The sequence below is a fragment of the Ovis aries genome, chromosome 1, assembly GCF_016772045.2.
Source record: "Ovis aries strain OAR_USU_Benz2616 breed Rambouillet chromosome 1, ARS-UI_Ramb_v3.0, whole genome shotgun sequence".
NCBI lineage: Eukaryota > Metazoa > Chordata > Mammalia > Artiodactyla > Bovidae > Ovis > Ovis aries.
This window is the reverse complement of record NC_056054.1, coordinates 94,552,687-94,696,865: the sequence shown is the minus strand read 5'-3', so window position 1 is coordinate 94,696,865 and position 144,179 is coordinate 94,552,687. Positions and strand designations below refer to the sequence as shown.

The 144,179-nt window shown below is 42.7% G+C and overlaps 1 protein-coding gene and 1 non-coding gene across 4 annotated transcripts; one reads left to right on the top strand and one right to left on the bottom strand.

The window, feature by feature from the left end:
- Positions 1 to 7,015: 7,015 nt before the first annotated feature.
- TRNAA-UGC (transfer RNA alanine (anticodon UGC)) lies at positions 7,016 to 7,088 on the bottom strand. The gene has a single exon. It is a non-coding gene; the product is annotated as a tRNA-Ala (tRNA).
- A 44,232-nt stretch (positions 7,089 to 51,320) lies between these two features.
- VTCN1 (V-set domain containing T cell activation inhibitor 1) lies at positions 51,321 to 138,154 on the top strand. 3 transcript variants are annotated; one of them, XR_003590460.2, is made up of 7 exons: positions 51,321 to 51,435; positions 94,904 to 94,968; positions 106,704 to 107,051; positions 112,051 to 112,329; positions 115,455 to 115,623; positions 135,921 to 135,964; positions 136,698 to 138,154. XR_003590460.2 is itself a non-coding variant. In XM_042253113.1 (6 exons), exons 1-5 carry the CDS (start codon positions 51,404 to 51,406, stop codon positions 115,577 to 115,579), a joined length of 849 nt encoding a protein of 282 aa, XP_042109047.1. In that variant the 5' UTR covers positions 51,321 to 51,403; the 3' UTR covers positions 115,580 to 115,623; positions 135,921 to 138,154. The 3 variants fall into 3 exon arrangements, 2 of the variants coding, with proteins under 2 accessions (XP_042109047.1, XP_012034804.3); XM_042253113.1 differs by having other exon boundaries at positions 135,921 to 138,154; XM_012179414.5 differs by lacking the exons at positions 135,921 to 135,964; positions 136,698 to 138,154 and adding an exon at positions 121,800 to 122,653.
- The last annotated feature ends 6,025 nt before the right edge of the window (positions 138,155 to 144,179 follow it).

Genomic DNA, 144,179 nt, shown 5'->3' with positions numbered 1-144,179 from the left:
AGAGTAAGAAGCATTTTTCCAATATACAATTCATCAGGAATTTATAAAATATTCAAGACAGTAGTGTCCACAGAATGGGGCATCTTTAAAATAGTCCTTATCTGTTGCCTGAGAGATAGGGAACTATTTATCATTTCAATGACCTCTGGTTTATGCAGATAGTGTTAAGCAAAATAACTTTTAGGACATTTAAAAAAATCTCTTCAAAAGAGAGTTAATTCTGTCAAGGCTATTTTCAATGTTTCCATCCTTCCTGCCTGAGTGTTTCATGTGCTGGGTTCCTCCATCCTAGCTGTAGCCACTGTGGACTATGCCCTGTGAAGTCTTGAAGCCCTGCTCATTTGAGCAGCTTTTGTATGCTCTGAAGAGATCCAGCTCCCAGCCTTCAGTGAGCAGAGGTAAATTTGCATTTCTACAAGGGCACTAAGACCCCCAGATACCAAGCACCACAAATATCAAGCACCACAGCATCTCTTTTTTTCCTTTTTTTAAAAAATTTTTGGCCACAGCGCCCAGCTTGTGGAATCGTATTAACAGTTCCCCAACCAGGGATTGACCCACGATCTCTGCAGTGAAAGCGCAGAGTCCTAACTACCAACCATCAGGGAATTCCCAGATTCTCTCTTCAAATTCTTTTCCATCCTTGCTGGGAATTTAAGTACCACCCAAAGCACTTGTTGGGCAGCATTTCAAAGAGTCTTCAACCATGCTGAAGCCTTCATGGGCTCCATCAGGCACTGCAGGCCAGATCCCGGTCTTGGGCACATCATTTGTGGCTGCCTGACTGGCTGAGAATGAATAGGACCAAACTCTCTTTCAGGTCAGGGGCCACATTCTTATACCAGATCGTCTGAGCTGGTACTGGACCGGTGTTCGCCTCCTTACCCAACACTGCAGGCCTAGCACCTGAGCCATTCTTCCCTCTGTGCATGCTCAGAGCCCCTGGCCATGCCCTGGAGCCCTCCAGGTCTCTCCCCTATGATTTGAGCAGCCTGTCAGGTATGCTGGATTTGTCCATTCCCACCGGGAACTATGAGCTTCCCAGGTGGCTCAGTGGTAAAGAATCTGCCTGCCAATGCAGGAGACGCAGGTTCCATCCCTGAGTCAGGAAGATCCCCTGAAGAAGGAAATGACAACCCACTCCAGTATTTTTGTCTGGAGAATTCCATGGACAGAAAAGCCTAGTGGGCTACAGTCTATAGGGTCACAAAGAAGTTGGACACGACTGAGCGACTAAACAACAACAACGGGGAACTACCAGCAAGGACGCTGTTATGCTAACGAAAGATGCTCAGCAGAGGTCGCGGAGTCACAGAAGCTGCTGTGCCGAAAACTGGCCACAAGGGACTGCAAGTGCTGGCCTCGCTTGAGAGAGTTTTCTGGGCGGAGCTCTGACTGGGGAACCTTCGGGCCATTATGATCCAGTTTATAATAGTGACAGTGCTAACTTCTATCGAGTATTGATTATGTGCCTGGCAGACTTCTGAGTGCTTCATTTACACAATGGCACCTAATCTTCCCAAGAACACAGTGAAATAAGACCAATATTACCTTTGTTTTATGGATTAGGAAACCGAAGTTTAGAGAGGTATATTGCCCAAGGTCACAGACAGGGGCTGGGCCAGGATCCGCATTGGTCTGTCTTGCTGCAGTGTCCATCATTAACCTATGCTACGCTGCAGCAGCTGTGTCAGTGGCTCACGGGCTGGGTTGTGTTTAGCCTGCGAGGGTTTTGAAAGACATTTAACGTGTGAGCCAACATTTTCAATGTGAGAGATTTGACTTCTGGGCACATACAAAATTCTACTATCTTTTTAAAAAATGCGTCTGTCTGGTATCCGTGGTCCCTCAGTCCAAAGGCTCCCATCTACCGGAGGTGCGTATTGTTAATAGCTGCCTTGTTAGATGGAGACTGTGCTCCCAGTTTCTACAGAACCTGGTCCAGCAGCCTGGTTCTGTTCACCTACCTGTGTGCCTCCCAAGTGCTCTTGAATCACCCAGTGCTGTGAGACAGCCCCCTAGTCCTTGGTATGGGGGTGGTAGGTATATCCCTGACCTTGTACTGCCTTGGAAACAGTTTGGGGCTAACATTCCTGTCCTCGGTTGGTTTGGAATAGAGAACACAGATGTAGGCTGGTGATGATATGAAGCAACATGGCAGGTTACTAGTTTAGAGTTAACTTGAGTCAGTTTATCTCCCGGGCAGATACTGGTAGGATGACAGAGTGGCTTGGAAAGCTCTGGAAAGTAACTGGATCTGAAATTTACCCAAGGTTGTGCCACAGGCTAGTTGTAAAAGCCAGGTTGAGTCACTTTTCTCTGTACCTATAAAAGGGAGAGATTGAAGTTGATAAGCTGTAAGACAGGTATCAGCTCTGAAACTCTGCTACTGCTTGTAAGCCATATTTTCACATGAGAGGACTGACTTTGAGAGCGTCTCCTAAGGAGGGGACAAACCTTTGTACAGATGAAAGATTTCAGTGGGTCCAGATGAAAGGTAGGTAGTAAACAACTCTCGCTGGCTCAGCTGAAGAGCCAAGGAGAGGCCATAGACCCAGCCCAGTGAGAAAAGGTGTGGCCTGAGTCTCTAGAACGCTTTGGATATCAGAGCTTTCCTTTATTTTAGTTCAGGGTCAGGATGGGCTTGGTTCTTTATTTAGAAAACCATGATAGTCATCACTGAAAACAGTCCTTGCCAGAACAAACATCTCACCCCAAACAATATCACTGGGAAATATAATTATGTTAATAGATGGAATTTCACAATCTTTCAGAGCATTCAGAGGTACTCATAAGAGCTGTACCATTTTCTACTCTCTCTTTTAAAGCACACACCTTATCACAGCAAAGTAAACCTGTTTCTCAAATTAGAGTAGCCTTGAAAATAAATAGTTATGTAACAGATTGCACTAAAAGAATGAAAGATAAGCCAAGAGATCAGGCATGAGTCCAAGAAAAAAAAAAACTTCATAATACATTTCTCTTAAACACTTTTTTAACTTCTAGAGTCTTGTAATTTCCTCTGGCCCATTGGCATCTCTCAGTGTAAGTCTCACTGGCTTCTCAGAGTTGGCCTTATTTTCTCTCTGGCAAAGGTGGTGTTTACAACCTGAAATTCAGTCACTTACCTGAGAACTTGATCCCAGGTGTGACTTCCCAGTATCCCCCAAACTTGGGCAGGTTTGAGGGTAGATGTGGGGGACCTATAGGAGAGGTGTGGCCTCTTACATGAACCGGATACTGCCTGAGGCTCTCTAGGACCTCTGTGAGGAGGCCAACTTGACTGGGACTGAGCCTTCTGGCTTGACTTTATAGAACCTGGCCTCTATATCCAGGGCCAGTTGGCTTCCCTACTTGTGCTAGGACCCATCACTTAATAGAATGAAAATTTTGATCCCATAGGTCTAAAGGTACAGGCAGAAAGAGAGCCTGTGTTTCTAACAGGCTCCCTAGTGATGCTCATGCTGCTGGTCCACAGACTGCATCTTGAGCTGCAAGGTCTTACACGGGTGGTTCTCAGAGTGTGCTACCAGGAAGACCAGCAGCAGCAGCATCCATGGGAACTTGTTAGAAATGCACATTCTTAAGCCCCACCCCTGATCTCCTGAATCAGAAACTGGGTATGTGACCCAGCAATCTGTATTTTAACAAATACTTAAGGTTATTTTGGGTTTCCCTGGTGGCTCAGCGGTAAAGAATCAGCCTGTAGTGCAGGAGACACAGGAGATGTGGGTTTGATCCCTGGGTGGGGAAGGTAACCTAGAGGAGGGCATGGCAGCCCTCTCCAGTATTCTTGCCTTGGAAATCCCATAGACAGAAATCGTCCATAGGGTCACAGAAAGTCGGACACGACTGGAGTGACTGAGCACGCATGCTAACTTTTGCTGCATGCTCAAGTTTGAAAAAACACTCTCTATACTACGGGTACATGTTGAATTGTGTCCCTCCCCAAAGATGTATGGACGCTTTAATCTCTAGTACCTGTGAATGTGACCTTATTCAGAAATAGGGTCTTTGTAGATTCTATCAAGTTAAGATGAAGTCATTAGCATGAGCCCTAATTCAATATGAGAGTGTACTAGTAAGAAGATGACCATACGAAGATACAGAGGCAGAGGGAGAAGGTGGCCATGTAACAAAGGCAGCAGAGACGGGAGTGATCCATCCGTAAGCCACAGAATGCCCAAAATGCCAGGAAAAAGCAGAAACTATAAGAAGTATTATTGCCTGCATGTTTTACAGGAAGTGAAGCCCTGCCAACACCTTGATTTTGAACTTCCAGCCTCCCAACTATGAGACTATAAATTTCTATTATTGAAGCTGTCTGGTTTGTGGTAGCTTATTATGGCAGCCCAAGGAAACTCCAACTGTGAAAGGCTTTCCCTGCTCTGATGGAATAGCAGCTGTTGACAGGGCCTGGATGCAAGAGTTTGACTGATAGGTAAAAGAACACGGAGGAGGAAGTAGAAGAAAGTAAAAAAGCAAACAGGAAGCAGTTATAATATACAGTCAGAGGTATGTGTGGTACTGAATTTTTTAAAGATATTTGTAAGTTAATTTAACAAACATTTATCGAGGCCCTGGAAACATGACAATGCTCAAGAAAAGATCCTTTTCCTCAAGAAACAGCATGAGAAAACAGGCACTTACCATTCAAGGTAGCTGCTACTCTAACGGGAAGTACAGAGAACTGTGGGAGCAAGGCAGCCATAGACAGTTGTTCAGGTTGTACACTATGCAACATATCTCTGATGTCAGCGGCCTTCCTTAGGGTCCTATGATTCATAACTGCTCAATTGAATGTGGTTACTACATTGGAAAGATATAAGAAAGACATTTAATTCATTCTTGGAGAGGAATAAAAGCTCCCCAAGGGAAGTGGGATCTAAACTGAGACCTGAGGAGTGAGCAGAAATTAGTCGGTTGAAGGAAGATGAGTGTGGGGGATTAAAAAGGTAAGTGTTTAGGAAAAGAAAAGAGCATATGCCAAACCGAAGGATGGTCAGAGTATCTGTGAGATGTGAGTCCAGTCAAGGACTCTATAGGGAAGAAGTTAACTATTAATTAAGGGGATCATCCTCTTACCTAGAGCCCTCCAGGTAAATTCAATTTTGTAGCAAGGCTTTCTTTGGTGACTCAAGTATCCCCCAAGGTAGTTAAAGCTGGTAAGTCTTGGTCATAAAACTGATGCAATTTGCTTGTAATAAAACAGAGTAGATATCGAATGGGAGAGGAGAGGAGAAAAGAGGGTAGGATAAGATAGAATAGGATAGAAGTCAATGCTGTGTTCAAAGTGTTTGTGTATGCGGACTGAAAACCTGTAACCTCAGCTTTCTTTTCTGGCCAGGAGTCCTATCCTTTTTTGCTGCAGTGACAGTCAGGTACTGACAAGGCCATATTGAAGCTGGCTTGTGTTTTTATTGTATCCCCTTGGAAACCTGAGACTGTGCAAAGTCCATTCATATAGAGGAAAGAACTCGCTCAAGTTCTACCCTTGGATCTAGAGAACTAGTCTTCCCCTTTGTGCTAAGGTTGAATCTCTAATTGCATAGTCCAAGCTGAGGGCTTGGCACTAGCGTGGACGAGGTAGCCACAGCTCGGCGGGGCAGCCGTGAGCCCAGGGTCAACTGGCCAGGCTGTTCCTAGTGACACAGGGTCTCCAGAGAGTGTGCTCGGTGCTTTCGCAGCAGCACATAGTAATTTCAGGTGAGATTAGGCTACAATGAGCTCCTGGGCGGTAGATGGGGTGTGGGGGGTGAAGGTGCGGCTGGGGTACCAGGGGAGGCCCAAAGGGCAGCACACAGATGGAAAGCAAAAGAGCAGGTCACAGTCTCATTCCTAGACTTGGGACCTGAGGGGTAAGCTAAGGGCTGGTTGCTTGTTTATAAGCTTCAGATTCCTTTTGGAGAAACTGATGCCATTTCCCCCAACATCAGAAATGCTAGGGATGAAAGAAACCTAAGGGTTATCATATACAAGAATCCTCCACTCCTGTCCTCTATCTCTCCAGAGCTTTCCAGGCCTCCAGCCCACCAACACCTGGGCACCTTGGAGGCAGCTCCCCTTCGCCTCCAGAGAACAGCTCTGCCTGTTAGAACTTTCCCTTTGAATTGAGAGAAAATTGATCTTTCTGTAGCTTTCCTCCATCTGTTGTCCTTTACTTGGAGAGTGTTGGCTCTTTTTCCCCCTTTATTCTACCTTGCTGAGTGACCTTGGATGAGCAATTCTCCTTGGCTTTCTGTGCCTGTACCCTCTCTGCTGGTCTGAGAGAATTTCTGTCAAGATCAAATAAAATAATTATATGAAAGCACTTTGAACAAGTAGATCAGTCCTACAACACTGCAAGCCCTGGTGGTTCTCGGTTTGTTTGGCATTACCGTGTTTTGGCTCTCTTTGACTGTAACTTCCCTGAGACCTGCCAGCTGACTCTGCAGAGAACAGCTCATGTTCAGTGCCCAGTAGTCTGAGTGAGTCACTCACTGGTCTGACCTCCCCAAAAGGAAGGAAGTTAAAGCAAAGTGAGGACTTGGAAGCATTTTGGACCACATCCCTAAACACAGCACTAAGACACAATACACGTCCAAGTGTTCTGAAAGGATGGGATTTGGTCCAGGTATCCCATCAAGGACTATGTCCTGGTACATCCAAGAACTCTTCAGCAGTGGTGCTTACACAAACCAGCCACTGAAGCCACTTGAACTTCAGCTGCTGGGTTGCTGCAGCAGCATCTTCTGAACCTCTGGTACTTGTGTCCTTTCCCACTCATTGTCCCCGAGCCAGTGATGCTGAGACACTGAACATCATCAGAAAGTCCCACTGCTCCCAATTAAGAATCCGCTTCCCTCTAACCAAGAGTCAGGCCCACAGCTACCTGCCATGATCCTACTCACCTGTAAAGAAATGACTATAAATGCAGTATTTCCTAATTATTATTTTGGTTGCACTGGCTCTTCATTGCAGCATGCAGGCTCAATAGTTGTAGCATGAGTACTTAGCTGAGGATGTGGGATCTTAGTTTCCTGACCAGGGCTCGAACCTGGGCCCTCTGCATTGCAAGTGCGGTGTTTTACCCACTGGACCACCAGGGAAGTATCAGTAAGTATCTTAATGAGTGTAGGTTCCTTGCTCTGGAAGTATATTCCAAGCCGTGGACTGACTTCCATCATTCAGTATTTGCTGAATGTCTTCTGAACACCAGACCCTATGTGACATGCTAGGAAATATGGATATATAAGCACAGCGCCTGACCTCAGGGAGCTTTCACTGAGGGGAGTCTTAGAGACCTCTGAACTGTAAGCGCTCTGAAGGGCGCAGGTGCTGTGACACACTGAAGTGTAGGGAACAATAGGGGACACAGGGAGGAAGGAATCAGGGCTGTCTGAACAGGGCAGGGTAGGGTAGGGGGGATCAGAGAAATGGCCATAGAAATGTGATGCTCACAGCTGAGTCTTCAAAGAGTGTGTACTTAGTGTGGCTGGGGGCCTGAGGCAGTAGGCCATCCATCTGAAGCATAACCTCTAGTCACCCGTCGAGGTTGGCAGTCCCATTGGATGCAATCTGATTTCTCCGTTGCTTGGTTGAGGAGCAGAACCTGGATTTCAGCTCTGTGGCATTCAACGACAGCTGCCATATTCTCATTTGGAAGCTATTTTCTTTGTATTCTCATGTCAGTTTCTGAATTCCACTAATACTGGACTTGCCCAACGTAGTAATTACATGTGTGTTTGTACCTCCACTTACCCACTTAGGTTGTGACTGTCTTGAGAGAAGAGTCTAAGTCTCTCTTTGTTACCCCTTCATTCAACAAACATTTACTAGGCCCCACTAGCGCCAAGCCCTGTGATAGCACTGCAGATACAGCATCAAATAAGACAGATGTGGCTTCTGTCCTCATGCAGTTTCCATTCTAGCAGAGAAGATGGTCATTAGACAAATGACCAATTGCAAGTGTGATCAGAGCTTTGAAAGGAAAAGCCCACTGTGGTGTCACAGGGTAAAGCAGCGGACCTGATCTGGTCCGAGGATCCCTGGCAGGTAACCCCAAAGGATGTCTAAGCTGGAAGACACTCATCATCAATTCCTGTCTGACTTGTTTTACACCTTGGTGCTGTGATCTAGGACTTCCCTGGTGGCTCAGAGGGTAAAGCGTCTGCCTACAATGCAGGACACCTGGGTTTGATCCCTGGGTCAGGAAGATCCCCTGGAGAAGGAAATGGCAACCCACTCCAGTACTCTTGCCTGGAGAATCCCATGGAGGGAGGAGCCCGGTAGGCTACAGTCCATGGGATCGCAAAGAGTCAGACATGACTGAGCAACTTCACTTCACTTCACTTCACTTTGCCATGATCTAAGGGACTTTCCAGGCGGGACTAGTGGTAAAGCACCCACCTGCCAATGCAGGAGACATAGGAGAGACTGGTTTGATCCCTAGGTAGGGAAGATCCCCTGGATGAGGGTATGGCAACCCCCTCCAGTATTCTTACCTGGAAAATCCCATGGACAGAAGAACCTGATGGGCTACATTCCATGGGATCACAAAGAGTCAGACACGACTGAAGCTACTTAGCACACACTCCATGCTCTCATGTCTACCCTCCAGTTCCAAATTCTGCAAAAACTCCAGTATTTATTCTTCCCTCCTTTTTCTCTTCCTTCTTCCTGTTTCTTCATAATAAAATACCAAGATTTATCTGAGCAAAAGGTCATCCAGGAAGCAACCACATTCCCCAGCCTCCCTTGACGCTAGGAGAGACATATGACTACTTTCCTGCTACTGGAATGTGAATGGGAGTGATGTGAGCAACATCAGTACTGTATTCTTTATAGAGAAAGGGTTTGTGCTCCGCTCTCCATTTCCTACTGTGTGGGAAAGAACAGCAACTGCAGTGGCCACCTTAAACCAAAGATGGGAGCTACCTCTGAGGATGGGAGAGCTGCCCAATGCCTATATATCTAGATCACCTTGGGCAACAGTGCTGTGTGTCTGCTCTAGACATCCAGCCCATCTGTGAACCTCCCAGCAAGAAGAATTAGACTTCTGCCTTTTTGAGCCACTGTATTTTGGGTCTTTCTGCGGGGAAGTTAAGTCTATAAGCTGACTCACATATCCAGGGTGTGTTTCCAGCATGTCTTTAGCTTAGCAGGGACCACAGAGGCATTTACCCAATTTGTCATCATCTGTGAATAGTTATAGCATGAGGTTTCTCTCTCTTCAGTTTAAACACACCATGGTCCCCATCTGGATGTTGTTTCTTTGAACTCTCCCTCCCTCTTTCTGTGCTTACTTGCTCCTTCTTTCATCTTTCAGGTGCACTAAATATCTGAAGGAGAATGAAAGTCATACTGTCATGGTTTGTTTTTTTTTTTTCTTTCTTGGCCAGGTCACAATGCCTTCGGAAGAGTGGCCTAGGAGAGAAAAGGGCTGTGAATGAGATTCTGAGATGAAGAGGAAAGACTTAATTACCTGAAACTTGGTGAATCACAGCTCTCTATTAATGAGAATGCTTCTACCACATCTTCAGAAAGAAGAAAACTGCAACCAAATAAGCTGTTATGGAGAGATGCATTCAAAAAACCAGTTTTCTAGCTTGTGCTAGAGTTTCAGCCCAGTTGGCTCTTCTCTCATGGTGGCAGCCACAGCCCAGTGGGAGATGGGATGGGAATTTGCCATACTGGCTCTGAGGCTGTCCTTTCAACCTTGCTTTATTCCTGCTTTCATATCATGGGGAAATGGGCTATAGGGTCCATCTATTATGCTTAAAAATGTTCTACAAATATGCAAGGCTGCTTGTATAACGACATTGGTTCTGGTGTTGCTTTCATTAGTAAAACAATGAAAACAATATAATGTGCATTAATAGGAAGACACTTAAATTTAAAAGTATGGTTTATCTTATAAAGAAAACAAAGGCAGTCACTTCAAAGGAGATAGTTTTCTATGGACTGACCTGCAAAAAATGTGCATGGTGTGTGTGTGTTAGCCAAACAATTGTTTTTAAATAAAAATGAACACCTGATGTTTATGTATGTGTTTTTCATATGCCTAGAAAAACAGAGTGGAAGGACACACATGAAATTATTTATAATGGTTATCTCTGGAGAGCAGATCAGGGGAGAAGAGGGTAAGTTTTCATATTTTACTCTATAATAATTCTATGTTGTTTGTTTTTATAGTAGTAGAATTTCCCTGTGAGGTGAGATCATACTTATCCTGCTCATTGCCCATTCATGGAGAGAATATGGGGGTGATAATGACAAGGACAGTAATAATAATAACAATTATTATTATAATGTAGGTTATATAACATTTATAATACAGTAAGCACCATCCTTTGGATTTTATATATATTAATATATCTAATTTTCATAAATACACTATGCAGTAAGTACTTTATCATCGCCATCTTACATATAAAGAGACAGAAGCACAGAGAGGGTAAGCAAGCTATCCAAGGTAACCAAGTGACAGAGCTGGCATTGAATCCAGGGGGCCTGGCTCCAGGGATTATTCTTAATCACTCTGTGTTACGTTGATTAATGGATGTAATGAATGAATGCTACATTTTTAAAAAAAAAAAAATGTATTTTGGCCAAGTCTCTGATAAGTAGAAGAATCAATGAACCAGTAAAGTTCATTCCCAGAGCATTCTGCTTAATCAAGGTCCTACAATTTATCTTTCATTGCAAGGTAATGGGCTGTTTATACTCAGAGCTTTCCAAAAGCTGAGAAGACACGGATGTTAACAGATGTTGATGAGTGACTGGGAAAGGCTGATTGTTTTAATTTAAAGTAAGTGAAAGAATTAATTGCTAGCAAATTAAAAGGCTTCATCTGCCGTTTCTCGGTTCCTCGGTTTTCTGTCTTCCACCCAGAACAATAACAGGGGCGTTCCGAGCACAAGCATGACTGCCTGGCTTTTCCTGTCTGAGCAGCCTGGTTTTGCCCCTTGTGCTTACATCTGGGGATCTGGAAAGGTAGGAAAGAATTCTGTACTCCAGAAGCATCTCTATGTACTTAAGGGACTAATAGGAACCCTCACCTCTCCATTCAGGGAAAAAGGCTAAAGCATAGACTATGAGTCTTGGAGTAGAGGAATTAGATTTCATTCCATTTTTATTCTCTGCATCTCAGAGTGCCTGGCATCTAGCACATGTTTTACATAGGAAAGGTTATCGACACTGTCTGACCAGGAGAAATTTTGATGATATAGAGGAAGCTCTAAGGAAAGTAATAAACACTCCTTCATTGAAATAGTTTTCTGGATCTGCAAATAACATTCATTTGGCAATTATGAGCACATACTCTTTGCAAAGCCTGTTACTAAATACAGGTAGACACAAAATGGTCTCAGTCTTCAAGAAGCTGAAAATAGAGTCTGAGAGATGTACACATGGTGTCAGCGCTCTGACTTTAGAATAAGGAGAAGACGTTTGTAAATTTGATGTCGAGGAAAGGCTCTCTCTCCTTTTCTCCCTCTCTACTCTCCACTACCTCTCTCATCATAAAGATTACTTAGGAGTAATTTTGTGGATATATGAGATTTGTATACGTGTGGGAACTGAATATTGGCAGTACATGGGGAACAAATTAAAATTACTTCCCCAGGACAATTGAATGTGGCTTCCTGGCAGAGTGGAGATTGGTGTATCTGTGCAGAGTTGAGTTGAAGGTTTGTGTGCAGATAAATCACTCTTCCATGGAACATCAGAAGAAGAAACCACAGGAAAAAAAAAGACGTGTATCAACGTGCTTAATGGGACTAACGACCTGGGGGAAGGAGAGGAGAGTTTAAGTTAGCAATTGTGCTGGCTGTTGCTCTTTCCCAGTCTTACAGAAAGGGCCCAGAGCACTACTTAACTGAGACAGAACTGTGACGGAGTTAGAAAAGTGCTAGGACAGAATTGGTGCCCCTTGCAGTTTGCTCTTCCTCAGAGTAGATCTGTGCAAGCACTGCAGTTCTGAAAAGTGAAAATGTATCAGTCGCTCAGTTGTGCTCTACTCTTTGCGACCCCATGGACTGTTCCCCCGTGGACTGTAGCCCGCCAGGCTCCTCTGTCCATGGGATTCTCCAGGCAAGAACACTGGAGTGCGTTGTTGTTCCCTTCTCCAGGGGATCTTCCCAACTGAGGGACTGAACCTCTATCTCTGCATCTCCTGCATTGGCAGGCGGGGCTCTTTACTAGCTGAGCCACCAGGAAGTTAAAGGACACCGCAATTCTCAGATTGTTTCCAGTCAGAATACTGACACTTCATTGATTATTTTTCATGAATATCTTAGTCTTTGGGAAGACAGCACAGTGTAGGGGAGGCCTCGGTGTCAGACTGCCAGTGTACAAATCTCATCAGTTATGTAATCGTGGATCAGGAAGATTTATGTGGACGGTAATCTATTCAAAGGGCATTGTTAAGATTAAATGAGATGGTATATGTAAAATATGTGGCAATCCATAAATCCTCAATAACTGCTAGATATTATCATGTTCCATAGGAACAACAAGGAGTAATGTGCGCAGGACCTTAATTTACCAAGTGTTTCATATGAATGTTCCCAGATGAAGCACTGTCCTTAAGAGTCAAACCTCTGGGCTCATACAGATCTGAGTTCAAATACTGGCTCCCTTCGCACCAATCTTGCAAACATTAGCAAACCAGTTAACCTCTAAGCCTTAGTTTCTTTATGTGTAAAATGGGATAACAGTACAGCAGATGCATAAGGTAGTTCTGAAGATTAAATAATGTAAATTGTTCAGCACATACTAAGTGCTTGATAAATGTCAGCAATCACTTATCATCCCATTTCTCCTCCTAATAGCTCTGTTCTGAGGGACCTATGACTCTGTACATTAGAGTTTTCCAGGTTAGGTTGACTGCAAACATCCACCACATTGACTTCCTTGTAGCTCAAATGGTAAAGAATCTGCCTGTGATGCAGGAGACCAGGGTCTGATCCCTGGATCAAAGATCCTCTGGAGAAGGGAATGGCAATCCACTCCAGTATTCTTGCCTGGAGAATTCCATGGACCAAGAAGGCTGGTAGGCTACAGTTCGTGGGATCGCAAAGAGACGGACATGACTGAGCAACTAACACACACACAAACATCCACAGCAGGACTTAGATCACACTCCGTACAAGCCCAGCACCTGGCTGAAAACAATCTCCAGTGGTAATGTAAGGGAGATGTTTCAGAAAATGAACTGGAGATGACTAAGAGGAGCAGCGGCTGCCCTGTGCTGGAGCAGCCGTGAAGAGATACCCCACATCCAAGGTAAAAGAAATTCAAGTAAGACAGTAGGTGTTGCAAGAGGGCATCAGAGGGCAGACACACTGAAACCATAATCACAGAAAACTAGCCAATCTGATCACACAGACCACAGCCTTGTCTAACTCAGTGAAACTAAGCCATGCCATCTGGGGCCACCCAAGATGGGAGGGTCATGGTGGAGAGGTCTGACAGAATGTGGTCCACTGGAGAAGGGAATGGCAAACCACTTCAGTATTCTTGTCTTGAGAACCCCATGAACAGTATGAAAAGGCAAACAGATAGGACACTGTAAGATGAACTCCCCAGATTGGTAGGTGCCCAATATGCTACTGGAGATCAGTGGATAAATAACTCCAGAAAGAATGAAGGGATGGAGCCAAAGCAAAAACAATACCCAGCTGTGAATGTCACTGGTGATAGAAGCAAGGTCTGATGCTGTAAAGAGCAATATTGAATAGGAACCTGGAATGTTAGATCCATGAATCAAGGCAAATTGAAAGTGGTCAAACAGGAGATGGCAAGAGTGAACGTCAACATTCTAGGAATCAGCAAACTAAAATGGACTGGAATGGGTGAATTTAACTCAGATGACCATTATATCTACTACCATGGGCAGGAATCCCTTAGAAGAAATGGAGTAGCCATCATGGTCAACAAAAGAGTCTGAAATGCAGTGCTTGGATGCAGTCTCAAAAACGATAGAATGATCTCTGTTGGTTTCCAAGGCAAACCATCCAATATCATGGTAATCCAAGCCTATACCCCAACCAGTAACACTGAAGAAGCTGAAGTTGAATGGTTCTATGAAGACCTACAAGACCTTTTAGAACTAACACTCAAAAAAGATGTCCTTTTCATTATAGGGGACTGGAATGCAAAAGTAGGAAGTCAAGAAACACCTGGAGTAACAGGCAAATTTGGCCTTGGAATACGGAATGAAACAGGGCAAAGGCTAGTAGAGTTTTGCCAAGAGAATGCACTGGTCATAGCAAACACCCTCTTCCAACAACACAAGAGAAGACTCTACACATGGACATCACCAGATGGTCAACATCGAAATCAGATTGATTATACTCTTTGCAGCCAAAGATGGAGAAGCTCTATACAGTCAGCAAAAACAAGACCAGAGCTGACTGTGGCCCAGATCATGAACTCCTTATTGCCAAATTCAGACTTAAATTGAAGAAAGCAGGGAACACTACTAGACCATTCAGGTATGACCTAAATCAAATCCCTTATGATTATACAGTGGAAGTGAGCAATAGATTTAAGGGACTAGATCTGACAGAGTGCCTGATGAACTATGGAATGAGGTTCGTGACATTGTACAGGAGACAGGGATCAAGACCATCCCCATGGAAAAGAAATGCAAAAAAAGTAAAATGGCTGTCTGAGTAAGCCTTACCAAAAAACTATGAGAAGAAGAGAAGTGAAAAGCAAAGGAGAAAAGGAAAGATATCCCATTTGAATGCAGAGTTCCAAAGAATAGCAAGGAGAGATAAGACAGCCTTCCTCAGCGATCTATGCAAAGAAATAGAGGAAAACAACAAAATGGGGAAGACTAGAGATCTCTTCAAGAAAATTAGAGATACCAAGGGAATATTTCATGCAAAGATGGGCTCGATAAAGGACAGAAATGGTATGGACCTAACAGAAGCAGAAGATATTAAGAAGTGGCAAGAATACACAGAAGAACTGTACAAAAAAAGATCTTCATGACCCAGATAATCACGATGGTGTGATCACTCACCTAGAGCCAGACATCCTGGAATGTGAAGTCAAGTGGACCTTAGAAAGCATCACTATGAACAAAGCTAGTGGAGGTGATGGAATTCCAGTTGAGCTATTTCAAATCCTGAAAGATGATGCTGTGAAAATGCTGCACTCAATATGCCAGCAAATCTGGAAAACTCAGCAGTGGCCACAGGACTGGAAAAGGTCAGTTTTCATTCCAATCCCAAAAAAAGGCAATGCCAAAGAATGCTCAAACTACCGAACAATTGCACTCATCTCACATGCTAGTAAAGTAATGCTCAAAATTCTCGAAGTCAGGCTTCAGCAATACGTGAACTGTGAACTTCCAGATGTTGAAGCTGGTTTTAGAAAAGGCAGAGGAACCAGAGATCAAATTGCCAACATCCGCTGGATCATCAAAAAAGCCAGAGTGTTCCAGGAAAACATCTATTTCTGCTTTATTGACTATGCCAAAGCCTTTGACTGTGTGGACCACAACAAACTGGGGAAAACTCTGAGAGAGATGGGAATACCAGACCAGCCGACCTGCCTCTTGAGAAACCTGTATGCAGGTCAGGAAGCAACAGTTAGAACTGGACATGGAACAACAGATTGGTTCCAAATAGGAAAAGCAGTACATCAAGGCTGTATACTTATTTACACCCTGTACACCCTGCTTATTTAACTTCTATGCAGAGTACATCATGAGAAACGCTGGACTGGAAGAAGTACACGCTGGAATCAAGATTGCTGGGAGAAATATTAATAACCTCAGATATGCAGATGACACCACCCTTATGGCAGAAAGTGAAGAGGAACTGAAAAGCCTCTTGATGAAAGTGAAAGTGGAGAGTGAAAAAGTTGGCTTAAAGCTCAACATTCAGAATGTTGAGATCATGGCATCTGGTCCCATTACTTCATGGCAGATAGATGGGGAAACAGTGGAAACAGTGTCAGGCTTTATGTTTTGGAGCTCCAAAATCACTGCAGATGGTGATTGCAGCCATGAAATTAAAAGACGCTAGCTCCTTAGAAGGAAAGTTATACCAACCTAGATAGCATATTCAAAAGCAGAGACATTACTTTGCCAACAAAGGTCTGTCTAGTCAAGGCTATGGTTTTTCCAATGGTCATGTATGGATGTGAGAGTTGGACTGTGAAGAAAGCTGAGCACCAAAGAATTGATGCTTTTGAACTGTGGTGTTGGAGAAGACTCTTGAGAGTCCCTTGGACTGCAAGGAGATCCAACCAGTCCATCCCAAAGGAGATCAGTCCTGGGTGTTCATTGGAAGGACTGATGCTAAAGCTGAAACTCCAATACTTTGGCCACCTCATGTGAAGAACTGACTCACTTGAAAAGACCCTGATGCTGGGAAAAATTGAAGGCAAGAGGAGAAGGGGACAACAGAGGATGAGATGTTTGGATGGCATCACCGACTCAATGGAGATGAGTTTGGGTAAACTCTGGGAGTTGGTGATGGACAGGGAGACCTGGCATGTTGCAGTCCATGGGGTTGCAAAGAGTCAGACATGACTGAGCAACTGAACTGAACTGAAACCTAAACATCTTGGTTTCCTAAACTAAGGCAAGTCTGAAAGGTAAACTTTCCTTAAACCTAAAAGCTTAGAAGAAAATGGCTTGGTTCAACATAAGACAAGTAATAGAATTTTTCAAAAATTGCTTATTCTTTTAAGCATAGATAACTCATTTATATAATTCAAAATTAAATTAATTTATTTACTTATATGTTTCTATTTTCTATCCCTGTCTTCTACATGTCCAGTTTCACTTCACTTTCCCAAACTGGTGAAGTGAAGTTGCTCAGTCGTGTCTGACTCTTTGCGACCCCATGGACTGTAGCCTATCAGGCTCCTCTGTCCATGGGATTTTCCAGGCAAGAGTGCTGAAGTGGATTGCCATTTCCTTCTCCAGGGGATCTTCCCAACCCAGGAATGGAACCCAGGTCTCCCTCATTGCAGGCAGACACTTTACCATCTGAGCCACCAGGGAAGCCCTCCCAAACTGTTAGCCATGTTAATATTTCCTGTGAATTCTTCCAGAGATTTTTTAAATGTATGCAGGAAAACACAGGAATGAGAGCAGGATATGTATTTTAGTCTGCATCTTACTTTTTAAATATTATAATCCATGTTGGGAATTTTTTAATTCATAAGAAGTGCCCTCATTCTCATTTTATAACTACATAGTATTCTGTTAAATGGATGTATCATAATAGGTTTAGCCAACCTCTTATTGGAAGACATTTAAGTTGTTACCAATTTCTTACCATAACAAGTAGCTATTGTTTAGTCATTTAGTCATGTCTTACTCTTTTCATGACCCCATGGACTGTAACCTGTCAAGCTCCTCTGTCCATGGGATTTCCCAGGCAGGAATACTGGAGTAGGTTGCCATTCCCTTCTCCAGGGGATCTTCCCTACCCAGAGACTGAATTCCCATCTCCTGCATTGGCCAGCAGATTCTTTACCACTGAGCCAGCTGGGAAGACCATAGCAAACACTACTCCAGTGAAAAACCAATTTTGATGTTTATTACTAAATTGCCCACCTATGGGAATGGCAAAGACAGGAGGAGAAGGGGGTAACAGGATTAGATGGTTGGATGTCATCACCGATTCAGTGGGAATGAGTTTAAGCAAACTCCGGGAGATAGTGAAAGGCAGGGAAGCCTGGCAGTCCATGGGGTCGCAAAGGGTAGGACACAACTGAGCGACTGAGCAGCCGCGGCAACGGCGGTGGCATCAACTGGCACTTGAATGACAGGAACAGTAGAGCAGAATGCTCATAAATATATATAAGAAAGGTTGACTATTCGTGTATTTAAGTTGTGTGTATTTCTTTTATCTGTGAACCGTTTCTTTACAGTCTTTTCCCAATTTTTCCCTGGATAATTTTTTTTTCTTATTGACCCATAGAAGCTCTTAAAATATTAAAGACATTTAACTTTGTAAAATGAATTATAAACAATTTGCTTTCATTTCACCATTTGTCTTTTTACTTTACTCAAGGAGATTTTGCCAAGCAATGATTTTTATGGAACTTAATTTTTAACTCTTTTACTTTATGCCTCTTAGTTTTTGTATCATAGTTAGAAGGTCTTTTCTACTCTGAATTTATAGAGGAGCTTTCCTTTTTGGATTTATGTTTTACCTCTTTTATTTGATTCATTTGGAATGGATCCTAGTATAAGGCACTTTACAATTTCAGTAAGAATCTGCAAAGTAGGGCAAGGAAGGAGGTCAAAAGGATATTCCCATGTGGGCTGATGACAAGTCAAACACATCCAGAAGATTCTCATAGCTTTGCCATGTTCTTTATGCCTCTCCACCCAGTCCTTTGGCTCAGAGGTGAGTATCTGGCCCAAGATAGGGCAATCAGAGCCCTTCTCCAAAATTTCTGAACTTGGGGCCGGAACGAGAATCAGTCAGGCAGCCATAAAAAGGTAAACCTTGTGAGTTCCAGGGGCCAGACTTCCTTCTGCCTGAGATAGCCAGACAGCACTGAAAGAACACACCAACCCAGAGGAAAAGGTGGAGATGATGGAAAACTATTCCGGAGTACAAAGGAAAGAGCCGCAGATACACACAACAGCATGAATCAGCCTGGGCGGAAGAAGCCAGGCAAAAGTAAGTATCGACCATATGATTCCATTTTACAAAGCTCTTGAAGACGCAGACTAACCTAGAATGTCAGAACTCAGATCAGTCGTTGTCAGAAGAAGAGGGTGAAGTGTGCCAGAGTGGAGTGGGAGAGTGGAATGACAAAGGGGTGTAGGGGAAATTGGGGGTGACAGATATTGTCCCTGTCTTGATTGTAGTGATGGTTCATGGATGGGTGCGTGTTTCAGAACTTTTCAAATCATGCACTATAAATCAGTACAGTTCACTTTATGTTGATGCTATCTCAACAAAGTTGTTTCAAAATAAAGCAGAGATGAGGGGGAAAATAAATCAAGTACAAATGAGGAATGTATGTATAGGAGGAAAGGAAAACAAGAGAAAATGAATTCAGTTGGGATCTAGTTCTCTCATTCTAGATGCCCACACTTGCCCTTGAGTGCGCCTATCCTATTTGTCCACCTGACAAACTTCTAACATATTCCAAGTCCAATTCGGATGTTATCTTTTTATAGCCTTTTTGACTCTCTCAGGATGAATTAATTGCTCCTTCATTTCTGTATGTGTTCCCATAGCTCTTATCATCGCTGCTGTGGTGACTGATGAGTCTGTCTTTCCCACAAGATGATAAAACCTCTGAAGAGCAGGAAGTGTGTCTTATTTATCCTTAAAAACCCAGAAACCAGCATAATTCACAAAATGTAGCAGGTGCTCACTTAATGTCTTTTAATTGATTTAAATGGAGGGAATCAAATTCAACCAATGGTTATCAAGTCTTTTTGAACACTCCTTAATATAACTCTTTTTTAAAACAAAATATTGCAAGGACTCTCAATAGAGAATTCAGATAAAGGTGGAACTGACCTGGCTGACAGAGTCAATTTGAGTTTGAATCAGAGGCTATTTTCTCACTCTGGTTTTCAATAGTTTTCTATCTGCATCCATGTACAGCATATTTGTTTTTCTGTCGTCTTCCTCTGTTTCCTGATCTTCTCTGCTACCTAAAGAAGACTCCACTCACCCTCTCTGGGAGCACCCATAACCCTCCTGTATCTGTATTTCTCTTTCTGACTTACTCCACTTTGTATAATAGGCAAATACTGTACATTGACGTATATATGGGGAATTTAGAAAGATGGTAATGATGATCCAACAGGCTGGGTGGCAAAGGAGACACAGATGTAAGGAACAGACTTTTGGACTCAGTGAAGAAGGCGAGGGTGGGATGATTTGGAAGAAGAACATTGAAATATATATATATATTACCATTTTTACGTATTTACATCTATATGTAAAATAGGTGGCCAGTGCAAGTTTGACACGTGAAGCAGGGCACCCAAAGCTGGTGCTCTGGGACAATCAGAGGGATGGGGTGGGGAGGGAAGAGAGAGAGGTGTTCAGGATGCGGGGACACATGTATACCTGTGGCTGATTCATGTTGATGCATGGCAAAAACCACCACAATGTTGTAATTATCCTCCAGTTAAAATAAATTAATTTTTTTAAAAACACTCCTGTATCACAAGAGACCCCAGAAGAAAACTCTCTTGTGTTGCCAGGTGTTCCTGCTCCAAGGTTTCCTGTGCCGTAAGAAATTCCAAATTGTGGGGGTGGGGTGGGAGAAATGGTTTTGGACAAAGAGATCCCTGACCACAAAAACAGATCTCATAAAAAAAGGCCTCTAGCTACTTGCTTAAATTACTAAGCTAGTTTCCAAAAAGTTAGGTGATAGAAACAGCTCACCTCCAAAGGGCCGAGGAGGCTGGGAGTTAGGCCACTGCTGTTAGGTGCTTCTCCTATCAGTTGGTCCTGCCGGCAGGGTCTTAGGGCTTCCCTGGTGGTTCAGGCGGTAAAGAATCTGCCTGCAATGTGGGAGAACTTGGGTTTGATCCCTGGGTTGGGAAGATCCCCTAGAAAAGGGAAAGGCTTCCCACTCCAGTATTCTGGCCTGGAGAAATCCATGGACTTCAGTCCATGGGGTCGCCAAGACGTGGACATGACTGAGTGCCTTTCCCTCCCTCACAGAGTCTTAATCTAAAATTTTGAGTCTGTGGTCTTCTATTTCCAAAATTCCATTTTACAGAATTGATTCTGGAATTATTTTCTGACGTATTATCCGAAGACTCACCACATATTAATTTTCCCTGCAGTTTTTTAATCAGAGCTGGTTCAATATGAAACCCAGTAGGCTATGTTTGGAATGCATAGAAACCATTCAGAACATTGTGGCCGATAGAATTTATGATAAAGATAAAACGGAAGCAACATCATTGTGTTTGCAGGCCAAATGAGGACATTGGATAAGATGGTCTCCAAGAGCTCCTCCAACCTTGTGAGTTTATGATTTCTGGGCAGACAGACAAGAACAGCAGCATAGGTTTGGGGTGAGCTGTGTGAGAAATAAATTGTTCTTTGCACAGATGAATAGAGTATAATAGCAATAAATCTCAGAAAGAACATTTCAAAATTATCTTCAATGTGTCATTGTCTGTACAGTTTCATTTTTGTATTGTTTTTTCTTACTTTTTAAGTAATGCCTCTTGTAGAGGGTTTAAAGTGTTCAGTGTTCAGTGTTCAGTTTAAAGTGGTTCAGCGAATGTTATGTCCATTTGTGCTATCTCCCATACCCCAAGACAAGTCATTAGAGGCAAGGACCTAAGGACATTTGGCAAGGTCAACAGGACTAAATGAGGAAAGGAGAGGATTTTTTCTAACTGCTAAAAATGCAGAAAGAGGGTGTTTCAAAAGTTAGTCTGTTGATAAGAATTTAATGTGTATTTGCCCAAACCATTAAAGTTATATGGTTAGGTTACCAGGCTAGATCCCAACCTAAAATATGAGAGAACATTAAAAAACTTTATTTTTATGTAGGTAACCTCATCTATAACATCATTTTCTTGGGGGAAAAAAGTCCATTTGGGGTTCTCTGCTGCAATGCTGTGGACCTGTCTCCCTCAGCCTAGCAGTAGAAGAAACCTGCAGTGATGGGGACAAATGTGGGAAGTTGTCTTCAGACACCCACAGTTCATCCAAGCTGTATATCTGCCTTCTCTTAGAAGGAACACTTATTCCAAACTGGGGAACAAGGGAAAATTACCTTGAAGGGTGGAGTTCTGCATTATCGACTCTCACCATTCTTATGTTTAAATTACTTTACAAATTGAATACTCACAACAGACTGCCTGTCTTTGCATTTAGTCTACAATTCTGTTTTGTGACTATGATTGAGAACTCAAGGGTTTTTTGCTCTGTGTTACAATTAGTAAATGATTTTATGTTCCTTGATGATGATAAATTTGTTTTTGAATTTCATTATAGTATCTAAATTGATTATCATCATAGACAAATAGGTACTGACAAATAGATGTCAGTATTTTTCTTATGGTAGAAATGAATGATACAAATTGTTTGAATTACTATGTTGTGGGTTTCTTTTTAACTTACAGGAAGAAAAAAAAAAAACAAAACACAGAATGACAAAGTGTATTTTGAACCAAACAGGAGTTCAGTCATTCATACTACAAACATTTATTGAGCATTCTGTCCTCTGGATTGAAGATGAATAATTCACATTTCCTGCACTCATAGAACTCATGAATTACAGGAAATAAAACAGATAAATAATTCTACTCAAGGCAAAATGAGTAAGTACCATGAAGAAATATTAATAGCAGAGCTCTTTGGGCAACACAAAAGGAGGAAAAAGCATTTCAGCTGAGACAAGAGAAGTTTCCTGGAGAAACTGGTGCAGAAACTGGTCCTTCTTAAAGAAGAATCTAAAAAGTGATGGGCAGAGAGCCCACCAGGGGGAGAACGGAAAACCATTGGTGGTTTTTGGAAGGGGAAGTGGCATAGTTTAGCTGAGTGGTTTAGAAGGCAAACATATACAAGTCCAATGATGATTGTAGTGATTCAGATGAAGTCAAGATGCTTGAACAGTACTAACGGGTGTGTACAGAGCACACAGATTTAAGAGATGCTAAGGAATCAGGGCTTCCCAGGTGGCGCTAGTGGTAAAGAACCTCCTGCCAATACCAGATATGTAAGAGATGCAGGTTCGATCCCTGGGTCAGGAAGATCCCCTGGAAGAGGGCATGACAACCCACTCCAATATTCTTGTCTAGAGAATCCCATGGACAGAGGAGCCTGGTGGGCATGACTGAAGTGACTTAGCACACATGCACATATGCAAGGAAACAGAATCAACAAACTTTGGGGATCCTTTAGAAACACAGATTTGAAAATCAGGAAAGGCAGTTACTGAAATTACAAAAGAGTGGTTTTCAAGCTTATCAAGCGAGAGAGTTACCTGGAGAGCTTAAATATCAACACAGGTTTCAGGCTCTACCTTGTGGACGTAAATATTCAGTGAGATTTAGGTTTGGTCCTAGGAATCTGCATGTTTAAGCAGCATCCCAGAGGATTTGGATGCACCGGGGCACTGACCACACTTCGAGAAACAGCTCTATGGAAACAGAGGTCACCAAGAGGGTAAGCAAAGCCCCAAAAGGGGCTGACCTGGCTTTTTGGAAAATGAGGAGACCTGGAGTTCCTCCCTTTGCCCCTCTGATTCTCCAAGACCTGAGATTAAAGTCACCTTCTGGGAGCTCACTCTTCTAATGTAAAATAATGCATACAATAGACACACACAAAAATAAAATGGTTTTAAACAGTGCCATGGAGAAAATAAAGCAGAGTAAGGGCTTGAGAATTGTGGGGTTTGCGGGGAGAAGGAAAGGAGGTGGAAGGAGAGTAGGGGCAGCACTTCTGGACTGAATCATAAGGAGAGGCTTTCAGAAAACGACAGGAGTCGAGGTCTGAGAAGAGGACGTGGCCAAAGGAGATGCACGTTGCAGGCATGGGAGCAAGATGGGCAAAGATGATGAGTGAGGAAACCACCCTGTGTGTTCAGGGAATGACTGCAGGGCCAGAGTGCTGGAGCAGAGTGAGGAAGGGGGCAAGTAGTGAGAGCTGAGGGCAGAGGAGAAAGCAGTAGTCAGGCCACAGAATAAGACCCTGTTGGATTCGGGAGTTAACTCTAAGGTGTGGGAGGACCTCCTTGGAGGCTTTGAGTAGGAGAGTGTCATGATGTGATTTACTTTTTGGAAGAGTCACTTTGCCTGCTTTAGCCATAGAGTGTGGCTATGTGGGATGAGCTGGAGGCACTGAGATGGTTTCAGATAGATGCTGCAGCAGCTGGCACATGGATGGTAGAAGTGGAGAGATGGGGGCAAACCTGTGTTCTGAAAGGAAAAATGATGTAACTTGCCAATGCATTAGCTATGCGGTAGCTTTTGAAGTTTTTTGCTTGGTGGAAGGAATAACTGGACACATGAGATGAAGCTTATGTCATATGGCGGAAGCTCAGGGAAAGGAAACCACAGGGGCTAGTATCTCAGCATTGCTAATGCCTCAAACCATGATGGCACGTGGTAAGCTCGCAATAAATATTTCTTGACTGAATTATTGAAAGACTCGATGCTAGAGAATAGCTAAGAAGATAAGTTCAGTTCAGTTCAGTCGCTCAGTCGTGTCCGACTCTGCAACCCCATGAACCGCAGCAGGCCAGGCCTCCCTGTCCATCACCAACTCCCGGAGTTCATTCAAACTCACCTAAGGAGTGGGAAAAAATCCCTTGGTGGGATTTCGAAGTGTGTCGGGGCAACTGGCGGGGGTTGGAAGTGTGTCGGGGCAGCTGGCGGGGGTTGGAAGTGTGTCGGGGCAGCTGGCGGGGGTTGGAAGTGTGTCGGGGCAGCTGGTGGGGGTTGGAAGTGTATCGGGGCACCTGGTGGGATTTTGAAGTGTGTCCGGGCACCTGGTGGGATTTCGAAGTGTGTCGGGGCAGCTGGTGGGGGTTGGAAGTGTGTCGGGGCACCTGGTGGGGGTTGGAAGTGTGTCGGGGCTCCTCTGGTGTCACAGTGACCAGCACCAGTCACACCTAAACTCCTGAAGTCACCACCAGGCGGTTTCAGATCCACTTGCATCTGTGCGTGCCTGCTTCTTCCTGCAGGTTTTTCGGCATCCTTGGGTCAACTGTGTGCATTTCAATTGGTATTATCGCAGCAAACGCCTATATACCAAAATTTACCATTTTAACCGTCTAAGTGTATAATCCAGTGACGTTTTGTACATTCAGTATTGTACATTGACAGCTTGTACATTCACACTATTTCCAGAATACTTTTATCATCCCCAGGGAAATCCATGAAGCAGTTTCTTCCCATTTCTGCCTGCCCCCTCCCCTTCCCTGGCAACCACTAATCTGCTCTCTGTCTCTATGGATTTACTTATTCTAGACTTTTCATATACACCAGCTCACGCAGTCTGTGGCCTTTGTGCCTCGCTTCATTTACTTAGCATAATGTTTTCCAGGCTCATCCATGTTGTAGCACGTATCAGCACATCATTTCACTGTGTGGATGAATAATATTCAGTTGTATGGATAGATCATATTTTGTTTATCCACTAGTCCATTGATGGATATTTGACTTGTTTCTATCTTTTGGCTACTGTGAATGGGGCTGCTATCAACATTTGTGTATAAGACGTTTTTATGCCTGTTTTCAGTATGTGTGTTGGGAGGGTTGTTGAGTTATATGGTAATATTTTTTAACTTTTGTTTATTTATTTTGGTTTCAGTAGGTCTTTGTTGCTGCATGTGGGCTTCCTCTAGTTGTGGCGAGCAGGGGCTAATCTTCATTGCAGTCGCACAAGCTTCTCATTGCTGTAGCTTCTCTTGCTGCGGAACACTGGCTCTAGACAGGGGGGCTTCAGTAGTTGCCTCACATGGCCTTAGTAGTTGAGCCTCAGGCTTAGTTGCTCAGCGGCATGTAGGATCCTCCCTGACCAGGGATCAAACTCTTGTTCCCTGCATCGGCAGGCAGACTCCTAACCACTGCACCACCAGGGAAGCCCTTTGTGTTTAACTTATTGAGGAAATGTCCATCAGTTGAGCATCTTTTAAGACATCCTTTCTGATGTCTTTCTTGACACGTCCTTTCTCCTCCCATTCGAGCTTTCCCTTTTTCTGTGTATTCCCACTGTTTCTGATGTACACATGTCTCCTGGCACCTGAACTTGAGTTTAGCTACCTTGTGCTAATATTACCCGTCTTCTGTTTAGTGGATTATAAACTCTTTGAGGGAAGAACTCAAGTCTTATTTTTCTCTGTATGGTTTACTGCAACTCCATTTACCTTTAGTAAATTTACAAACTCTCAATAAATCTTTGCTGGGAAAATGACAGTTCTCAGTGCAGAAAAGAGTTTCAAGCAGGGTGACTTTTCATTTGGGGAATGGAGAACTTTAGATGCTACAAAGTGGTAATTGCTGTTTTTAACTGTAATTGCTGGGGCTGTGATGGCACACCCAGGTTGCTAGTACGTTTATACAGACATATAAAGAGGGGGTATGTGTGAATATGTGTGGGGAAGAGGAGGCTGTGTTGTTTATGTTGAAGCTTTTTGACAGTTCACCTACATCTGCAAAATCCCTGCAAAATCTCCCTACCAGCCAAGTGACCTCAATCAAGGTAGAAAAAACTTCTCCGAACTTCATCTTTAAAAAAGCCTGAGTTGTTGGACTTCTCTACCGCTATGCTGATATCTGAAAATGCCGCCTTTGATAAGCCATAGCTCTGCCTAGAGAGACTGAATTTTTGGCAATCTTGCAAAATCCCAGGGTTTAATTAAATTGCTTTCAAAGTAGCTTTACTTAATGGGTCATAGGACAAAACATTGAATTAACACAAAGCATTTCCTAATGGAGTGAAAACAAATGGGAGGTGGCTTTTCGTGTGAGCTTCCTGTAATTGGAACTACCAATCAGATGTGCCGCATGAAGGCTCCCTGATGGAATGCTTTTTGTCTCTGAGTCAGCACACAAAATCAAATGCTGAAAAAGTGTTGACTTTCCAAGTCCAAAAGCAGATCAGATAGAGCCGAATAAGGCATGGCTTCCACTCACAAGGAGCTTATAATCTAACCGAGGAGTTGAGAAACAGACATATAAATGATAAACATCAATTTCAGACATGTAAGAGCTAAAGGGGTAATATAAACAATTGGTAGTATTAGATAGGGCAGGGGGTCGGTGTTAGGGGGCAGGGAGAGATGCTACTTGAGAGTGTGGAGAAGTAGATTACAAGGCTGTATATTTCAAGTGACAAGCATGACATGCGTCAGGAGCATGTGATGGTTAAGGGCTTTTTAATAAATTATTAATAGTCTAAATGGAGCAGTATATTCAGGTAAGGGAATATGGGGATACTCAAGTGGCAAGGAGAGTTTGGAACTCAGATTGAAAAGAGCATGGAAAATAAAAATAAGTTTAGACTTTATCCAGTAGGGAATGAGAAGACATAAATGGCTCCTTAAGGCTTCTGAGAGGGAGAGTGACAGACACATTGACAGTTATATTTATGGAAAAGTAATCTAACAAGGTTTTATAGGCTGGCGTAAAGAGAGAAAATAATGGAAAAGAGAAATAAGTTAATAGGCTATTGAAATAGTCCAGCAGCGAACTGAGAGCTTGAACTAGAGCAGGGGCAATGGGATATAAAGAAGCGTGGGAGTAGGAGGTGGATTTGCAAATAAAGTTGGCTTTTCTATAGTTTTAGACAGACATTAAAAAGTGTGAGATTTTATGTTTAATTTTTTTATTTCTGCTTCATATTTTCCAGCACTACTCTGTTGGAAATCAGAACTTCCTTAGCTGATGAAGGGGATCATAGTAAGCCACCCCCAAACATACCACTTTGGCTTACAGGTTATTTTGAGCTGAAGGCAATTAAGAAATAGCATATACAGGAGAAACTCTGACCTCCCATTTTTGCCTGAAAACAGGGCATAAATTTCCCCTTGGAAGGGTAACAAATTTACATTTATAAAGATTTCTCCCTCTCCAGCACCAGAAAGAGGAGAAAAATTTTAATCACCAGAGATGACTCATCGTTGGAGACAGCACTGACTGTCTGCATAACAAGCCTGACTCAATAACCTTTACTACCATACTTTTACTAATCACCTTCCCATAGTTCACTAAAAGCCCAAACACCCCCTTTCCTTTGTCTAGTCACTTCTCCACAATTTACTGTTGTTCAGTTGCTCAGTCATGTCTGACTCTTTGACATGGACTGCAGCACGCCAGGCTTCCCTGCCTGTCACAATCTCCAAGAGCTTGTTCAAACTCATGTCCATTGAGTCGATGATGCCATCCAACCATCTCATCCTCTGTCGTCCCCTTCTCCTGCCTTCAATCTTTCCCAGCATCAGGGTCTTTCCAATGAGTTGGTTCTACGCATCAGGTGGCCAAAGCATTGGAGTTTCAGCATTACTCCTTCCAAAGAATATTCAGGACTGATTTCCTTTAGGATTGACTGGTTTGATCTCCTTGCAGTCCAAGGGGTCTCAAAAGTCCACAAATTATTACCCTTTCTTAAGGTGCTATGTGAGAAGGCAATGACACCCCACTCCAGTACTCTTGCCTGGAAAATCCCATGGATGGAGGAGCCGGGAAGGCTGCAGTCCATGGGGTCGCTGAGAGTCGGACACGACTGAGCGACTTCACTTTGACTTTTCACTTTCATGCATTGGAGAAGGAAATGGCAACCCACTCCAGTGTTCTTGCCTGGAGAACCCCAGGGACGGGGGAGCTTGGTGGGCTGCCGTCTATGGGGTCGCAGAGTCGGACACGACTGAAGTGACTTAGCAGCAGCAGCAGCAGCAGCAGCAGCAGCAGCAGCAGCAGCAGCAAGGTGCTATGTAGGCACCTGGGTCTAACTTCTTTGGGTTTTCCTTTATTTTCTGTGAAGCCCTCATGTATATGCAAAAGAAAACTTTTCCCTGTTACTCTGTCTTTTGTCGTTCAATTTGCTGGCTTCAGGTACTGAATCTAAGAGGATAGAGGAAGAGTTTTTCTTCCTCTATAACGAACACTCAAAAATGCCCTCAAGCAACTGATCACTGCTAAATCATGTGACCACTTTCATGTATAGACCTGAGTCTTAATCTCAAGTGGGTCCTAAGTGCTGCCTGGCAAACTGAATACACTTCTTTAGTAAATTCACTGGAATGTGAAATCTGCATGGGCAGGGATCTTTGTTCAGTTTACTGGCATATCCCAAGAGCCTTGAATACTGCCTGGCACAGAGCATGTGTAGGACAATGTTATGGACAAGTGTTTTATACTTTTTCTTCTTTCCTCAAACCTCAAACCCCCAAATCCTCAGACCTCAATACTCAGCTATTGGCCTTGCTACTTACTTCACTGAGAAAATGCAATTAATCTGAGAAGAACATGCACATACTCCCACACCTAAGTCAACCACCCCCTTGCAAACTTACCCATATTTTTCCCTTCCCACTTATCACAAAGGACAGTTTGTCCCCGCTCCTATCTAAGTCTGACTCTCCCAACTGTACACTGCATCCCACTCTCTTCTGCCTACTCAAGAGTTTGTTCCTGCAGTCAACTCTTCTCTTTCCTGCATCATCAGTTTTTCCTCTCAACTGGATAATTCCCATCAGGATACAGATGGATTTAGGAGAAAGCCCTGATGCAGAAAGTAAAGAGGTGTTCCAGTGTGTGCTTGGGTGCTGGCAGCCTACAGCTCTGTCAAGCAGAGCTGCCTTTATGTGTCCTTGGGCACTCAGAGAGTCTGCTAAGGGGTTTTCCCCAAGGTATAATATTGTGCCTGACAATTAGTAGGTGCTCGGGAGGGATTAGGGGCAGGAGGAGAAGGGGAAGACAGAGGATGAGATGGCTGGATGGCATCACTGACTCGATGGACATGAATCTGAGTGAACTCCGGGAGTTGGTGATGGACAGGGAGGCCTGGTGTGCTGCAATTCATGGGGTCGCAGAGTCGGACACGACTGAGCGACTGAACTGAACTGAACTGAATCAATATTCACTGAAGAATGAATAATAACCCTCATCTTAAACTATCCTCTCTTGACTATGCACCCTCCAGCTACCATCTCATCCTTCTGCACACCTTTTCTAGAAAATTCCACAAGAGCGTTATTTATATAATTGCTGTTTTCACTTTTGAGCCTCTTAGTCTCTCTTGATCTCACTCCAATTGTGCTTTCATCTCTAGGACCCTACTAAAAACTTTGAGATTGTCAATGACCTCCATTTCGACAAGTCCAATTCCTAGACCTCATTTACTTGACCCTTCAAGCAATCATTTGACCCAGGGGATAACCTCTCCTTTTTCCCTCACTGACCTCTCTTTCTCAGTCACATTTGCTGGTTTCTACTCCGCTCTCCAACTTCTTAATGTTGTAATGTTCCCATTTCTGCCCTCGGACATTTTCTCCATCACATTTATTCCCATACTTTACTTCCTAAACTAGATGCTGATGATTCTCAAATTTATATCCAGGCTCTGAATTTAGGACTTATCCAACATCTCCTCCTGGATTTTGAATAAGCATCTCTCTCTGTTTCTTCCTTTAAATTTCAGATGTATAGAAACAAATGAATTATAATCTTTTGTTGATGCCATATTCATTTTTTTGTTTATTTTTAGTCAATGCTTGGCCTTCTTTTCCATTTATTTATTTATTGCTTAATATACTATAATAAATATCTGTGAACATATTACATGATAAAGAAACTAGAATGTCTACAATAATGTAAGTCATCCTCTATGATCTTCCCCTACCCCATCGCTGTACTTCTCCCCACCCAGTTAACACCCTGGTACCATCTCCATTACCACAACTGCCCAAACCACCATCGACTCTCTCCTAGACTGATGCAATAGTCTTCTAACTGGTCTTTCTGCTTCTTTTTTGCATCAACAACCTCCCTTCCCCATCCATCCCCACCTCCTCCTCCACCCCTAGCCAATCTATTCTCTTCACTGCATCTGGAGTGATGCTTTAAGGTCAGCTCATATAAATTCTATGTGACTAACCAAAATCTTCAATGGCTTCCCATTCTCATGCCAGATAAAATTCAAAATCCTTATGATGGATTGCAAAGCCCTCCATGATCTGACTCTCTGAGTCCTCATCTGCTACCATCATGCTCGCTAGTCCTTCGGCCTAATATCTTTGAAGTAGCTATTCCAGCTGCCTACAATACTGTTTCCCAAAATACCTCCCCGTCACTCTTCCTTATTTTATTCAGGTTGTTACTCATCAGTGAAGCCTTCTCAGCTAATCATTAAGAATAGCACTCCTCCTCCACTTCCTGAGTCACTTCCCAATTTCCTTATTCTGTCCACTTGTACTTACCCTATGTGTATTTGTTTATTTTCTGTCTCTTCCCAGTAGAAGGAATGTTCCAGGGGGCTAGGACTTGCTTGTTCACCAGTCTAACCCCCAGTGAAACATGTCTGGTGCTGGGCAGGCACTTGTTCCCTGGAAGCAGACTCTGAGACTGGGTTAGTGTGCGTGACTTCCCTTAGGGAGGGCTCTGTCAAAGGGAAGGGGGAGGAAAAAGAACTGGGCACAGGGAGAAGTTGGGTGATGATACAGTCTTAATAAAGGACTTGGTTAATCCCATAGGAAGCTCTGAAGCTGGGATGGCCCTTCAGAGTTGTACCAAACACCTGGGTTTTTATGATCCAGGCATTCATGGGGCTTGCTCGAGAAAGTGGCATGACCTTGGAGGAAGGGCTCTCTTTAGCTCTGCAGGGTATCATGGGCTAACAACTGAGCGCTTACTGCCAGCAGCACTCCTGGGACCTGGGGAAATAATTCCTTCATTTCCAGAGAGATCTAGGTGGCCCGCCACAGCAGTCAATAAAGTGGTTGACAGATGAACTTTTTGAGCTCCAAGAACACCAGAAATGGGTGAGGGTTCATGACATGCAACAGAGGGAGGAATTGGGAACCAGGTCAGTGAATCTTCACACCCACAGTCCTCCGGTTGCCTCCCGTGCCCAGGACCATGTGCAGGCGCTCTCTGATGGGCCCCAATGGTTACAGTGTGACCCTGCCCAGGAGAGAGAAATGAAACATAGGCACAAACTTCCATGGTACAAAGCAGTGTATTGTAACCAAGTAGTGCTTATGAAGAGAAAAGAGGAGGGGAGTGAGGGGAAGGATTGAGGAAGGCAACATGGGGGAGACTTCTGAAGCCTTGGAAGGTGGATAGGTATTGCTGAGCATGATCAGAGGGAAGACAGCCAGCAGGCTAAGAGGGGGTAGACCAAGAGATCCGATGCAGGAAATCCTGTGCCGTGGCATCTCCCCTCTCTCTCCTTCGATACTTGGAGGCTTTATTGCACACAAATCCCTCCAATGCCAACATCACATGCATGTTCAAGTTCAGCCCTGAAAGAGGAAAATGCTGCCTCTTTGCTACCAATTCTATCAGCCTCAGGGAGATAATTTGTAGAGTTTTATGTGACCTGTTCTATTTTTAACACTGTAATGAGCCAGTAAATCCCATCAGGCACACTATAAATCTGTCCCTTGTATTTAGGAAACAGAATCTAGCAGCTACAGAAAAGACCATGTCTTTTGAAGAGAAGCCAGTGCAGCGGTAGCTGTCTCTGATTAAAAAAAGTTAGACTCGGGCTTCCCTGGCGGCTCAGCCATAAGATCGCCTGCCGACGCAGGAGACACGGATTCGATCCCTGGTCTGGGAAGATGCCACATGCTGCAAATCAATGAAGTCCGTGCGCCGCAACTATTGAGCCTGTGCTCTAGAGCTGGGCACCACAGCTGCTGAGGCCACGTGCCCTGGAGAACCTGCTCCACAGCAAGAGAGGCCACCGCAACGAGAAGCCCACGCGCTGCAACTAGAGAGCAAACTCCACTTACCACAACTAGAGAAAAGCCCGTGGAGCAACAGAGACCCAACACAGCCAAAAATAAACAAAGGGAAAATTTAGACTCAAATAAACACGCGTAGAGATCCTCACTGAGGTAACCTTGCCGTTGAAGAACTGGAGCCCAGAAAGGTGATAGGACTTTGTCAAAGTGACACAGCAGATCAGTGTCAGGTGAAGCCCAACAATACGCACATGGCCCCCAGACTCCTTGTAAAGGACTGTCTAGATCTTTGGCCAGGGCTCCTTAAAGGATGCCTGCCTCCCTCCTTCTTAAATGAACAGCAGCAGGAGCCACTGGCCAACCCAGATGCTGGGTCAAGTGGCAGCTCCCACCTAATTGTACCAGTCCAAACAGGAGTGACACAGTGAGTCAGCTTGGAGTCTGGCTTCCTGTAGCTCAAGAATGGCAAGACGGGGAACAAACCATGGGCTTTATTTTTGGGGTAAGAGAATGATTTACAAGGCCCTGGCCCTTGGCTGGGATAGAGAATAGAAAATCCTCTAAGGATGTGATTTCAAAAATAATCACTTGAAACCATGGTTTCAGCTTGAGGGTCCAGTATGGCTTTGTGTTTTCCTGCCAGTGAACTGATTTCTGTTTGCCTAAGCTAATCACCCTGAATAGCGCCTTCCTGATCTGCTTTAGAAATGAGCCTCTCCCTCTCCCTCCTTCCACTATAAATGGATCCATTTCTTAAGGCTCTAGATCTCTTTGATTGTTTGGTGGCAACCTCTGGCTCTAGCTTGGAATGTGTGGGATATCTCATGACCAAACAAGGGACCAGGATGAAGACTGAATGTCAACAGTGATTACTGCAGTGTTTGACTCCTTGGAATCAGCAACTTGATGGGAAATGACTTGCTTACAAATTAGACCTGGAAGACACAACAAGCCCATGTATGAAATTATACAAAGTCTGATCGCAGGCCTCAGAAAATTAGAAGCAGGTAGAGGAAATAAAAGAGAGAAGCCCCAAAACTCTAAAAATAAATATTATTTATTCCCATGTGGCAGCTTTAACTAATGCTTAGTTTTTTTCAGTAGCAAGCCACACGACCACAAATCCTTGGGTGGGGGCCATGTGAATCTTTTATTCATAATTATCAGAATTCAAATAATCCATGCTTAGACTAAAAGTTTCAGCAGGGACCAAGTTCACATAAACACTTTGTTGATCTTTATTATCCTATTTGTCAGGATTCTCATAACATCCTATTTCAAGATGAAATTTTGGTAAAAATTATATTTTATCAAATTATATTGTTTCTATTATTATTTTAATGGATAAATGCCAGGTGGGGCTAATCCAGGCAAAAACAGTTATATACCTGTTATGGGTGTGGGATGGAACTTGTTAGACACTAGTGGCCTACTGGCTTGAATGTGAGATAATTAGTAAAAATGTTTTTGTTCATCTGAAAATCTCAGCCTGTCCTTATGGGTCACATTTTGCAGGCTTGAGTTCAAGATGTCAATCATCCATCCCTAGATTTTCCATGCTCCCCTCTTATTCATTTAGTAGTGGGTTAGCCAGGCCAGTAGACTTCCCTGGTGGCTCAGATGGTAAAGCGTCTGCCACCTCGTGGCTATAAAATTACTCAGTTCAATCACTTCCTATTATTCAGGTTTAACCAAGATGTGTCATGGTGGTGGTGGTGCTGATAGTGTATGTCTTGTACACTGATCATTATCAAATTGATGCCAAGTTTTCTCACCTGTAAATTGGGGATGATTATTCTTAACTGAAGGCTTGATGGGAAGATTAAGTTAGTAGACACTATGCCTGAGAATCTTTGACACACAGTTGGTCACCTTCAATATGTTTGCGAACCTGAATTCATGGGGATCTTTCCACACTCACTGGGCCACACCTGCTATCAGTTATTTGGGTTAAGTCCATGTGGCCTCAGGCATCTGTGCTAAGAGTGCACCTTGGGAGTTTGGTACATGGCTTGTTATGGAAGGTCAGGGCAGAGTAGGGAACTGGGCTTTCCCGTCAGGCCATGAGCTCTGGAACTGATTACATTGGGCCAGTACTTCTGAATCCATCTAACACCAGACTCTTCCATGACATTTGCCTTCTCTCAGTAAGATTTTCCTCTTTTGTGTGTCTCCTGGTCCCTCAAGATGGCTACATTTTCAATCAGCAATCATTTGTTGAGCAGATGCCAGGCACAAGGCACTGTGTCAGATGTTGTGAGGGAGGCCCAGAGAATCACTTTTGTTGAGTATTTGCTATGCAGCAAACTCTGAGCTGGGCTTCCCTCTTGGCTCAGACAGTAAAGAATCTGCTTGCAATGCAGGAGACTGGGTTTGATCCCTGGATTAGGAAGATCCCCTGGAGAAGGGAATAACTGCTCATTCTAGTATTCTTGCCTGGAGAATCCCATGGACAGAGGAACCTGGCCAGCAACAGTCTATGGGGTTGCAAAGAGTTAGACATGACTGAGTGACTAATACTTTCACTTTTCAAGCCCTGAGCTAGGCCTTTTACATACTTTATCTCATTTACAAAGATGAATAAGACAGTCTCCAGCCATAAGGAATGAAACATCATTAAAGGAAAATAAGACATATACACACAAAAAATAACTATTCCAAGTGTATAAAACTGAAAATCAAGACATTAAGAGAACTGAGAATTTAGAGAAAACAAAGGTTCTTGCCTGGAGAATCCCATGGACAGAGGAACCTGGCCAGCAACAGTCCATGGGGTTGCAAAGAGTTAGACATGACTGAGTGACTAATGCTTTCACTTTTCAAGCTCTGAGCTAGGCCTTTTACATACTTTATCTCATTTACAAAGATGAATAAGACAATCTCCAGCCATTAAGAGAACTGAGAATTTAGAGAAAACAAAGGTGACTGCTAAGGGATGGGGCCATGACTGTATTCAGAAGGAAGGATGGGTTTGATTGGGTCTTGAAGGATGGGCAACATTTGGGCTGGGAAAGAGAAGAAAATGAGGCTGCCCACTTGGGGAATTGCACAAGCAAATCTAAAAATGGGGATGAATCCCAGCTGTGCCCATCAGACAGTGAGTAGCCCACTTGTGAGGTTGGGGTAGGACAGTTTCCCTCCCCTCTCTGTACCTGCCCCCCACCCCACACAGACAGACACAATAATTGAGAGGCAATCACTTCAGCATCAAACAGACTCAAATCCCACTTGTGTTCCATGCCAGCTAAATTAATAAACCTGTCTGAGTCTCAATAACTTCATCTCTGAAATGGGAATAAAATACTTCATCTCCAGGTTTGTTATGAAGATTAGATGAAATGATGATATGCGTAAACTGTCCAGCTCTCTGTTCTGGCAATAGTGAGACCAGAATAAAAGGCTGTATCTCAGCAAGCACGTGTATATTGATTGAGCATCTGTGGTTAGAGCCGTCCGTGGTTTGCAAAGTACCTTCACCTACACAGGCTCATCAGGGTGGGCCTCCCCTTTGCTCTGTGTGTAGGCAGGGCTGGTGTCACTGGGGTCCCATTTTACAGCTGGGAAAATGGAAGTTTAGAGAAGCCTGGACTTTCCCAAGCTCTTAACTTTACAGTCAGATAGACCCATGCTCAGACACTGGCTCCGCCGCCATCTGCTAGCTGGGGCACCTCTCTGAGCCTCAGCTTTGCCTTCTGTGGTCAGCTTAACACATCCATACCTGCATCCTTTACTAAACATTTAATTTGATCATTTAACTTTTTTAATGTATAATAAGTTTCAAAACTTAAAAACTGCAAGAAGCTATGTGATGACAAGTGTCCTCCTCACCCCGTCCACTATCTGTCATGTTGCACCACATCCCGTAAGTAACCTGCGCATGCTTCAGCCAATCACTGTGTGTCCTTTTCTGAGTCTCTACACATACAGAAGCAACTCCAAATGCATGTATACGTGCTTCTGAATCTTGCTTTATTTTTCAAAGCGCGTCTAGGAATTCTTTCACATCAGCACACACCAGCTTCCTTATTTTCTTCGGCAGTCGGTGTTTCATTACCTGGATGTGCTGTAATTCATTCAACGAGTCTCCTACTGACTGACACTGAGGTTGTTGCCAGTCCTTTGCTATTACAAGCAATACTGCAGTGGATAACCTTGTACGTGCACCACTTTGTTGTTTTCATACGGTAAATTCTTAGAAGCCCATTACTGGATCAGACTTGGGCAATGTCATGTTCATAGCTATTGTTAAGTTGCCCTCCATCAGGTTATATACCCACCTGCAGTATACAAGTGCCAGGGCAGTGTGTTGTCAAACTTTGGTCCTGTTACCAATCTGATAGGTGAAAATAGCATCTCAGTGTAGTTTTAATTTGCATTTATCTTGTTATGAATGAGATTGAGCATATTTTCAAAAACCTCTTTGTATTTCCCTTACTGTGAACTGTATGTTCACATCCTTTGCTCATTTTTCCATTGGGTTGTTGGTCTTCTATATTTTATAATAAGAACTTTATACAAGGAAAATTTAATCTTGGAAATGTAAACCCTTTGTGATATGAGTTGCAAATAACTTTCTTCTTTCTTCATTGGTTGTTTGCCTTTTCATATGGCTTATTGTATCCATTATTTGCATGTATTTGTGTGTTAGAAACCATCCCCAAACTTATCAGCTCATCACAACAGCCATTGCGATGCTATGGTCTGGGCTTAGCTAAGAGTCTATCTCTGTTCCACAAGGTGTCAGCTGGGCTCACGGACGCTTTAAAGTCAGCCAGTGGTTAATGTCCTCACTCATGGGCCTGGTGGTTGGCTGGCTGTCAATAGAAGGTCACTCATCATCCAGTAGGCTAGTCTGGTGTTCTTCTCATGATGGTCACAGGTTCCAAAAACAGCAAGACAACAAGTACCTACCAAAGCCCAAGTGTTTTTAAGCCTCTACTTGAGCCACATTTGTTACTGCCTCAGTGGCCAAAGCAAATAAGGCTGGATTCAGGGTAGGAAGGGAACATCTGAGGGTATAAATAAAGGGAAGAGATTTTTGGCCATTTTTTAAAACAATCTACATTTACGGGATTTGTTTGGGATTTTAGTTCTTTTCCTTGGTGTTACTATTGTTTGTTTTCCTATGTAGCGTTTTATTTTTATAGTAATGTAATTTGTCAGTCTTTTCTGTCATAGTGTCTAGATTTTAAGTTATAAGTAGGACGCCGTTCTTCCACTCTGAGGTTATAAAGGTAATTCTTACTATCTTCTTGTACTTTTATGGCTTCACGGATTACATTTAAGCTTTTATCCATTTGGAATTTATCCTTGTGTTCACTCCACATTTATATTCTTAAGTAAAACGTAATCTTTCTCTATTGTCAGGGTAAGCAGTTATACTCAGTAACAAACAACTCCTAAATTTTAGTGGCTTTTAACAAGAAAGATTTATTACGTGCTCACGCCGCATGTCCACCATGGTCTGGGGTAGCCGCATGTCCACCATGGTCTGGGGTAAGCTCTGCACCCCATCAGCTTTACTCTGGGACCCAAGGTGACGGCCCACCCTCCCCCTAGGACACTGCCCATCTTGTACAGAAGACAGACCAAGACCACATACACAGTACTTCTTACAGCTTCCTCTCAGAAATAGCACTTGCTTTTCATGGGCTAAAATGAGTCACACAGCCAATCCTGATGCCAATGGAACAGCAAAGTATAATCCTCCCGTGAGGAGGGACAACAAATAACCAAGAACATTTCAGTCTTTCACAACTGTCGTTTCTGTTAACTTGCAGCTCTGGGAAAGGATACACACAGGGCTGAAGCTGCTGGTGACTGCATCTTACCAGCTAGGTCAGGAACACCATCGCTGGTCTGGGATTAGGCATGCCAGAAGCAAATGACCCTCACACCTGACCTTTCTCCCTCAGATCTTGTACCCTGTTCAGAGCAAGGGATGTGTGTGTAGTCTGGAGCAGCAGAGCATAAAAAGAGAGGAACAGTGAGCCTCACCTAGGAAACTGGTATGAGTTGAGTGGTGTCACCTTAAAAAGATACACTGCAGTATGAACCCCACCCCAGTACCTCAGAATGTTACCTTTTTTAGAGATAGGGTCTTACAGAGGTAATCAAATTAAAATGAGTTGATTAGGATGAGTCCTAATATGACTCATATCCTTAAATAAAGGGGAAACTGGGATACAGAGGGAAGATGATATTGAAACAATTTACCTCAGATTGAGACTTGAACCCATGTCCTGGGACTCCATCCCAGCTAAAACCCACAGTCTTCCAAGTGAGATCACAGACCTGGTTTTAGGACCTAATGACACTCTGGTTCTTGATGTCTCATCACAGAAAAAACTCAGTGAGAGACAAAGTGATAGGTGAGAGTGGATTTATTTAGAGAGAAACCCTCCCACAGATGGACTGTGGGCCATCTCAGGTGAGAACGGTCTCAGAATGTGGCGTGGTTCCCTTTTATGGGCTGGATAGTTTCCCTGGCTGATGAGTGGGAGGATTATTCCAAACATGTCAGGGAAGGGGCAGAGATTTCCAGGAATTGGGCCACCACCCATTTTTTGATCTTTGAAGGTCAGCCTTGGAACTGTCTTGGCGCCTCTGGGTGTGTCATTTAGCTTGCTGGTGTGTTACAATGAGCGTATGCTGAGGATCAAGATCTAGTCAAAGTTGACTTGTCTGCTATCTTGGACCCATTTGATTCCAGTTTATGTTGTGTCCTTGGGCTATGCCATGCTTTCAAAAGTTGTGCCCTGCCCCCTCCCCTCCTGTTTCAATATGAATACACAGGAAAAAGACAGCCATCCACTAGTGAAGGAGGGGCTGGAACAGATCGCCTCCAAAGGAATCAATTCTGTCATCAGACTTCCAGCCTCTGGGACGGTAAGAAAATAAATGTCTGCTGTTTAAGTCACCCAGTTTATGGTGCTTTTTCATGGCAGCTAGCAAAGGAATACAGGGACCATATCCCAGAGCTTGGTAAGGGCTGCTTGGATGCTAATTTGAAGCATTTCTGATGTCACAGGTTAACAGAAAAGAAGCCCATGGTCAACTAGCAATGTCTTCCTTGAATGCGAGGTGGGAAGTGGCAGTGAATTTGGAGACAGCTGGCCAGGGAATCCACTCAGGTTCCAGTACATGGTGACTCTGTGATGACAGCAAGGGTCACAGCAACTTGTAAACGGGTGAACTTCGGGGCAGGACTGCCAGGAATCCATGACTGAGGGCTTCACTGAGGATGAGGGAGGGGGGACAGAGAGTAAGCCTGCCATCTACCTAAATGTGGGTCCCTAGCCTGTCTGGTGATGGAGCAGCCAGCACTTCACAGATGAGAGGGCACCAGCAACCAGCAAGAGAAAGTCAGGGTCTCAAACGAAATGATAGCTCCTTAATATTTTACTAGATGTCAGCATTCCTTTCAATTAGCCTTTTTGAAGTTTGCTATATTAAGACCACAAAGTCTGCCCTTCTCAGCTCTGCTAAGCATCATGAGATCTCTGCCTCTAGCAGAGTAGAGTAAGATTCCACAGCCCTGAAAAACACAAAGTATTTCTCAGAGCAGGTTTTAGAGGGTACTAGTGTGTAGGAAAAGTCCTGAAATAGTGATGAAAACGTCCAGAGATGTGGATGTAGTGGTTACACTTGCAGCAAGTATTTCCTTCCTGAAGGCAGATTCAACACCAAAAAAAAGCAACAACAAAAAAAATTTTTAATGTTAATCTCTGAGGTGTGTGTGTGTGCACGTGTGTGTGTGTGTAATATGCCATAGCTTGCTGGGTGCTCCATGGGACACCGTTGTAATGTGGGAGCCAGACAACACTTTGGATGTAGATATTAAGTTTGACTCAACAGAAGTGGGAGTGATGAGATGTCTTCGGAAGTGACTTCAGAGGTAGAGCCCACCAGAGAGAGAGATGGAGCAGAATAAGATGAAATAAGTGTATCTTTTGCTTATGGAACAAACTACCCCAAAAATAATGACTTAAGGCAACATTTTATTTGTTGGTGTTTATGCAGGTCAGCAATTTGGGCTGGGCTCAGCTGGGCGATTCTTGTATTCCCCTAAGGTCACTCATGGGCTGCAGCCAGCAGGCAGTTCAGCTAGAGGCTGGTTGACTGGGGCTCTCAACTGGCGTGGCTCATCTCTGTGCCACAGGCTTTATCACAAGGCAGCAGGAGAGCCTTCAGCAGCCAGAGAGGGCAAGTCTGAAGACACACACACCCTTCAGACCTCTGCCTGTATCACATTTGCTGACATCCCAGAGTCCAGCCCAGGGTCAGCGCAGGAGGGGACTGCACAGAGGTTTAGATATATGAAGGCATGAGTCCTTGGTGCCTTCAGTGTAAGACTCTTCCACGGTTTGCCTTTCTGAGGGCCTCTGTAACATGTTCTGAAACTCTCCGAGATAAAAGCCTGTAGTCTGCCAGAGATTAGACGGTAGAGTTCAGGAGGCAGTGAAAGTTTTATTGTATTCATTTCTGTGATCCCTTCTATACACACAGGCAAGTAGGCCTGGGAAAGTTCACATTATTGACCTTGAACAAATCCCTTAATCTCTAAGATTCAGTTTCCTGTTGGCAAAATTCACCCCACAGGGTTACGGTCGGGGTCATGTGAGCTCATGGCCTTTTGCGACACATGTTAAGTGGGCGCCTCCCTGTCAGTCAGGATAGGCTATGCAGGAAACTTTAAACTGGTGCACAGGGAAATGTACAGTATTCAGTGAGAAAACAGAGCTCCAAGTGACTAAGCTGCTTAAATAATTTAAAAAAATTCAGAAGATCTTTCAGTTCTAGATACATTGTTAATCTTGATCTTCGTCTACTCAAATCTGACAAGGAGAAAACAGATCGGCTTTGCCTTTTGTCCTAATCCTAAACTATTCTTCTATCTCAAAGGCAGCTCATTCTCTCTTGCTTCTAACAGCATCAATCCAGCTCGCAAAACATCTCCTCTAGAAAGTGTTTGATGAATCACACCCGATTTGATCCCTGCTCACTTATCCATCAAATATTACCAACTCCTCTCTAAGTGTCTGGTGTGGTGCTAGGACCTGTGACACAAAGATGAATGAGGCCTTGTTTTTATCCCCTAGTTGCTCACAGATGTGATAGATGCTTAAACAGGAAATAGTACTGTCATTGTGTGCTGTGAGAGAAAAACATACATTTACTCAACAAACATGTAACACCCCTTACTCTCTGTATGCCTTATGCTGGTGTGAAATATAAAAATGAACAAGGGGGACTTCCTGATGGCCCAGGGGTTAAGAATCCACCTGCCAATGCAGGGGACATGGGTTCCATCTCTGGTCTGGGAAGATCCCAAGTGCCACGGAGCAACTAAGCCTGTGTGCCAACAGCTACTGAGCCCACGCTCTAGATACCATGTGCAATAACTACTGAAGCCCGTGAATCCTGGAATCCATGATTCGCAACAAGAGAAGCCGCCACAATGAGAAGCCCTTGTACCGCAAACCGTGAAAACCTGTGACCAGCAACCAGCGATGAAGACCGACTGCAGCCAAATAAATGAGAAAATAAAATATGAACAAGATAGCTTTGTATTCTCAAGGAGTGTCTAGTGAAGGAGTCAGAGAAGTGTCCAGTCATAATTTAGGAACTCAGAAGTAGGCATGAGGTTCTCATGGAAGCACAGAGCATGGCACCTGCTGGGGGGAAGTGGTCAAGAGTAGTTTCCTATAGAGTTGATCACAGACAAGGAAAAGGCAGACACAGCAGCATGTTACAAAGGCAGTTTGGAGCAGTTTGAGAGTGCAACATCTGGGGGAACCCAAAGCAGCTCAGCATGCCTGGTACACAGATCTAGAACAGGGGTGCGAGAGCAGAGTCTGGAGAAGTTGGTAGAGGCCAGACCATGGACGCTGAGGAACCATAGATCATTGCAATCCAGAACGTGGTCTGATCAGAAATGCATTTTAGAAAAGTCACTCCAGTGGAAGTAGGTAGATTGGCACTTACAGGGGCAGACTCAGAGGTACAGTGAAACAGGAGGCTGTTTAACAATCCGCGTAAAGTGGGAAGTGATGAGGATCAAATTTAAGAGATACTAATAGGGACAGTATTAGGGATAGATAGAACTAACACCCCCAAAAGATGTCCTTTTCATTATAGGGGACTGGAATGCAAAAGTAGGAAGTCAAGAAACACCTGGAGTAACAGGCAAATTTGGCCTTGGAATACAGAATGTAGCAGGGCAAAAGCTAATAGAGTTTTGCCAAGAGAATGCACTGGTCATAGCAAACACCCTCTTCCAACAACACAAGACTCTACACATGGACATCACCAGATGGTCAACACCGAAATCAGATTGATTATATTCTTTGCAGCCAAAGATGGAGAAGCTCTATACAGTCAGCAAAAACAAGACCGGGAGCTGACTGTGGCTCAGATCATCAACTCCTTATTGCCAAATTCAGACTGAAATTGAAGAAAGTAGGGGAAACCACTAGACCATTCAGGTATGACCTAAATCAAATTCCTTATGATTATACAGTGGAAATGAGAAATATATTTAAGGGCCTAGATCTGATAGATAGAGTGCCTGATGTACTATGGATGGAGATTCATGACATTGTACAGGAGACAGGGATCAAGACCATCCCCATGGAAAAGAAATGCAAAAAGGCAAAATGGCTGTCTGAGGAGGCCTTACAAATAGCTGTGAAAAGAAGAGAAGCAAAAAGCAAAGGAGAAAAGGAAAGATATAAGCATCTGAATGCAGAGTTCCAAAGAATAGCAAGGAGAGATAAGAAAGCCTTCCTCAGTAATCAGTGCAAAGAAATCAAGGAAAAGAACAGAATGGGAAAGACTAGAGATCTCTTCAAGAAAATTAGAGATACCAAGGGAACATTTCATGCAAAGATGGGCTCAATAAAGGACAGAAATGGTATGGACATAACAGAAGCAGAAGATATTAAGACGAAGTGGCAAGAATACACAGAAGAATTGTACAAAAAAAGATCTTCACGACCAAGATAATCACGATGGTGTGATCACTAATCTAGAGCCAGACATCCTGGAATGTGAAGTCAAGTGGGCCTTAGGAAAGCATCACTATGAACAAAGCTAGTGGAGATGATGGAATCCCAGTTGAGCTATTTCAAATCCTGAAAGATAATGCTGTGAAAGTGCTGCACTCAATATGCCAGCAAATTTGGAAAACTAAGCATGGCCACAGGACTGGAAAAGGTCAGGTTTCATTCCAATCCCAAAAAAAGGCAATGCCAAAGAATGCTCAAACTACTGCACAGTTGCACTCATCTCACATGCTAGTAAAGTAATACACGAAATTCTCGAAGCCAGGCTTCAGCAATACGTGAATCGTGAACTTCCAGATGTTCAAGCTGGTTTTTAAAAAGGCAGAGGAACCAGAGATCAAATTGCCAACATCTGCTGGATCATGGAAAAAGAAAGAGAGTTTCAGAAAACATCTATTTCTGCTTTATTGACTATGCCAAAGCCTTTGACTGTGTGGATCACAATAAACTGTGGAAAATTCTGAAAGAGATGGGAATACCAGACCACCTGACCTGCCTCTTAAGAACCCTGTCTGCAGGTCAGGAAGCAACAGTTAGAACTGGACATGGAACAACAGACTGGTTCCAAATAGGAAAAGCAGTACGTCAAGGCTGTATATTGTCACCCTGCTTATTTAACTTATATGCAGAGTACATCATGAGAAATGCTGAACTGGAAGAAGCACGAGCTGGAATCAAGATTTCCGGGAGAAATATCAATAACCTCAGATATGCAGATAACACCACCCTTAAGGCAGAAAGTGAAGAGGAACTAAAAAGCCTCTTGATGAAAGTGAAAGAGGAGAGTGAAAATGTTAGCTTAAAGCTAAACATTCAGAAACTGGAGATCATGGCATCTGGTCTCATCACTTCATGGCAGATAGATGGGGAAACAGTGGAAACAGTTTTTGGGGGGCTCCAAAATCACTGCAAATGGTGACTGCAGCCATGGAATTAAAAGATGCTTACTCCTTGGAAGAAAAGTTATGACCAACCTAGATACCATATTGAAAAGCAGAGATATTACTTTGCCAACAAAGGTCTGTCTAGTCAAGGCTATGGTTTTCCAGTGATCATGTATGGATGTGAGAGTTGGACTGTGAAGAAAGCTGAGCACCGAAGAACTGATGCTTTTGAACTGTGGTGTTGGAGAAGACTCTTGAGAGTCCCTTGGACTGCAAGAAGATCCAACCAGTCCATCCTAAAGGAGTTCATTCCTGGGTGTTCATTGGAAGGACTGATGCTGAAGCTGAAACTCCAGTACTTTGGCCACCTCATGGGAAGAGTTGACTCATTGGTAAAGACTCTGATGCTGGGAGGGATTAGGGGCAGGAGGAGAAGGGGATGACAGAGGATGAGATGGCTGGATGGCATCACCAACTCGATGGACATGAGTTTGAGCGAACTCCAGGAGTTGGTGATGGACAGGGAGGCCTGGCGTGCTGTGATTCATGGGGTCGCAAAGAGTCGGACACGACTGAGCAACTGAACTCAACTGAACTGAATCCTATATGACTGCTGTGCTTATAAGATAGAAGAACAATTTAGGATTAGGACAAAAGGTAAAGCAGGTGTGTGAAGCAAACACGAAATCTCTTTTCTGGTTTCCCCAGTCAGCCTTGGGGAGAGATGAGGAGAGATGCAGAGACATTCAGAAGAAGGACCCTGTGAGAGAACAGGGGAAAGCAGCCATCTTTAAGTCAAGGAGAGAGACTTCCAAAGAACCCTGCTGGAACCACAGTCTTAGACTTTGGCCTCCAGAGCTGTGGGGTAATGGCATTTCCATTATTTAAACCATCCAGTCTGTGGTACTTTGTGATGGCGACCAGAGCAAGCTAAAAGAAGCAAGATGGACATGTACACAGTATAAAACTGATAACCAATATGGGCCTGCTGTATAGCACAGGGAACTCTGCTCAATGTTACCTGGCAGCCTGGATTGGAGGGGAGTTTGAGGGGAGAATGGATACATTTATATGTATGGCTGAGACCCTTTGATGTCCACCAGAAGCTATCACAACATTGTTAACCAGCTATACTCCAATACAAAATTAAAAGTTTACAAAAAAATTAAAAAGAGAGAAAGAAATTTTGTGCCTTTGGGGAGGGTCAGATGTATAGGAATTATTGAAATTGCTGCTCCACTTCCTTTATCCTCCCCAGACCCAGAAAGGATCCAGTTAGCATGGGTACCACATAAGTCCCTGGCATGACTCTTTCACTTACCAGAGGAAGGGAAGGCATGTCAGATACTCCACACCCTAGTCAGGGAAGAGGTGCCTTGGAGAAAGTTAAACGAATGTTCCCAAAGTCACATGAGGGATGATTCGAAAGATCTTCCCATAACTCTCCTACCCTGTTGGTGGGAATGTAAATTGGTGTAGCCACTATGGAAAACAGTATGGAGGTTCCTTACAAAACTAAAAATCCAGCAACCCCACTGGGCATATATCCGGAGAAAACTCTAATTCAAAAACATACATGCACCTCAATGTTCACAGCAGCACTAACCACAATAGCCAAGACATGGAAGCAACTTAAATGTCCATTGACAGAGGAATGGATAAAGAAGATGCGGGCACCTATATACTCTGAATACTACTCAGATGTAAAAAGAATGAAATAATGCCATTTGCAGCAACGTGGATGGACCTAGAGATTATCATATGAAGTGAAGTCAGACTGAGAAAGACTAATATTAATATCATATGATAGCACTTATTTGTGGAATCTTTTTTAAAAAAATGATACAAATGACTTTATTTACAAAACAGATACTCACAGACATAAAAAACAAACCTATGGTTACAAAAGAGGGCAGAGTGAAGTGAAGTCGCTCAGTCATGTCCGACTCTTTGCGACCCCATGGACCATAGCCTACCAGGCTCCTCCCTCCATGGGATTCTCCAGGCAAGAGTACTGGAGAGGGGAAGGCTAAATTAGGAATTTGGGATGAACAGATATGCACTGCTGTATATAAAATAGATAACCAGCAAGGCCCTGCTATATAGCTGCTGCTGCCATTCAGTTGCTAAGATGTGTCTGATTCTTTTCGACCCCGTGAACTGTAGCCCACCAGGCTCCTCTGTCCATGGGATTCTCCGGGCAAGAATACTGGAGTGGGTTGCCATTTCTTTCCCCAGGGGATCTTCTCAACCCAGGGATTGAACCCACATCTCCTGCTTGGCAGGTGGATTCTTTACCACTGAGCCACCAGGGAAGCCCAACACTATATAGCACAGGAAACTATTTAATATCTTGTAACAACCTTTAGTGAAAAAAAAATGTATATATATATATATATATATATATATATAACTGAATCACCTTGCTATACACCAGAAATTAACAAGACAATGTAAATCAACTATACTTCAATTTTTTTTTAAGCCTAGAGAGGAAAAAATATATAAGAAATGAAAACAAAGCTCTTCCCACGGTTGAATTGCCCTCTCCTTTGCTGTCTTCTCTCCACTACCGGTTTCCTTCTTCCTTTCCCAGCTGTGCTCCGTGCTTATTCCGGCAGACTCTGCACCAACCCTGGAGTCATTCTGCTGAAGTCCTGGGGAATCTTTACCCTGAAATAAACACAGTCAGCCAGCCTGTAGTTGGTGAACCAGCTGGTCCGTGGATGCTTCTTATCCAGGGTGCCCCTCCCGGGGGGATGGAGGGGGTGCAGGAAGCAATACAGAGAGAGCAAGCTTTGGGCCTTAGACTTCTGTCTTGTTGGAAATCTGAGTGCTAGATGAAAGGTCAGAGACCAGATTTTCTTTTTTTTAATATAAGTTTATTTATTTTAATTGGAGGCTAATTACCTTACAATATTATATTGGTTTTGTCATACATTGACATGAATCCGCCACGGGTGTACGTGTGTTCCCCATCCTGACAGTCCCTCCCACCTCCTTCCCCCCATCCCATCCCTCTGGGTCATCCCAGTGCAGCAGCCCCGAGCATCCTGTATCATGTATCGAACCTGGACAGGCAGTTTGTTTCACATATGATAATATACATGTTTCAATGCCATTCTCCCAAATCATCCCACCCTCGCCCCATCCCACAGAGTCCAAAAGACCGTTCTATACGTCTGTGTCTCTTTTGCTGTCTCGCATACAGGGTTATCATTTCCATCTTTCTAAATTCCATATATATGTGTTATTATACTGTACTGGTAGTTTTCTTTCTGGCTTACTTCACTCTGTATAAAAGGCTCCGGTTTCATTGACCTCATTAGAACCGATTCAAAAGTATTCTTTTTAATGGCTGGGTAATATTCCATTGTATATATGTACCAAAGCTTTCTTATCCATTCATCTGGTAATGGACATCTAGGTTGCTTCCATGTCCTGGTTATTATAAACAGTGCTGCAATGAACATTGGGGTACATGTGTTTCTTTCAGTTCTGGTTTCCTCGGTGTGCATGCCCGGCAGTGGCATTGCTGGGTCATAAGGCAGTTCTATTTCCAGTTTTTTAAGGAATCTCCACACTGTTCTCCATAGTGGCTGTACTAGTTTGCATTCCCACCAACAGTGTAAGAGGGTTCCCTTTTCTGCATACCCTCTCCAGCATTTATTGCTTGTAGACTTTTGGATCGCAGCCATTCTGACTAGCGTGAAATGGTACCTCATTGTGGTTTTGATTTGCATTTCTCTGATAATGAGTGATGTTGAACATCTTTTCATGTGTGTATTAGCGATCTGTAAGATATAAACATCTGAATGCAGAATTCCAAAGAATAGCAAGAAGAGATAAGAAAGCCTTCTTCAGAGATCAATGCAAAGAAATAGAGGAAAAGAACAGAATGGGGAAGACTAGAGATCTCTTCAAGAAAATTAGAGATACCAAGGCAACATTTCATGTAAAGATGGGCTCAATAAAGGACAGAAATGGTATGGACCTAACAGAAGCAGAAGATATTAAGACGAAGTGGCAAGAATACACAGAAGAACTGTACAAAAAAGATCTTCATGACCAAGATAATCACGATGGTGTGATCACTCATCTAGAGCCAGACATCCTGGAATGCGAAGTCAAGTGGGCCTTAGAAAGCATCACTACAAACAAAGCTAGTGGAGGTGATGGCATTCCAGTTGAGCTATTTCAAATCCTGAAAGATGATGCAGTGTAAGTGCTGCACTCAATATGCCAGCAAATTTGGAAAACTCAGCAGAGGCCACAGGACTGGAAAACGTCAGCTTTCATTCCAATCCCAAAGAAAGGCAATGCCAAATAATGCTCAAACTACCGCACAATTGCACTCATCTCACATGCTAGTAAAGAAATGCTCAAAACTCTCCAAGCCAGGCTTCAGCAATACGTGAACCGTGAACTCCCTGATGTTCAAGCTGGTTTTAGAAAAGGCAGAGGAACCAGAAATCAAATTGCCAACATCTGCTGGATCATGGAAATAGGAAGAGAGTTCCAGGGAAACATCTATTTTTGCTTTATTGGCTATGCCAAAGCCTTTGACTGTGTGGATCACAATAAACTATGGAAAATTCTGAAAGAGATGGGAATACCAGAATACCTGACCTGCCTCTTGAGAAATCTGTATGCAGGTCAGGAAGCAACAGTTAGAACTGGACATGGAACAACAGACTGGTTCCAAATAGGAAAAGCAGTACATCAAGGCTGTATACTGTCACCCTGCTTATTTAACTTCTATGCAGAGTACATCATGAGAAACGCTGGACTGGAAGAAACACAAGCTGGAATCCAGATTGCCAGGAGAAATATCAATAACCTCAGATATGCAGATGACACTACCTTTATGGCAGAAAGTGAAGAGGAACTAAAAAGCCTCTTGACGAAAGTGAAAGAGGAGAGTGAAAAAGTTGGCTTAAAGCTCAACATTCAGAAACTGAAGATCATGGCATCCGGTCCCATCACTTCATGGGAAATAGATGGGAAAACTGTGGAAACAGTGTCAGACTTTATTTTGGGGGGCTCCAAAATCACTGCAGATGGTGACTGCAGCCATGAAATTAAAAGACGCTTACTCCTTGGAAGAAAAGTTATACCAACCTAGATACCATATTCAAAAGCAGAGACATTACTTTGCCGACTGAGGTCCATCTAGTCAAGGCTATGGTTTTTCCTGTGGTCATGTATGGATGTGAGAATTGGACTGTGAAGAAGGCTGAGCACCAAATAATTGATGCGTTTGAACTGCGGTGTTGGAGAAGACTCTTGAGAGTCCCTTGGACTGCAAGGAGATCCAAGCAGTCCATTCTGAAGGAGATCAACCCTAGGATTTCTTTGGAAGGAATGATGCTAAAACTGAAACTCCAGTACTTTGGCCACCTCATGCAAAGAGTTGACTCACTGGAAAAGACTCTGATGCTGGGAGGGATTGGGGGCAGAGGAGAAGGGGACGACAGAGGACGAGATGGCTGGATGGCATCACTGACTCGACGGACATGAGTTTGAGTGAACTCCAGGAGTTGGTGATGGACAGGCAGGCCTGGCGTGCTGCGATTCATGGGGTCGCAAAGAGTCAGACACAACTGAGTGACTGAACTGAACTGAACTGATGTCTTCTTTGGAGAAATGTCTGTTTAGTTCTTTGGCCCATTTTTGATTGGGTCATTTATTTTTCTGGAATTGAGCTGCAGGAGTTGCTTGTATATTTTTGAGATTAATTCTTTTCAGTTGCTTCATTTGCTATTATTTTCTCCCATTCCGAAGGCTGTCTTTTCATCTTGCTTATAGTTTCCTTTGTTGTGCAGAAGCTTTTAATTTTAATTAGGTCCCATTTGTTTATTTTTGCTTTGATTTCCAATATTCTGGGAGGTGGGTCATAGAGGATCCTGCTGTGATTTATGTTGGAAAGTGTTTTGCCTATGTTCTCCTCTAGGAGTTTTATAATTTCTGGTCTTACATTTAGATCTTTAATCCATTTTGAGTTTATTTTTGTGTATGTTGTTAGAAAGTGTTCCCTGGTTTCATTCTTTTACAGTGGTTGACCAGTTTTCCCAGCACCACTTGTTAAAGAGATTGTCTTTTCTCCATTGTATATTCTTGCCTCCTTTGTCAAAGATAAGGTGTTCATAGGTGAGTGGATTTATCTCTGGGCTTTCTATTTTGTTCCATGGAGTGGGTTGCCATTTCCTTCTCCAGTTGCTGTCAGGTGAGTGGGTTAGAAAATCTGGTCTCTTTTGAGAAATGGCAACTCACTCCAGTATGCTTGCCTGGAGAAACCCATGGATAGAGGAGCCTGGTGGGCTACAGGCCATGGGGTCACAAAGAGTCCAGTGCAACTGAGCGACTATCACTCACCCAACAATAATGTCTAGGGAGCATAAATTCCCTGTCGTTTTGGAGTCTCAAACTAGTTATGACAGTGGTGGGGCAGGACCTCTCACCATTTAACTGAGGGATCTGCTCACCCAGCAGTGCAGTCTCAGGGCCCCCAAGGTGAACTCCGTCTTGAGTAACAGACTCACACTTTGTCATCTGGGCTCACAGCCTTCTGAGGTCCCTCGGCACGAGCCCCACCCATGAGAGATCCCACCAGGAATGACCCAGCCTCTGTCTGAGCATCAGCCACACGGGAAGGGCTCCCAGCCTCCCGCTTCCTGGCACAGACCTGCCACTCTGAGCCATTCCCATCTCTTCTTGGGTGGAGACGCACTCTCCCTCCGGAGAGCTCCCTCTGCAGACTCAGAAGAGATGTGTGTGAAGCAGCGGGCCTGGGAAGCTTTTCCTTCCCACTCTCTCCCCTGGGTCAAGGCTTGGCAAGGTGGCTCTGTGTGCGCCAGCCCTCCCTGGCTGGGATGGGCAGCCTCTTGCCTGCAGGCACTTCTGCAGAGCAGCGCTGTTTCCTCATACCTGAGCTGTGCACAGCAGCACCGACCACTCCCAGCTGAACCCACTATTTAAGGCCAGCACACCCCAGCTGGCTGTGAGTCACGGCACTAGGAGGGCAGCGGCAGCTCCACTCACCCCAGCACCCAGCGCCCTGCAGGAAGGGCCCCTTCCCCCGCCATGGCTTCCCTGGGGCAGGTCATCTTCTGGAGGTAGTGCTCTCTTCTCTATCTTTACAGGTGCAGGGAACCGGGGTGAGGTCTTGTGGGACTGCTGAAGACTGCTGGGCCATCCCATAAGTCCCCACTGTACCCTTATCTGATCCAGCATTGGGCTGGCATGAGCCTGGCCAGATAAGAGCTTAAGAGAATTGGATTTAGCATCACACCCCGGCCACTCAAAGCCCCCATTCAGGGTCAGATTGGTTTTCTGCCATGGAGGGTGGGCTGGCACCTAACAGCTCTAAACCAAGGAGTGTGGTGCCAGCTGGGACAGTAAGGCTCTTGTGGGGGTGCTAAGTAGGATGGCGTGGGGCTGCTTGATGGGGAGGGAGGGAATCTATGACTGACGATGGCTGGGGTGCAGGGGGACCCTCTATAAGCCCCCAGGATGGAGGAGGTGAGCATGCTTTGACTTTTCTGTGTGTGTGACTTCTCAGTACTGCTGAGTATCTCACACCAACACCCCTCCTCAACTCTGGCTCCAGGGTGGGGTCTCTAGTTTTCCTGGGGGCTCCTTGGAGAGGAGACCCCTGCTGCTGCTGCTGAGAAAACAAAACTTTGTGGAAGGCCAAAGTCAGCCCACCCTAGGGCCTGGGATGGGACAGGGGGAGGACGTAAAGAAACAGCAGCAAGGGGAGCCTGAGGCCCTGGGAACTGCGGTTGGGCAGGTCCATCAGCAGAGCCAAGAGGATGGAGGAGGGGGATTGACAGAATGAGCCCCGCTCCCCGGAGATGAAGGAAGCCCCAGCTCTTAGCTTCTGCTCCTCTCACAGAGCTCCCTTTAGTTGCTTGTTTATCCATCAGGCCGTTGCTTACCTTTCCAGAAGGAAAGGGATGGAAAGTGAAGGAAAAGTTTTCCTGAAACGGTTGGTGATTGACCTTTGGTCACAATTTGTGATGATGTTTAAGAAGACTGGTGGATGTTGGTCCTAGGGGTTGTTTGTGTCTTTTCCAGTGAAAGGAAAAGCAGAGAGAGAGGAAGGGTTAACCTCAGATTAACCTCAGATGAAGTTTCTGAAAGACTGAGAGAATGTTACTTCTTAGAGGCAGGCTAGAAAACTCTCTTCCTTAAAACAAAACATCAGCTCACGGGTGTCCTCCTGAAGCCGCCAGCCCTGAGTTAGGGGCTGGGGGCGCTCAGGGTGGCCGCATGGCTGTTGGGCCGCGTTCCCCTTCCTGTGTCTGCGAGGACACCCTGCTCCCTTCCATTTGGATTTTTCTGCCCAGTGAGGATGTCCCAAGAAGCACCTACGTCAGAGGACCTAGCGTTTTGCCAGCACCTTCTTTCTCTGTACCCTGGGCGAGGTGCCTCACAGTGGCTCCCTGTAATCCTCACCACAGCCTGTGAGGGTTCATGATCACCTCAGAGGGGTTAAGTCACGTTCTCAAGGCCACACAGCCTGAAGGGGCAGGGCAGCGTTGGAATCCACCCTACCCAACTCCGAAACCCAGTTCTGTCCCCAGTGTCACGCTTGACTCCACTCCCTCCCCAGTGCCCCCCTTCTCCCCCCCCCCCCCCGCCCCCCTCCTTGCTTCTGCTGAAACACTCCTCATGCAACAAGTGGGTCTGTTGTTCCGAGGAAGGATGTGTGGGCTTTCTAATAATACATTACAACCAGCCTGACTGGTTTTTCAGGAGGATTAGCAGGAGGTGGGTGTTCAAAATGCAGATCCCACCCTTCAGAGACCCACTGGAATCCACAGAGGCTCCTCTTGTTGACCCCAGCATGCCTTGGGAGTTCTTTGTGCTCTGCGGTTGCAGAAGCAGTGAGGAGCCAGGAGCGGAGCATGGCCAAATCTTTGTGCAAAGAGGCCGCTGGGAAGATGGTCGATGGCAGGCTGGGTGGGGAGCAGGGCTCTGGAGGGCTCTGCCCTAACAAGCCTCTTTCTTTGCCATAATTTCCTTAATTCATACTCACACCTTTACTGAGATTGGTGGTATGGGAGAGTTCATGAGAGGATCTGCCATCCTCTGTGGACCCCGTGGATTATTTCCTTAAATAATTACCAGAGAGCTTACTACCTTCAAAACTCCTCCTCAGGATGCAGGGGGATGGAATGCTGGTGTGCAGGCTCTACTGGGCCTGGCCTCCACGGTACATTTAGAAGCTCTGTGGTCAGAATTCTCTTCTCCCTTTCCCTTTACGGTCGTCAGTGGGAGCAGACTTCACCCAAGGAACATTTTGTTTCAGCTTTTTTAAAGTAAAGTATAATCCATGTACAATATTACATGTTACAGATGCACAGCATGGTGACTCACAATTTTTAAAGATCATATATGAGCTTTCCTGGTAGCTCAAATGGTAAAGACTCTGCCCACAGTGTGGGAGATCCCAGTTCAGACCCTGAGTCAGGAAGATTCCCAGGAGAAAAGAATGGCAACCCACTCCAATATTCTTGCCTGGAGAATCCCATGGACAGAGGAGCCTGGCAGGCTACAGTCCATGGGGTTGCAAAGAATCCGACATGACTGAGCGACTTATACACACACACACACTCATACTCAATTTATAGTTACTATAAAATATTGCATATATTCTCCGTGTGGTACAATATACTCTTGAGGTTTATTCATTTTGCACATAATAGTTTGCACCTCTTAGGATCCGACCCCTCTATTTCCCCTCCTCCGTACCCTCTCCCTATTGGTAACCACTAGTTTGTTCTCTAGATCTGTGAGTCTGACTCTTCGTTGTATTCACTAGTTCTTTGTATTTTTTAGATTCCACACATAAGTGGTATCATACAGTATTTGTTTTCCTCTGTCTGACTTATTTCACTTGGCATATTGTCCAGTAAGTCTACCCTTGTTCCTGCATATGGCAAAAGAGCCATTCTTTCTCATTGCTGAGTAGTGTTCCACTGTATCTCAGCACCACCTCTTCTTTATCCGTCCATCTATAGATGGACATTTCGGTTGTTTCCATGTCTTGGCTATTGCGAATACGAACACAGGGGTGCATGTATCTTTTTGAATTACAGTTTTGTCCAGATACGCCTAGGAGTGGGATTGCTCAATCATACAGCTACTTTATTTTTAGTTTCTTGAGGAACCTCCATACTGTTTCCCATGGTGATTTCACCAATTTGCATTTCCACCAACAATGTAGGAGGGTTCCCTTTTCTCCATGTCCTCTCTAGCACTTGTTATGTGTAGACTTATTAACAATGGCCATTCTGACCAGTGTGAAGTGGTTACCTCATTGTAGTTTTGATTTGCATTTCTCATAATTAGTGATTTTGAACATCTTTTTATGTGCCTATTGGCCATCAGTATATCTTCTTTGGAGAAATGTCTGTTTAGTTCCGCCTATTTTTCAATTGGGTTGTCTGTTTTTTTGATGTTGAATTGTATGAGGTGTTTATATATGTTAGATAGTAATCCCTTACCCATCATATCATTTGCAAATATTTTCTCCAGTTCAGTAGACTGTCTTTTAATTTTGCCGATGGTTTCCTTTGCTATGCAAAAGCTTTTAAATTTATTTAGGTCCCGTTTGTTTACTTTTGCTTTTATTTCCTTTGCTTTAGGACACAGATCTAAAAAAATATTGCTGTAATGTATTTCAAAAGCTGTTCTGCCTATATTTTCCTCTAGAAGTTGTATAGTATTTGGTCTTACATTTAGGTCTTTTAATTCATTTTAAGTTTATTTTTGTGTATGGTATTAGAGAATGTTCTAATTTCATTCTTTGACATGTAGCTTGTCCAGGTTTTCCAGCACCACTTATTGAAGAGATTGTCTTTTCTCCACTGTATATTCTTGGCTCTTTGTTGCAGATTAATTGACCATAAGTTCAACCCATGGCAGAGAAGGCAATGGCGCCCCACTCCAGTACTCTTGCCTGGAAAATCCCATGGACAGAGGAGCCTGGTGGGCTGCAATCCATGGGGTCGCACAGAGTCAGACACAACTGAAGCGACTTAGCAGCAGCAGCAGCAACCCATGGAGGTTCTCCCCTGGTGGCTCAACAGTATAAGAATCTGCCTGCAATGCAGGAGACATGTAGGAGTTCGGGTTAGATCTCTGGGTCAGGAAGATCCCCTGGAGTAGGAAATGTTAACCTGCTCCAGTATTTTTGCTTGGAAAATTCCATGGACAGAGGAGCCTTGTGAGCTACAGTCCAAGGGGTCACAAAGAGTCAGACACGATTAATCACGCATACGCTCCCCTTAGAAATCCATGGATGGAGAAGTAGTGATCCCTTCTCTAAAGGGTTTACATTCAGTTGACAGTATTATGAAAGCACCTACTATGTGCCAAGCACTGCATGAGGCACTAGGTCAAGGGCAGTTAAAACACTGTAAAGATTTTAGGTTAATGGGAAAGAAAGACTCCCAACAGACAATTACAACCTTCTGTTGATCAGCCATGAGACAATAGAGCAGAATGAAACTGGAGCACTTCCCTAACTTAAGAATTTGGAGACGGTTTCCTGAGCCGGGTGATGGCTGGGCTAAGTGTTGAGGATTGATTAGCATGATTCAGGTGGAGAAGGATGGGAAGGGCCCTCTAGGCAGAGGGGATAGAGCCAGACAGGATAGGATAGGATGATAGACTAAAGTTCATGAAGCGGTGTGAGGTGTTGGAAAGCTATAAACTACTCTGTATCATCAAAAGAGCCTGAGGTTTGAGGCAGGGAGTGCTGAGACGAGGATGGAGAGGCTGAGTCAGGTCATGCTGGGCCTTCATCTAGCAGACTCAGCTGGGAATTTGGTGTGGGTGATGAGGAGCCATCATGGGTCTCTAGCAGGGGAAACTTGGTGTTTTTCATCTTAGGCAGGTTATTCCAGAGGCAGCGTAGAGGATGAATATGAGGACAGATTGGTAGGGAAATAGGTAAGGAAGATAAAGACCTGAAATTGAGAATGGTAACTGAGGTCCAGAGAAAGGAAACCTAGTCAAGATACACGTAGGACTTCAAATTGGTGGTATTTGGTAAATGAATGAAGGATGGTACAGAATAGGAATGGATGAGAAGGTTGGAGCTTGGAATGACCCCCCATGTTCTTGGATTAGGTACAGTGAGGTGGGAAACAGAGACAAGAGATGAGAATTAGTTAACTTTGGCACGTGTAGAATTTAAGGTTCCCCTGGGAAACTTAGGTGGTGATGCTCAGTGGACAGTGGAAGCCTTGAAGCTGAAACTGGGAGAAGCCAGGGCAGGAGATGTCAGTGTGAGATTCAAAAGTGGGAGGCAGGGAGTAGTCACCTGGAATGTCTTCTAAAGAGATCCTGTAGAAGGATAGGAGCCAGGGGCTGGGCATGGGAAGCTGAAGAACACCCATGTTTAAGGGAGGGCAGAGGAAGATGAGTCAGAAAGATCTGGGAGCAAATGGTGGGAGAGGCAGGATAAAGACCAGGACTGAGGGTCTCGTGGATGTCAACAGAGCAGTTTCATGGAGCACCCAGGGCTGGTGGAGGTGTCACACAGGCCTGGTGCTGGTCGGAAGATCCAATCCAGACAAGAATATGGTCTAAGTAGCATTTAGCAGAACTCATGTGGCTTTGCACAGAAAATGAGGAGGACACACTGTCAAGTAGCTCCTGAGTCCAACTGAGACCAGAAAGAGGCAAGGATCCTTTGAGTCTGTTTTCGTGGGTGCATTGAGCATGAGCAGTGAATGGAGAAGATCAAACAGCTCTAGCATCTGATTGCTTTCCTTCCAGAAAGCAGAGACGCAAGCTGAAGTCCAAGTGAGGCCCAGTTAGCATGGGTTTCAAATTGTCCCTCTGCTCTCCTTCCCTCCTCTCTCCCATCCTTTCCTTCTCTTCTTCCCCCCGCCCTCTCTTCCTTCCTTCTCCCTAGAACCGTCATCTATCCCATTCTGTCTCTTCTATCTCAAGGAAGTTCTTTGAAGCATTTAAGATTGGGGAAAATCACCAGCCTCAATGGGATTGATGAAAACAAGTCAAAGGAAGGAGGACATGTCAGACATGTCTTTCTCCCAGAGGAAGGTGGACGAAACCGAGAATGAGGGAGGCTAGAACAAGGAGGCTCAGGGAACTTTGTTCCAAAAGCTTGGTTCCCCATTCCCCACAAGTTTTCAAGCTGGTGGCTGGCTCAGACATACCAGACTTTGATGGCCAGACAAAGTAGTGCTTGGCAACATAACAAGTTTGCCTACTGAGAAAATTTTACCAAGGCCTGGACTGGGGAGGATCTCACCACAGGCCATGATGACACTTGAAATCCATCAAGATATGAAGAGAGGGACCCAAGCTTCAGACCCTCTGAGCCTAAAAAACCTGAGACTTCAGGGCTCTGAGGGCCCATCCTCTTGAGTCAAATAGAGAGCTGGAAAAAGAGATGAACGGCACACTGAGGATTTAAACAGGAGGTGCCTGTGTTCCCCCCACACCAGATGTAGGTTTTCTCCCCATCTCCACCTGCGACCAGGCTCCCCCTTTCTTTCAGCATTCAGCTCAATGCCACAGCCACTGTGAAGCCTTCCTGGACTTTCTTGTTGCTGTTCAGTCACTCAGTCGTGTTCAGCTCTTTACAACCCCATGGACTGTAGCATGCCAGGCTTCCTGTCCTTCACCATCTTCCAGAGTTTGCTTTCCCAGGCCTTTCTAGTTGCAATGAATTGCTCCTTATATGTTCGTGGTCGGCCATGTTGATAAATGTCTGTTCCTGTGCCCATTTCCTTCCCTCTGTGGGGTTGGCTTCTCAAAGGCCTAGCCTTTGTCTTGTCTCTTGTTGTAGGGAGGCAGTCTAGCGCCACGGCTACCCCTCTAGGCTCTGGAATCACACTGCCTGAGTTCAAATCTGTGTGGCACCTTGAGTTCTGTGGGCCTCAATTTACCTACCTATGAAATGGGCTGATAATAGACCTAACTTCTAGAGTTGTGTGAATGACATGTGACAGTTCTGTGCCTGCACATCCTGAGAGCTATTGCTAGAGTCTTTATCTGCAAATCCCTCTAGAGTGCTGATACATGGCTATGACATATGCATTCTAGCATACTTTGGATAAGTTGCTACTGGGGTTTCTTAAAGACAGGTCACTCTAGCAACACTCTGGGAATATTCAGCTTCTTGTTTGGAAAAAAAAAGTCCACCTTACTTCTGTTATCTGTGAGTCTGAGACAACTCTTATGCAAACCTGAGGATGGCTAGGGTTTAGAATAACTCTCTGGCTCTGCCAGTATTAAGTATTAAGGTAGCTGAGGTGAGTCTGGAAGGTCCTTGTGTGTACAAGTTCAGTGTCTAAGTCTTCCCATGAGGCACTGCTCAGGGACTGAGCCACAGCCTTCATTGGGCCACTGGAGCTCCAGAGCTATGACCAAGCACCAGATAATGGTTAATTAACTAAATCACCCCATACTCCTAATTATCTCCATTTCAAAGATGCAAATGTTGAATTAAGATGAATGCACAATGTGCCCCTGGTCAGCCAATGGCAGAACCAACAAGTTCCTACCTGGACCTGTATACTGACTTTGATTAGAAAATTATCTTTGTAATCAGTTCTGCCTCATCTCCTGCCACTAGAAGCAGAACTCAGCTCATCACCCGCAAGACTCCTCAGAGACCAGAGACCACCAGGGCGCTAGAGTTCTCAACCAGCCGAGGAGGGTGCTGGGCCCAGAATAGCCTGGGGCCTGTGGTTTATCAGCCTGGGGTCTGTGTTCTTCCAGGTGGCTACTCTAGATGAGCGAGTGCAGGAGTAAGAAATGGTTGAAACTCGGTAAAAATTAGATCCTTTCAGAGCCTGAAAATTTAGAAAGTCAGTACACCCCCTCATTTTATTGCTGGGATAACAAAAATAAACTGGCAACTTGCCTTAAGGTTGTGCAGTTAAAAATGGGTAGAATGATGCTCTTTCAATGATTCCATATTGCCCCATGACCCTAGCTAAAAACTGTTAGATCCCAACTGACCACAATCTACCCAAACATCAAGGATCTAAGAGACCAAAGCTTCACCCATAATTACCTTTGATGTAGGAAGAAGTGGAAATAATGTTGGTGCTGGAGTTAGCCTCACCTGTGTTCATATTCCAGCTTTCCTCTAGGTGAGTGACCCCAAGTAAGTGACTTAACCTCTCTGTGTCTTCATTCCCTCAGAATATTGGAGTTAATAATCGTATCAACCTCAGTTGTTGTGAAGACTAAATGAGTTAATACATGAAAAGAGTTCAGAGCAGCACCTTGCTCATAGTTAGTAGACAGTGCTGTACGTGTTAGACACCCTTATTCAATGATCCCCTCTTACTGTTTTTACAGAATGACAAAGTGACTCAGAGGGAGGCAGAGAAATAACCAGTCCTAAAGTAGCAGCTCTGCCTAAGGGTCCTCTGTGTCCAGATTCTTCTGGGATTTCAGTGGACTTGAGACACCTTCTTCTCTATCCCTGCTCCGTGAGATTCGGGAAAGCGCTTGGCTGCCGGGGGTGGGCACTCTGGCTCCACAGTCAGTGTGCTATCTTGGCAGGGGCAGGCTGCTGCAGGTAAGAAAGCCAGGTCATATTTCTCCTTAGGCTGGCTTTCCACAGTCCCCAGCCCTCTGCCTGGAGTGTTTCAGATTTACTATCACATCACTTTCAAATGTATTCCTGCCACTCCCAGCACAGCAGTAATGGGAGCAAGGGCCGGCAGTTTCCTCTCTTTCTCCGCAGATTTAGAATGAGAAATTCCATAGAAGAAAAAGCATGAAAGATTGGGGAAACAGAGCATCCGTAAAGTGCTGGGGCATTGAATTGTCTCTTTTTGCCTCCTGTCTTGGCTCTTCATCGCGTTCTCCTCGCTCCTCACCTCCCAAAAGGCCATTCCATACCTCTCTCCTCCCCTCAGGTCTCCTGCAAGCCTCCTCCACCCGCCCTCCATCCCCAGTCTCAGATGATGATCTTGCTTTATCGTTTACCAGGAAAATGGGGCCCATCAGACTTCTGACTCCTCCACCTTTTCTCTTCTCCAGCTGCCTGCCGCACTCATCCGCACCCTTTCTCTCTTCCTCCCCTGCTGGTACCAGAGGATGAGCCCAGCTCCAGGCAAAGGGCGAGGCCGCTGCTGCCTGGGTCTGTTTCCTCTCTCTTCGTCTGGCCAGCACCTCACTTCTCCTCTGCTCCTGCAGCACCCATGTCAGCATGCCGCCTGCACATCAGTGTTTCTAGCTTAAAAGTCCTGAGAGTCAGCCCTATGACCTTTCCAGCTCCCATCCCCTCTCTTTTCCCTTCACAGAAAACTTGTTGAAAGATGCTCAAAGTTAGTGATCTTATGATTTGCAGGTGTTATAGAGGCAGCGTCAGGGGGCGGCTCCCAGACTGGACCCTGGCCCGGGAGGCTGGGATGCAATCCCAGCTCCACCACTTTCCAGCTGTGTGGCCCTGGGCAGCTTCTCTATCCTTTATGGGCATGAGGTGCTCACTTGTAAAATGGGCATGACGTTAGAATCTACACTGTAAGATTGTGAGAAATTTCTGAGTTGATGCCTGTAAAGCACTTGGCAGAGAGTGTAAACCATGGGTTCTACTACTGTTCTCTCCTCAACTTACTCCATTGGGGTTTTGTCCCCACTGTGCTGAGACATTGCTACTGTCAATGTCTCTAGTGACCTCCACATTGCCAAATCTAATGTCAGCCTCTCTGATCTGATCTTGTCTTCACATCAGTATTCAACACACAATGTCTCACGACCTCCTTCTTGAAATACTTTGTTCTGTGCTTTCCACGACGCTACCCTCTCCCTCTCCCCCAGAGACACTGGTCCCACCTCCTAGGGTTGTCCTCTGCCTCTCTATGCCTGGCCTGGTGGTAGCTGCTCTCCTTTGCTGCCCACACAACTCAAAACCACCACACTCTGCCTCCAGGGAACCCACCTCTGGAATGAGGAGAAAGCCTTTCACTCACTTTATGCATTTTATGATTGACTGTACTCTTTGCCAAAAAGCCTTGGGGTTCAGGAACAGAATATAAAATTGTGGGGACAATTACCCTTTAGAACTTCAGGGTCAGGATAAAGTCCTACGAGATGAGGGAAGGTTAAGCTGTGTACTACCAAGTGCCCTGTGGGAGGGAGCTTTCAGACCCCGGAGGAGCCTGGACTGGAAGCCTTGAAGCCTGGGGTTAGGTTTCCAGACAGGTCCTGGTGGGAAGCCCCATGGCAGGATAGATGTGAAAGAGGAATTATTTCAGTCAAGAAGTTGACCTGTCCAAGGAAGCAGCATCCTATCCTCTTCCTCTGTCTCCACTCTTTTTGATGAGGATCCAAGTCTTGGTGACTCTCTTCACAGCTAAGAGAGAAGTCAGTTGATGAGAAAGCTGTGATGTTACCCTGATGGCTGTAGGTCAGGGGGTCTTTGTCCAAAGACCTTAACATATGGTCATGGCAACTCAGCAAGAGCTATCCAAGTCTGAAGCCCCTGCCACAGCCACCTTTGACGTGGCCCCGCTTTGTGGACACTCCCCTGTGGAGGGGCTCCTCCTCCTGGCAATTACCCATACCATATCCTCCAGGATGGCATCCAGGGGGTGCTGGGGGTGGGCTTGCATATGGCTTCTTGCCTAGAGTCGGAGTGGGACGGGGAGAGGAAGCAGGACTTCCGAATGTCCCTTACTTAGAAGTGTTCCCTGCCAAGCCCTGGGGATGCCCCGAAAGTCTCTCCCACAGGCCTGAAGACCTGAACAGAGGAGCTCCTTGGCACCGACAGCTGCTTGTGTGCATGCTCAGTCCCTCAGCTGTGTCTGACTCTTTGTGACCCTATAGGCTATACATAGCCTGCCAGGCTCCTCTGTCCACAGGATTTCTCAGGCAAGAATACTGGAGCACGTTACCCATTTCCTTCTCCAGAGGCTTTTCCTGATCCAGGGATCGAATCCATGTCTCCTGCAGCACAGGTAAATTCTTTACCACTGAGCTGTGGGGAAAGCCCTCAGCAACAACCTTACCCTCTCACCAACAAGTAGCTGAGGGGGTGTTAGGGCAGCATCCTAAGCAAGGCTAGAAAGACATTGTCCCATGGACACAGCTCAAGAATGAGAGCTAGGTTCTCAGTTAGTCCACAAAATCCACGCACTCCATGCTGTAGCAATAACTGTGTGCTTGTGGTAGGAATGTTCTCGGCTGTTTTCCTTTCTCACTATAAATGGACCATATTTCTGACACCTGGAGATTCAACAGGGTTTTGAGGCCCTGCTGAGAAAGCTCATCATCATTTATAAAGAGTATTGCTAATAGGATTCTGTCAAACACAATTTAAATGCAGATGGTAGAAAATAGCCATTGGGTATTAGAATGCTTGTAGACTTGGGGATCTGCGCGGGCGGGCTGATTCTTGGTCTGGATGCAGAGGCAGAAGGGCTGTTGAGGTGAATGATGGAGCCAATGGAACATGACTGACTACAGTTCTGGCCGGAAGGTCCTCTCCTTGATACCACCTTCCCATCTGGAAAGAATGGAGAGGGGGTGTGTTGGGACTTTCTCAGAAGACATTCTGGTGTTGGCTCAAAGCCTAAGGAGTAACTGGTATAATTTTTGTTTGGGTTGTTGTTTTTTTTTTTTTTTTCTGTGAAACAGTAGAATAACATTGAGGAATTTTTTTAAAAAAGGAAACAAAAGATCATCCATAGTCCTATCACTATAAATGACTATTTTCTTTTTTTGTTCTTGCCCTTTGTAAGCCCAACAGTAAATCATTTTTACATAGTAATACAGTGTGTACCCTTTCATATTCTACTTCTTCCATTGAGCCTTTATGTATTAAAGCTAAATGTTTTAAAGCACTTTTACAGGTAAAAAAAAATATCCTTATACCTTAATACAGCAGCGGTTGTGACTCTATACAATAATGGGCACTTCTGCATGTTTATTGGGTTGGGAAGTGCCATCTGGGCCACCTTCCCAGAAACTCAACCCCAAGGCCTGACGGGATTCCCACATCTGCTTGCTTCCCATTCTGCTCAATCCATTATCCTGTTACACGTGAGCATATTGGGGTCCAAGCAACATGCACCATTCAAGCACCTAACACTCTCTATATTAAGCACTTAAAACAGTGGCTCCCAAAGGGAGTTCTGAGGACAATGATATTGCAGAAATTTCCCCACAAGAGTTCTGTAGTCAAACAAGATCGAAAGTGCTGAATACTCTTAGGTCGGGCTACATGCAATTGCCAGTGTTCAGTTGTTCTTGACCTCTGAAAGAGGGATTTCAAATAGTTCAGCCTAATACACACACACACCCATACTCCTCTGGGACACTCACCATGCACATTAGCATATTAAGAGCTATAGAGGGATCTCCCTGGTGGTCCAGTGGTTACGAATCCCTTCTTCCACTGCAGGAGGCCCAGGTGTCTGCCATGCTGCCAAAAAAATAAAAACGCAAGTAACAACCAACAATAAGAGCTTTTGAAAAGTCCTATAAAGAAATCTATTTGCTTGTGATTGACTTAACATAATCCTTTTAAAAATAATACTTATTAATATACACCAGGACATGCTTTGGGAAACTAGGGCCTGGAGTAATTGCAAAAGAATACAAACATGTACATAAATGAGGAAGCCCAGGGCAGCAGGGAGGGCTGAGCAAATAAACGCTCAGGGGGGAAAGAGCAGGTGGGCATCTTCCTTCCTGGGACTGCCCACCCATCTTTGAGACCCCAAATCATCACATTTTCAGCCCTCCTCCTTCTACAGTGATTCTTCCTGAGTGACCTCTACTTTTTTTCTCCCTCATAAACATGTAGGGAGGATTCATGAAGTGACAGCAACGGCTCACCCCATATTCTTCAGATGACAGATACTAAATAAACACGGGAATTATTTTGACAGCTCTCTCATTATAATAATTAGTTCATCTTTTTAGGATGTTATTATCATCCCAGTTCATAAGTGATCATTTAATTTGCTTACAACTAGGAGGTGAGTTAAGCTGATCTGTCTGCAGGAAGGAGGCTCTGACCTGGCTACGGTCCCCGGGGGGGAGTGCCTCACACGTGCTCTATAAAGAACGTGGGCATGTGGCCAGCTCTGACTATCTTGTTCTCCAGGCACCAGAGCCAAATGTCCAAGACAGAGACTGGAATTGTCGGCTGGGGTAGATCCAAGTGGCAGACGATGGCTTAGCCAGGACTTAGTCCTCAGGGTCTCTAATCCCTATATGTCCCCCACTGTCCCACTGTCTGGAATTCTTCCCAGGAGAGAGCCTCTAATAGACCTGTCCATCATTCACACACTACCACTGGACATCAGTGTGACTGACTTGGGGAGCGATGGCATTTTGGTCCCTCTGGTCATCTAGTAGAATGTTACATGTGGATAGGAATTATCTGATACTCCAGGGACGTGGAAGGTGAGAGTTGAAAGGTAGGGTGTCACTTCCCTGTGAGAGCCCACAGTTTATTTAAAGTTCTTAATTGTAGCACAGAGATTTATTTTTTTAATATTTATTTATTGGGCTGTGCTGGGTCTTAGTGGCAGCACATGGGATCTTTGATCATCTCTGTAGCATGTGAGATCATTTGGGACCTAGTTCCCTGACCAGGGACTGAACCTGGGCCCCCTGCGTTGGGAGCAAGGAATCTTAGCCACTGGACCACCAAGGAAGTCCCCATGGTGGCATTTAAAAGACATTAAGTGGGACCCTAAGAGTTTTGTAAAGGCACTGCCCAGAGGGAGCATACTTACAGAGGAAATTATTGGCCTCTCAAGGGCATTGCTACAGACATGCAATTACCAAGAAAGGATAGAACAAGGTTATTTGATTTCTCATGATGTGAGTGAAAGCAAAGCCTTTAACTTCAGCTGACTGAAACAGCGAACACAGATAAGCTTTGAATGGGCCACACCATCTTTCAGATCCTCACGTCTCATTTGTCATCTATCTGTCAAAGTCAAATAATCTTTATAATGTCTGCTGTGAGAGCTCTGAGAGCAGAGGAAAACAGAAGGGGCGGAGTGTTGCTGTTTTTCTTCAGCTGTACAGTAGATGGGAAAAGATGGACTTAGAACCAGTGGAGCCTGACTTGACCTTCTTTTCCAAATGTATCCTGTGTGGTCCTGTGCCAGTCACTTCATTTTTATTAAGGACAATAAATGGGCTTCCCAGAACCACCTTGAGGATCAAAGGTGATAAGATACAAAAGATGGTCTCACAGTGACATGGAAGGCAACACACAGCTCTCTCGCGTTACCTGACACGTCTACGTCTTTCATCGAGAAACTGCCTTGCTCATTGGAGGAAGATAACCTTTTTAGAAAAACCAAGACCCATACACCTTTAAAAAATTTTTATTTATTTATGTTTCGGTTGTGCTGTGTGTTTGTTGCCACGTGGGCTTGTCTCTGGCTGTGGCAAGCAGGGGCTGCTCTCTAGCTGCGGGCTTCTCACTGCAGCGGCCCCTCTTACCGAGGAGCACAGGCTCTAGGGCCCGCGAGCTTCAAGAGGCTCTTTCAGTTCAGTTCAGTTCAGTCACTCAGTCGTGTCTCACTCTTTGCAATCCCGTGAATCTCACCACGCCGGGCCTCCCTGTCCATCACCAACTCCCAGAGTTCATTCAGACTCACGTCCATCGAGTCAGTGATGCTATCCAGCCATCTCATCCTCTGTCGTCCCCTTCTCCTCTGCCCCCAATCCCTCCCAGCATCAGAGTCTTTTCCAGTGAATCAACTCTTTGCATGAGGTGGCCAAAGTACTGGAGTTTGAGCTTTAGCATCATTCCTTCCAAAGAAATCCCAGGGCTGATCTCCTTCAGAATGGACTGGTTGGATCTCCTTGCAGTCCAAGGGACTCTCAAGAGTCTTCTCCAACACCACAGTTCAAAAGCATCAATTCTTCAGCACTCAGCTTTCTTCACAGTCCAACTCTCACATCCATACATGAAAAAACCATAGCCTTGACTAGACAGACCTTAGTCAGCAAAGTAGTCTCTGCTTTTCAATATGCTGTCTAGGTTGGTCATAACTTTCCTTCCAAGGAGTAAGCGTCTTTTAATTTCATGGCTGCAATCACCATCTGCAGTGATTTTGGAGCCCAAAAAATGAAGTCTGACACTGTTTCCACTGTTTAGTTCTTCGCTTTCTGCCATAAGGGTGGTGTCATCTGCATATCTGAGGTTATTGATATTTCTCCTGGCAATCTTGATTCCAGCTTGTGCTTCAAAGAAGCACAAGAAAGCAAGAAAGATCAAAACTTAAAAAAAAAGATAAATCTGGCTATTTTCTCCTTTTCTAGGTTGACATTTCTCATAGACAAAGTTCTAGATTAATGAAATGCTCAACTTTTATAGGTTCAGCAAATAAGCATTTTCATTAAGAGTGATCCCAACATACTCCATTCATTCTTATCAACATGTTATCTGTTTGTAAATGCTAATTACCTGAGGCAGAAAATGTGGGGCCTGTGAGATAATCTGTTTAATACATGTAAGGGATTCAGTGAAGCACAGGATGGTGGCTTTCATCAGCATTTCCCAAAGGTATCCAAATGTGAAGGAAATGCTGTTTACTGGGACTCCTGGTGCTATTCACCTGGGTCCCCCAAACTGAATCTGGTCTCTATCACCTCATCTTATAAATCACCTACTGAGCTATGAAGAACATGCCTGCTAACTTAAAGGAAGAAAAACCAGTTATGGGTAACTTCTAGCATGCATTCACTGGGTTCTGGCTTTTCCTGTGGGAGCTCTATGATAAGTACAAACCATTGATCCAGGAAGTTGTTGTAAGTGAACAACTTTGTGGGAGCATCTCGTTGAAAGATGCCTGTTCATACATTGTCTCAAAGAAAGTTCAAACCTAGGGAAAACAGAGCAATGTTTTTTTTTTTAAAATATGTTCTTATCTGTTTTACAAAAGTAATATGGGGACAGTGGATAGAACTTGGAAAATACAGAAAAGCCCAAAAGAAAAAACATCTAAATCTATACCATCCTGAATCTGGAGATAACCACCTTTAACATATCCTTTCAGCCTTTTTTCTCCATATTTAGATTTAATAAATGGTAGCATACAGTACATATTATTTTAGAAGCTACTTTCTACTTACCAATTTTGTGACCATTTCTCACATAAATAAACATTCTTTTATAATGTGGTTCTTTACAACTACATAGCATCACCTCTAGAGATGAACCTCAATTTACTCAATCAGCTCCCAATTCTCAGAAATGTAGGTGCTTCCAATTATTTGCCCACAACTATTATGCTAATTTTAATCAACACTATAGTTAATGTCCTTAGAAATGCATCCTGCAGGTTCTTGACTGTAGACTCCTAGAAGCAGAATCGCTGGATCAAGACTCCCCACGCACACTGAAGCATTATGGTACACATGGCCAAACTCCTTCTGTCCCTACCCTAAGTGAAGTGAAAGTTGCCCAGTCGTGTCTGACTCTTTGCAGCCCCATGGACTATACAGTCCATGGAATTCCCCAGGCCAGAATACTGGAGTGGGTAGCCTTTCCCTTCTCCAGCAGATCTTCCCAACCCAGGGATCGAACCCAGGTCTCCCACACTGGAGGTGGATTCTTTACCAATTGAGCCATAAGGGAAGCCCCATCCCTACCCTAAAGTTTTCTCCAATTCACACTCCTACCAGACAACTAGCCTCCCCAAAATAATAATTTTTACATAAGCCTTTTTCCAGGACCAGAACTAACCCTGCCAATGTTTTAAAAAAGAAAATGGCAAATTTTGTATCTAATGTTTCCACCCTTCCTCATTATTGAGATGTTCTTTCTTATATCTTAGTCTCTTCCTTCTTAATTTACCATCCAAGCCTAGTGTAAAGTAACTAATACACTCATTTACAACCAAGTATCAATGATTCATGGGGTCGCAAAGAGTTGGACACCACTGAGCGACTGAACTGAACTGAACTGAACTGATCAATGACTAAGGGGCTTGCCTGGTAGCTCACATGATAAAGAATCTGCCTGCAAAGCAGGAGACCTGGGTTCAATCTCTGGGTTGGGAAGATCCCCTGGAGAAGAGAATGGCTACCCACTCCAGTATTCTTGCCTGGATAATTCCATGGACAGAGGAGCCTGATGGGCTACAGTCCACGGAGTCACAAAGAGTCGGACATGACTGAGAGACTAATACTTTCACATCAATGACTACTGAGATAAAATATTATATTATATATTTTAATTAGAAACAAAAACCAAAGCAATACATCTCTTGTAAGGTTTCACTTCATAGTCAAGCTAAAGATGAGTTACTGTGAGGTGGAGAAAGTCCCAGAGGTAGTAAAAGAGAGGCCAGGTTTTCTTTGATGCCCATTTTTGTTTATTAAAGCACAGTTGATTTACAATGTGTTAGTTTCTGGCATACAGCAAAGTGATTCACTCATATATATATTTCAGATTCTTCTCCATTATAGCTTATTGCCGTACTCTTCCTTCTAATGCTGCCCTTTGGCAAGTCTCCCTTTTGGAGGAAAATGAAGCTCACAGCCTCTTTCTTCTCCCCACAACTCCTCAGGAAAATCTTGGTGTTTTCTGCTAAGTCTGCTCACCCAACTACTCGTGATTATGAATTCAGTGGAGTAAGCCATGCAGAGCAGTCTGGATGTGGTCTAAGAGAAAGGGAAGGGCCGAGTGGATTTGCAGCTGAGAGTGGATTTGAGGCTATGAGGAAGAAAAGACAAGCGAGTGGATTTCAGGGGAAATCTGGTGAAATTTTTGAGAAGGGAAAAGTTTGGGGAGCTAACAAGAACAGAAGTTGAGGAAGAGGATTTTTTTGAAGTTTTTTTTCTGTTCAGTTTCCATGTAATGCCTTTGGATACTTTCCTACATGTCCATTGGTTTCAGTTAAACTTTTCTATTGGATTCATAATTCTTTGTAACATTGTCAAAAACCAGACCACAAGATGTTTGGGGTTTATAGAATTTGCAATAGCAATGAGTCTCTAGAGCTTGACTATATGTACGTATAATAAATAAGGGCTGATATCTAAATCTATATTTGTATTTAGAAGGTAATTTTAATTGTTTCCATAAAACCTTCCCCAAAGTGTAATTTAAATAGACATAACCCTGAAATAAAAATATGGGCTGCCATCCATTTGGGCTGCCTCGTGGACATGTTTTGATTCATAGAAGAGTATGTGCCAAAATCAGTCAGCTCAGTTTGGCATTTGTCAAATGTCTAGGATGAGTCAGGCACTATGTCTGACACTTAGGGGAATAAATGTGACTGATATATTGATCCAACATGACCAGTGGGTTATAATCAAAGCAAGATTTTATTTTTATCTTCCTCTGACCTTTTAAAGTACATTCAGTAGAGAAATACATGCTGAAACTTCTGAAGCCTCTGATGAAAATGTCCTACTCATCATCTGGCTGATGTCCCCTCAGTCCTTCATTCCCCAAAAGTCTACATCACACATGACTCTCAATGCTCAGGTCTCATCTCCCAGGTAATCCTATTGGTGGGAACTCATTATGGCTCCAGGATATCTGGTCTGTTGGACAAACTCATCTATTCCGTATTTTAGGAAAAGGGTTGTTGTTGTTGTTTAGTCACTAAATTGGGTCCAGCTCTTTTGAGACCCTATGGACTGCAGTGCACCAAGCTCCTCTGTCCATGGAATTTCCCAGACAAGAATATTGGAGTCAGTTGCCATTTCCTTCTCCAGGGGATCTTCCCAACCCAGGAATCAAACCCATGGCTCCTATACTGCAGGTGGATTCTTCACCACTGAGTCACCTGGGAAGCCCTGTGAAGGAGTGGCGACCTCCAAATGCATATTCTCTTTCTCTTTCTTTCTCTCTCTCTCATTGACCTGTTCCGTGCTATACATGCTGGGCTAAGTCGTTTCAGTCATGTCCAACTCTTTGTGACTCCATGGACTGTAGCCTGCTAAGCCCCTCTGTTCATGGGATTCTCCAGGCAAGAATACTGGAGTGAGTTGCCATGCCCTTCTCCAGGGCATCTTCCCAACCCAGGGATCAAACTCACGTCCCTCGTGTCTTCTGCATTGGCAGGCAAGCTCTTAACCAGTAGCACAGTCTGGGAAGCCCCTATGTTCTAGATCACATTAAATTTCTTAAGTATGAGTTTGTCTATAGTCCATGGTGTCCCCACCACACCACAACTTCGTGCTTTGTGTGTTGGGAGGGGAAAGAGTATGTGCTCATAGCAGAGGAAAAAGTTTTTTTCTCCTAAGAAATAGCATCACAAATCTTTTCTTTCTACTTTGATTCCTTTTTATAGTCCTTCATCTGATTGAGGTAGCTAAGAATCATGGAACTGGTTGTCAAAGATTCCGTTTTTAAACTCTAGAGTGATGTGGTGTCTCAGTTTGGTATGCAGCCTCTATTGTATCTTGAATCTCAGCTGAAGCTTTAAATTTAACATCCTATTATTACACAAAAACAAAAAGGTGCAGTTCCTGTTCTTGAGAAATTGAGAGGAGATTAAAGAAGACACAAATGTATAAATAGATCATTCTAATACAATATGAAAAGTGTCAGACAGAGAAATGTACAGGGTTGATAAGGGCAAGGAGACAGCTTCTAATACACATTGCCACTATTGAGGGAGGCCATACACAAAAGAATAAGGAGTCTGTGTAGCTTGCAAGTGAGCTGAAAGAATGTGATATCTTTTTAGGAACTTCAGAACAAATGCTATTGATTTGTCCCCTAGTTACTCAAGTGCCTGGAAAAAATGATTAAATTATGGGTCTGGGGTAATACTGCATAATTGGTTAAAGTGGAGAGAAAAGGGATCCTTTTTTAAGGGTTTGAAAGGAAGCCCAGAAATCTTGGCAGACAAATGTGAAAATAGTTATGCTGTCTGAATCTGCCTTGAGGTATTGTGGAAACAGGACTGGTTCTGGAGCCTGGACTACTCAGATGTGCCTCATGTACCCCTTGGCTCCACGGCATCAGTGACCATACAGAGGGCATCTGGACACGCCCAGCCCCAGGCAGAAGCAGAGAGGGAGCGCGAGGGGCCCATCGCCCACACCTGCCTTCTCACTCTCTGCATTCTCCATGCTACCCAGTTCTTCCTTTGCCTTTGGAATGAATAGTTCGTTGCATGTTCCCAGCCCCTAATCCCAGCATAAAAGATGACATTATAAAATTGCTTGGAAAATAGCAGAAAAATCTAGGAATGAATCTGTTCCTCTAATGTTTTTTCTTCTTTTGTTTTTCCTTTTCTGATTTGATGGTTTTCTTTTGTATTATAACATGCTTGAGATCCTTTCTTTTTGTTTTTTGTGAATCTATTGTATGTTTTTGATTTGTGGTTACCCTGGAGTTCAAGTATGTTGACCCATAACTATAGCTACTTTCTTTAAACTGATAGTCACATAAATCCAAACACATTCTAAAAGGTGCACATTTTTATACTCTCCTCGCCCACAGTTTGTGATTTTGATGTCCTATTTTACATCTCCATACTTATCCTTTTGCTGATAATTATAGTTATAGTCACTTTTACGAAAATTTTTGATTGTTTTTTAATCTATATACTGGTTTATTTAAGTGATCTTCAATACTTCTATATATTTACCTTTCCTATTATGATTTTTCCTTTTCCTATGGATTTTTGCTTCTTTTCTCTTCAGAGAAGACCTTTGAATATTTCTTCTAGGGTAGATTCAGTATTGTTGAATTCTTTTAGTTTTTGCTTGTGTGAGAAAGTCTTTCTCTCTCCTATTTTAAATGATTATCTTGCTGAGTAGAGTATTCTAAGTTGCAGGTTTTTCCTTTTCCTTTTCATGACTTTGAATATATCGTGCCACTCCCTTTTGGCCTGCAAAGTTTCTGCAGAGAAATCAGCTGATAACCTAATGGGGTTCCTTTGTAACTGACCCTTTGTTTTTCTCTTGTGGCCTCTAGAATCCTCTCTTTAATTTTTGCCATTTTAATTATGGTGTCTTGGCATGCGTTTGTTTGGGTTCATCTTGTTTGGGACTTTCTGTGCTTCTTGTACCAGGATATCTCTACAGGATATCCTTCTACAGGTTTGGGAATTTTTCAGCCATAATTTATTCAAATACTTTTTCAATCCCCTTTGCTCTTTATTCTCCTTCTGAAACCCCTATTATGTGTAGGTTGGAATGCTTCATATTACTATATTATCCCATAGATCGTGTATGTTGCTTTCATTTGTCTGTTTGCTGTTCTGATTGGATGGTTTCCATTATTCTATCTTCCAGATCACTCTCTTTTTTTCAATTTTTTTTCTTCTGTGTCATTTAGTCTGATATTCATTGCTTCTAGATTGATTTTTATCTTGGCAATTGAATTGTCTAATTTTGATTGGTACACCTAGACTTTTTCACACTAGATTGGTTTCTAGTTCCTTATCTCAGTTATCTGCATTTCTGTTGATAATCTTGCTTAATTCCTTTAACATTTTTATAACCTCCTGTTTGAACTGAGGTCCTGGTAGACTGGTGAGCTCTGTTTCAGTCTTTGTTCTTTCAGGGTATTTATCTTGTTCTTTTCATTGAGAGCAGTTCCTCTGCTTTTCCATTTTACTTAACTTTCTCTGTCTCTGTGAATTTAGGAGAAAAAGTTACCTACTGTGGTCTTGAAGGGTTGTTTTCCTGTGGGAGTATCCCTGTGTAGACTGTGTGAGTCTGGTGTCTTCGGTTCAAGGCCTGGTTTGGGTGTACATTCCAGCCATGTCTTTCCTCAGTGGCTGACCGTCATCCTCTTGGTAGGGGTCACAACCAAGAGCCTGGCTGGATGTGGGGGCAGGGCGCCCTCTCTGCTCCGTGACCGTCACCACCCTGTTGGGAGGCAGGGTCTGCTCCCCAGTTGTTGCAGTAGAAGCCCCAAGTTCAGTCAAACTCCATTGCCCTTGCGTATATGCCTAGTCCTAAAGAAAGTGGCCACTGAAGCAAGTCAAGCCTGCACAGTCACAGTGAACCCATACACAGAAGGAGTCCAACGTCATCTCCCTTTCTCTGTTGTCTTCATCCCAGACCTAGTGCTGGGCTGTGGTGTGATGGGTCTAGGGGCTCAGGTGCTGTGCCTGCAGGAACTGAGGTGCTATGTTGCCACTGGGGACCTGCGCTGCCTCTGTGGCAAACCTCTCCCAGGATGCTTCTGCCCCAGATCCAGCACCAAGCTGCAGAGTAGGGTGAGTGGAGCCTGAGCAATCCCACTGGGAAATGAACTACTTCCTGCTCCTGCCCAGGTCCTATCTGCCTGAGACTCCATCCCCAGCCACTGTGCATTGCTGTGGTGCCAATGTCTGCTGTGACCAGGCCCTCCCCCGCCATGCATGCTAACAATGGGCTCCACAGCTCCCCCTGGGCCAGGCCCTCCTGGCTGTCTCCACACAGCTAAGTCAAGTCCTCTCCCAGGGCTTGTCTGCCTAAGATTCAGCATTCAGCTGCTGTGTTTTCTTGTGGTACTGCCCACGATATCTGCCAGGTGCGTGCACTGACAATCTCTGGCTGGCTCACCTTGCTGCCCACTGTTTGTACTGATACCCCTCTCTGCTGTTCAGTTCCATCACACCGCAGGTGCCCTGGTTTGTCTCTGCACAGGTAGACCGGATCTTTGCTCGCATCTCCTGGCAGACTGAGGTGTGGTGCGAGCCGAACCAGGAAGTTCTCCTCTTCGGATTGGGAAGTGCAGCAAGGAGGCTCTCTCCCTGGTGGTTCTCCCACAAAAAAGAGAAAAAAAAAAGAAGGAAGGAAAAAAGCGAAATGCACTCTCAACCCAGGCCACAACAAATTTCAGCAAACGGAATTCCCTGACCTGACCACTAGCTCAGGTCTCTCTCTGCCCTGATTGTTAGCAAACCAGCTCAGGCTTTCCACGCAATTAGAGCCTAGGTTTCTCCAGCGCCTCTGTTTGAGGGGATTTCCCAGCATGCGAGTGGTCTCCCCTGGTGGGGTCTGCCCCTGGGGATTTCCTCTTCCTTAGAGATCCCTCAGGGGCACCAGTCCCATACTGAGGTCTTTTTTTTTTTTTCTATCTTACACTGTTACGTGGAGATCTATCTTGCAGCTTTGTTTGTACAGGAAATGTGCGGCTTTTCTCTGAGAATTGTTCCGCACGGGGAGTATATTTTTGATATGTTTGTGAGCTCCCCCTTCTCTAGCCTCTTGATCCTCCATCCCCTCTTTTATATTTTTAACCTCTTTGTTTCTCCATACTATACCATGTGTAATTCTTCCACTCTTACTTTGGATTAACTATTTCTCTCTTCCAGTTGTATTCAATCTACCACTTAACCTGTTCAGTAAGTTTGAACTCAATTATTTATTCTTCATTTCTATATATTCTGTCTGGTTCTTTTTCAAATTTTTCTATTCAGCTTTTTTAGTCTCTTGTTCCTTATTCGGGCTTGCTTTCCCTCTTCCATTTATTTTAACAAATTTGAAAGGCTTATTTTATAATCTGTATCTAGCAGTTTCAATATTCAAAGTCTTTTCATTCCCAATCTGTGGCTTGTTTCTACCAACTTTTGTTCATGTTAGTTTTTTCTTTGTGTACTTAATAATTTTTTTATTATGAACTGATTTGAAGGAATTTCATTTGCAGAAATTTGTTGGAGCCTGGGTTGAGAGTGCATTTCTTTATCTTCTTTTTTTCTTTTTTGAAGTGGGAAAATTATTTATTTTTTAATTTTTAAAATATTTTCATTGAAATATAGTTGATTTACAATGTTGTTAGTTTCAGTTGTACAGATATATATATCTGTACAGATATGTATATATGTATATATCTGTACAACTGAAATTTGTACAGGTCTATATATATATGTAGGCTTCCCTAGTGGCTCAATGGTAAAGAATCCACCTGCAATGCAGGAGACATGGGTTTGATCCCTGGGTGGGGAGGATTCCCCAGAGGAGAGTATGGCAACCCACTTCAGTATTCTTGCCTAGAGAATCGTACGGACAGAGGAGCCTGGCAGGCTACAGTCCATGGGGTCATAAATAGCTGGACATGACTGAAGCAACTTGGCACACATGCATATATCCTTTTAAAAATTATTTTCCATTATAGATTATTACAAGATATTGAGGATAGTTTCCGGTGCTATACAATAGATCTTTGTTGGTTATCTACTCTCTATATGTTAGTGTGTATATGTGAACCCCAAACTCCTAATTTATCCCCCCACTTTCTGGTAACCATAAGTTTGTTTTCTGTGTCTGTGAGTCTGTTTCTGTTTTGTAATTAAGTTTACTTGTGTTATATTTTAGATTCCACATACAATAGACATCAAAGGATATTTGTCTTTCTCTGTCTGACTTACTTCACTTAATATGACCATCTCTAGGTCTATCCCTGTTGCTGCAAGTGGCATTTTTTCATTCTTTTCTATGATTGAGTAGGACTCCATTGTGGATATATGCCATATTTTCTTTATCCATTCATCTGTTGGAGAGTATATTTCCTCTGAAATATTTCCTTCAACTTCTATCAAGCATCAAAACTTTACCTGCTAGGAACTCTTTAAACTTGATTCTTGGTTTAGGATTCTCTGGGGCTGGATGTGTTGTGAATTCAGTCTTCTAAACTGCATGATGACTGAATGATATATACCCAGACTCAAGGGAGTAATTTTTTTCTCTTCACTCAAAATTAAGACCAAATGAGGCTATTGTTCTTTGGGGAAGTAGGGATCCTAGTTTACCTGAGTCTCCAATTGGAGCCCCTAGCTTGTGTCGTCCCTTAGCGTTGTCTCTGTGTTCTGCATGACTCTTAAGACAGAAGCTTTGGGTCACTGGGAAGCACAGCTAGCCGCTGTTCAGCACTCTCTAACCTCCCTGGATTCATGTGTCTCCTTCATTTTCAGCCTCTGTACATCTCACTTCTTTTTCTTGCTAGCAAAAGCAAATGTTCAAAAATAATATGCATGTGGTTTTGCTTTGTTTTATTCAGTGTTTTAAACACTTATAAAGTAAGATGGTTATTTTTAATATATCTATATTCACTGTTGCTAGAAAGTTAAATTTTCATTCTCTGCAAAGCTCCTTTAAGGACTCCTCTGTTTCATAAGTCATTCATGGAGAGAAATTATATTGGAGTATAATTGATTAACAATGTTGTGTTAGTTTTAGGTGTACAGCAAAGTGATTTGGTTATACCTATGTGTATATATATGTGTGTGTGTGTGTGTATGAGCGTATCTATCGTTTTTCAAATTCTTTTCCCATTTAGGTTATTACAGAATATTGAACAGAGTACCCTGGGCTATACAGTAGGTCCTTGTTGGTTATCTATTTTAAATATGGTAGTGTGTACATGTCAACCCCAAACTCCTAATATTTTCTTTTACAAAAGGAAGATAAACGATAATTTCTGCCATAATTGGATGCTCAAAAGTTAAGAATGCATTAGTTTCCCTTAGTAACACAGTACTGATATTTAATTTAACCATTACTTCAACAAGTTTTAAATACTATGTGCTAGACACTCTGAGGGAAACGTTTTCTAAGGTGGAACACTTATTCAACGAACATTAACTGCCTACAATATTCCAAGAACTGGAAAAACAGCACGAACAAAGCACAGAGATGAGAAACAGCCTGGCCTATTTAGAGGCCCAAAGTAAATGTAGAATAGATGGAACATGGAGGTAGGGGCCAGAGTGGGACAAGAAATGGGATAAAGTATCCACAGATTTAGGCAAACTCTTCTTTAGCTTACATTTGTGTTCAAACTTTAAACTTTCAGAATTTATATGCATGCATCACTTTTCATTCTCAAATCAATACTTGAGATTTCAGTCTTAAGCTTTTACTAGAATATGGTATCTGAATGTGTTCTGAGAAGTCTTACTCAGAAGATTAAAAGAAATCCTGTGTTTCCTTGTAGCCCTGTAACCATCTCCGGGTCTGTGCCAGATCCTGGGTCTCAGTGGGTTAGGGTGGCTCACAGGGTCTGGGATGGGAGTTGGGGGTGGGTTTTGGAGAACACAGTAGGTTCTTATTGCATGTAGTACCAGGAGACTGCAGAAACCATGAATCTACAGGAGAAAGTAGAGACCAAGGCGCCAGAACTCAGGCTAGACCAGAAGGGAAAGACCAAGAGCAGAGTCTGAAATCATCACGAGAAGGTCTGGGTTCAAACCCAGCTCCAGGGCAGAGGCAGGGTGCAGAGTCCCGGAAGGCCAGGGAACTTCAAGTCTATAGCAGACAGGTCCACAGGGGAGTTCAACTTGAGGATGGCTGTGGTTCCTAGGACAGGGAGCGCCTCCCCTGCATTGGGTTTCAGAACCATCCTTGATGTGGAGAACCGAGGCTTGTTATAGAGCACACGGCAGCACCAGGGCAGCTGAAGAGTGCAGCTCAGACAGGCCGACCAGGTCCTGAGAGAATGGGCCTGGCAGCCCGATTGCCACATCTCCATCCTTAAAACCTTCCCAATGGCCACACTTGGAGAACTGTGCCTGTGGCTAAAACATGAGAATGTGGGTCCTAGCAGGTGAAGATTTGCAGCAGATCTGTAGTCCTGGTAGGACTTTTGGAAGACTGAACACCATATCCCTACTGATTTCCAAGACACAGTGGCCTGCTTTTCTCTGGGATATTTTCTAGGGTTACTGAAATAGAGAGTGAATGATGGAAGCATCAGAGTCAACAGATATGACATGGTATCCCATTTCAGGATGCAGAGACTTCAGACTGCCTGGGACAGATATATGTGCTCAGCTAGAGAAAAGCTCTGAGGAAGACAGATGTACTTGTTTCCGGTTTTCTTAATGAATAAGCAGTGAACTAATCCCAGGGTTAGGTGTTCTGAGAGGATACAGCCCAAGCAGTTATCTGAATTTCTTCAGTGACAGCACGTGATCCTGAAGGCAGGTCAAGGAATACAACACCAAACAGTCGCTGTGGCTTTAGGGTATGGCAAAGGTGATAGGTTTCTCTGGTGGCTCAGGAGTAAAGAATTTTCTGGCCAGTGCAGTAGACACAGGACGTGGCTATGATCCCTGGGCCAAGAAGATCCCCTGGAGAAGGAAATGGCAACCCACTCCAGCATTCTTGCCTGGGAAATCCCAGGGACAGAGGAGCCTGGTGGGCTGCAGTCCATAGGGTCATAAATAGTCAGACATGACTTAGCAGCTAATCTGCCACCACCAAAGGATGAATGGCATCATTCTTAACACCAGCCCCGTTCCCATCGAGACTTCCTCAGATCATGAGTGCTGGGCTCTGGGAGGAATTGATAAGGAGCAAGGATGACACAGCGCTTTCTCTCAGTGTCGTCCATTCCAGAGACGATCTGACTGAGGTGATGTGGGCCAAGCCAGGGAGAAGGCAGTGGCGAAAGAAGAGCAGCCCAAACAACAACTGTGATCATGAAAACGAAGTGCTTGTTAGCAGCCAAACCTCACCCTGGGTGCTGTGAGCGTGTCCTCAAGGCTGGTTTGAGACTCACAGTTAAGCTGTTACAGTGCAGGCCACACAGACCGCTTAGAGGACACCTGCTTCTGTAACAGTACGGACACTTCACGGGAGGTTTGGGAAAGGTTTGAAGTGTGTTTGTTGTTAAACACAATGAGATCAGTTATGCTGCTGAAGGAATCTTCTGGAAATGTTTTTTTTCCTCCGGGGTGAGAATTAAGGAGGAACGGGAAATACAGGTATGATTAGGAAAAGGACTTGTGTTGACTTTTGTCTCACTCTGCTTGTGTACCTGGCCGATGAAATGCTAATGTGGGCTTTGTGGACAATCAGGGGACAGTTATAAATAGAGCTGGCTTAAGAATAAAATAAAACGGCTTTGCCACAAACCCAATATTGTCTGGGGAAAGGTGGTGTCTAGTTATGAACATTCTATATTTTTCCACCTGACACTCCTCCTTCTTGTTTTCCTTTCAGGATTTCAGACAAAAGATAGAAGGAGACTCTTTCAGTCCATGTAAAACTGGCCGTGTAGTCCTTCCACCAGTTACAACTGTATGAAACATGAGCCTCAGCACAGAACTGAACACTGGGGTTTATAAAACTTTCCATGTCCAGTTCTAACTGTTGCTTCTTGACCTGCACACAGATTTCTCAGGAGGCAGGTCAGGTGGTCTGGTATTCCCATCTCTTTCAGAATTTTCCACAGTTTATTGTGATCCATACGGTCAAAGGCTTTGGCAGAATCAGTAAACAAAAGTAGATGTTTTCCTGAAAAAAAAAAAAAAAACAACCCTTGGATTTATATAAAATAGAGTACAATAATGAAGGCCATGGATGATGGAGTCTAATTTCCCAGGGATGAGCCCTTGGATGAGATCCTTGATAGTGGGTCTTGGTTTCCCCGTCTATGAAACACAGATATTATTACCTCCCTCAGAGGGCTGTTGTGGGGATTAAATGAGGTCATACACTCAGTATCAATTATCATTGTTACGTGATTAACAAAAGTTTTAGGAGGCAGGTACAGAATACAGAACTCTGGCAATGGCAAGGCCAGAGCAAATGCCAGGGAGTATCAGATTACAGAATCGTTTAACTACTGTATTTGAAAGGGACTTCAGGGATTGTTCCCACCTTTGTTTAGTGCCAGAAGCTCCTCCCTTCCCTCTTCTCTCCTTAAGTGGTTGCTCAACCCCAGTGTGCATACCCACACACAGTGATGCGGGGCTGCAGGCTCAGGCCAGTGCGACAGAGTTCTGTTGGAAAGTTTCTCTATGTGGCAAATCTAAACCTAACCTCTAGCACTTTCACCTACTGGCTTTGCTGCTTCCGGGGGGATGGAGAACAGGCCCATATAGCCTATTTCGTTTTGGAACGATCACCACTACAGTTAGTCCTCTCTGCTAACTATTCTTCAAAAGGCTTCTCTTCTAAGCACACCACCACCCTGATCCTGTTTTTTCTGGACCCATGATTATCAACCTGGGTGACACACCTGGAGATGGTGCCAGGTTGTCACGAGAAGGGCAGGGGTGCTACTGGCATCCCGGCTAGTGGCCAGGGATGCTGCTAAACAACCTACAATGAGCAGGACAGCCCCACAGCCAAGAATTATCTGGCTCCACTCGTCAGCAAGGCTAAGCTTGAGAAAAGCTGTCCTAAATATACACATGAATCAGTGTTCTTCTTTAAATATGGGCATATTTATGCCAAAATATGCAGTCAGCTAACATTGCCATTGGACTGGCATTACTTTGCTATTAAATTAGCCTTGGTTTGTTATTAAATTAGCCTCAATTTGCTACTAAACTAGCCTTGACTCGATGGACACGAGTTTGAGCAAGCTCCGGGAGTTGGTGATGGACTTGGAAGCCTGGCATGCTGCAGTCCATGGGGTTGCAAAGAGTCAGACACGACTGAATGACTGAAGTGAACTGAACTAAATTAGCCTGAGACTCAGGTAGTTGGTACTGATCAGCCAATTAAAGCCCCCTTTCATGTGTTGCTGCTAACTCAGGGATGAGGCCCATGTGGTCACTTAGAAATCATTTATCAATAGTGGTCCTCTCTCTCGCTGAGTCTGGAGGCAGCCTTGCAGTCTTTTCCAACATGATATCCCAGGCCACCACCATCAGTCATAGAAAAGAAGCTGGTGTGCGAGATGAAATCCACTCGCTGGTCCTGTCTCTCTGGTTTTGTGGCATCGGGGCCCAGGTATGATGTAATCCCTGTGCCCGGACTTTGGAGTACCCCACAATCCTGTGTCATGATCCCTAGTGGCAGCTTGAAAGAAGAGAGGATTGCTCAACTTGACTCTAAAAAGCACCCAAGCTTCTCATACACAGTTTCCTAAAATCCCTTTCCCCAACACAAAGCCATGCTGTCCACTGTCATTAAGGCAGTATGGGCAGAGCGGAGCTGCCCAGAAAGGATGCCCCCTCTTCTATACTCTCCTCAAGCTCCCAGGAACAGCTCCTTCTCTTTGCCAATTTTCTTCCTCACTCTCCACTCCCCACTCTTGCTGCTCATTCTTTGATCCACTCTGTGATCTCATTTCCTGAATCCACACTGGCCTGGATTTCTCCAAAATGAAGAGGTGAAAGAGAGGAATGTAGGGGTAGGGAAACATACTCTGGATTCTTCAGGGGATGAAAGAACTTGAGTACTCAGCAATCTAAGCTTCCTGCAAACCTAAAACCTACACTAATCGATATCTAGAGAATGGTACATAGTTTTGCCTTGAAGCCCGATGCTTCACATAGAAAGAAAAAGTGAAAGAAAGTGAAGTTGCTCAGTCATGTCCAGCTCTTTGCGACCCCGTAAACTGTAGCCTACCAGCTTCTCTGTCTATGGGATTTTCCAGGCAAGGGTACTGGAGTGGGTTGCCATTTCCTTCTCCAGGGGATCTTCCCAACCCAGGAATCAAACCCGGGTTTCCCACACTGCAGGCTGACGCTTTACCCTCTGAGACACAAATAATTCCTTTTCTCCTTTTCTGGGGAGGAAAAAAAAAACCAGAGAGAGAGAATCTTTTTGGATAGGCTGTAATAAATGTCTTCAATTTCAGCATCCCTTTATAAACCTAGTTACTTTATTAGTTTATAAACAAAGTAATATGTTTGATTTATTCAAATATTTACTTGATTTACTCAAATATTCTGCTTGTAATGTTTAAAAGTAGAATTTATTCAGATTAATCCCATATTTGCTAACAATCTAGTTTTCAGAATATTAATCATTTATCAGTGGCACAAGTAGTGGTAAGCTGATAATCTATAAGAAATACAGTCTCTCTCAGTTTTCTAGGTATTTGAGGAGGAAGAAACTGAACAACAGAGAAACCGTTAATGTCTGAATAAAACAAAGAGCATTTGATGCCTTCTCAGATGACTGCTCTACATAACGGCATAGCAAATCTGGGAAGTCCTTGTTTTCAGAAATAGAGCTAGAGAAGATATTCATGGGTGGGGCTGAGGGGGCCTTCCAAACTTGCAGCCTCCTGCCATATGGCAGTTTTTCTACAAGTATGGCTCTTAGGAGAACAGGCTCACAAACTGGACTCCCTGGATTTGAGACCTGGCTCTCCCACTTTCTAGCTGTGAGAGTTTGGTCATTTACTTAAGTTAAGCCTCAGTCTCCCCACATGTACGAAGGTAAAGATAGCGACACTTGCCTCAAGGCATTACTGTAAGGAATGAACGAGACTCTGGATGCATAGCACTGGCACACAGAACAGGACCCATAAACATTAGCTATTGTTTAATCATCCTTATGGATCTCTGATACAATGAGAGTTGGTCCTTAAAAGGTAGGTATCTCATCCCAGTTTTCTTTTCTTTTTGTTTTAAAGACCTGATGAGAGTTCACTTCAATGCAATTGACAAGGAAATTTGATTGTTTCAGTGAGATAACATTTTAAGATAATAACTGGAATTACGACTAATTATACTATAACCAGACATATCATGGATAGCAGAGACCTTGAATTGATAAACTTCTAGGAACTTCATACAATTTTGAAAGCACATATTAATAACACATTCCATAAAAAAATAAACTAAAGAAGATTAAACATTTCTTCTTTTTCAACAAGGAAATTTATTAGGGTCTCACATGCTAGTAAAGTAATGCTCGAAATTCTCCAAGCCAGGCTTCAGCAATATGTGAACCGTGAACTTCCTGATGTTCAAGCTGGTTTTAGAAAAGGCAGAGGAACCAGAGATCAAATTGCCAACATCTGCTGGATCATGGAAAAAGCAAGAGAGTTCCAGAAAAACATCTATTTCTGCTTTATTGACTATGCCAAAGCCTTTGACTGTGTGGATCACAATAAACTGTGGAAAATTCTGAAAGAGATGGGAATACCAGACCACCTGACCTGCCTCTTGAGAAATCTGTATGCAGGTCAGGAAGCAACAGTTAGAACTGGACATGGAACAACAGACTGGTTCCAAATAGGAAAAGGAGTACATCAAGGCTGTATATTGTCACCCTGCTTATTTAACTTCTATGCAGAGTACATCATGAGAAACACTGGGCTGGAAGAAACACAAGCTGAAATCAAGATTGCCGGGAGAAATATCAATAACCTCAGATATGCAGATGACACCACCCTTATGGCAGAAAGTGAAGAGGAACTAAAAGCCTCTTGATGAAAGTAAAAGAGGAGAGTGAAAAAGTTGGCTTAAAGCTCAACATTCAGAAAACGAAGATCATGGCATCCGGTCCCATCACTTCATGGGAAATAGATGGGGAAACAGTGGAAACAGTGACAGACTTTATTTTTTTGGGCTCCAAAATCACTGCAGATGGTGATTGCAGCCATGAAATTAAAAGACGCTTACTCCTTGGAAGAAAAGTTATGACCAACCTAGATAGCATATTCAAAAGCAGAGACATTGCTGACTAAGGTCCATCTAGTCAAGGCTATGGTTTTTCCTGTGGTCATGTATGGATGTGAGAGTTGGACTGTGAAGAAGGCTGAGCACTGAAGAATTGATGCTTTTGAACTGTGGTGTTGGAGAAGACTCTTGAGAGTCCCTTGGACTGCAAGGAGATCCAACCAGTCCATTCTGAAGGAGATCAGCCCTGGGATTTCTTTGGAAAGAATGATGCTAAAGCTGAAACTCCACTACTTTGGCCACCTCATGCAAAGAGTTGACTCATTGGAAAAGACTCTGCTGCTGGAAGGGATTGGGGGCAGGAGGAGAAGGGGATGACAGAGGATGAGATGGCTGGATAGCATCACTGACTCGATGGACGTGAGTCTGAGTGAACTCCAGGAGTTGGTGATGGACAGGGAGGCCTGGCGTGCTGCGATTCATGGGGTTGCAGAGTCGGACACGACTGAGCGACTGAACTGAACTGAACTGATAGCCAGAAGGAGGTGGTACTCCATTTAATGGAGTGATTGTTAGGTCAAAGGGATTGCCTATGTGGAAGTTCTGAAACTGCAGGGTTAGAGAATCATCAGTTTTGTTTCTTGGTAACTCATGACTATAGTCTGCCTGCTGCAATATAGATATCTATAACGTCAACTAGCTCATATGTGGTCGGAAAAGAGGGGACTGATACAGTTTAACATGGACATAGTATTGAGTCACTTGCAAATTCTTCCAAGGCGAGAGGAGCTGAAACAGCAGAGAAGAATGACAGTGTCGGTGGGAAGGGCTGAGTATGGCTTTCTGTTCTATTTTTCTTTTAATTTTAAATGAACCCATGCACTTGGGGCTCCCACCCCCAGGTTCCACTTCCCGCCACTGTACTCACCTTTACCACAACCTCACTGCCCCATATTACCTTAAGTTGGAGTTTCCACTCAATGGTTTCTGTGCATTTAAATTTTTCCATGCAGCAGCTTCTGGGCCTGCTAAGCTGCCTGCTTTGGCTGCCAAGTCATCTCCCAAGGTACCAATTACTATGTCTCTTAAGAGACCGATCACAGAGTCACATGGGTTTTGAATGGTCTTCCCTTAACCCTATTTTTTCCCCTACAAGCCCTCAGGAACACAGCATGTCTTAACAGAAATGCCTCATTTTTTTCAAGTGCCGCAGAAAGGGCCAGCAGCTGAAGCAAAGACAAATGAGAGGAGCGAGCGAGGCCATCCTCAGGTTGTGTGGTTGTTTTATGCTGATCCCCAGCCTGCAAGGCGGGGCCCCTCTCCTGAAAGGCTGAGGTCTGCAGCCCCTGAAACTCCCCTCTGCGGGCCCAGAGCCCTGTGCTATGATGCTCGGGCCCTGACCCTGTGCAGTGCAGCAGAAACAACTTTTCTTTTTGGTTCTGCCTCGGAGACAGAGTATATATTAGCATGAATTAGCTAAACATATTTTTGGATGAAGCCTTTCTCTTTATTTTCTTTGAAATTTGTCCATGAAAATGTACTTTGATTCTCCCTATTTCTCTCAGATCTAAATCAGTTCCTGAAATGAAGTGAAGTGAAAGTCGCTCAGTCGTGTCTGACTCTTTGCGACCCCATGGAATATACAGTCCCTGGAATTCTCCATGGCAGAATACCAGAGTGGGTAGCCTTTCCTTTTTCCAGGGGATCCTCTCAACCCAGGGATCGAATCCAAGTGTCCCATATTGCAGGTGGATTCTTTACCAGCTGAGCCACCAGGAAAGCCCTGAAAATAACTTCCTACCTTCCTAGAATTCCTGTGAGAACTTGCTCCTCTCTTCACTGAAACCCTCACCACATTATGTCTTATTACAGTGGCATGTATATGTGCCTGTGTGTGCAACGTATGTTTGTGTATGTTTTATGTGTGTGTGTGTGTGTCTTACCTCAATTTACTGTAAGGTTCTTGAGGGCAGGCATTTGGTTTACTTCATCTGTCTACTTCCTCCATAGTGCCCAGAACAATGTCCTGCACTTAGGAAGTACTTAGTAAATGTTTATTAAGTGAACAAATCTTCCAAAGACGCTGGCTGCCATCTGGGGTTTTTTGTTAAGAGAGTCTAACAAACATGCGCTGTGAGTTCCAATGCAGTTGGTTAGAAGACACAGTTTTGCATTAAAAATTTCCTGTAGCATAGTTATTAGAAATTATTCTTGGGAAGTAAAAACCAAAAAGCGATGTAAGAACACCTTATGTGAAATATTTTATTCATCTTTTTAAAAAATTAACAAGCAGCAGACAGGAATTATTTCATTTGGCTGCTCTGATAGTTCCTGCTTCTCTTTCCAAGGCTCTGGAGGTTGAGCTGTTTCCCAAGGGAATACCAGCTCAGAACAAACCTCAAGGTGATTTCTGCTTAGAGAGGGAACCTGCTGACAGACAGCAGGGCTCTGCTTCCACTGCAGAGGAAGCATGTGGGCCTGGGGGTGAGGGAGATGGGCTCAGCTGCTCTGACTATGATGTACAATCTCCACTGTCCCCTCCCTGCTGGTGAGTGTCCAGGTATCTATTCAGTGTCTCTGTTGTCCACTCCCCTCGTTAGAGAGGGTAGGCCTGTGGCAGGGAGGTCTGTGATGGCCCAGTGGGCTGGAAGGGTGGTCTGGAGTGCAGGATGCCAGGGGCAGTGTGGGAAGCAGCAAAGCTGGAGAGAGGGTTAAGGCTCCCTTTGGAAGGCCATGTTATCTATATCACAAAGTGGATTTTTACCATGAGGGAGATGGAAAGGCACTTGAAGTTTTAAGCACAGGACTAGTATGATTAGTTTTGTAGTCATTCTGACCAGTAGCTCTGTAGCTAAGCAACAGGTGGTCCTCACAAGCATTTCCATTGGCACCATCAAGGAAATGTATACTTAGTTAGAAACCTGTGCTTGTTATATAACCACAGAAGGAAAACAAGAATGGCAATAGCTAATATCGCTTAAAGCTTCCTGTGTGGATCTGTTCTAGGTGATCTTTTAAAATGTGTCATCTCGCTCTTCACAAGAAGGAATGGAAACAAGGTCCGCAGTTAGTACCTAGTGGTGCTGGGATGTGAACCTGTTCAGGCTGGACCCAGAAACCGTGCCGTGATTACAGTATTATACTGCCTCAGAATCACCCTCAGCCCCACTTCGACTAGGTCATCTCCCCTAAGCCACACTCATATAGAAATTCTGGGACTTCCCTGGTGGTCCAGTGGTTAAGAATCCACCTGCCAACGCAGGTCCCTGGTCTGAGGACTAAGATCCCACGTGCTGTGGAGCGGCTAAGCCTGAGCACCACAGCTCCTAAGCCTGCATGCCTCGAGCCCGCGCTCTGCAACAGGAGAAGCCATGGCACCACAGTGAGAAGCCTGTGCGCTGCAACTGGAGAGGAGCCCCCACTTGCCCCAACTGGAAGAAGTCTGTGCGCAGCAACAGACTCCGTGCAGCCAGAAATAAATACAGAAATAAATACATAATAAAAAATTCTGAAGTCACCACTGATTCTGGCCAGGTGAAGCATGGGTTAGCAAGGTTTAGTCTAAAAGCAGGGCTGTCAGGAGAGTGTTGCAATGATGCCACTGAGACATGGTGGTGACCAGGAGCAGTGGGGACAGAAATGGAGGAATACGAGAGAAATTAAGGAGACCAGGACCTGATCATTCAAACAAATGAGAAAATGTACACTGAATGCTTAGCACCAAGCCTACTACATGCTCTTTTTGATATATCGAAATAGTTATGATATTTTTGTTATTACCAGTTGGGTTATTCTCCAGATTTAAGTCATAGCTTTTAATAATAAGCATGCAGTAAATAGCCAGTGGTAATTTTTTTTACAGTAAAAAAGAAACATATGAATAGCCCTGTATGGAATATGCAACAATCATTGCCCATTTTGATCTTAAAACAAGATCAAAGCTAGGGCTGCTGTAACAAAATACTACAAGTTGGGTAGCAGCAGAAAAAAAATATTGCCTCACTGTTTTGGAGACTAGCAGTCTGGGTGGTTCCTCCTAAGGGCCATGAGAAGAATCTGTTCAGGCTTCACCCCTAGCTTCTGGTATTAGTTGGCAATCTTTGGTGTTCCTTGGCTTCTAGATCTCCGCTTTCATCTTCACATGCTGTTTTCCTTGTGAGTGTCTGTGTCCAAATATCCCCTTTATATAAGGACACCAGTCATGTTGAATTAGGGCCCACCCTACTCCAGGGGTTTCCCTGGTAGCTCAGCTGGTAAAGAATCTGCCTGCAATGCAGGAGACCCCAGTTCAATTCCTGGGTCAGGAAGATCCACTGGAGAAGGGATTACACCAGTCATATGGAATTAGGGCCTACCCTATTCCAGTGCAGGTTTCCCTGGTGGCTCAGACAGTAAAGAATCCACCTACAATGCGGGAGACCTGGCTTTGATCTCTGGGTTGGAAAGATTCCCTGAAGAAGGGCATGACAACCCACTTAGTATTCTTGCCTGGAGAATCACCATGGACAGAGGAGCCTGGCAGACTACAGTCCATGGGGTTGCAAAGGGTTGGACATGACTTAGCAACTAAGCACAGCACTACTCCAGTATGATTTCATCTTAACTAATCACATCTGCAATGACTATTGCCAAATAAAATCTCATTCTTAGGTCCTGGGGGTTAGGACTTCAAAATATGAGTAGGGAGGGGCACACTTCAAATTGTAATATTTTTATAACAGATGGAGCAGGAATTACTCCTACTCCCACTGTATTATTATTTTTTAATATAAATGTATTTATTTTAATTGGAGGTTAATTACTTTACAATATTGTATTGGTTTTGCCATACATCAACATGAATCCACCACAGGTATACACGTGTTCCCCATCCTGAACCCCCTCTTCCTCCTCCCTCCCCATACCATCCCTCTGGGTCGTCCGAGTGCACCAGCCCCAAGCATCCTGTATCATGCATCAAACCTGGACTGGCAATTCGTTTCATATGATATTATACATGTTTCCATGCCATTCTCCCAAATCATCCCACCCTCTTCCCTCTCCCACAGAGTCCAAAAGACTGTTCTATACATCTGTGTCTCTTTTGCTGCCTCGCATACAGGGTTATCATTACCATCTTTCTAACTTCCATATATGTGCGTTAATATACTGTATTGGTGTTTTTCTTTCTGGCTTACTTCACTCTGTATAATAGGCTCCAGTTTCATCCACCTCATTAGACCTGATTCAAATGTATTCTTTTTAATGGCTGAGTAATACTCCATTGTGTATATGAACCACAGCTTTCTTATCCATTCATCTGCTGATGGACATCTAGGTTGCCTCCATGTCCTGGCTATTATAAACAGTGCTGTGATGAACACTGGGGTACACGTGTCTCTCAGTTCTGGTTTCCTCGGTGTGTGTGCCCAGCAGTGGGATTGCCAGGTCATGTGGTAGTTCTATTTCCAGTTTTTTAAGGAATCTCTACATTGTTCTCCAAGTGGCTGTACTAGTTTGCATTCCCAACCAACAGTGTAAGAGGGTTCCCTTTTCTCCACACCCTCTCCAGCATGTATTGCTTGTAGACTTTTGGATCGCAGCCATTCTGACTGGCATGAAATGGTACCTCATTGTGGCTTTGATTTGCATTTCTCTGATAATGAGTGATGTTGAGCATCTTTTCATGTGTTTGTTAGCCATCTGTATGTCTTCTTTGGAGAAATGTCTATTTAGTTCTTTGGCCCATTTTTTGATTGGGTTGTTTATTTTTCTGGAATTGAGCTGCAGGAGTTGCTTGTATATTTTTGAGATTAATTCTTTGTCAGTTGCTTCATTTGCTATTATTTTCTCCCCATTCTGAAGGCTGTCTTTTCACCTTGCTTATAGTTTCCTTTGTTGTACAGAAGCTTTTAAGTTTAATTAGGCCCCATTTGTTTATTTTTGCTTTTATTTCCAATATTCTGGGAGGTGGGTCATAGAGGATCCTGCTGTGATGTATGTCAGAGAGTGTTTTGCCTATGTTCTCCTCTAGGAGTTTTATAGTTTCTGGTCTTATGTTTAGATCTTTAATCCATTTTGAGTTTATTTTTGTGTATGGTGTTAGAAAGTGTTCTAGTTTCATTCTTTTACAAGTGGTTGACCAGTTTTCCCAGCACCACTTGTTAAAGAGATTGTCTTTTCTCCATTGCATGTTCTTGCCTCCTTTGTCAAAGATAAGGTGTCCATAGATTTGTGGATTTATCTCTGGGCTTTCTGTTTTGTTCCATTGATCTATATTTCTGTTTTTGTGCCAGTACCATACTGTCTTGATGACTGTGGCTTTGTAGTAGAGCCTGAAGTCAGGCAGGTTGATTCCTCCAGTTCCATTCTTCTTTCTCAAGATTGCTTTGGCTATTCAAGGTTTTTTGTATTTCCATACAAATTGTGAAATTATTTGTTCTAGCTCTGTGAAAATACCGTTGGTAGCTTGATAGGGATTGCATTGAATCTATAGATTGCTTTGGGTAGTATACTAATTTTCACTATATTGATTCTTCCAATCCATGAACATGGTATATTTCTCCATCTATTAGTGTCCTCTTTGATTTCTTTCACCAGTGTTTTATAGTTTTATATATATAGGTCTTTAGCTTCTTTAGGTAGGTATATTCCTAAGTATTTTATTCTTTTCGTTGCAATGGTGAATGGAATTGTTTCCTTAATTTCTCTTTCTATTTTCTCATTATTAGTGTATAGGAATGCAAGGGATTTCTGTGTGTTGATTTTATATCCTGCCACTTTACTATATTCATTGATTAGCTCTAGTAATTTTCTGGTGGAGTCTTTAGGGTTTTCTATGTAGAGGATCATGTCATATGCAAACAGTGAGAGTTTTACTCCTTCTTTTCCAATTTGGATTCCCTTTCTTTCTTTTTCTGCTCTGATTGCTGTGGCCAAAACTTCCAAAACTATGTTGAATAGTAGTGGTGAAAGTGGGCACCCTTGTCTTGTTCCTGACTTTAGGGAAAATGCTTTCAATTTTTCACCATTGAGGATAATGTTTGCTGTCGGTTTGTCATATACAGCTTTTATTATGTTGAGGTATGTTCCTTCTATTTCTGCTTTCTGGAGAGTTTTTATCATAAATGGATGTTGAATTTTGTCAAAGGCCTTCTCTGCATCTATTGAGATAATCATATGGCTTTTATTTTTCAATTTGTTAATGTGGTGTATTACATTGATTGATTTGCAGATATTGAAGAATCTTTGCATCCCTGGGATAAAGCCCACTTGGTCATGGTGTATGATCTTTTTAATGTGTTGTTGGAGTCTGATTGCTAGAATTTTGTTAAGGATTTTTGCATCTATGTTCATCAGTGATATTGGCCTGTAGCTTTCTTTTTTTGTGGCATCTTTGTCAGGTTTTGGTATTAGGGTGATGGTGGCCTCATAGAATGAGTTTGGAAGTTTACCTTCCTCTGCAGTTTTCTGGAAGAGTTTGAGTAGGATAGGTGTTAGCTCTTCTCAAAATTTTTGGTAGACTTCAGCTGTGAAGCCGTCTGGACCTGGGCTTTTGTTTGCTGGAAGATTTCTGATTACAGTTTCAATTTCCGTGCTTGTGATGGGTCGGTTAAGATTTTCTATTTCTTCCTGGTTCAGTTTTAGAAAGTTGTAGTTTTCTAAGAATTTGTCCATTTCTTCCACGATGTCCATTTTATTGGCATATAATTGCTGATAGTAGTCTCTTATGATCCTTTGCATTTCTGTGTTGTCTGTGTGATCTCTCCATTTTCATTTTTAATTTTATTGATTTGATTTTTCTCCCTTTGTTTCTTGATGAGTCTGGCTAATGGTTTGTCAGTTTTATTTATCCTTTCAAAGAACCAGCTTTTGGCTTTGTTGACTTTTGCTATGGTCTCTTTCCTTTTGCATTTATTTCTGCCCTAATATTTAAGATTTCTTTCCTTCTACTAACTCTGGGGTTATCCATTTCTTCCTTTTCTAGTTGCTTTAGGTGTAGAGTTAGGTTATTTATTTGACTTTTTTCTTGTTTCTTGAGGTATGCCTGTATTGCTATGAACTTTCCCCTCAGCACTGCTTTTACAGTGTCCCACAGGTTTTGGGTTGTTGTGTTTTCATTTTCATTCATTTCTATGCATATTTTGGTTTCTTTTTTATTTCTTCTGTGATTTGTTGGTTATTCAGCAGCGTGTTGTTCAGCCTCCATATGTTGGAATTTTTAATAGTTTTTCTTCTGTAATTGAGATCTAATCTTACTGCATTATGGTCAGAAAAGATGCTTGGAATGATTTCAATTTTTTTGAATTTACCAAGGCTAGATTTATGGCCCAGGATATGATCTATCCTGGAGAAGGTTCCGTGTGCACTTCAGAAAAAGGTGAAATTCATTGTTTTGGGGTGAAATGTCCTACAGATATCAATTAGATCTAACTGGTCTATTGTGTCATTTAAAGTTTGTGTTTCCTTGTTAGTTTTCTGTTTAGTTGATCTATCCTTAGGTGTGAGTGGGGTATTAAAGTCTCCCACTATTATTGTGTTATTGTTAATTTCCCCTTTCATACTTGTTAGCATTTCTCTTACATATTGCAGTGCTCCTATGTTGGGTGCATATATATTTATAATTGTTATATCTTCTTCTTGGATTGATCCTTTGATCATTATGTAGTGTCCTTCTTTGTCTCTTTTCACAGCCTTTGCTTTAAAGTCTATTTTATCTGATATGAGTATTGCTCATCAGGAGTACTGCTTTCTTTTGGTCTCTATTTGCATGGAATATCTTTTTCCAGCCCTTCACTTTCAGTCTATATGTGTCCCCTGTTTTGAGGTGGGTCTCTTGTAGACAACATATATAGGGGTCTTGTTTTGTATCCATTCAGCCAGTCTTTGTCTTTTGGTTGGGGCATTCAATCCATTTACGTTTAAGGTAATTATTGATAAGTATGATCCCATTGCCATTTACTTTATTGTTTTGGGTTCGGGTTTATACACCCTATTTGTGTTTCCTGTCTAGAGAATATCCTTTACAATTTGTTGGAGAGCTGATTTGGTGGTGTGGAATCCTCTCAGCTTTTTCTTGTCTGTAAAGCTTTTGATATCTCCTTCATATTTGAATGAGATCCTTGCTGGGTACAGTAATCTGGGCTGTGGGTTATTTTCTTTCATCACTTTAAGTATGTCTTGGCATTCCCTCCTGGCCTGAAGAGTTTCTATTGAAAGATCAGCTGTTATCCTTATGGGAATCTCCTTGTTGTGTTATTTGTTGTTTTTCCCTTGCTGCTTTTAATATTTGTTCTTTGTGTTTGACCTTTGTTAATTTCATTAATATGTGTCTTGGGGTGTTTCGCCTTGGGTTTATCCTGTTTGGGACTCTCTGGGTTTCTTGGACTTGGGTGATTATTTCCTTCCCCATTTTAGGGAAGTTTTCAACTATTATCTCCTCAAGGATTTTCTCATGGTCTTTCTTTTTGTCTTCTTCTTCTGGGACTCCTATGATTCGAATGTTGGGGCATTTAACACCGTCCTGGAGGTCTCTGAGATTGTCCTCATTTCTTTTAATTCATTTTTCTTTTTCCTCTCTGATTCATTTATTTCTACCATTCTATCTTCTAATTCACTAATCCTATTCCCATTTTAAAGATAAAGAAACTGAGTCTCAGAGAGACAAAGTAATTCACCCAAGGTAAGTGATTCAGGTCACAAATGCAAGTCCTCTCTGTCCAGCTCAGTAGTCAGAAAGCCAGACAGTACCTCTTGCTATGAGTTTGTTGAGCTGTTCTCACACACTTGGACCAATAATATTTGAGGCCACACCTAGGTGTGTAAAGAAAGGGGGCAGTGGTCAAATGTGGTCTCTTCTTGGAATCAACTGCAGATACCTTGTCAGTCCTAGTGATCATTTTGCTTATTCAATTGTTGTCCCCATGGCTGTACCTCATGAGGGCTTAACCTCTAGGGGAACTGTTTACTCAAATTGTTCCTTGTGAGTCTATCGTTTCTCTCTGGTGGGCCCATCCCTGAGCTGAGGGGAGCTGGGTACAATGAGCCTATTCAGGGCAGCAAGTAAAATGCCCTGTGCTTCCCTTCTCTCTCTATAGCATCATTCTTTGCCTCCCTGTGCCTCTCTTTTGTCCTGCCTATTGCATAACATCAGTGTGGGTGCAGGGAACGTATGAGTTGGCAGCAATGAGACTGTGGTGGAGGACACCTGCCTGATGACTTGTGCACCGGAGCAGGCAGCACTGGGCAAGCTTCCCAGGGACTGCTTTGCCACCACGCCAGCTCTGACCTGCACCTTCTGTTCTGTCTGAGTCACTCTCAGCAGCTCAAGCTGGTATCCCCTAATGGGTTCCTCTGGGCAAAGAGGAGGGACACACCCCATCTTGAACCCCCATCCCTGGCAGTGTAGGAAGTAGTCAAGTGCAGATTCTCGAGACAGAGTCTAATCCAAGCTCTGCCACTTACCAACCATGTGAATTTAGGGAAGAAGCTTACCATCCCTATGTCATGTCTTCATCTGTAAAACGGAGACACGTTTGTTTACCTCATAAGGTTATCACATGATAACCTTATGGATAAATGACATAGTCCATAAATGGAGCCTAAAACAACATGTCTGTGACGTAATTCTAGCACTCAGTAAATGTAAGTAGTATTTCTTTATTTGTTTACTTCCTAAACATCATTTATTAATCTGCTCATTGAAAACTGGCAAGATACATATCAAGAAGTTACCAGTTGTTATGTCTGGATGGTGGAGTTTCAAGTGACTTCATTGTCTTATTTTTGCTTATCTGTATTTCCTAAGCTCTCTGTAATAAACTTCTTACTGTTTTAATAAAATAAACTCTCAGTGAGGATCTACAGAGTGAAGTGGACTGGTGGGTACAAAGCAAAGATATGACCGCTGTCCTTAGTGGAGTTTAAAGTCTATGGAGGGAGACAAACAGATAGATTAATGATGTAATAAGGGATGCAGTAATGCTCAGGGTGGGCTAAGGATTGAACTAGTCTCCCTCAAGTGGCACCTGGCATTACAGAAATGCCATTGGGTTTTCCCCAGCAGTCTTTGTGTCTGATCTTCACTGATCTGGAAATAGGAAAGTAAGACGATGCACATAGTCAGACAAAAGAGCCACTCCTTTAATCTATCCCAGCACCCAGGGGGCCGAGGATGGAATTGTGGAGATCCCTTTCTAAGGCACCTATTTCTAGGAAAGGACATATTTTGAAGAAAAAGTTGAGAGTCTTTATATGGTACCTCTTACAAAGGGCAGGTATGAGCCCAGGTTGCAAAGCAGCAAAGTGGAATAAAGAAGTAATTTCCTGTTTCTTTCTCTCTCCATAGCATTATTAGCATCATCATTATTCTGGCTGGAGCAATTGCATTTATCATCGGTTTTGGTATTTCAGGTATGTGATTTCCTGCATTACCACAATCCATCCGCTGCTCATCAGTAAGTCCCTAATCATTTAATGTGTAGAATGGCAAGAACACAGGGCCTGAACCCAGAAAACCTCAGAGGAGAGCCCTGGTTCTTCTACTTATTGACTGTGTTCTCTGTCCTTTAGTCATTTAACTCCCAGACCTCGGTTCCGTCACATATGATGGGGCAGAAATAACATCTTCATCACCAGGTAGTTGAGAGAATCAAATGGAATGTCTCTCAGACTGTTCTCTTCACCAGACAGTGCTGAAGATATCATTCTGGGATCATAGCTAAGTGCCTTGGCTGAGCCATTCTATCAACAGTTGACCTGAGTAGATGATTCCTTTGCAGTGGGGCTTCAGCTGAAGTGTTGAAGAATATCAAGTCTTCAAACACAGCGTTCTTAAACAGAATACTTAGTGGTCATAACTGCTGTTCCATGTGGGAAACAGATGTCATTGTGGCATGGATGGTGACTTTCCAAAGGCAGTCAAATGATCTCAGTTGCAGGAACAGTCCTCTCTTCTGTGTAGGCCACGTCTCAGGAGCATCTATTATGGATGCCAGATTAAGACACTGAGTGAGTTAGACCAGCAGCTGTCCTCTCTGAAGCAAGTCATTTGCTTCATTTCCCTTGAAGCGCCTGACTCAGGCCAACACATTTATTTTAACTTAGACTGTGGCCAAAGCTGTCAATTGATAACTTTAGTTCTTATAGTTCCAGCTGTCTTTTCTCTCTGTCACTTTCCTCCATTGTGTGTGCTGCCACTAAATAGTAATCACAAGGCCTAAATGAATAAAACTCATTCATTTGTAGATGTGTTTGCCTAGAGAAGATATTAACATCTTTTTCCATTTTCTTTATCAATAAAAATGTGTATCTTGTCTTTCATCTATTTTTCTATTGGGTTATCTTTTTCTTTTTGATATGTAGGAATTATATGCTGAGTGCAATTTTGTTATATGTATTGAGAAATCTCTTTTACTCTCTGGCTTGCTTTTTCACTGTCTTATTGATGTCTTTCACTGAGTGAAGTTCCTAATTTTAACACAGTCCAATTTATCTTTATCTTTATACCAGTAACTTTTTGTAAGCAATATGTTTAAGATGTCTACCTATTCCAAGGTCATAAATATTTTCTTCTAGGTTATCTTGTGGAAGCTTTAATATTTAACCTCTCACATTTATATCTACAACCATCTAGAAAAATTTTGTGCACGGGCAAAGACGGTCGTTAAGATGGGTCAAGACACTATCATTCCCTCACTTCTCATTAGTGTTATTTTTATCATAAATCAAGCATCCAAATGTGTATGGATTTGTTTCTGAGCTCACTAGCCTGTTTTATTCTAATATTCTTTTATAATTTATTTTCTCTTTATCTTATCTCTTCCTATTCCTAATCTTGGGTGCTCTTTCTCCCCAAACCCTCTGTCATCTTAAAATAGATTTATAAGGTGTTAATTAGCTTTATAGTAGTTTTGAAGGAATCAGGTTTTGGTTTTGGTTTTATTTTTACTTTCTCTGATTTCCTTATTTAATTAATTCTAGCTTTTATCTTTATTAATGTTCTTCTTCCTGCTTTGTTTTGCTGTCTTTTAATTCTTTTTTAAAAAGTAATGATCCATTTAAGTTCTTTTTTATTTAAAAAATCTTTGTTGAAGTTGATTTATAATGTTGTACTAATTTCTGCTGCATAGTAAAGTGACTCAGCTATACACATATGTACATTCTTTTTTTTTTAAAAAAAAATTATTTTCCACTACGGTTTAAACCAGTAGACTGGATATAATTCCCTTTGCTATACAGTAGGACCTAGCTGTTGCTAACTTTTAATTCTTTTTCTAGTATCTTAAAATAAGCACTTCACAAAACAGTATGTCCAGAAAGCCAATAAATAGATCCTAGTAGATACTGCCATTTTGTTTTCCAAAGTGATTTACCAAGTCATTCTTAACCAGAGGTGTATGAGGGACCCAGTGTGTCTCGTCCTCACCAACACTGGATAATGTGGAATACTGCTGTGATTTTAACTTTTATTTCCTGGTGGCTGAGAGACGTATGTTTTCAAATGAGAAACATAATGTTGAGCGACAGAGCAAGACACAGAACAGTACATTCTATATGAAAGACGGGGACTTCCCCGGTAGTCCTGTGGCTAAGACTCTGAGTTTCCAGTGTAGAGGGGGCTGGGTTTGATCCCTGGTCAGGGAACCAGATCTCAAACGTGTAGCGACAGTTCCTTGAATACAAAGAAAACTCTTAAGTGTTTTTTGAATAGACAAGTGGACAGAGGCATGGAGGGGTAAATACATAGACAGAAGTTACAGTTCACTCAGTTCAGCCATGAGCTACCAATAGTATTAAAACCCTACCACCAATGAAAGGTTTTCTGCCTTCTTTCTGCTTCATAAAGTAAAAGCTGGTTATTTTGGATTAAATGGACTGTTTATTAGTTTAACACTATTTACTTGGCTTTTTCTCAATTGCCTATATTAAAAGAACCAAAACTGGTGCCTGAGAGCATGACATTACCACACTTTAAATGAGTTAGATAAAATGTTAGCTGGATTAATATACTAGACAATGAAATTAAGCAAACAGCATTAGGTAGATGATGGTGGTGGTGGTGGTGGTGGTGATATTTTTCAAATCTTTTTTGTGTTCGCCTCATGGTGCCAAATAACTTTGCATATATTATCTGATTTACAACTCACAACAAATAGATAAATATTACTATGTACTGATTAGAAATTTGTGTAAAGTTGCACACAGCTAGCAACCAGGCACAAACACATAATTGCATTTCAAATCCTGACATTTGCTTCCAGAACCCACACTCCCACCCATTGCGCTATACCCATGATACTCATGCAGAGCTGTAACACAGAAGGATGTTTTCTGGTGTACCTTGCAGGCATTATTCCTGAGACCACAGATGATAAAGATATTTCTAAATACAGAAAAAAAATCCATTTCTTTGTAACTTTCCTGAGGCTGTATAGGCCACCTTCTCATTGGCATTCCAGCATTCCACTCCTTCTAAACTCTAAATATGGACCCCAAATGCATTTGGGGTGGTTGGTTGGGAAGAGAGGCTGAGCAGCTTCCATCAGGCTGGTTTTAGGGCAGCCTTCATGGATGACCCTTTAAGAAGGAGGGAGATGCAGTGGAAAGGCCCCTGACTATACTCTGCTAGTCTCTGTGCTATCACTCACCCCCTGGGTAACTTTGAACAGCTCTGTGTGGTAGAAACACTTAGAGATCGGAGTTGCTTTAATCGCAAGGATAACACTGTGTATCCTTTGGGATGCAACTTAACTTTCTAGAACCTCACTGGTAAAATAGTGAGAGTCATTGTGGGAATTAAATGAGAAAGTGTTTATAAAGTGCCAGACACATATGTATAATAAATGGCTGCTATTATTGTTTACATTGATACCATCAGTGCCATTAATAATTTGCTATTATTAATGCATTCACACAGCACCTCCTAAAACTTGAACAATTTCCTGGCCACACCAGGCAATTCCTCTGAAGTTAGGAAATCCTGGACAGGAAGTCACAGGACACTCCCTCCTAATGATGCCCCATCTTTGGTCACTGGATAAAACAGTAAGGCATGTGCTTCTGGCACCAAAACACAAACACTGAAGTGGTTTAGAAAGAAACTGATACATATTATTTTTTTCACTGGAGTTATCTGGGAAATTAAATAGGTGTTGACCTTTCTTATACTTCTTTTAAGGTTTTTAATTGTTTTTATTTTTACATGAGGAAGGGATACTGTTTTTGTGGGTAGGCTCTCCACATATCTCAGTCTGGCCCTGGATATCAGCAAAATGTGATAGAAGGAATACAGACTTAGAGCTTCCCTGGTAGCTCAGCTGGTAAAGAATCCACCTGTAATGCAGGAGACCCTGGTTTGATTCCTGGGTAGAGAAGATCTGCTGGAGACAGGAACGGCTACCTGCTCCAGTATTCTGGCCTACAGAATTCCATGGACTGGAAAGAGTTGGACACCACTGAACAACTTTTCACTTTCAGGCTTAGGAAAAACTCAGACAAGACTGAGTTTGATGCTGGCTCCACTATTAGCTAGATGTAGGGCTTTAGGCAAGCCATTTAATCCCACAGAGCTTCTTTACCCTATTCATAAAATGGGTAGAACAATATAATTCCTACATCTCAAGGTTGTTATCCGGCTTAAACTGAGTCACTGCAAGCATTTAGTAAAATATTTCTTTCCTCCTGGTGTACTGATCTGCAATCTTTCTAAATGATTCTAACTAATAATGGCCATCAATATCATTGATTTAAGGTTCAACAGGTGGCAAGTCAGGTATCATGCTAATCTGTGTACTTACACTGTATCATTTAGTCCTTTCAGGGACCCTCTGAGGGAGCTACTACTATTAGTATCCTCATTTTACAGATGAAAAAAATTATGGAATATAGAAAACTTGCCCAGGTCTCATATCCAATAAGTGGCAGAGCTGGGACTTGATCACCCACAACTTGATACCTGTTCTTACACGCCAGGCTCTGCTGCTGCTTCTCTATTGTTCAGTTCCTAAGTCATGTTTGACTCTGTGACCCCATGGACTGCAGCACACCAGGCTTCCCTGTCCTTCACTCTCTCCTGGAGTTTGCTCAGATTCATGTCCATTGAGTCAGTGATGCTATCTAACCATCTCATCCTCTGCCACTCCCTTCTCCTTTGGTCTTCCATCTTTGCCAGCATCAGGGTCTTTTCCAGTGAGTCCGTTCTTTGCATCAGGTAGCCAAAGTATTGGAGCTTCAGCTTCAGCATCAGTCCTTGCAATGAATGTTCAGGACTGATTTCCTTTAGGATGGATTGGTTTGATCTCCTTGCTGTCCAAGAGTCTGTCAAGAGTCTTCTCCAACACCACAGTTCAAAAACATCAATTCTTCAGCACTCAGCCTTCTTTATGGTCGAGCTCTCACAGCCATACATGACTACTGAAAAAAAACCACAGTCTTGACCATACGGACCTTTGTGGGCAAAGTGATCTCTTTGCTTCTTAATACACTATCTAGGTTTGTCATAGCTTTTCTTCCAAGGAGCAAGCATCTTTTTATTTCATGGCTGCAGTCACCATCTGCAGTGATTTTTGGAGCCCAACCTGCTTCCCTACATTGCTCCTTTCACTAGCCTAGCCCAGCATCCTTTCTAATGTTTTCTCACAAAGCAACTGTTCTCCTCCACCCTGCCCTTTTCTCTGGCGAGAGTGGCACTGACAGGTGCTTCCCCGGGTGCCAGCAGTGCAGGCTTAAACCTATGTGTTTCCACATTTCCACCATGTGCTATGGTGCCCATCCAGACAGCTGGCTGCAGTGGATGCTGAGATGCTCTCTATGCTATTGGAAGTCACAGAACTTACTGAGTCATTTCAAAGGAAAGTTCATTTTCCGAGGTTTCATCCAGTGGTATTGGGCATCCCAGAATCATAATTTCTATAAAGAATCCTTGCCTTGAGCTCAGCCTGGTGCTCTGTGACAACCTAGAGGGGTGGGATTCAGGGTGTGGGGTGGGCAGGTGGCAGGCACAAGAGGGACGGGATTATATGTATACTTATGGCTGATTCAAGGTTTCCCTGATGGCTCAAATGGTAAAGAATCTGCCTGCAGTGGAGGAGTCTTGGGTTCAATCCCTGGGGCAGGAAGATCCCCTGGAGAATGGAATGGCTACCCATTCCAGTATTCTTGGCTGGAGAATTCCATGGCCAGAGGAGCCTGGTGGGCTACAGTCCATAGGGTTGCAAAAGAGTGGGACACGACTGAACGATTAACACTTAATGGGTGATTCACCTTGCTGTGCGACAGAAACCAACACAACACTGTAAAGCAATTATCCTCCAATTAAAAATAAATTGAAAAAAAAAGAATCCCTGCCTTGTGTTACCTATATCCCCACTTTCCAAGAGATTCCTGCTCCTACTGCAGATGGCAGTTAAATAGTGCCCATCCATGTGAAAACAGAAAGACCCCAATTTCAGCTTGCTGCCCTCTGACAATCCTCATTTTGCATGCAGACCAGAGCTGTGGTAGTAATTAGCCCCCAGGAGCTAGAGAATTCATTTTCAGTGAGTGGTTGGGGCTTCTGACTTTAAAGAGGTTTGATGGAATCTTAAGAGACCAGTGGAATTCTTAAAACCCATGCCTGTTTAACAGAGTTTTGTATCAGTAGATACAAAACTCTAACCGTCTCTTAAAGTCATTTTACCCTCAACCAGCCACACAAGAGCCCCTAGTGTTTAAGAGACCTGGAGAGTCACATTAGACCAGACTGTGGTTCCTAGAACATAGCTCCTTGAACCAATATTTGTTGGCCAAATTGAAAACAGATTTCTTTTTGAGAGAAGCAATATTTGTATGGTATTGCTTGCAAATTAAATTTCATTTTATCACTTGTAACCATCATTTATTCACCTAACAAATAAGTATTTATTGATTGCTTTCTGGGTGCAAAAGCAATGCCTAAGGTCCTCAGGGTTTTTAAAATTCTCACTGGCTTTTATTCCTCCTTGATTTGCTACAAGGAGGGGGGGATTTAATCAACACTGCACTCATTTCATCTGCCACATCTTTAATGCAACCTTAAATGAGCTAGAGCTGGCGGTGAGTCCCTGGGGCACTCCACAGCTGCCTAGTTTTAATCATTACATTTTCTAAGAGATATTTCAACAAATTCTCCACCTGTGGGCTCAAGGCCAACACATTAAAATTAATTTGGTAACATAATTACTGAACTACGATAAGTCATTACCATTTCATTCTCTCCATAAATTGTGCTAATCATGTACTTTTTCTAAAAAGTAATTTTTCAATTCAACTTTAATGGGACTTTATAAACTACAATCAAATTTACCCTTGCTCTAAAATAGTTACATTTGCTTTATGATTTTATTGAGAATCATGGTGTATTTTCATTGCTTTTTCTATTTTTCACTGACTCATATTTCCCCAAAATTTAGATGGGATAATCTTGCCAAATGTTCCTTACTCCTACAATCACTTTGGACAGAATCATTATTTCAAACAGTGTCTTGATTTCAACTGATTTTCATTCATTCATTTATTCGTTCACTCAACAAACATTATTTTTCTCTGTAGAAATAGCACTAGGCACTTGTCTTAGTTTGCTCAGGTTGCCATGACGAAATACCATATGCTGAGTAGTTCCAAGAGAGGTCCCCTGGCCTGTTGAAGCATAGAGCTGAATAGCACTGTGGTCTGGTCTTCCTGTAGGATCCAAGAAGTCTGGTAGCCTTCCTTCATTTTGTCTCACTTTTCTATACCCTTTGGTTTTTTCTGTACCAAGCTGGCAATATATAATCCTATCTCTATTCCTGGCTTCTGTTGTGGTGGCTATTAAAATCCATGAGTCATACATATCATCTCCTTATCAAATGGATGTTCACCCACGTCCTGAGTGCTATCTTCAGAACAGTCTTCTCATTTTTTGCAATACTGATAGGCTGAGAATTTTCTAAATCTCAGTTATGGATCCTTTTTGCTTAACAATTTATTCTTCAATTCATCTTTCTCCTTTCCCATATTTTAGTATAAGCAGTCAGGAATAACCAAGCCACTCTTTCAACAATTTGCTTAGAAATCTCCTCAGCTCAGTATCCAATTTTATGGCTCACAAGTTTTACCTTCTACAAAACACTAGAACATAGTTCAGCCAAGTTCTGTGCCACCCTCTAACAAGGACTGCTTTTCCTCCAGTTTCCAATAATGTGTTCCTCATTTCCCATCTGAGACGTCACCACATGGACCTTAATATTCACATTTCTAGCACACACCTTAAAGCTCTTTTAGCCTCCACCCATTACCTAGTTTCAAAACTTCCTCCATATGCTTATTAGGTACTTATGATAGCAGCACCCCCGCTTCTCAGTACCAAAATTTATCAGTCAGGGTTCTCCAGAGAAACAGAACCATTAGGGTAGGTGCGGGTATGTGTGTGTGACGGGGGGATATAGGGAGGAGGCGAGAGAGAGAGAGAGAGACAGTGATATTTAGAAAGAATTGGCTCACATGATTGTGGACTTTGAGAAGTCCTAAGATCTGTGGTTAGCAAGCTGGCTGCTAAGTTGTTTCAGTCGTGTCTGACTCTGTGCAACCCCATAGATGACAGCCTACCAGGCTCCCCTGTCCCTGGGATTCTCCAGGCAAGAACACTGGAGTGGGTTGCCATTTCCTTCTCCAATGCATGAAAGTGAAAAGTGAAAGTGAAGTCGCTCAGTCGTGTCTGACTCTTAGCGACCCCATGGACTGTAGCCCGCCAGGCTCCTCCATCCATGGGATTTTCCAGGCAAGAGTACTGGAGTGGGATGCCATTGCCTTCTCCGTAGCAAGCTGGAGACCCAGATAATTCAGTTCCAGTCTGAGTCCAAAAGTGTGAGACCCAGAAGATCAGATGGTGTAGTTCTAGCCTAAAAATAGGCAGGCTCAAAATCTGAAAAAGCACTCCCCCAGAAACATCCTCACAGACATACCCAGAAAGTGAAAGTGAAGTCGCTTAGTCATGTCCGACTCTTTGTGACCCCACGGACTATAGCCTTCTAGGCTCCTCCATCCCTGGAATTTTCCAGGCAAGAGTACTGGAGTGGGTTGCCATTTCCTTCTCCAGCGGTTCTTCCCGACCCAGGGATCAAACCCGGGTCTCCCGCATTGCAGGCAGATGCTTTACCGTCTGAGCCATGAGGGAAGCCCGGAATATCTGACCAAATGGCTGGGTACTGTGTGACCCAGTCAAGCTGACACATAAAAGTAACCATCAAAGCACTTACAGGACTTCCAAATATGATTACGACAGTTTTTCCTTTGAAAAGCTTACTAATTAGTGCCAGAGACAGACTAGAGACAAAGTAAAGGGAGATAGATGCTACAATAAAGGCAAAGAAAAGCATTCAGGGAGAGTCAAGAGAATCTATTAACTCTGCTTTGGCAGATCAAAAAGAGTTTCATGTGAAGCCCTCAGTCTGAATAGCCTTGAGTATAAGTAGAATTTGGACAACTGGTGATGAAGGAGAAGAAGGAATTATAAACTGTAGGTGCAAGATGAATAAGTGTGCGTGTCAAGATGCACAGTACAATTATAACCAGTACTAGCCTGCAATATCTTGGATATCAATCTGTCAAGTAAAAACAAATAAAAAGCAAATTAAATCTTTAAGCAATGTTCAAGAAAATACGAAAGCAAGGGACTTCCCTGGTGATCCAGAGGCTAAGGCTCCATGCTTCCAGTGCAGAGGGCCTGGATGTGACCCATGATCAGGGAACTATATCCCACATGCCACAACTAAAGATCTCATGTGCCGTAAGGCCTGGCACAGGCAAATAAATAAAAAGAATAAAAAGAAAACGCCAAGGCAGAGCAAACTCTTTTCTCATGATGAGGTCCTCTGTTAGAGCCCATTTGTGAGCCCCACTGTTCCAGGATTCTGTTCAGGAAGAGATGTGTCAAATTTGTTATTACATTGAATTTTTTATGTTCTTTCTTTTATTGAAAAAAATCAAGTACATCTTTGCAAAAATAAAAATAGAATTTTATTAGAGCAGCACAAAAGGGAAAGAAAGAAAAGGCAGGGGATGGGGTATGTTGTACTCATATTACACAGCTAAACTGAATACTACCTTCTTTTATATTTTTTCACCCAAATCTCCCACATGAATGGCCATTCATGGCAGTTACTCCAAAGCCTCTCATTTCCCATACTCTAAAGCCTCCAAAACATCCTTCCAACTCAGCCTATGCACGTGTTTTTGTTTCCTCTGTTTCCTTTTTACTGATAATTTTTCTTCCATTAGTAGCTCTCTGTTCTTTATAATATAAATTCATCTAGCTTGCTTCTCCAGTTCTGTCCCACATCCATTACCTTCATCTGTTTATAAGGGCCTAGGAGCTAATGAGACATTTCCAATCCCTTATGGGCTGGAAGACACAAGAGGCCAAAGATATCCCTATGTTCATAATATCAACCTCTTTAATTTGAAAAATAGCAAGTATCCTTTGCTTATATATTTTTACATTGAAGGCAGCAAATAAATAAATTGCTTGATATGCAAACTACAGTAGTAGAAAGTACGGCTGGAAAGGCAGCAATAAGGGCTAATATATATGGGCATTTCCTATGTGGCCCGCAGTACTTCACTTTGAAGGCCATGTTGTTAGTCTGAAGTTTACTCCACAGCCCTTGGCAATCATGGAAGGTCAGCGATTAGAAAACTGACATGGGGGACTTCCTTGGTGGTCCAGTGGTTAAGAACCTGCCTTTCAGTACAGGGGATGTGGGTTCCATCCCTAGTTGGGGAACTAAGATCCTACATGCCACAGGGCAACTAAGCCCATGTGCTGCAATGAAGATCCAGTGCAGCCAAAACAAAACTTCAGAACTAAAAAATAACAAACAGTATTTTTCTTTTAATTGAGATGTTCAGATTGTTCTTTAAAGTCTACCTGGATGCAAAGATGAGTGGCAGGAACACCAGTAAGGAAGCTGAGAAGTCCAACTGAGAAGTCCAGCTGAGAAGTGCTCAGTACCCATCATATGTAGGACTTTCTGGGTTATAAGAAAGAGATGTTTATGCAGACCATTATAATCAGTGCTTGTTTAAAGGATACTCAGAAGGTGCACAGAATCTAGACCTGAAAACCTTCAGGATCTAAGACAGCACTGAGATGGGGGGACTCCATTTTTTCCTCTCATGGTCTCCCCCACACTTCTTTGGGTCTGTACCACTCTCTTCTTGAGCTCAAAGACCCATCCTTCTCCTTAGCTTCACATCCAAATCACAGGAGGCTCTCAAGAATATTCAGTTAATTAAATCACCCCATAGACATCTTCAATCAGCAGCCTCCAGTACAGCAAAAAGAGCTGGTCAGTCCTTTACAGACTGAGTGGGCAACTGTAGAAGAGACAGTGGACATGGCTGTCACCATAATTAATACTTCTACTTGGGATATGTTTGGAGAGGAGGGTGTGATTTCTATCTTCGGCCCCAAATCAACTGAGTACCATTCTTCATTATACCATAGCTAGCACTCTAACCTTGATCAAGTCACTTCTATTCTCTATGCCTTAGTCTCCTTATCATTCAGGTGGAGATAAAAGTAACAGCACTTTAGAACTTGGCATTCTTCAGAATTATTAGCCACGTTTAGTTAACCTGAGATTTCATTTCTATGCCACTTCTGGTTAACTAAGAATAACAACTACCTTATATGGGTAATTACAGTTTGCAAATCAAGTTCACATCCATTTGATTTTGATTCTCACAAGAGCTCTTTAAGGTAGGTAAGACATGTATCCTTACCTCCAATTTTCTGAAATCCAGAGGTGTAGCCAAGTTCGCAAAGCTCGTAACTGACCAAACCAGAATTGGAATCCTCATCTTCAAAACTCAAGTCCAATATATTCTCCTCTTGTTTGGTCTCAAGGTTTTGGTTGCTTGCTCTCAGAAAGCTATAGTAAAGCTTTTTTAATCAGCTATTGGCAGATCTGCTGTAGGTATCAAAACTACTATCTTAATGCTCTATTATGTCTTCTTTTTTCCTGACTCTCCTATTTTGTATATTTCTAATTTATTACAGAAGTCACTGTTTGGCTTTTTAATGATGAAGGATTTGGTGGTAGCTGTTCCAAAGCTTCCCTTGGCATTGACCCTTGTTTCCTGAATTTTAGGAAGACACTCCATCGCAGTCACTACTCTCACCTCAGCTGGGAACATCGGGGAAGATGGCATCCTGAGTTGTACTTTTGAACCTGACATCAGACTTGCTGATATCGTGATACAGTGGCTGAAGGAAGGTGTCATGGGCTTGGTCCATGAGTTCAAAGAAGGCAAAGATGTCCTGTCAAACCAGGATGAAATGTTCAGAGGCAGGACAGCAGTGTTTTCTGATCAAATTATAGTTGGTAATGCCTCTCTGAGGCTGAAAAATGTACAACTCACGGATGCTGGCACCTATAAATGTTACATCATCACTTCTAAGGGCAAGGGGAATGCTAACCTTGAATATAAAACTGGAGGTAAGTTACTTTTGAAAAATGGGAAAGAAGGGGCCAGGAGATATTTGAGACTAGAGAGTCTGAATAGCTCCTGAGTGACTAATATCCAACAAAGACCATCTGAAGTCTGTTAGCCACCATCGTTGCTGTCTAAGACCCACACCAACTCCAGGAGTAACCCACTATAATACTAAGTCTTAAAATCTTCTGTTCAGGACTCTAGCCTCTTCTGAATTTCCTCATATATCCCCTGAAATATTTTTCCAAAATACTTTTTCTCCCTCAGTAGCTCTCTGTTCTTTCTCTTTTATGGTAGCCTTCAGTCTTGCTAGTGAAAGAAGACTATATATACTCTGGTCTGAGACTTTCCTGTTCTAAGTGGGCTCTGAAATCAGTGCCTCCAGGGACTCACAGCAGTGGAAACCATTATAGGAGAAGTTCAAAGGTAACTGACCAAAACAATATTATCCTATAAACTCACTAATCCTTCTCCACCAAAGTCCACACTTCCTTACCAACTAAATTTAACATTTTCTGAATTTATGTACAAGGGACTCAGATACTGTAAGAGTATAAAGATGATTAAGAAAACAAAGATAATCGTCTTCCCTTCTAGAGCCAGAGCTCATAGTGTAGAGCTCATACAGTTGAGGGTCAGGGCAGAGATAAGAAATATGTGTAAAATCTATAATAATTGGTAAAGTGTATTAAATGCTTGAAGAGAAGATATAGAATGATTTGGGATCCAGAGATCATATCCAAATGCATAGGGAATAAAGGGATGGGAAGGCCCCCATGGCGAGAATTTGACATTTAGTAGGAGCCTTGAAAGATAGAAAGTATTCTGAGACTTCCCAGCCTAAGTTAGTCTGCACAGGTCTTTCTTGGAACTCTCATGACATGTATATGTAATGGTCTGAAGCACAGATCTAGAGACAGACCTGGGCACGTAACAGTGGCCTGGGCAAGGGAACCTCACTGAGACTTAGCTCCTCCATATTAAAACAGAGATTAAGAGAGTCACATCAAAGGTACACTGGAGCCAACTGAAAGGACTTCCAGTGGCAAAGCTGGAATGATCTGAGCAATAACATAAACAACATAATATTAAATTATAACTAAGTATAAAATAAAGATACAAGTCCATTCTTACATGAGTGAGATGAAACAAATTTTCTTTACAGATGAATCCCAAATAATATTTTTAGATCTCGCCTCTTCTGAGAGGTTGAGCTTAGAACTTCCTTGCTCCCCCAACCACCACACTTAGGGTGTGTTAGTAAAGTCCAACTTCCAAAGAAACCTAGCAAACACAGCCTCATTCAGGTGATCAAAGTTAACGTCCTTATGATTAAGTCTTGCTGACTGCATATACTCTCTGATGTGACATAATGAGAACGGCACTTTAACTTCTAGTGTTTTCCTCTCCAAAATCCAAGATCTCAGTCTAATAATGAGGAAATCATCAGACAAATTCCAATAGAGGACATCCCACAAAATATCTAGTCAGTACTCCTCAATAGAATGGTAAAGGAGAGATCTCTTCAAGAAAATTAGAGATACCAAGGGAACATTTCATACAGAGATGGGCACAATAAAGCACAAAATGGTATGGACCTAACAGAAGCAGAAGATATTAAGAAGAGGTGGCAAGAATACACAGAAGAACTACAAAAAAGATCTTCATGACCTAGATAACCATGATGGTGTGATCACTCACCTAGAGCCAGACATCCTGGAATGTGAAGTCAAGTGGGCCTTAGGAAGCATTACCACAAACAAAGCTAGTGGAGGTGATGGAATTCCAGTTGAGCCATTTCAAATCCTAAAAGATGATGCTGTGAAAGTGCTGCACTCAATATGTCAGCAAATTTGGAAAACTCAGCAGTGGCCACAGGACTGGAAAAGGTCAGTTTTCATTCCAATCCCAAAGAAAGGCAATGCCAAAGAATGTTTAAATCACCATACAATTGCACTCATCTCACATGCTAGAAAGTAATGCTCAAAATCCTCCAAGCCAGGCTTCAACAGTACGTGAACCGTGAACTTCCAGATGTTCAAGCTGGATTTAAAAAAGGCAGAGGAAACAGAGATCATATTGTCAACATCTGTTGGATCATTGAAAAAGCAAGAGAGTTCCAGAAAAACATCTACTTCTGCTTTATGACTACACCAAAGCCTTTGACTGTGTGGACCACAACAAACTGGAAAATTCTTCAAGAGATAGGAATACCACACCACCTAACCTGCCTCCTGAGAAATCTGCATGCAGGTCAAGGAGCAACATTTAGAACTGGACATGGAACAGACTGGTTCCAAATAGGAAAAGGAGTACGTCAAGGCTGTATACTGTCACCCTGCTTATTTAACTTATATGCAGAGTACATTATGAGAAATGCTGGGCTGGATGAACCACAAGCTGGAATCAAGATTGCTGGGAGAAATATCAATAACCTCAGACATGAAGATGACACCACGCTAATGGCGGAAAGTGAAGAGGAACTAAAGAGCCTCTTGAAGAAGGTGAAAGAAGAGAGTGAAAATGTTGGCTTAAAACTCAACATTCAGAAAATGAAGACCATGGCATCTGGTCCCATCACTTCATGGCAAATAGATGGAGAAACAATGGAAACAGTGACAGACTTCATTTTGAGGGGGCTCCAAAATCACTGCAGATGGTGACTGCAGCCATGAAATTAAAAGACTCTTGCTACTTGGAAGAAAAGCTATGACCAACATAGACAGCATATTCAAAAGCAGAGACATTACTTTGCCAACAAAGGTCTGTCTAGTCAAAGCTATGGTTTTTCCAGTAATCTTGTATGGATGTGAGAGTTGGACCATAAAGAAAGCCTAGCACCAAAGAATCAATGCTTTTGAACTGTGGTGTTGGAGAAGATGCTTGAGAGTCCCTTAGTCAGCAAGGAGATCCAACTGGTCCATCCTAAAGGAAATCAGTCCTGAATATTCATTGGAAGGACTGATGCTGAAGCTGAAACTCCAATACTTTGGCCACCTGATGTGAAGAACTGACTCATTTGAAAAGACCCAGATGACAGGAAAGATTGAAGGCGGGAGAAGAAGGGGAAGACAGAGGATGAGATGGTTGGATGGCATCACCGACTCAATGGACAAGAGTTTGAGTAAGGTCCAGGAGTTGGTGATGGACAGGGAGGTTTGGCGGGCTGCAGTCCATGGGGTCACAAAGAGTCAGACACAACAGAGCGAGTGAACTGAACTGAACTGAGTACTCCTCAAAACTGTCAAGGTCATGAAAAACATGGAAAGACTGAGAACATGTCACAGACCAGAGGAATCTAAAAAGACATGACAAATAAGGGCAATGTGACATTCTGATTAGGATCCTCCAATAGGAAATGGACATAGTGGAAAAACTGATAAAATTCAAATGAAGCCTGGAGTTAATAGTAATATATAAACAATATTAATAGTTTCTCAGTTTTGACAAATGTGTCATGTTAGCGGAATATTAGCAGAAACTGAGTAAGGAGTATACAAGAACCCTCTGTACTATCTTTGCAACTTTTCTATAAATCTAAAATTGGACTGCAAGGAGATCCAACCAGTCCATTCTGAAGGAGATCAGCCCTGGGATTTCTTTGGAAGGAATAATGCTAAAGCTGAAACTCCAGTACTTTGGCCACCTCATGTGAAGAGTTGACTCATTGGAAAAGACTCTGATGCTGGGAGGGATTGTGGGCAGGAGGAGAAGGGGACGACCGAGGATGAGATGGCTGGATGGCATCACTGACTCGATGGACGTGAGTCTGAGTGAACTCTGGGAGTTGGTGATGGACAGGGAGGCCTGGCGTGCTGCGATTCATGGGGTCACAAAGAGTCGGACACGACTGAGCGACTGAACTGAACTGAAAATTATTCCATGTACTTCCCTGGCAGTCCAGTGGTTTAGACTCCACGCTTTTCAATGCAGGGGGCACCGGTTCGATCCGTGGTTGGGGAATTAAGACTCCAATGCTGCAGTGCATGGCCAAAAGATAAATAAAATCATTCCAGAATTTAAAACTTATTTTTTTAAAGTGGTCACAATAACAGATATACCTGAGACTGTTTTGACAAACAAATGAAATAATGTCTAGAATTTGGTCCACAGCCCAGAGCACACCCTCAATAAATGGTGGTTCATTGTCATGTACACTCAGGTTCCCACATCATCTCCCAGGAGCTCATTCCTAACCTGTTCCAAGTGTGTGAGTCTAGTCTCCCCTGCTATGCTGCAGGCTCTTTAAGGGTAGGCCAAAACTGTCCTTCCACTTCTCACTCAACACTGGCACAGTTCTGGGCAAAGGAAGATGCTAAATATATTAATAATGTGTGTCCTGCCCTTTTGGCATGATAAACATTTACTGGCCAAAGTCCACAACTTAACATTTTTTACAAGTGTCTCTCTGCCTAGATAGATGAGGAAGTTGGTTTTAATTTCAAAATGTACTTGCCAGCCCAGGGAGAATTATCTTAGAAGAAAACAAATGCCTGTCTTTATTCATGGATACCAGGGCAATCCCTACCCAAGCAAACTTCAAATCTCCATGATGACAAGTCCTGCGTGTGGAATCTCTGTGGGTGATAGGTGAATGCTCTTTGTTTCTTCCTTCTCCCTTCCCACCCTAACTTTACCCTCCAGGCCGAAAAATACATAAAATTCAGGAGGCTTCACAGGTGCCTGGGAAAATAAACACCCAACTTCCCTAGCTAATAAAATTTTTTGTATGATCACTGGAACTCCTCTTATGTAGAGAAATTTATCTGTGTAACATTACATCTAGAACATAGGTCCTCAGAGTTTGTGATATTGCCCAGAATGTTGTGATATATAGCAATACTATGAGCAAATCACTTTTTGCATCTATAATACAATGAGCCATACACAGCCCACTGGGAAAGTACTGAGTCACTTCAGTGTCTTTGTTGTAAGACCTAGTACCTCAAAGGCTATATTGTCTTATCGTCCAACCTTGACATCTGTCCTTTTGACCTGCAGCCTTCAGCATCCCAGAGGTGAACGTGGACTATAACGCCAGCTCCGAGAGCTTACGATGTGAGGCTCCCAGATGGTTTCCCCAGCCCACAGTGGTCTGGGCATCCCAAGTTGACCAGGGAGCCAACTTCTCAGAAGTCTCCAACACTAGCTTTGAGCTGAACTCTGAGAATGTGACCATGAAGGTTGTGTCTGTACTCTACAACGTCACAATCAACAACACTTACTCCTGTATGATTGAAAACAACATCGCCAAAGCCACAGGGGATATCAAAGTGACAGGTGGGCTCCTTCACACTTGTGGTATGAGTTTATTGCGGTTATAATCAAGTATAAATTAAAATTTGATTTCTTTTACAGATATATTATGTACCAGGGTACAGAAAGTTTCACTGAGACCTCAATCACAATTCCAGTTGAGACTGCATTATGTAAGAACAAAACTAATACAAAACAGTATTTATGGCCTACAGAGCAAAGCTGACAATTAGTTTTCATTTGTATGCCTTCTTACTGCCTGGAGAGCAATGTTTAGGATTCTGAGGCCCTGTCTAACTCAGAAGGATTGCTTTGGTAAAGCAGTATCTAATTAAAAAAAAATCATCTACATGAGAAAAAGAGAGTTCTTCCATCCTGTGGAACAAACTGACGACTGCACCAATTAGAACACTTTCAGTTGCCTATAACACAAAACAAAATCAACTCAGGCCTAAGCTAAAAGGGTATTAGGATATCTCATGAAACCACGGTCAGGAAGTACAGTGTGACTTTAGGAACAGCTGGAACCAAGAACCTAAATTCCATTGGTATTCTTTGTCTCTCATTTCTAGTTTATTCTCTAGTAAATTCTGTCTAATTTACTCTCCTTTTGTTTTAGTCAACAGGGAAAAATATGGTTGCCAAGAGTTCTTACCTTTAAAAGTCTCTTTCACTCAAGAGAGTGACTAGACTGAAGCTCAGTCCCTCAGTCTGACTTGACATTCCCAGGAAGGCTCAACTTCAGTCAGCTACCTGTGCTTAGACCAATGAGACAGTACTTGCATGAAAGGCCTTCCCAGAAGAGAAGGGAGAATAAAGTGTTAGCCATTTAAAACAATGAGTGTTAACAAGAGTATCTCAGTTTAGATCTCAATTAAATGCTCCAAACTATATAACGGATGCTCCTAATAGAAATGGCAATAACTGAACAAACCACAGAAATTGAGCACAGCTTTTATTCAGTGAGCAGTTTCTTTTTCAGTGCCTGCTTATCGGATACATTAGAACGAGTGTTCCATATACCAGTAGGAGGACTATATACAACTTTTAGAAGTGTGATATAGCTCAAAAACCAACATAAACTAACATAACTCCTTTTTACCATGTGCAGGGTAAGTTTTTAAACAACTGAAAGAGACTGTGAGGTTTATATCCTGTGTTCTCTCATTGCTAACGGGGGTCACTCACTCAACAAGTATCTATTGAGTGCCAAACACATGAAAAGCAATTTGTAAGTCCTATGAAACACTAAGATGAATAGTGCAGTTGTCATAAGAGAAGTTAATCAGGGTGAATATGGTGTCTAGGGGAAAGAGTTATTATGAGTACAGTGGCTCAATAGATGAGAAAGAGTTCAAGCTGGGTTTTGAAGGGAAAAAAATGACTTTAATAGACTAGAAAGGCATGAAGCCAGGAGCCTATCTCAGTGTCTGGGGGAGAAATTACAAGGATCTGAACTTGGGCAGTAACAATGGGAAGGAAAGCGGGAAGAATCAAAGGTTAATGAAGAAAAGAATCTACAAGCCTTGGTGACACAAATGTGCAGGCCAAGAGAAGGAACAACTTGAAAGGGGTCTGATATTTCTACCCAGATTTCTTAGGAGGTTAGTAATGCTACCAAAATCAACGATAATGAAAATGCAGGAAGAGCAACGTGTTTGGTAAGAAATTAAAGATTTTAGAGATGCTGTGCTGAAAGTGTCCACTGTGAACAAATGCAGAGATGTCCAGTGCTTAGCACATGACCCAGCACATGACAAGCCTGGGGGAGGCTGCTTCATCCCTACGCCACAGATTTCTTCCACGGGAAGAGCCCCATACTACCAGTGCGACCCTTCTAGTCTCTCTCTTCTCCCCTCTTTCCCTCTTTCTCAGAGGAGGAGGAATTAACTTCACCCCATCAGTGAGTTTATTAGGGGAAGCATAAGTGGCTCAACACAAGAGCTGAGCTGCTTGTGTTATTCTGTAACATAAGGAATTATGTTCCTTTCTCTCTAGCTAACCAGAAATTAGCTCCTCTGAGCCATCAGTTTTCAGGGGCAGGATTTGCCCTTGCGGGAGAAAGCAGGCCCCAGTCTTAAGATGCCTGCAGCCTACTTCCCTGCAGACAAAGCATAATTCTTTATTATCAGCTTTATCAGGAATAAAGGTGATTTTAGTCTTCCGGTTGCCTCACTTTTTTCATCTTACTCTTTAACTGGTTCAGAGCTCAGTGGGGGAGAGGGTGTTTATTGGACTCCTCTGAATTCAAACAACAAGCACTCAAAAATATTTGCTAAATATTACATTTTTAAACTGACATACAGTAGTAGTAATTATAAATACAGATGTGGAATTTAGGACAGAATTGGGGCTAAGGAGGTGGATTTAGAAATGATGAACTTAATGGAAGCAATGTTTATTAGGCTTGAGTGGGGTTACTGTTATTTTTATAGCTAATACTTATTGAGTGCTTACTATGGGGCTAGGTTCTATTCTAAGTGTTTATACATATTAACTCATTAATCCTCATAAGAACCCTAAGAAGTTGATGATTATTTTAGCCTTATCTTATAGATGAAGAAACTGAGGCACATATAGATTAACTTGCCTAAACTTGCCTGAAGTCACACAGCTATTAAGTGTCAGCGTGAAATGAACTAAATGACACTGGACTGTCTAGGGACAAAATAGAGTAAAGAATAATTTAATTCTTCACTTTGGCCTTTCTCTACTTCAAAATGAGAACAATATTTTCTCATTACTTGGTAGTGCTGTGATGAAAGCAAATGACACAGAACCTGTAAAGGTCACTGTCTAGAGGGAAAAAAATGTGTCTGAAACCAAGGACTGGCGGTGGCTGTTGGTTTAGCCTATTTTTTATTTGGTAACCAATAGCAATCTGTTTATTGGCATCATTTTTCATTTGGCTGAGTGCTCACTGGACTGGAAGAGAGAATGGAACATCTCTCAAGAAAGGGAAAGCTCTGCTTTTAAGACAGTTACAGAAAGGTGGAGAATGGGTTACAAAATTCCCCCCAAATTAGGGCACAAGTTATATTAGGAACAACCCGTTCTTCTTTGGGGGTACTTTTCTTTGTTAACCAGCCATGTGAAGAAGACATCACCTTTTCCTCCTTGATCCTGAACTTTTTTCTCTTCCTTTACAGACTCGGAGATTAAAAGGCGAAGTCACCTACAGCTGCTGAACTCAAAGGCTTCCCTGCGTGTCTCTGCTTCTTCTGCCATCGACTGGGTACTCTTGCCACTCTGCTTTTATCTGATGCTAAAATAACATACCTTGGTTACACAGAAACATGCAAAGTCATTGTATGACAGGTGAGATGAATCACAAATGGTGTTGGGGATCCTCTGTGTATGATTATGCTCGTGTCCCTAACAAGAATCAAGCAGTCCCCAGCATCAGCCTCAGAGAGAAACATTAATAATGTCAGGGCAGTAGGCACTATTTCCACCGCAATTGTAAAAGGTAAGCACTTGTTAACAAAGAGTATAGACCTCCCTGACAGACTTACAGGAAAACCAACTCTATACAATTCAAGTATTTGTATAAATTCAAACACCTTTTCGTTTATTGAGTCATCCTTGAAGGAAAACAGCTTACTGAAAGCGAAAGAGCTACTTGGCCCTGACTCATTTCTCTGAATTTCACAAAGAAGCATGACATGAGCATAATCACGTAAGCAGCTTCTCCCCACCCAGCAGCGCCCACCCCCCAACAACAAAGCCCCCGTTGACTAGAGACTGGACAAAGCACTCACCAACTGGCCTTCCTGCTGAGACTTCCCGCTGTCCCTTCAGTCCTTTGGCTCTAATTATTGGTAGGACATTTCTTTCTAAAGATTCTTCTGTATGCAGGATTTGCATACCACTGAGCTTATGAAGTTACAGTCAACACTACCACTTTACTCAGTGGACTGCCACCATGCACCAGCCTCACGACCTTAGAGCTATTTTTGTCCCCCATCTGTCCTCAGGTCAATTTGATACCAAGCTGTACAGTATTTGCCCATATCTTTCAGACTACCCTAATCCAGCTTCATCATTTCATGCCCCAAATAGTTCTAAAATCTTGTACTTATCCTTCCTTTCAGGTGATAGGAAACAAGGAGCCAGAATTTAAAAAATTCAAATGCTATTTTCATCATAGCATTCCTTTACTCTGCAACCAAAAGTGACTCTCAGGGCACTGTCACATCAGAGTTAAGTCCTCAGCTCTGCAGTCACACTTCTCTAACTTTTTCTTCTTAAGTCTCCTCCTTCTCTCGGCTATCTACCACTGCTCTCTGTCCTTGCTCCCTCTCTGTCCTTGCTCCCTCTCTCTCCCTTCTTGGAAATCTCCTCTACTCTATGGTAACTCAGGTCCACACTTCCTTCACCCATTTCCTAATGGTCCGTTTATTTCACATCCCTTTGGTGAGCCTGTATAATTTGTAGTATCTTACACTCTCTAAGGCACATATATTCTTTGCCTAGTTAAGTCCTCAAAGGCAGGCAAAAATCTGTTAGCTGCTTTGCTTTTTTGAGTATGCTAAAAAAGAAAAATTATTTACTTTTTAAAATAGTGATTTAATTAAAAATATAATGTTATATATGTGGATAAAGGTAGTACATGAATATTATAAAAATTGCAAAGATTACAAAAATTGCAAATAATTAGAGGAAACTCTTTCTTTTGGGGCTGCTGTGGTGATCAGGTCAGATCATGTTTCCTGAGTTAAGCTTGTTTTGCTATAAACAACATGCGTTTGTTGTATAGATTTTTGTTTGCACAGATTTTTGGATTGTGTTTTCATTTTCATTTATCTCCAGGCATTTTTAAAATTTCCTCTTTGATTTCTTTATTGACTCATTGGTTGGTTAGTAGCATGGTCTTTGGGCTCCACATGGTGGGTTTGTTGGGGTTTTTTTTTTTTGGCAGTCTTTTTTCCTTATAGTTGACTTTTAGTTTCACAGCATTGTGATTGGAAAAGATATTTTTACATGATTTCAATTTTTTTTTAATTTACCAAGGCTTGCTTTGCTGCACAGCAGCATGTGATTTACCCTGGAGAATGTTTTATGTATACTTGAAAAGAATATGTATTCTGATGTTTTCAGATGAAATGTTAGGTAAATATATATAAAATCAGTAAGGAAACACTAGCCTTAAATGACACATTAGACCAACCGGAGACTTTATACTGTCTGGATGACCTGTCCATTAACGTAAGTGAGGTTTTAAAGTCCCCTACTATTATTGAGTTACTGTTGATTTCTCCCTTTATATCCATTAATATTTGCTTTATGTATTTAAGTGCTACTATAGTAGGTGCATATATATTCGCAATTGTTATATCTTCATCTTGGATTGATTCTTTGATCATTATATAGTGTCCTTGTTTCTTATAACAGTCTTTATTTTAAAGTTTATCTCATCTGATGTAAGTTTTGCTACCCTAGTTTTCTTTTGATTCCAACTTATGTAGAGTATCTTTTCCCGCCTCACTTTCAGTCCCTGTGTGTCTTTAGATCTGAAGTGAGTCTCTTGTAGGCAACATACATACAGGTCTATCCATCCAGCCACTATTGATTGTCTATTGATTGGAGCATTTAGCCGATTTAAATTTAAAGTAATTATTGATATGTATATTCTTATTGTCATTTTTGTTAATGGTCTGGGGGGTTCCTTTTGTTAAGGCTTTTTTGCCCCTTTCTTCTTTTGTCCTCTTGTGACTTGAGGACCATCTTTACTATTATGTTTGGACTCCTTTTACTTTTCTGTGCAGCTAGCAAAAGTTTTTGGTTTGTGGTTACCATGAGGCTTTTAAATAGCAATAAAATATACACATGATTGTATTAAGTTGCTGATCTCTTAATTTCAAAGTACAACTCTGCATTTGGGCTCTCCTCCCGTCTTGATTACTGTTTTCGATATCACATTTCGCATCTCATTGTTTTACGTATCCCTTAGCTGCTGACTAAAGATAGAGATGATTTTTACCGCTTTTGTCTTTCAGCCTTCCTACTAGCTTTGTGCATGACATGATTCCCTACCTTTATGTCGGCCTTTACCTATGAGCTTTTTCCTATCATAATTTTCATGGTTCTAGATTTGGCCTTTTCTTTTTAAATTAGACAAGTTCCTTTAACATTTCTTGTAAAGCTGGTTTGGTGGTGCTGAACTTCTGCTTGCCTGTGAAGTTGCTGATATCTCCATGGAATCTGAATGGGAGAGTCTTACTGGCTAGAAGTTTCTCGGCTGTAGGTTTTCCCTTTCACCACTTTAAACATATTGCGCCATTCCCTTCTGCACTGCAGAGTTTCTGCTGAAGAGTCAGCTGATGGCCTTCTGGGAGTTTGCTAGTATGTTATTTGTTGCCTTCCCCTTGCTGCTTTTCATATTTTTTTACCTTTAGATTTTGCCATTTTAATGACAATGTGTCTTCATATGTTCCTGTTTGGCTCCCATGTGGGACTCTCTGCACTTCCTGGAGTTGGATGTCTGCTTCGTTTTCCAGAGGAAAGAAGTTTTCAGCTATTATGTCTTCAAATATGTTCTCAGTCCTTTTCTGTCTCTCTCTTCTCCTTCTGGGACCCCTGTAACATGAATATTAGTGCACTTGATGTTGCCCCAGAGGTCTCTTAAACTCTCATTTCATTTTTTTTTTTCTGTTCAGCATCAATGATTCCACTACTGTCTTTCAGTTCACTCATCCATCATTTGCTCTAATGTTGGTTCCTTCTGGTTTATTTTTCATTTCAGCTATTCTACTCTTCATCTCTGTTTGGTTGTTCTATATATTTTCTCTTTGTTAAAAACGTTCAACTTCTCACTCTTTGTGTCTCCCTGTTTCTTTGATCATCTTTACAGTCACTGCCCTGAACTCTTTCCCAGGTAGACTGCCTAGCTCCACTTGGTTGTTCTCTGAGGTTTTATCTTGTTTTTTTGTCTGGAACACCTTGCTCTGTCACCTCGTTTTGCTAAGCTGTTTGTATTTTTATGTATCTGGTAGGTTGGTTACATTTTCCCATCCTGCTGCTAAGTCACTTCAGTCGTGTCCGACTCTGTGCGACCCCATAGACGGCAGCCCACCAGGCTCCCCTGTCCCTGGGATTCTCCAGGCAAGAACACTGGAGTGGGTTGCCATTTCCTTCTCCAGTGCATGAAAGTGAAATGTGAAAGTGAAGTCGCTCAGTCGTGTCCGACTTCCACCTTGGAGAAGTGCTGTTTTGTAGGAGACCTCTTAGGTGTCCCAACAGCACACTCCCCTCTCATCACCCAAACTATACGCTCTTGAGTACTTTATATGAGGGTTGCATGGGTCCTCCTGTTGTTTCAGGTTGTCTATGTGGGAGGTCTAATAGGTTTGGTTGACCCCTAGTCCAATTGGTATCCAGGCCATCCACATGAGTTGAGGCTGTGAGCTACAGGGGAAGCTGACTATGGAACCTTAGGGGGACCCAGGGCTAGTGCTGGGTCATGGATGGCTGGAGTCAGGGTCCAGGGAACTCTGGTAATGTTGTCTGGTGAGTGACAGCAAGCATGTCAGTGCCAATCTGCTGGTGGGCAAAGCTATGTCCTGGAATCTGGTTGCAGGGCCCAGAGCTGGTCTTGGATTGTTGGGGGAGGGGGAAGGGGCACTCCTGATACAGTTGGGACCAGGGTCTGGGTGTCTCAAAGTTTGTGTTGGCCTGCTAGAGGGCAGGGCTGGGGCCCATCTGGTTCTCAGGGCAGGGTCTGACTTGCTGGTAGGCAGGCTAGGTCTGCAGGCTCTGGGATTGCGGTTTTTTGCATGTAGTGTCTGCCCCCTTGTGGCTGAAGCTGGCCCAGAGGCTAGAACAGGCTTCCTGAAGGGCAGCATCCAGGCCCAGGGGATTCTAGGGCTGGTACCTGCCCACTGGAGGATGGAGTTAGGTCCTGGGCCCTCTGGTGGGTAAGGCCACATCCAGAGGCAGCTATGGTCTCAGGTAATCTTAAGGCAGCCAGTATGCTGATGGGCAGAGCTGTGTCGCTGCCCAGTTAGTTGCCTGGCCAGAGACATCCGAGCACTGGTGACTTATAATGTTGAGTAGGGCCAGGTCTTGGTGCTAATGAGCTACAGGCAGAATTACACACTGGTGTTTGTCAGTGTCCACATGGTAGAAGCTCCCCAGAATGGCTGCCATCAGCAGTTGTATTCCCAGGGTGACGTGCAGTTGCTTCCTGCCTTTCTGGGAGACTCTCCAGGATCAGTAGGTAGGTCTGACCCAGGCTCCGATCAGATTACTACTTCTGCCTGGGTTCCAGAGCATGTGAGACTTTATGTGCACCCTTTAACAGTGGAGTCTTTCTTCCCCAGCTCTTTTGCTCTCCTAATAGTAAGCCCCGCTGGCCTTCAAAGCCAAGTGTTCTGGAAGCTTATCTTCCTGGGCTGGGGAGCCTGAGGTGGAGCTCAGATCTCTCACTCTTTGGGGAGTACCTCTGCAAGGTAATTATCCTCCCGTTTGTGGGTCACACACCTTGGAGTAGGGGACTTGATTACATCACGAGTCTGCCTCTCCTACCCGTTTCACGGTAGTTCCTTCTTTACATCTTTAGTTGCAGATCTTTTCTGGTAGATCCCAGTCTGTTTCATCGATGGCTGTTCTGCAAATGGCTGTGCTTTGGTGTGCCCATGAGAGAAAATGAGCTCAGGGCCTTTCTACTCCACCATCTTGGCTGGGGATCTCTTGACCTGCTTTTCATTTTTTCTCTTGTTCCCCAAACACTATGGTGCAGTGTACAGAAGAGATTTTTCTGTAAGGAAATCTACCAATTTCCATCATTTCCAAACTCCGTGGTTGTCACTGGAGGGAGGTTTCTCTGAGGAAACTATCCTTTGAGGATCTCATTAGAAGGAACCCTTTCTTCTTTCCTTGATTCTCATAACACTGTAAATGAGTTTTTAATATACTACAGCTAGATAATCTGACCTATAAAGTATAGCCTATTCATCTTTATTTGTATTCCCTTATAGCAGTGATTTACAATCTTTTTTTAATAAAATAAGACATACAAGAATATATGTTCACATGCAGTATGAAAAGAGTTATATACTGTCACCTGGTTAGCTATAGCTTCACTTTTTTCTCTCTAGAACTATAGGGGGGTAACCTTAAATCATTTTTTTAAAAACAAATGAAGAGATCATTACTTGAGATACACATTATAACTTACCATGACACTTTAGGTCACACACATTCCTTGGCTGAGAACTCAGAAGTCATCTTTCTACTTCGATCTAGAAGCTTGCCCATAGCTCCCCTCTCAGTTCCTGTTTGCTGTGAGGATGATCCCCTTATTAAGGGGAGACTCAAGTCATCTCCTTTCCCCTAGCGACCCATGACACCATGTGGCCTCAATAGAATATCATCAAAATACAGAAAAACAAATCAAGTTCTGAACAAGAAATATACAGTGGAAGGGAGACTTTCAGTGTTTGATAAGTGTTTGCTGAATGGCTGTAATGGTATCTTATTGCTATTATTTTCAGAATCCCAGGAATCTGTAGAACTATTTCACCACAAGATATGACCTAGTTTTATATTTCTGGGGGGAAATGAATTCACATCTAGAACTCAGGAGTGAACAAATAAGATCAAGAAGCAGAAAGAAGCCAAAAGCAACCCACGGAAGACTTCAATATGAACAAGATAAATTTATCTTCAAAGACATATATTAAAAGTTGCGAAATAATTCATCTGAACCAGAGAAGTGTATTAATACTGCCAAGTAAAATGCATGTGGGACAAGTGTATCCCCATATCTCAGGGACCTCACCATTCCCACACAAGGAGACAATGGGATATTGCATCTCTTTTGTCGCTGAATCTTTAGCTATATTGCAGTGATGTTGCTCTGAGGAAGTTTCTAGAAAGTTCTGATTGCACTATAACCATGTTTTATAATCCACAAATTAAACTGTAGTGGATTCAGTTAGAAGTTGATAATGTGCTGCCACTTCACAATTTAGAGGCGGCTGCATTTTAGTGGGCTTCCCTAGTGGCTCAGACTGTAAAGAATCCGCCTGCAGTGTAGGAGACCAGGTATGATCCCTGGGTTGGGAAGATCCTGTGGAGAAGGAAATGGCAACCCACTCTAGTATTCTTGCCTGGAGAATCCCATGGACAGGGGAACCTGGAGGGCTACAGTCCATGGGGTTGCAAAGAGCTGGACATGACTGAGTGACTAAGCATGCACGCACACATTTTAATGATGGGTCGAATGATTCACTTTTCATTAAAATGCAAAAATGCCCTGGCATCTCCTCCCATCTGACAAATGCCAAGAAAAAATGTAGAAAATGATCATAATTTTAACATTAAAAATGTAGTTGGGTGACACTGATTTTCTAAACTATGTCAGCATCTTATTTTTAAAACAAACTAATGCTATTTTACTTCTCAGATGATGCTTATCCTTGAATGGTCCAGGGAAAGGACCTCTCATCTTGACCATGTGTAATATTATGTCATCACAAGCTTTGAGGCTTCTTCTTTATATCCTGATCAGACAGTGATCACCTCAGTTTTCACCAGCATCTAGAGCAGTGGGACTCAAACAGGTGATTCTGTACCACCCCCAGAGACAGTCAAAAATTTTGGAGACAGCTTTGTGGTCACAACTTGGGGGTGCTGCTGGCATCTAGTGGAGAGAACCCAGGCCGCTGCTCAACATCCTGCAATGTACAGGCCGTCCATCTACACCAAAGAATTATCCAGCCCCAACAGGCAGCGGTGCTGAGATTAAGAAACTCTGATGTAGAGTAGGAAAGTATCTAGAAAGGAGGGGAGCAAACAAAGCTGTTTGCTTCCTAAAATCAGGCATTAGCTTGTGTCTCTCTGGCTGCTGCCTCAGCAGAGCGAGCCAGAACTCAGTTTCAGGCAACCAGGAATTCCTGATGGGATTACCCTCAGCTGGTTGGAGCTCCCACTTGCCTTTCCTTTTTTTCCTACTCTACAAACCAAGTCCGGTGAGACAGCTGCCTGAATTTCACCGCAAGTTCTCTCACTCTGAATTTAGATCTCAGGACTCTGCCTAGTCAAAATTCAAATTAAGGCAACAAAAACATGTAACTTCCTTGAAGCAGAGACTTCCAAAAGCAAGGGCAATGAACCTTTGAAATGAGGCCCTCAGAACTGAAGCCCTGCTAGAAAAGAGGTTTTGTTTCTAACTCCATCCCTGTATTTTTCACGTGGTGCCTACTGCCCTCCCTGGCACTTTGGACCAATTGTGCTTATATTACATTTTGTTATAGAAAACTTGACTTTAGAGTTCTGACCATTCAAGAGAAGGATTAAATACACATTTCCTATGCTGCTGTCTGCCTATTTTGTCGAAGAACGTGAGTTTAAGGGAAAATGGATAAAAAGCCATAGATCAGGTTCTAAAGATTAGTACTCAGCACATAGCAGACCTTCAATAAATGTTTGTTGAATGATGAATAAATGAATGAGTGGAAATGATAGGAGCCTATGGCAAGGTGGCTTGGTCTAGTTTCTAGTTTTCTTAAGGAAACTGCATTCGGCTCTACCAGCCTGCCAAGTCTCCACCTGGGAACATACAGTAGGCTTGAGGCAAATCTCCCATTTGAAGGAGAATACATATCAGTGCCCAAACTCATTACCCTAGGATCAAAAAAAAAAATCTGACTTTGACTACTCAGGAATTATTAAATTCTCAAATCTTCAGAATCCTCGTTCCTAGTCCTTCCACTTTTCAGACGAAGATTCCGAGGCCCAGGGTAAAGTGTGAGTAATTAGCTATCCTCAGGCTATATAATTTGCCCAAAATCATACCAGCAGTTGGTGGAAGAGTAAAACATTAAAAAAATTTTTAATTGCCAAAGGGCAAATTCCCAGGGGACTTTGAAATACCTCTGTTCTCAAAGGTCTTCTGCAAGAAGAGAATAATGCTAACCCTTGTGGCTCAGCTGGTAAAGAATCTGCCAGCAATGCGGGAGACCTGGGTTCGATCCCTGGGTGGGGAAGATCCCCTGGAGAAGGGAAAGGCTACCCACTCCAGTATTCTGGCCTGGAGAATTCCATAGACTATATAGTCCATGGGGTCGCAAAGAGTCAGATGTGACTGAGCAACTTTCACTTTCAAACTCAGAGAGTAAACCGTGAAAGCACAACCACTCCCAACCCGTGTTGCTTCTTTGGCCTTGTCTCTGAGTACGCAGTGGTGTGCAGATGCCTTAGACAACAGATGCATCATATTACCTGAAGTACAAAGGCGAGAGCACGATGTGCGCCGCATCCAAGGAAGCGCAACTCTGGATGCCAAAAGCTAGCATATTTCTGAAGTATAACAGTTTGAGGGAACAAGTCAAACTTTGAGGAGAAGTATTGGCTACCAGCTATGCCCAGATTTGTTGTGAGTGTATACTGACTTCAATCTCTACATTGTTAATTGGGAGATGGGATATGCAGGGGGTCGTTACCACATAATAAAGCTTCTATTAATGAAATTTGTAATTCCTAATCTCCCTTCAGCTGGTAAGTCTCCTAACAGCCAATTGGCTGCTCTAATTCATACTGTCCCAATATATGCCCAAGCGCCTTTCTCCTTCTAACCTTGTCTTATTTCTTTTTTGACATCAATCATCCAGGAGTTTCAGTATGCAAGCCATGAGTAAAAACTAACAGTCACAAAAACAGAACCTGAGAAATGCTCTCTTTTTTCTTTCCTTAAATTCTACTTCCCTAAAGCAAAACTTTTATTTAGGCTGTCTCTGAGTGGTCCTCTGCACTATGATTTCACTCTTCTCTTCTGTCTACAAATGCAGCTTAACACAAACTCAGACATGTTTCGTTTATTGTTTTTCATTGCTGAGTACTTGGACACTATTAAGACGACGACAAAATAAGGATGGGGCCTAGGTAGTCCTTGGAAGTTTGCTCTTAGAAAAGGATCAAGCAGACACTCCTAGGAAGCCTTATTTACTGATAGCACCTGCCAAAGAGGCCAAAGAGGTTAAGTCACCACTTAGAAGGGGGGGGGGGGTCTGGAGTTGTCACTCAAGGAGCCTCTGTGTCTATGAGTGGCACAGCTCCCCCAGATAATGATATGCCTGTCTCTTCTCAAAGTCATAATTTGACCTGCAGCATTATCTTATCTCTTCAGTTCAAATCTAACTGTCTGGACTAAGAAGTATTCTTAGCACTTTCAATTTTAAGATCCCTTGTGAACAAAGCTAGTGGAAGTGATGGAATTCCAGTTGAGCTATTTCAAATCCTAAAAGATGATGCTATGAAAGTGCTGCACTCAATATGCCAGCAAATTTGGAAAACTCAGCAGTGGCCACAGGACTGGAAAAGGTCGGTTTTCATTTCAATCCCAAAGAAAGGCAATGCCAAAGAATGCTCAAACTACTGGACAACTGCACTCATCTTGCACGTTAGCAAAGTAATGCTCAAAATCCTCCAAGCCAGCCTTCAGCAGTACATGAACCATGAGCTTCCAGATGTTCAAGCTGGATTTAGAAAAGGCAGAGGAACCAGAGATCAAATTGCCAACATCTACTGGATCATTGAAAAAGCAAGAGAGTTCCAGAAAAACATCTACTTCTGCTTTATTGACTATACCAAAGCCTTTGACTGTGTGGACCACAACAAACTGTGGAAAATTCTTCAAGAGATGGGAATACCACACCACCTGACCTGCCTCCTGAGAAATCTGTATGCAGGTCAGGAAGCAACAGTTAGAACTGGACATGAAACAACAGACCGGTTCCAAGTAGTGAAAGAAATACATCAAGGCTATATATTGTCACCCTGCTTATTTAACTTCTATGCAGAGTACATCATGAGAAATTGAGAAATGCTGCACTGGATGAAGCACAAGCTGGAATTGAGATTGCCGGGAAAAATATCAATAACCTAGGTATGCAGATGACATCACCCTTATGGCAGAAAGTGAAGAGGAACTAAAGAGCCTCTTGATGAAAGTAAAAGAGGAGAGTGAAAAAAAACTAAGATCATGGCATCTGGTCCCATCACTTCATGGCAAGTAGATGGGGAAACAATGGAAACAGTGTCGGACTTTATTTTGGGGGGCTCCAAAATCACTGCAGATGGTGACTGCAATCGTGAAATTAAAAGACACTTGCTCCTTGGAAGAAAAACTATGACCAACTTAGGCAGCATATTAAAAAGCAGAGACATTACTTTGCCAACAAAGGTCCATCTAGTCAAAGCTTTGGTTTTTCCAATAGTCATTTATGGATGTGAGAGTTGGACTATAAAGAAAGCTGAATGCCGAAGAACTGATGCTTTTGAACTGTGGTATTGGAGAAGACGCTTGAGAGTCCCTTGGACTGCAAGGAGATCCAACCAGTCCAGCCTAAAGGAAATCAGTCCTGAATATTCATTGGAAGGACTGATGCTGAAGCTGAAACTCCAATACTCTGGCCACCTGATGTGAAGAACTGCCTCATTTGAAAAGACCCTGATGACAGGAAAGATTGCAGGTAGGAGGAGAAGGGAACTAGAGAGGATGAGATGGGTGGATGGCACCACCAACTCAATGGACATGAGTTTGAGTAAGCTCCGGGAGCTGGTGATGGACAGGGACAGGGTGCTGCAGTCCAGGGGCTGCAAAGAGTTGAACATGACTGAGCGACTGAACTGAACTGAACCCAAAACTCTAAAAAATACTTCAAATAAGAACTTTATGGATATCTTGGTCCTGTATCACACTCTTTAAACAAAAGTAACACTCAGTTCATCTATCCTGTGAGTGAGTCACAGCAAACTGTAACCATTTCCCGTCTCTTTGCCTTCCATATTTGCAGCTGCCAAAATTTATTTGTTACTATTTATGTATCATAAGAAGAACTACTAGGTTTTCACAGACAAAATTCCAGGACCTTATGGTACTTAATATGACTTTGATGAGTTGGCTAAGATAGCCCTATATGACTCAAGTGGTGGGGCCAGGTCTCATAACAAGGGTAGATGAGACTGGAAACGTGACAAGTTTACAGCATAGACACAGCAGTTTCTATTAACAGCCAGCAGGTGGCCCCAGAAGAAGCCAAGTCACAGCCTGCTAAATGTGGATCCATGAGAAAAATAGTGATTGTCTTCAGTTCCACTCATCGTCCCTTTAATCCATTTTCTCCCATACAGCCCAATCCCCTCTCCTCTAGGCTCTGAGGACTCTGTCTTTTCACCATTCTTTTCATCAAAACCCCCCATGCACCCCTACGCCAAGAAAAAAATGCTCCCTGGCATCTAGCTACACATGAGAAGGTAATTTCTCAACCACCACTTTCATTTGCTTAAGGTATTATCTTCCCATGAAGGCAAATCCTCACTTTATTGAAATAATGCTATGAGTAAAAATACCAAACAAAAAATATCAAAGTAGTAAGAGATCCTTGGGGTATATCAAAGTAGACCAAAGATTCTCACTGAGGTTGTGGGGGTGCTTTTTAATAATACATAAATCACCACCTCATACATAAATCACCACTTCCACCCTCATTGTTAGAATTAAGAATCACTGTGTAACATGAGATATATGAAGAGAATGTTACCTTTATAATCATTACTATTGTAGAAATATGAGATCCCCTGACACAAATTACAATCTTTAGAGAAGGAAAGAAATGGAAATGCTGCTTATGTCTCAAACATCATACTAGGTATTTGTCTCTTCAGTCCTTATAAGATGGGTATCACCTTGACCCAAGCACCGTCACCATTTTTCAGAGGAGAAAACAGGTTCTGAGAGGTTAAGTAACTTACCAAAGACTATATAGACAAGAGTTTGAGAAAGCATTCAAACTCAAATCTCTCATCCCAACCATACCATTTCCGAAAAAGCATGGGCATTTGTAAAAGTGCTATAAAAAGTGTAATACTGTGTGTGTGAGGGGCTTCCCTGATAGCTCAGTTGGTAAAGAATCCGCCTGCAATGCAGGAGACCCCAGTTCGATTCCTGGGTCAGGAAGATCTGCTGGAGAAGGGATAGGCTACCCACTCCAGTATTCTTGGGCTTCCCTTGTGGCTCAGCTGGTAAAGAATCTTCCTGTATATGTTATATAAATATTGGCTATCATGTTATTATATGTATTAAACTATGAGGACTCATTGGAGCTTTCAGCTTCACCGCTCAGGATGGTCTGCAGCCATCTGTAAGGAAGATGGACCCTCTCCCTGGAAGAGATTCAGTGCTTCCTCAATTACACTTGGGCATTTTCCACCACAGCCCTTCCCTAATTCACTAAGCGGCTGGCAGTGAAATTTCAAGCCTCCTCCGAACTCACTCTAACTTCACCTTGATGTGCTCCCAAAAGTCCCTTGGGGACGATCTCTAAGGCTTCAGAAGATGGCTGTAACCTGCCGAGGTACAGTCTTTACCAGATGATCCAAAATGTCTCTTGAGGCCGGTTTATGTGTTCCATGTTGTTGGGCCTCAAAATACCTGAAGGATAGGTTTAATTGTTATAAACATTTCCTTGAGTTCACAAACATTGAGCACAGAAACACAGATGGTCCTGTCCACTCTGCCAGGACCAAACATACTGCTTATATATAATCAAATCTATTAGCTTTTCCAGTTTTGTTTCTTCTTTTAGCACTTATGCTTACATGCCTTCAGTACCCCTAGATGATATAAAAATGATCATCTTTATATTTTAATATTCCATGTTTAACATTTAAATCTTTATTTCATCTGAAGCTAATTTTTAGTATAATCTGTGTGGTAAGGGAGTTAACTATTGTGTTTTTAAGTGATTCTCCAAAACTACTCATTAATTCATCCTTACTCCCACTGAATTTTTATAATAGTTTACTCTATTGCATGTTCTTATATGTATATTTATATCTGTTTCTGAACTTTTGATGACCTTTGAGACCCACAGTGTTAACCAGTATATAAAGGAAAGGGAAAAGAATAGTTATTTGCAAATACATTTACCCAGCTATTCCCTGGAGATGGCTGTGAGTGGTTCAAGAAAGTAAACTCACTTTCTTTTAGCTGTGGTTGCTAGAAATCCAAGATCCAAGAGTCAGTGGGTTTGGTTCATCTTAAGGCCCCTCTCCTTGGCTTGCAGATGGCCACCTTTTCAGTGAGTCCTTACATGGCATCTTGTCTGTGGACACACATCTCTGATGCCTGCTCCTCTTCTTATAAGGACACCTGCAGTATTGGATTAGGGTCCACCCATATTATCCCACTTAACCTTAATCACGTCTTTAAAGGCCCTATCTCCAAATACAGTCACATTCTGAGGTACTGGGGGGTAGGACTTCAACACAGGAATTCAAGAGAACACAATTCATAACACTAACATATAAGGAATAATTAATAAAATTAGTTATTATTAAGTATTCAATATGTGTTGGAAAGGGCAAATGAATATCAAAGCAACCATAACAGGAAAAGATATGACCAACTTAGCTTTTTTCCTCTTATTTGACCAAGAATAGATATTTAATATTTGAACAGTTGGGACACAAGAGAAAGCCTTGTCCAAATAGCTACTGCTTCAAACCAGGTCAGAGGACACTTGAAGACTAGAGCACAATGGCTCAGCAGGTGGATGCTGTTAAAGGAACTGAATTGACTAATGGCCTTCTCAAACCACAGGTTACTATTTTAAATGTCACAAAAGACCAGAGAGCATGAAAAGATGAAAAATAAAACCAGTGTGGATCCAATCTTCAAACAAGCAGAACTGAGTGATAGGGGCAGTTTTGGCTCCATGTGACTCAACTAAATTGCCAAGCACTAAGGCTGTCTTTGGGCTAGAGGTAGATTACAATCTTTTTTGTCCTGGGGCTCTCAAAATAGAAAACAGCTTTTTTCCTTCTTTCTGTCCTTCTCACTAAAATCCTTTTTGCAGTCCTTGTAGAGTAAAACATCTGTGTTGGTCAAAATCATGCAAAAGGGACAGTAACCCTAGTGCTACATAATGTAAATATAAAAGAGGATGTATCTGACACCATATACAAAAATAAACTCAAATTAAAGACCCAAGTGTAAGACCAGATGTTATAAAATTCCTAGAGGAAAACAGAGGCAGACACTTTTTGACATGAATCACAGCAAGATCTTTTTGGGTTGGGAAGCTCTCTGGATCCGGAAGATCCCCTGGAGAAGGAAATGGCACCCCACTCCAGTACTCTTGCCTGGAAAATCCCATGGACAGAGGAGCCTGATAGGCTACAGTTCATGGGGTCACAAAGAGTCTGACAGGACTGAGCAACTTCACTTTTCACTTTGCTAATGTAAAGGAAACAAAAGCAAAAATAAATAAATGGTACATAATTAAACGAAAACATTTTTGCACATCAAAGGAAACCATTGACAAAAATGCCGACAACCCACTGAATGGGAGAAAATATTTACAAGTGATATGACCCACATGGGGTGGATATCCAACAACTCAGCATCAAGAAAAACAAACACCCAGCTAAAAAACGGGCAGAAGAATTTCCAGCAAGGTGGGCAGACCTAGGGACTATCACACTACGGGAAATCAGAAAGGGAAAGACGAACAGCATACAAAATCACTCACACCTGGAATCTAAAATGTGACGCCAGTGGACCTACTTACCGAAACGGAAGCAGACGCGCAGGAAGAGCGAGCAAAGTGAAGGCGCCCAAAGGGGGAACGGAGAGAAGGGAGAGGGGCAAACAGGAGCTTGGGATTAGCAGACACAGACTACTCTATACAGAATAAACAACAGGGCCAGTCCTGCTGTATAGCACAAGGTACTACACTCAATATCCGGCAATAAATCATGACGGAAAATATGAAAAACAGTGTGTATACATGTATAACTGAATCACTTTTCTGTATAGCAAAAACCAACACAACATTGTAAATCAACGACATTTCAATTTTTAAAAATGGTCAGAAGAACTAAATAGATATTTTTCTAAAGAGGAAATGCAGATGACCCAACAGCACATGAGAAGATGCTCAACATCACTAATCATGAGGGAAATGTAAGTTAAAACTACAGTGAGATATTACCTCACACCTGTCAGAATGGCTATCATCAAAAAGAACACAAATAACAAATGTTGATGAGGATGTGGAGAAGAGGAAACCCTTGGTACGCTGTTGGTGGGAATGCAAATTGGTGTGGCCGCTGTGGAAAACGGCAAGAAGTTTCACCAAAAAATGACGAACAGAAATACCATATGATCTAGCAATTCCACTCTTGGGCATGTACCCCCAAAAAACAAACAAACACTAATTTGAAAAGACACACGCACCACAACGTTCATAGCAGCGTTATTTATAATAACTAAGATATAGATGCAATCTAAGTGTTCATCAACAGATGAATGGATAAAGAGGATGTGGTATGTGTGTATATGTATATAGTATATACACAACAGAATGGTGTTCAGTCATAAGAAAGAATGAAAGTTTGCCATTTGTAGCAACATGGATGGGCTTAGAGTACATTATGCTCTGAGAAATAAGCTGGAGGGAGACAACTTAAAGAAAGACAGAAAGACTGTATAATTATATATCACTTATATACAGACTCTAAAAAAGTAACAAAATAGTGGATATAACAAAAAAGCAGTAGACATACAGACACAGAGAAGAAACCAGTGGGTACCAGAGGGGAGGTGGGGAGGGGCAATATAGGTGTGGGGAAGTGGGAGGCACAAACAACTGGGTGTAAGATAGGCTCAAGGATATATTGTGCAACATGAGGAATAGAGCCAGTATTTTGTAATAACTGTAAATGGAAAGTAACCTTTAAAAATGTGTTTTAATTTTCAAATTAAAAAAAGAAGGCTTATTTGGGGAAAAAACTTCCAAGCAAATATGAAAGAGCAGAGCAATCCTCAGAGCTCATTAGGATGGAATGCTTAGGCTGGGTATAGCTGCACCGGACTCATCAGGCCAAGCGTTCAAGTAGAGAGTAGAGACTGACCCTTCTATACATTAATGCTCTACGTATTTGCAGGAAAAGAAAGAGCAGGGAACTATGATGCTATGGAAGATCCCAACTGAGGAAATGGCCTTGTTAGAAAGGGTGCCCCCCAAAGCTCAGGAGCTTGTACTAGGTTATTCTCCTGTCAAGGGCTTCCAGGGCCTTCCAGAGATGTATCCTGCTCAGTTAAGGAAACCTATCTACCAGCTATTGTAAAGGTCAGGCAACCCTCCAGTACGTATGCTGTTGCTGTCCAGTCACTAAGTCGTGCCCAACTCTTTGTGACCCAATGGACTGTGGCACACCAGGCTTCCCCATCCTTCACTATCTCCCGGAGTTTGCTCAAACTCATGTCCATTGAGTTGGTGATGCCATCCAACCATCTCATCCTCTGTCATCCCCTTCTCCTCTTGCCGTCAATCTTTCCCAGCACCAGGGTCTTTTCCAGCGAGCTGTCTCTTCACATCAGGTGGCCAAGGTATTGGAGCTTCAGCTTCAGCATCAGTCCTTCCAATGAATATTCAGGGTTGATTGATTTCCTTTAAGATTGACTGGTTGGATCTCCATGCTATCTGAGGGACTCTCAAGAGTCTTCTCCACTGCAAAAGCATCAATTCTTTGACACTCAGCCTTCTTTATACATATACATATACATATACATATACATATACATATACAGTACACACACATGTCATTGAACCACTGGTCAGTTGAAATGGCGGCCCAAAGGGCGCCCAGTTTTGTTTAATAGCTTTTACATGATTGTGCCAACTCTGAGCCAGCTCTCTACCAGGTGGAAAGAAGAGGCCTATAGGTCTCTGGCTCAGATTCACATTAGGACCCAAGTTGTGATTCAAAACAAAAACAAAATAATCCTCTGGAGTTACACTGCCAGAAAGTGCCATGAAAATTCTCTTTTGTCATTTGAAGACCACCCACAGTCTGTTATATGCAGAGCACAGACAGTTTCTGAGTTCACTAAATGATCAATTCTTTCCCTTTGACCTTCCTCTTTGTTTCAGGTACTCAGCTGCTCCCTGGGCAAATGACGGTCCAGAATCCTTTCATTAACAGTGTGAAAATAGTAAAAATGTCTCAAATATATATTATGGAGCAGATGGTAATTTGAACCAAAGGAAGAGGGTCACTTTAACTGAAAGATCACATGTATTTTTGGTAGTTACAAAAAAAAGAAATCTAATAATTCTCAAATTTTTATCTCCAGTCTTCATCCCCTTCTCCTGATACAGACATGTTTCCAGCTACTGACTGAGCTGCTGCTGCTAAGTCATTTCAGTCATGTCCGACTCTATGCGACCCCATAGACGGCAGCCCACCAGGCTCCACCTCCATCCAAAGTTATCTCACTTTAAACATATCCAAAACAAACTCATTTTTGTGAGTTGTAGTATCTACATAAGTCATCCAAGCTAGAGGTCTGAGAGTCTTCTTTGATCCCTAACACATCCTAATTAATTGGTCTGTTAAAATGCCTCTATAATCCATCTACTTCCTCTTCATCCTTATGGTTCCTAATTCAGCATCTTCTCTCAAGTGAACAATTGCCCAGCCTCTAAACTAATTTTCCTGCTCCCAGTTTCATTTTAATTTTTGATCCATGCCCCTTTGAGGCATAGTAGAAATTCAAGATTGACCTCTTTGGAACAAAGTAATTTGCTTTAGGAGGGGAAAAGCAAGAATTCATTAGGCCTGATTCTCAAGAGGAATGACAAGGTCATGAAATAGAGAAACAAATCTTTCCAGATCAATGTGGTATGATGCTGTGGTTTGAGCCAATGACTCTAACAGAGTACTATCATGCTACTGAGAGGAGAGGGTGGGAGATTTCTTGATGGGAGGTGGAAAGACAGAAAGAAAATGGCTGTTCAACAACTGAGTTAAATTAGCTAAGTATCTAATCAGATTCAAAGTGGATGACGATTAGCTTTCCTTAATTAATGTGCAAAAAACTTGGGTATGTACTTACTCTAAAAATTATATACAATTTTTAACATATAGAGAGAAAAAATTACTTCTGAATCCACCACCCTAATGATTACCATGTCTGTGCATGCCCTTCCAGTCTTTGTCCACTGTACATACAGCTGCAATCACAGCCTTTGTCTTGGGTAAATATACAGGATTACATATAAAAGATTTGATAACTTAGAAAAGCAACTGACCTAACTTAATCTCATGCACTTCACTTGAGAAATTGTCAGTGTGGAGTACATCATTCATTAGAGAGTAGTTCCTGCTGCTGAAGAGTGAAGCTGCAGCCTGAGTTGTACCTACACAATATTACACAAAAGGAAAGTGCAGAATTTGGTGATGCGCTACAGATTTAAAACTGGTGGACCTCAGATTTGGGGGAAATACCTAAAGTCTAGAAAATAATAATAAAAAAAGACTCCCTTACCTTCATAACATATTCTGGCTTTTATTAGCAGCATCCTTAAAATGGAGTTGATAATATCTACTTCCTAGGACTTTGGTGAAGAATAAGTGTACTGTAAACTATAAAAAATGATACAAATGTAAGGAAAAATGATTATTATCATTCATGAATCTGTACCTCTCACCAACCTCCAAACTTCTGAAAAACACCACCCTTGCTTCCTATCTTGGTATCTCCCCAATCCACCCCTCCACCACCAGCTGAGAGGAATAGCCAATCTGTTTCTCCTGGGATTGTCAGGTACATTTCACCAAGTTTTACAGGGGTAATAACAGGTACCCAGGAGCTGTACTTAATATTTATAAATGCCAATCTGAAATTATACTGTTATCAGCAATAAAGCTTTACAAGCTAAATAAAACATCAAGGCTTTATTTTCTGTTTGTTTCTTTTTCCTTTTAAATGGAATTATATAAAACAAATATCTCATAGAAAAATTGTTGCTTTATTTAATAAATACTGTATGAGGCCCATAATAACCAAAGAGGACAAAAAGATGAATAAAATGTCCTAATTCTTGCCCTTAAAGAACTCCCAGTGCAATGAAGACAGGTAAGTTTAATGTACAGGTATAATATTATATGGCAAGAGCAATAGTAAGGACAATCACAATAAAGGATTATGATCACAATCTAAGCTTGAATGGGACTGGGTGGTCAGGGAGGAAGTTAAACCTTAAAAGGCTTCTGGGAGTTATCCAGGGAAAAGCTGTGTATGAAGGAAGGGGAGGGGCTGCAGATGGTATGTCCAGGCAGAAGGAGCAACATATGAAAAAGACCGAAGAGAAAAATGTTACAAGAAACTGGTTCAGCAGGGGCCCCATGTGCGGCTTCCCTGGTGGCTCAGCAGTAAGGAATACACCTGCAGTGTGGGAGACCTGGATTAGATCCCTGAGTCGGGAAGATCCCCTGCAGGAGCGCATGGCAACCCACTCCAGTATTCTTGCCTGGAGAATCCCATGGACAGAGGAGCCTGGCGGACTACAGTCCACTGGGTTGCAGAGTCAGATACAACTGAAACAACTCAGCATATGCATTATACACTAAAGAGTAAGATTTTTGTCGTACTCCAAGAACCAATTTTGGCCCTCTTACAGGCAATCTCACTATCACTGAGAACACAAAAGAGAAATGAATTAGATTATGAACTCCTATTTCAATTAGTTTTTAGAAACATTGTATGAGTCACATATAAAGATAAAGACTCCTAATGTTTTCAATTTCTTTTTCATTTACAGCATTGTATTGATCTCTGCCATACATCAGCATGAATCAGCCACAGGTATACATGTCCCCTCCCCGCCCCCACCCTCTCACCACTCTAGGCAGTCACAGACCAGGTTTGAACTTGCTGCGTCAGACAGCAAATCCTGATATTTTGCATAAGGCAGTGTGTGCGCTTCCGTGCTGCTCGTCAGCCCACCTTCTCCTCTCCCCTCCCACCGTGCCCACAAGTCTGTTCATGTCCGCGTCGCCACTGCTGCCCTGCGAATATATGTGGAGTCTAGAAAGATGGTACTGACCAACTCTTAATGTTTTATTTCGGTTCTTCTAAGAAAATGCTTTTTATTTTAAGCCACTTGGCCACAGACCCCATACTCATATGCCCCAGAGAACCTAGTATGGTGGTAAAAGACCTAGTCATTTATCATCTGATCTTTGACGAAGTTAATTCAATAACATAAGTCTCTGTTGGAAGGGGCTGGGGGAGGAGCACGGCAATCCCAAGTAGTTTGAGGGCAAGAACCCAGGCAAGTACTAGAGAAGAATCTTCTTTGTCAGAGGCAGCAAAACTTTCACAGGTGTTTGAATAAGAAGGTTGTATTAAAGATTAACTCTACCAGTAACACTGTTTTACCAAGATATAAAGTAGTTCTATCCAGCAGAAATTTAATTAAACAGTTGGTGTAATTTTTTTAGAAGCCACATTTAAAAAGTAAAAAAGAAACAACTGAAAATAATTTTAACAAAGGGTTTTATTTAATAGACTTTAATTAAAATGTTGTCACTTTTAGACAAGCAAACTGCAGTATATTCATACATTGGAATGCTATTCAGTGCTAAAAAGAAATGAACTATCAAGCCACGAAGACATGGAAAATTCTTAAATGCATATTATTAAGTGAAAGGACACAATCTGAAAAGACTACATACTGTACGGAAAAGGGCAAGTACTGTAAACAGTAAAAAGATCAGAGGCTGCCAAGGGTTTGGGGAGAAGAGATAAATAAATGCAGCATGGGGAAACTATCCTGTATGATACATAATGGTGGACATATGTCATTATAAATTTGTCAAAATCTATAGAATGTACAAAACCAAGAGTGAATCCTAATGTAAAATATGGACTTTGAATGATAATTTGTATCAGTGATGGTTTACAAGTTATAACAAAGGTAATTCCCTAGTGCAGGATATTGATGGTGAGGGAGGCTGTGTGTACTCGGCTGGGGCGGAGGCAGGAAATGCATATATAAAAACTTTGTATTTTTTGCTCAATGTTGCTGTAAATCTAAAATTACTCTAAAAAGTCTATATGTAAAATGTGTATCATTTTAACATGCAATCAAGATAAACTGAGATAGTTTGCATTTTTCCATAATAAATATTTTGAAAACCTGCATGCATGTTACATTTACACCATTTCCAATTTGTATTAACCACATTTCAAGCGCTCAAAGGCCACTGAACAGCTAGTGGTTCCCACACTGGACAGTGTAAGTCTGGAATAGCAGCAGCACGAAGCCACACTGGATACCTAAATGAGGAAAAAGTGTTCTGCTCTGCAAATGCAGCTTCCAAAAAAGCCTTCGAATCTTCTTTCTACCCAGCCTGCTGGCTCTCAGCTCCTCTCACACAGATATTCAGGAGGATCTTCCCTGCAAGGCCCCTCCCCAGTCCAGCCCTCCAGATGGTATCACTCTGAAGATTTTTTCTTGATGGAATTCTGTCTAAAAGAGAGGCATGGAACACTGAAGACAGAAGGTATTTATCACACCAGAGGTTCCTGAAAACACCTCATTAATATTAGGTGTATTCCTCATTAATAACAGGAAAAAAAGCTTTCAGGCCCTGTACACTGTACAAAAAAATGAAGAATGAATTAAAATGCAGAGCAGATTTAAACGCCACCTAGAAAACAAGTACTTAAGAAAAAAATAGTTTGCTGTCATTATAGAAATAAATAACTAGGCTTTGCCTCAGTCGGTGGGGATTATTTATATTTCCTTGCAACTAGAAACATTATTTATTTATATTTCCTAGCAACATTCCTGGAAATAATGTATAGACGTCTCTGCATGCCATGAAATGTTATAATCTACTTATGCTCTAAATGCTGTTACCAAGATGTGGGTGCACTTTAGCTCAGAAAAGTTAGCTGTCATTTGAACTAGAAAAGCCGCTGTGTTAAATCAGAGTCTGCCTTTACATATTCATCACTTTCAAGTTCTATCACTCACAGAAATGATTTTTTTAAAAAAAGGCATTTATTTGCTTATCATTTTCAACAGCTCTTCAAAATGAAGGGAGATGAAAAAAAAGCAGAAAGTAGACCAATTATAACAAAGTAAAATTGCAGTCTCACAGAATCCAGCAACGATGAAGCAGAATGCATACATATCAAGTAAGTTGTATTTATTGTTATAAAAACATTAAATATCTAACTCTCATCTGAGTCCTCTTTGAAATAAAAGAAGAAATGTAAAAATAAATATATAAAATTGGTATTTATGTACGGCATTTTTAAAAATAAAAAATTTACATAAAAAGTTAAAATTTTCCACCTTTAGATCTAAACTTTTTCAAATAAGTTGTTGTTGTTCACTCACTAAATCGTGTCCCATGAAATGCAATATGCCAGGCTTTCCCGTTCTTCACTCTCTCTCAGAGCTTGCTCAAACTCGTGTCCATTGAGTCAGTGATGCCATCCAACTACCTCATTCAGCATCAGAGTCTTTTCCAATGAGCTGGCTCTTCGCATCGGGTGGCCAAAGTACTGGAGCTTCAGCTCTAGCATCAGTCCTTTCAATGAATATTCAGGGTTGATTTCCTTTAGGATCAATTGGTTTGATCTCCTTACTCTCAAGAGTCTTCTCCAACACCACAGTTCAAAAACATCAGTCCTTCAGCATTCAGCTTTCTTTACGGTCCAACTCGGACATGCGTACATGACTACTGGAAAAATCATACTTTTGACTATATGAACCTTTGTTGACAAAGTAATATCTCTGCTTTTTAATATGCTGTCTAGGTTTGTCATACCTTTTCTTACAAGGAGCAAGTGTTTTTTATTTCATGGCTGCTGTCACTGTCTGCAGTGATTTTGGAGCCCTGAAAATAAAAATAGATCTGTCACAGTGATGGAACCAGGTGCCATGGTGTTAGTTTTTTGAATGTTGAGTTCTAAGTCAGTTTTTTCACTCTCCTCTTCTCAACCTCATCAAGAGGCTCTTTAATTCTTCTTCACTTTCTGCCATTAGAGTGGTATCATCTGCATATCTGAGGTTGTTCTAACTGTTGCTTCCTGACCTGTATACAGATTTCTCAAGAGGCAGGTCAGGTGGTCTGATATTCCCATCTCTTTCAGAATTTTCCACAGTTTATTGTGATCCACATAGTCAAAGGCTTTGGCATAGTCAATAAAGCAGAAATAGATTTTTTTCTGGAACTCTCTATACTTTTCTCTCCACTTGTACACAACTTATATTTAAAATCATCCAGATTAAAAAAAGTTCAAAATCACTGGTGGAAAGTTTAAAATATATGAGTATCTTTAACAACAACCAAAAATGACTACAACAACTACAGAATGTTTGGCTGTCTCTGACTCAAGGCCTGGCATTTGAGATTTACTATTTATTCACACTCTTTTAAATTGTTCATGTATTTTTAATAAAACATTATTTTATCAGTACAAAGATCTATATACACATGTACATATGTCACACAAACATCTACCCCACAGATATATACATACACATGGATATATATATTAATTATACATTTTTATATAACATATATAATATATAAATGACACATATAGCTATATATACAATTGCATTATATATATATAGTTTTATATGTGTGTATATTTTGGCAAGTGTAGAATACTTAACACTTCCTGAGGATGCACCTCCTGAGAACGCATTTAGCTTGGCACCTTATCAGCTGTGGGTCCTTAAGCAAGTCACTTCTGAGTCTTCTTAGGTTAACACATAAATGAGAAAACACATTTGAAAATGCCAACCACAAGGTCTGGTCTAATACAGATATTCACTAAGTGTTCCTTTAAATGACATTTAATATGTGAGGAGAACCAGATTTATTATGTAAGTAGGACTGTCGCTAACATTGAGGGACCATAGCAAGAGGAGAAACAGAGGCATCCAGTCCAAGATCTGTTTTTCTCCTTCCACCCTATAGAGGGGAGTCACACAAGTATATGGAGAAGGAGATGGCACCCCACTCCAGTACTCTTGCCTGGAAAATCCCATGGATGGAGGAGCCTGGTGGGCTGCAGTCCATGGGGTCCCTAGGAGTCGGACACAACTGAGGATTTCACTTTCACTTTTCACTTTCCTGCATTGGAGAAGGAAATGGCAACCCACTCCAGTGTTCTTGCCTGGAGAATCCCAGGGACGGGGGAGCCTGGTGGGCCGCCATCTATGAGGTCGCACAGAGTCGGACACGACTGAAGCGACTTAGCAGCAGCAGCAGCAGCAGCACACACGTGTATGGATATCTCAACAAACTTGATCAAGCTCCATTACCTATAATAGCTGTCCTTTGACAACTCGGAAGGTTTAGGTGTGGGCACACTAATCCTGTCTACAATCAAAGAAGAGCTAGCAGGGGCCCTGAAAGTAGGCTTCCAGTTATTTGTCAGGGAATTTTAAGGGTCCCTGGTCGTAAGAATTTCGCTGGAATGTGTGTGTGTCATGGGGCGTCTGGGGAGGCAGAGTGGGCAGAGTAGTAGGGAGATGTACTCTTAGAATTTCTTGGCCCCTGGGACAGGATGTGACTGGAGAAGGGCCACCATAGTCGGTTCTTTCAAAGCAAAGGGCACAGGGCAGGGGACCCAGTACTGATTAGAGACAAGGTGTTGTACTGAATCACTCAATAGAGTAGGAGTCAGAAAACATGAATTTCTACCCAGTTCTGCCCGTAACTTCTTGTGTGACCTTAGACCACTGTCTTTACCTAGCCATGCCTCAATTTTCTCATACATCCATTCAATAAATAATTATTGGGCTCCAAATATGGACTAGACATGCATCTAGACACTATGGATAGACATAGAATTTAACAGACAATAGTCCTTGCCATCAAAGACTTACCATTTTGATAGGGAATAAGCCATAAACTATGAAGATATCGAGGGCAAACATATTCCAAACAAAGGAAATAAAAATTTCCTTTCCTCTAAATAAAAATTTTCATGTTAATCTTGGAAGTTAGCATGTTCATTAAATATAAACCACAAAAGAATCCTAAGAGGAAAAAATAGCATATTTTAAATCATAAAGCAACATGATAAAGAGTGCAAAGCAAGACTTTCATGATCCATTTTCTAAAATAACAGAGTGAGCATTCCACAACTGCTGCTCTAATCTGAATCACAAGAGTCATCACCATATGCAGCACAGCACCCAATCTCTAAATGTGCCGTTTTCTTTATATTATTACTAATTTACCTGTATATATATTTAGATAGAAGATAAATCTATGTGAAAGACATGATCACAAAGCATTTATCCACATTAACTTGTTTAATATGATGTATCAGATGTTTTTTAAAAGGTTAATGAGCTTTAAAGTATAGCAAAGGAATTCACACAGAGAGATGAATAGTGTGTGCCTGAATCTACAAACAGTCTAAGAATAGCTTATATTTATACCAAACCAATAACAATTAGGTGCAGCTTCCTGATACAACAACTACAGAATGTTTGGGGTCCTAGCAAATAATTTGATCAGACAATTAGGAGTCAGGTGAGAACTAGAAGATCTTGAATTACACGATGGAAAAAATTTTTTTCTGAAAAGGTAGGCAGTTAAATATTAATAATAATGGAACTGAAGTCTTATTTAGTTCCACTCTGACCTATAAGCAGTTACACAAGCAGAGCGTCAAAGCTCAGATCATTCTAGCCATTGCATCATACACCTCAAAGTTGAAGAGTTTCCCATTTATCACAAAATATCCCTTATAGAGGAATATTTATTCTTGTTACATCTCACAATTAGAATCACCTGAGGGCATAGTGAATTTATAGACAGAAATAAAAGCACCAATAATGCAACCAACCAAGTTCTCCCTCCTATGCCTCTGTTCAAAACAGAACAGCGTGCACTGTCCAAGTTTTACATAGTATAGCTTTTTGTGCTCTTGGAGGGCACAGACAAAACCTCGTGCGCACCACAAGCCAGGAGAACGGAGCGATGACCCCACAAGTGACCCGGACTTGCCTGTGAGTGCCCAGGAGTCTCCGGCGGAGGCGTGAGCTGGTGGGGGCCAGCTGCAGGGTCGGGGGCACTGAGTGCAGCCGTGCATGCACTGCGCTGCGGCCCTTCGGAAGGAAGCCACCATTATCCTCATTACCTCCACCATAGTTTGGTCTCAGGTGGAACAACAGGGAGGGCACATGCCCCAACCATAGACAGAAACTTGGACTAGAGAGTTACTGAGCGTGGCCCCGCCCATCAGAACAAGACCCAGTTTCCCTCTCAGTCAGTCTCTCCCATCAGGAAGATTCCAGAGGCCTCTTATCCTTTTCCATCACAGGGCAGACAGACTGAAAACCACAATCACAGAAAACTAACCAAACTCATCACATGGACCACAGCCTTATCTAACTCAGTGAAACTATGAGCATGCCAGGTAGGGCCACCAAGATGGATGGGTCATAGCGGAGAGTTCTGACAAAATGTGGTCCACTGGAGAAGGGAATGGCAAACCACTTCAGTATTCTTGCCTTGAGAACCCCATGAACAACATGAAAAGGCAAAAAGGACACTGAAACATGAACTCCCCAGGTGGATAGGTGCCCAATACACTACTGGAGATCAGTGGAGAAATAACTCCAGAAAGAATGAAGAGATGGAGCCAAAGCAAAAACAATACCCAGCTGCGGATGTGACTGATGATGGAAGTAAAATCCAATGCTGCAAAGAGCAATATTGCATAGGAACCTGGAATGTTAGATCCATGAATCAAGGCAAATTGGAAGTGGTCAAACAGGAGATGGCAAGAGTGAAGGTCAACATTCTAGGAATCAGCGAACTAAAATGAACTGGAAAGGGTGAATTTAACTCAGATGACCATTATATCTACTACTGTGGGCAGGAATCCCTTAGAAGAAATGGAGCTGCCCTCATAGTCAACAGAAGAGTCCAAAATGCAGTACCTGGGTGCAATCTCAAAAATGACAGAATGATCTCTGTTTGTTTCCAAGGCAAACCATTCAACATCACAGTAATCCAAGTCTATGCCCCGATGAGTAATGCTGAAGAAGCTGAAGGTAAACGGTTCTATGAAGACCTACAAGACCTTCTAGAACTAACACCCAAAAAGATGTCCTTTTCATTATAGGGGACTGGAATGCAAAACTAGGACGTCAAGAGATACCTTGAATAATAGGCAAATTTGGCATTGGAGTACAAAATGAAGCAGGGCAAAGGTTAATGGAGTTTTGCCAAGAGAATGCACTGGTCATAGCAAATACCCTCTTTCAACAACACAAAAGAAGACTCTACAAATGGACATCACCAGATGGTCAACACCGAAATCAGACTGATTATATTCTTTGTAGCCAAAGATGAAGAAGCTCTATATAGTCAGCAAAAACAAGACTGGGAGCTGACTGTGGCTCAGATCTTCAGCTCCTTACTGCCAAATTCACTTAAATTGTAGAAAGTAGGGAAAACCACCAGACCATTCAGGTATGACCTAAATCAAATCCCTTACAATTATACAGTGCAAGTGAGAAATAGATTCAAGGGATTAGATCTGATAGACAGAGTGCCTGAAGATCTATGGATGAAAGTTCATGACATTGTATGGAGGCAGGGATCAAGACCATCTCTAAGAAAAAGAAATGCAAAAAGGCAAAATGGTTGTCTAAAGAGGCATTACAAATAGCTGAGAAAAGAAGAGAAGTGAAAGGCAAAGAAGAAAAGGAAAGATATACCTATTTGAATGCAGAGTTCCAAAGAATAACAAGGAGAGATAAGAAAGCCTTCCTCAATGATCAAGGCAAAGAAATAGAGGAAAACTAGAGAATGGGAAAGACTAGAGATCTCTTCAAGAAAATTAAGAGATACCAAGGGAATATTTCATGTACGGATGAGCACAATAAAGGACAGAAATGGTATAGACCTAACAAAAGCAGGAGATACTAAGAAGAAGTGGCAAGAATACACAGAACTGTACGAAAAAGATCTTCATGACCCAGATAACCACGATGGATCACTCACACAGAATCAGACATCCTGGA

Bases quoted from the DNA above. Each gene is read 5' to 3' on its own strand.
- VTCN1 (XM_042253113.1), top strand. From the start codon at position 51,404: ATGGCTTCCCTGGGGCAGGTCATCTTCTGGAG. The intron at 51,436-94,903 runs GTAGTGCTCTCT...CTCTCTCCATAG, and splicing joins GGGCAGGTCATCTTCTGGAG to CATTATTAGCATCATCATTA. The intron at 107,052-112,050 runs GTAAGTTACTTT...TTTGACCTGCAG, and splicing joins CCTTGAATATAAAACTGGAG to CCTTCAGCATCCCAGAGGTG.